The sequence below is a fragment of the Nilaparvata lugens genome, chromosome 1 (assembly GCF_014356525.2).
Source record: "Nilaparvata lugens isolate BPH chromosome 1, ASM1435652v1, whole genome shotgun sequence".
Classification (NCBI taxonomy): domain Eukaryota; kingdom Metazoa; phylum Arthropoda; class Insecta; order Hemiptera; family Delphacidae; genus Nilaparvata; species Nilaparvata lugens.
Window position 1 is genome coordinate 89,122,468 of NC_052504.1, and position 144,179 is coordinate 89,266,646.

The 144,179-nt window shown below is 35.4% G+C and overlaps 3 protein-coding genes across 3 annotated transcripts; all 3 read left to right on the forward strand.

Moving 5' to 3' along the window:
• The first annotated feature begins 2,079 nt into the window (after positions 1–2,079).
• LOC111054907 (beta-1,3-glucan-binding protein) lies at positions 2,080–23,715 on the forward strand. Its single transcript, XM_039419547.1, has 8 exons — positions 2,080–2,228; positions 3,822–3,961; positions 17,537–17,661; positions 18,011–18,177; positions 20,215–20,466; positions 21,738–21,889; positions 22,456–22,551; positions 23,202–23,715. The coding sequence occupies exons 1-8, from the start codon at positions 2,162–2,164 to the stop codon at positions 23,301–23,303; spliced, it is 1,101 nt and encodes a 366-aa protein (XP_039275481.1). The 5' UTR covers positions 2,080–2,161; the 3' UTR covers positions 23,304–23,715.
• On the forward strand, positions 23,382–32,914 carry LOC111054908 (mitoferrin). The gene is made up of 5 exons (XM_022342035.2): positions 23,382–23,553; positions 26,568–26,772; positions 27,688–27,744; positions 29,697–30,004; positions 32,248–32,914. Exons 1-5 carry the CDS (start codon positions 23,407–23,409, stop codon positions 32,413–32,415), a joined length of 885 nt encoding a protein of 294 aa, XP_022197727.2. The 5' UTR covers positions 23,382–23,406; the 3' UTR covers positions 32,416–32,914.
• Positions 32,915–33,167: 253 nt separating this feature from the next.
• LOC111054912 (bone morphogenetic protein receptor type-1B) lies at positions 33,168–86,996 on the forward strand. Its single transcript, XM_039419546.1, is given in 10 exon segments — positions 33,168–33,314; positions 64,998–65,257; positions 66,925–67,148; positions 69,981–70,116; positions 71,172–71,266; positions 71,268–71,365; positions 74,292–74,589; positions 77,054–77,212; positions 81,871–82,039; positions 84,398–86,996. Coding segments are annotated over 10 exon segments (1,572 nt in total). The 5' UTR covers positions 33,168–33,310; the 3' UTR covers positions 84,527–86,996.
• The last annotated feature ends 57,183 nt before the right edge of the window (positions 86,997–144,179 follow it).

The window sequence follows — 144,179 nt, forward strand, 5'->3', positions numbered from 1 at the left end:
TTGACAATTTCTTAGTATTTTTCGTTTAATATGAATAATTACCACAATATCAACTTCTCAACTACACAAAAAGTTTTCTTAATATGTTGTTGAGAAGTTGATGTTGTGCTGGATGTGCATATTAATAAAATATGCTTATGCATATTGCTTATGCTTATGCTTGAATTTGTCAAAAACACACAGACTATAATATAGCTTAAATAAACTTACGCTATTGCTTCTCTATGATATAGCTTACTAAGCTCATACAGAGCTTAGAGCTTAGCATATATCACCAAGATATAAGTTTACTTATTTATAAGTATGAAAAAATTAATGAGTGTTGTCGCGTCTAGATACACCACTTCGCCATCAACATAAGTTATCTAAACAATATTCCGTTTCCTTGGAAGCGAATGATAATGACCACAGATCACTTGATTTTAGAATCAATGGACTGATTTATTCTTTACTTAAACTGATCTATTCGCATAGCGTAGTAATTATGAAGCTATCTTCTTTTAAATGTGTAGGGTAAACCAGCCCACGTTGGTACACCAAAATTCAAACAGCTATAACTTCGACAAAAAATCTACATTTTTTAATTATATATTTATTGTATTTGCTTACACTTTCATCCTCAAGGATGGCAACTGCATTGATTTTTTATTGCAAAAACAATTTTTTGGGGAGTGTCCCACGATGGGACATCCCTTGCCCAGGTTGGTATATTGGATTGAAAATAAGCAATTAATTATTTTTGTCAATTTTTAACATTTTATTATAATTATTGATAGTATAAATACATTATTTGAAAATTTTTTCAGTAAAAACTATTAGCAAAAGTCATGTGCACAAAGTGTGTTTGAAATGGCTACCTCTGAAGCTACATTACAGGCTATAATCAGATATATCATATTTATTTATAATTTATTTTACTGATATGTAGCCTACATTGAGTGAAATAAGATTCAGAAGCAATGCTCATCGTTATAATATGAGCATATATCATGATTACAGTGTCCCAAGGTGGGCAGATGGTCATGACGCTGTTTTAGACAGAATAACTGGATTAAAAAGAAGAGTAGGTACAATAATGTTCTATATGTCAAAATATTTATAAAATAATACATAATGCATATTAGCTGTGAGACTACCTATCAGAAAAAAATGTTTTCCTGAGAAAACTTTTTCATTTTGATAGCTTAATGATATACCAATCGGAAAACTTTGAAAGTTTATTTTTAGCCTTTGCACAGCCTTAATGAGATAGTGCCGGTTGCACAACAACTGGTTGAATTTTAATCGTGATTAATTCCACGAGAACCAATCAGAGAAGCCATCTTTTCAAAAACGTCTTCTCTAATTGGTTCTCGTGAAATTAATCACGCTTAAAATTTAACCGGCTGTTGTGCATAAGAAATTACTTATTTCTAATTAATATATTTATTATGTGTAAAATGAGAAAGTTCATTTTTAGCCTTTGCACAGCCTTAATTCATATTGATAAACAGTGTTTGCTTGTACAATTTATATTATATACAATAGCCTAGTATATGATCATGTTAATGATCAATGATTCAAATTGTTCATTATCAAACAAACATTAAAAATCTATAAGCCTATTGTAACGGTCAATTTGTTATCATTATTATAATTCACCCACAAATTTCTTATTCATATTATTCTTTAATTTGTAAGCCTATTACTGTATTCTAACTCATTAATTAATATTCATAGACAGTGAAGTATTTGCTTGTACAATTACTCTGTTGCATATCCATACTTTTTCACTATTAAAATTAAACTTGAATAAAAAAAATAACTCAAGTGTTTTTAAAATTCAAACTTGTACAATTTTTGAAATAACGCATACAATGTTCCGCGCTCTTTGTACAAGTCCCTCACTCTGTGTCTTGGTGTGGTACAGAGATGAAATGTGTATGAGATGATCTTTTTTATACTAGGTATAGTGATTTGGAATTATAATTATATTCAGCGGAGCTCATCGTTGTTGAACCTTGCCCTCTCCGACGAAATCTATCAGTTGGATTAATTGATTCTGCAACTTTCTCACACCAGAAACGAGTCGCAATAGGAAGAAGTTTGTAAGTTGGCTGCGGGGAAGTCCTTGATCTTCGTCTCAGTGTTGTTTTGCCAATCCGACCGACCAGTAGACAACATGAGCGCCGGCCTCTTTGTTCTGTCTACATTACTCATCATATCTATACTTTTATATGAAACTACAGGTAAGAATTCAACTTTTTTCATTATCATTGTGAGTTTTTTCAGTGTTAATTATTATTTGCTCCTTTGAGTCTAATGTACTCTTTTACACTATTATATCTTCTATAGCGACATTTAATTGAGATTGAATAGCGTTTAAAAAAACGTTTATTGAATATGAATTTCTATACAAATTTAAATGAGACCGAGTCCCTGGAATGGAATAATAGGGAATTATTCCTGTAATATGCTACATATAAACTATATTTTTAATTTGTCGTACCTATATTGAGTCCTATATTTTAGTCCCTGGAATGGAATAATAGGGAATTACTCCTGTAATATGCTACATATCAACTATATTTTTCATCTGTCGTACCTATATATTGAAACAATTACCTATTGAATTTTGGAAGGAATGATGATGTTTGGAAGAATCGTCAATTGAAATTTAATTTTTAAGATGAATTTAACTATGGGGAAAAGAAGTCGAATAATGAAAAAACCTGAAAATTAAGGTAATTTCATTTGTGAAAGATACTCTATAATGTAGTTATTGGTTCATCGAAAAAATATTTTATTTTATTCATTTACATTGGCCGCGCCTTTTCTAAAACGAAGGTAGGTATGGGAATGACTCAATTATCAATACAAATTCAGAATCAATTTTTACAAGCGATCAAATATACAGAATCAAGTGAAACAAAATAATAGGCTATCGTAGAAAACATTCTCTATAAATTATAGTGAAGGGATTATTGTCACAAAATATATCACAAATTTCAATTAAAGTTTTCTTCCGGATTTCTTTTCTATTGAACTTGTATGCAATTATTCTGGGTAAGTCTTAATTAAATTAAGCTCTATGAAATTGAAAATAAATGTGTGACAGTAGTTAGACACTATTATTCTATCCCAAACATGATAATAAATATGTATTATGAGGAATCGGCTCATATTCTTCAATAGTCAAAACGTTGAATAGAAAACCAATCCTTGCTTTTTGGTCAAAATCTACATTTGTAGAATAAATCTACATGTGTAGAAAACAAATCTACATTCATTAAGATACTTAGGTGTGATTGATACAAAATAAGGTACATGATCAGGTAATGCTTGATCATTTTCTCACCCAAACCTTTCCTTACACATCAATGTGTCAGGCAATGTGGTCTATGCCTTGTCTGTCAATTAAAATTCTGTATCGTAAGCATACCTACTGCTTGAACCAATCGAAACAACTATTATAGTCAGAATATTTAAATGTCTTTTATTATTTACTTGCATGCTGTATTGTTCATACTTCATAGAAAGCGTTGATTGGCACTTAAAGACTGTCATTCATTGACTGATTTTCCTGAATCCTGACCTTCCAAAAACGTTTATTCAAATTCAATATCAAACTTTCACTAGCGACTTCAATAAATTTTGACAAATTGACTTTTCAAATCCATCAAATTCTGATAAGCATTAAGTCGCTGATCTCTCACCTCAAATTCTTTTTGACTTGTATCTCTTCCAATAATACTTTTTTTAATCTCTGAAAAATGTTTCAAATTTTTAAAATGTTCTCAATTAGGTGAATAATAGATAATTTACTATGAAATTATCCACAGGCAACCCCTCTGGCTGTGAAGAGTCTATCACAACTGTTTGGGGCCAGAATGTTTGCAAAGGTAGAATCATATTTGAAGATAATTTTGACAATTTAAACGTTTGGAAGTGGAAGCCCGAGGTGAAGATGGATGGTCTCGGGGTGAGTTTTTAGATTATTAAATTTAAAAAAATCCGGTATTACTCAAAATTGTTATTTTTTCAATTATTGAGAAATTATAATTACATAGACTAATGTTTTAATAGTATTAAATTAGATTTTATTCCAGTAGACAATTGACTGGATGTGACTGATGTGAACAGTATCAACTTTACTTCTAAAGAGTATACACTACCGTACTACAAAAATAACAGTCAATAATAATGTTTTCCAGATTACAAATTCAGCTTGAAAAGTTTGTCTAAACTATTAAAATTTCACATCATACGATATTTATAATACGATAATAATTCACATTATTATTAATTGAAAATTTGAATGTTTTTAACAGACTATAATTATTATTTTATATTAATAAGATACCTAGGTACTAATTAAAATTAGGTACTACTAAATATTAACCAATTATTAAATTACTAGTAAATCACTAAAATTACTAATATATTAATTATTTCTATATTTATGATGTAGGTACCCGTTTTGTAGTTGTACTATCTAAGATAAAATATTATTCTGTATTCATTACTGAGATAAAATATAGAATATTATATATTTTCTCTGGTACTACTCAAATCGTTTTGTGAATTATGCAATAATTGCTGATATTAATGCTGTCAATGAGTTTTTCCAAGGTATTCTGAGTAGATCTTTGCCCACACCTTTCTCTATCAGAGTTCCCAGTGTCGCTCTGGGCCGGCTAAACTCAGTCGGCGACTGGGGAGGGCCGTGGCAGGGGACGGGAGTCTTGGTGGGGCGTCCGTCAACCACCTTCGTTCGGGTAGGGGGTTGAAACAGGGTTTTGAGTGCTTTGGAGAAATGTTTCCCTCTTTTAGGAAAGAGGGCCGTGCTCGCACTGCCAAACAGGGTTGGTCGCGGGAAGAAGGGAACAGGAACCTTGCAGTGTTAGTCGTGAGAAAGGGCTTCGTGTCGGGACTAAGTCTTAGTCCTCGGGCACCGGGTGTCTTCCGGGGTCCGGGTTGGTTGCGGAGCTCTGGTAAAGGCTTTCCCTGGCCTTCCAAGAGGTCCTCTTCCGGTTCCGCACTGGTTTAGTGCGCTGCGGCGGCCCGCGCTCTGGACTTTCCTAAGTCCTACTTGCCGGGCACCAGCTGTCCTCCTGGGGTCCGGATCGGCCGCGGAGTTGCGGGAAAGGCTTTTCCTCACCTTCCCGGACGTCCTCTTGCGATCCCGCACTGGACTAGTGCGCTGCGGCGGCCAGTACTCTGGACTTTCCTCAGTCCTACTTGCCGGGCACCAGCTGTCCTCCTGGGGTCCGGATCGGCCGCGGAGTTGCGGGAAAGGCTTTTCCACACCTTCCCGGACGTCCTCTTGCGATCCCGCACTGGACTAGTGCGCTGCGGCGGCCAGCACTCTGGACTTTCCTAAGTCCTACTTGCCGGGCACCAGCTGTCCTCCTGGGGTCCGGATCGGCCGCGGAGTTGCGGGAAAGGCTTTTCCACACCTTCCCGGATGTCCTCTTGCGATCCCGCACTGGACTAGTGCGCTGAGGCGGCCAGCACTCTGGACTTTCCTAAGTCCTACTTGCCGGGCACCAGCTGTCCTCCTGGGGTCCGGATCGGCCGCGGAGTTGCGGGAAAGGCTTTTCCACACCTTCCCGGATGTCCTCTTGCGATCCCGCACTGGACTAGTGCGCTGAGGCGGCCAGCACTCTGGACTTTCCTAAGTCCTACTTGCCTCGATGTCCCACTGGTGGCCTACCAATGGGGAGTCAGGTTTCGACCAAACCTGACGTGTTGTCGTTGGTCGAAACTGGCAACCCGTCGTCTAAACAGGTTAAATGTCGTTCAACACTCGCCCAAACGAGTGTAGAGCAGTGGAGTTCACTGTGTGGGAGGCTAATCGACTTTAGCCTCAACACAACTCCCGGTCGCTGAAGAAATCGGAGTTCACTTAGTACAAGGCGTACTGTGACGTTGCTAGCTGCTCGCTGCTTCCTTCTCACCTCTCTCGACCGCTCGACTTGGCTCTCCGAACTCGACTGCCTCCTGCTGGCCTTTCTCGAGCCTCCCTCAGTGACCGAGAGGGAGGGGAGAGAGGATGCGCAGCATTGCTGAGCGGTAGGCCAGTGGCTGGCTTGAACGTTGACCCCTCAGATTCTATGAAAGATAGCCGAGCGTCGAATAAATGAGCCCTAAATTCAATTCCTTCTCTAGTTACGATATACATCGTGACACACTGTTCCTACTAAGGGAAGGGGGGAAAAGAGAGGGGGAATTGTTTGTCTTTTGACAGGTGTACTGGACAAGAAAGGACAATTGAATGTGCAAGGTTTGCAAACTCGTTCAACATAATTCCTCCTGTGCGCTCTGCTAAAATCAGCACTCAAGACTCGTTCAGTTTTCGGTACGGTATTGTGGAAATAAGGGCCAAACTATCCTCAGGAGACTGGCTTATACCACGTAAGGTTCTTGAAAAGTCATAAAAATATTGATAATTTTGTAAGGTTTTGAAAAATGTAGTTTGCCCAAAATACTCATCAGCGGATTATTAATTTTTTTTTTCATTTGCTGGACAGAAATATTTATTTGCAGTGCCAGAAATATTATTTTAATAAAGGATTAAAGGGAGTGGTTGAAGGAAAAGTCAATGTGTATTTGCCCATTTTCAAGGTTTTTTATACTGTACATTTGCTTGACTTCTACTTGACACAAAACGTTCAAATAAGAATACTGTAGGCTATTCATTGATTCATCAAGTGAAAAACAAATTTATACAAAATTCAGTAGAAAAAGTCAAAGTTCATTCAAGAGATAAGTAATTATTGTCCAAAAAATAGACAATTTTTAGGACAATATCTTTTTGTGCAGTTGAGAAGTTGATATTGTAGTAATTATTCATATTAAATAAAAAGACTAAGAAAGAGTTTATCAGAGATTGACAATGGTGTAACAACCGAAACCGGTCTTTCTAAATTTTAATAAAATCTATGGTTTTTGACAATTTTTTAGTCTTTTTATTAAATTACAATAATTACTTGTTCCTTGAATGAACTTTGTCTTCTTCTACTGAATATTGTATAAATTTGTTTTCTTCGCCTGATTAATCGTAAATAGCCTACAGTATTCTTATTTGATCGTTTTGAGTCAAGTAGAAGTCCAGAAAATGCACAGTATAAAAAACCTTGAAAATCGGCAAAAGCACATTGACTTTTCCTTTAACCACTCCCTAAATTTTTCTGGCACTGCAAATAACTATTCCTGTCCAGCAAATGAAAAGAAACTTGGAGATCTCCAAATAAACATAAAAATAGATAAATAGCTTTTATTTTTACACTTTAAAAACATTAGAAGTGCTGTGGGGGAAGCTAATTTAGTTCATTGGAGTGGCCGTAGTCGAGTGGATTAGATGCTGGCTTTGTAATCCAAAGGCCCGGGTTCGAATCCCAGCCCAGGCAAGATATTTTTCTCAGGCCACTCCCGTGTTTCGGATGGACACGTCAAGCGTCGGTCCCGGCTGCCTGAAAAGCAGTCGTTAGGTCATGTCAGAGGCCCTGAAATTGATCAGTTGCGACCTGAGAACTCTGACACCAGACCTGAGCCAGCCAGGTCACACGATATTATTATTATTAGTTCATAGCTAATACAAGCACAAAAATCTTTCACAATTGGGAGAGGACATTAGGCTAAGCCAAAACTGTCCTTCTCGAATTCTGATTAGGCTATAAGTTTCCAAAATCTAGGTGTTCACTTGTTGAAAAGTTGAAGTAAGTAGAGCGGCCCTCCTTCTCTTAACCTTAAGATAATAAAAATAGTGCAGTTGAGGGCGGTGGTGGGAGACGCCATTATGTAAATATTTTTTCCTACAGTTACGTTGAAAAGTGGCCATTGGTCGAAACTGGCAACCGTCGTCTAAACAGGTTAATGTCGTTCAACACTCGCCCAAACGAGTGTAGAGCAGTGGAGTTCACTGTGTGGGAGGCTAATCGACTTTAGCCTCAACACAACTCCCGGTCGCTGAAGAAATCGGAGTTCACTTAGTACAAGGCGTACTGTGACGTTGCTAGCTGCTCGCTGCTTCCTTCTCACCTCTCTCGACCGCTCGACTTGGCTCTCCGAACTCGACTGCCTCCTGCTGGCCTTTCTCGAGCCTCCCTCAGTGACCGAGAGGGAGGGGAGAGAGGATGCGCAGCATTGCTGAGCGGTAGGCCAGTGGCTGGCTTGAACGTTGACCCCTCAGATTCTATGAAAGATAGCCGAGCGTCGAATAAATGAGCCCTAAATTCAATTCCTTCTCTAGTTACGATATACATCGTGACACACTGTTCCTACTAAGGGAAGGGGGGAAAAGAGAGGGGGAGGAGAGGGGGGGTGAGGATGGAAGGGGTAAACGGCAGACAGAATGTCCCAAATGCCTGAGTACATTCTGCCGCCTCTCTGCCGTCAACATAGACCGAACACAAACTGGGCGCCAGGTTGGCTCCTCGCCAACCGGTGGTGATGCGTCGGCACCATCCGAAGAAATGAGCAAGCTACCCGGCCAGATCCTAGGCCTAGCTTCAGAGAAGATCTTGAAGATCTGCGCCGTGCTTTCGCACTGCGTTGAGACGCCGTGTTCGCACACTGCAAGAGACCGCCGTGCTTCCGCACTGCGATGGGGGACGCCGTGCTTTCGCACTGCAAGAAGCGCCGTGCTTTCGCACTGCAAAGGACCGCCGTGCTTCCGCACTGCAATGAGGGACGCCGTGTTTGCACACTGCAAGAGGCCGCCGTGCTTCCGCACTGCGATGGGGGACGCCGTGCTTTCGCACTGCAAGAAGCGCCGTGCTTTCGCACTGCAAAGGACCGCCGTGCTTCCGCACTGCAATGGGGGACGCCGTGTTTGCACACTGCAAGAGACCGCCGTGCTTCCGCACTGCGATGGGGGACGCCGTGCTTTCGCACTGCAAGAAGCGCCGTGCTTTCGCACTGCAAAAATAAGGACGCAGTGCTTTCGCACTGCAAAGGACCGCCGTGCTTCCGCACTGCGATGGGGGACGCCGTGCTTTCGCACTGCAAGAAGCGCCGTGCTTTCGCACTGCAAAAATAAGGACGCAGTGCTTTCGCACTGCCGAGTAGCCGTGATTCCGCACTGCCCAGGACGCCGTGCTTCCGCACTGCAATGAGTCGCGGTGCTCTCGCACTGCCAGGAGGGGCGGGTAACACAAAAAACGAGGTGAACAACACCTCAGACAGGTTCTGAGAACCTAAGTAGCATTGCAAGGGAAACGCCGTGCTTCCGCACTGCAATGAGTCGCCGTGCTCTCGCACTGCAAAAATAAGGACGCGGTGCTTTCGCACTGCCGAGTAGCCGTGATTCCGCACTGCCCAGGACGCCGTGCTTCCGCACTGCAGGTGAGAGCGCCGTGCTTTTGCACTGCCGGGGAGCGCCGTGTCACACTTGCAGGACACTGCCTGGAAGTGTCGTGCTTCGCACTGTACATAAATGGACGCCGTGCTTTCGCACTGCCGAGTCGCCGTGTTTTCACACTGCAAAAGGACGCCGTGCTTTCGCACTGCAGGTAAGAGTCGCGGTGCTCTCGCACTGCCAGGAGGGACAACACAGGGCACACAAAACACACAAAAAACACAAAAACACAAAAAACACAGAAACACAAAAACACAAAAACACACAAACACAGAAACAAATCGCCGGGCTTTCGCCCTGCAGGCCGTGCTTGCGCACTGCGTGCCGTGTTTTCACACTGCCGCGGTGTTCCCACACCGCGAAGGTGTGCGTCCGCGTAATGACAATCCAGACACTCACTGACCGATGTGTCATGCTTGCGCACGACGTTCGGACGAGCTCGCAATCTGGCTGCAGTGTTCCCACACTGCCCTGGTCAAGCTCGCACACTACCTTTGCCGGGCTTTCGCCCTGCGGGCCGGGCTTTCGCCCTGCATGGCCGTGTTTTCACACTGCCTTGCTTCGCCGTGCTTGCGCACTGCATGTGCCGGGCTTTCGCCCTGCATGGCCATGTTTTCACACTGCCTTGCTTCGCCATGCTTGCGCACTGCATGTGCCGGGCTTTCGCCCTGCATGGCCGTGTTTGCACACTGCCGAGGACGCCGTGCTTCCGCACTGCTTGTGCCGGGCTTTCGCCCTGCATGGCCGTGTTCTCACACTGCCTTGCTTCGCCGTGCTTGCGCACTGCATGTGCCGGGCTTTCGCCCTGCATGGCCGTGTTTTCACACTGCCTTGCTTCGCCGTGCTTGCGCACTGCATGTGCCGGGCTTTCGCCCTGCATGGCCGTGTTTTCACACTGCCTTGCTTCGCCGTGCTTGCGCACTGCATGTGCCGGGCTTTCGCCCTGCATGGCCGTGTTTTCACACTGCCTTGCTTTGCCGTGCTTGCGCACTGCATGTGCCGGGCTTTCGCCCTGCATGGCCGTGCTCTCGCACTGCCTCACTTCCAGCATCAGACAGCTGGGATGAATCTCTAACACGACCAGGAACTCGTCGAGGTCTCAGCAATAGTCAGCTGAGATACAGCTCCAATAATACCAGGAGCTCGTCGAGGAAGTAGACTCAAGTTGCAGTCCCCATCCTCAAGAAGAAACGTGATACACAACAATGTATCACTTCACAGAAGGCAGAAGTCGATAGAGGTGAATTGGAGTCCAGGAAAATTGCCAAGTGTCAGAGTGATGGATACCCTCAGTTAGTTCAGTGTATCAGCAACTTATTGTTCACAATAAAATATGAGAGATGATAATATGAGGTAGAATACTGAATTATATGGTTGACATGAAGCCACTAGTTATGATGTTACACCACATATTTCGATTTTATATCACAATTAAATGTGGCCGAAATAATAATTCATCTTCGATCTGGAATGAGGATTACAGCCTTCTCACTATATCACCATAATAGAATCGGAACTATAAATTTCAACTCAATATTCCACTTCTCACTGTTCATTCATTCATTCATTCATTTATTTATCGTCACATTACATCAATTTTTGAGTAACACTCATTTGACTGGTGACATGTCAATACTAGAACAAAATTATATCTAAAAGACTTAGTTCTAACTTCTTAAAAGTAAAATAAATAAATACACTCTATGATGTATCTCATCAAATTCACATGGAAATGAAAGTCACAAAAGTTAAGTTACACTCTACAGCCCCTTTTCACAAATTAAAATTCGGCAGCAGAGTATAGGGCTTTCTCTACTAGCATTTTTCTGACTGTTAGTTTGAATTTGTTTATTGAATCTAGATTTCTGATGGCTGCAGGTAATTTATTAAAATAACGTATTCCAGAGTAGAATGGAGTTTTTTCTAGAGCTGTGTGTCTATGTACTGGAAAAGCAATGAGACTACTATTGCGTGTATTATACCCGTGATTATCTGTGCAAAATTGAAATTTATCTAATTCTGTTTAACAAAAACCAACAACTGATAGATATAAATAGATGGTAGCGTTAGAATGTTTAGGTTTTTGAAGAATGCTTTGCAAGAATCTCTTGATCTCATCCACAAATGACTCTTATTATTTTTTTCTGGATTATAAAAATTTTACCGCTATCAACAGAATTTCCCCAGAAAATGGTTCCATAGCTTAGATATGAGTAGACATATGCGTAGTAGACGGCCAATAGGGTGCTTTTGTCTAGTGAGTGAGAGAGGGTGAGAATTACAAAAAAAGCTTGATTTAGTTTTTTTGCAAGGACCTGAATATGCTCCTTCCAAGTAAAACTCTGATCTATTATAAGTCCCAGGAATTTTGTTGAATAGGACACTTCAACACTGTCTTCAATTATTGGAAGATGTACTCTGTTCACTGCTGTTTGATTACGAGCAGAGCTAAATTGAATAAGATGGCTTTTATTATAGTTTAATGATAGACCGTTTGCTTCAAACGTTCATTTCTATAATGAAATCAATCACATGATTTACTTATGCAAAGTAACCATCCATTGGATGTAAATGACAGTGTGTTTATTATAACAGATAACATCTGCTAATTAATTCACAATCAGTGAACATTTATTGCTCAATCTCTCCTTCTCACTTCAAAACTTATTTCACCCCGAAATAAATCTTGATTTACTTTTTCAAAGTAATTATTCACACAAGGCGTGTATAATGACACAACAGCTGTTAATTAATTCATACTCTGGAAGTATTGATTTTCCGAAAAATAATCACAACAATCAGCACAATTAGTAATAATTGAATGAATCAATACACCGTCAATAATAACTCATGATGGTAGGCTGAGTAAGAATGAGATTCACCCTCGAGACGTGATCTAATTCCAACTAACAGAGCACGATCTAACACAGACTGACTCAATAGCAGTAAAATATCTGGAAAAACTAGAATTCACATGAATTCTGTTTTATAAATTGTTATTGAAAAGGAGAAGTAATTCTCTACAGACTAGAAGCTTGGCGATAGCAGTTAGCCAGTTAAGATAATGTTTATCTTATCTGTACAGCACAGCACAAATAACTTTTCCATCCAACATAGAATTAATTCGAATTGAAATAATAATTATTTTATTCCAATTTATAGTAAGTCCTCCGACTTTATTCTCAAGTGAAATATTAGAAAATTTTAATCATAATCTGAAGCGACTCACAATCAAACGCAATTTATTCATTCCACATGAATAATTAATTGCAACGTAATTCACTTTTATCCCACAGTATAATAACGTCTGTTAATTAACTGCATCGTAACACTTTACACGGATTAAAGCAATTACCACCAGCTTCATTAAATGATTTCAATTATTATTATAACCATTACCTCATGGTTAAAATATTATTCGGATCATACTGATCTATAATATTTTCTAATATTCTCTATCCACTCATTTCGCCATCAACTATCTATGGCAAGTAGAAAACAAGCTACTGCAAGTTTTGTTTGTTAACCCGTACTTGGTTACAACAATATTGGTAATATACACCGGTCAAGAAGATTAGTCTAGTTGGAATCGACTTTAGCTGTTATTAACTAGTCATAGACAGTAGAAAATTTTCTTGATTACCCATGCTTGGTCACATCATAATATATTTCAAACTGAAATTATTGAGATTGCCATCAGATCAAAAGAAACGCATTAATTCGACAATAATAATTTTTTCCATCTAATTCAGCCAGTGCATATGACTGATTATAATAATTAAACTGTAATGGTTGAGTTGCCATTTAGTTTAAGTAGGACTCTATTTTATAGGAAAAATAAAACGGAATATGCTTTTTCCTCCTCTCTCTTTCAATATATCATTGACAAATTTCTTTCAACAACAATAAAATGTCAGTCTTTTAATATTCTCATTATTTTCGGAATCGTGCTAATGCTATTAATTTTCAAAATTCGGCTAATAAATTCGTGCTAATAATTCTGAATTAATTTTCTTCAATTTCAATGTAATTTTGTCTTTGATAACAAAATTTAATTTCCTCATTTTAAATGGGATAATTTATGAATCAAAAATAGCTCTAAAGCTGTGATATGATTGAACTTCTATGATATTCACCCCTTCTCGCCTCTTACCTCCTTATTGCGGCGCGTGACACCTCTCTGGTATCCCATCCTCCGGATAGGCAGCGACCCTCTATAGCCTCGCTCGGCCTCCTGCTGTCCATCCGCTCGAATTCCGTCCACCTTTTCCGCAACTGCTCCATCACCATCCTCTTCCTCATCCTCGGGCAGGTGTGGCTGGAGCTTGGTGCCCTTCTCGTGCACAGTAACCCTCTTACCGTCACCCAACATTTCCTCGACCTCATATGGGCCAGAAAATTCCGGTGCTAACTTCGTGACAAGCTGGTTAGCACCCGAGGACAGGTGACACTCCTTCCTGTAGACTAGCTGTCCAGGGTTCACCTTCCTTGTCCTCTTTTTCCAATTATAATACCGGTTGGCATTATAATTCTGGTCTCCAAGATCTGAAACTACTTTGAGTGTAGTTTCCAGCACCGGCAGTCTTCTAGACTGCACTACTTGACGATTATCTCCAGCTCCTTGCTGAAAATTATCCTCCTTCTTCCGCCTCCGGTACCGCTTTTCCGGACAGTTGAACCTCCAGTGCCCAGCTCGTTTACAGTGCCAGCAAATGAACTTTCCACGGGCTGGAGAAATTTTCTGAGAAAGAAATTCCTCTTTTCCAGTCTTCCACACGGCTCCTACGTGTTTCTGGACTTGAGGAAATTTCTTCTTCTCCTGCTTCTTCACAGGAATAATTACAGGTGGCTTCCTCGACCTCCATATGGCAGGCTGGGTTTTAACAGTAGCCAGCCTCGAGTTGATAGCTCCTTTTCCCACTTTTGGAGTGGAAATATCGTCTCCAATGTGCTTTTTGACGAGATGAGGATCCCATTCCACTGACCGGGAATAGGGGTCTATTTTCACCCGGTGCTCACGGAGAAACTCCATACCAAGCAGAATATCTGAAGAAAGCCCATCCATTATTGTGAGTGTTGTTGATAGGGATATTCTGCCGATTTTCAGGTTGGTTATAACACCACCTCGCAGTCGTGCAGCCGCTCCGTTAGCCATAACAGCGCCGCGCTGCACAGGCTCTCGTTCCACTGCTTCCAAACTATTAAAAGCTTTAGAGCTAATATAGTTGGACTCTGCTCCTGTGTCGAGAAGAGCACTATACTGTCTGCTTCCTATTTCCACTGTAGTGAAAAGACGGTTGTCATCCTGGAGCTCTGGCTCCAGCTGGATTTGAAGCCTTGTTTTAACCCCAGCTGTTTTATCAGAAGTCTTCTTCTGCTCTCTCTCACAGGAACAATTTGGTCGTGGCTTCCCGCACTTTGAGCAGAGTGAAACCTCCGGACACTCTGATCTCCAGTGTCCCACCTTTTTGCACTGCCAACACACGGGGCCTTCTGGAGGTTGTTCACTCCGACGCTGTGTAGTAGTAGTCTCCTGTCGAGGCTTGGTCTGCTTCCTCACCTCCTCCTGCTTCACTGCTCGTTGTCTCTGTTGAGCACTCTTCTCCTCGAATTTAATTCGTTCATATTGCCTCGCTAAGTGTAGCAAGTCGTCGGTGGTGTACACTTCAGCCTCCCTGATGTAGAGCTTGTAGCGTGGTAAAAGATTTTTGTACAATCTCTGTACCTGGCTACTCTCTGAAAACCACCTCTTCTCCTCATCAGCGTTAGCAGCTCCTCAACATAGTCGTCTATGAGCTCGCCTTCTTTCTGCCGCCTGTCGAGAATTTCATTCTCAAGATCCTCCACATAAGTAGGTGGATAGTAACGAGACCGAAAGTCTCTCAGGAAATCGTCCCAGTGTCTCCACTGTTCTCTCCTATTCCTCATCCATAAGGAACATTTCCCCGCTAACATTTCAGGTAGCGCTGGAAATAACTGTCTGCCAGACAAGCCATATGCTTGTTGCAGCTCCTCGAGCCGCTCCATAAAACTTGGAGCATCTCCACTCCCATCATATGAGAGCCGCCACCCTCGAACCTTGTCACACACGGCACCCGGGTCCATACAGGATGTAGCAGGCACCGCTGGACTGGTAGGTGACCTCAACACATGCCTAGGCATGTTATCATGCCTCTCCGGCATCTCCGGCCTCACCAGTGCAGGCTCTGCCTCCTCGCTAACTGGTGCTGGCCTTCGCGCTCTTCGACGAAGCGCCTCCTCCCCATTATCCAGAATGGGGGAGCATCGCAACAATCCGCTGTCGTTGCTCCAGTAGAGCCCTCCTCAGGCTCGTATTTGTGCCATCTGTCAGCACTGAGTCGAGTATTAGATCAATCAAGCCCTGATCGTGCACTCTGTACACCCAGGAGTTGCTGGAGTCTCCATCAAACTCTGGAGACGTCTCCTTGGGTATTTCTTCCAGTCTGGAACATGCAGTGGCCTCCGCGACTGGTGGCCACAAAGCTGCAGCTCCTTCCTCTTCCTGACCTGTGCCAGCTCCGCCACCGATCCTGTTTAGACCGGCGGCCTCCACCATTGTCCTCCGGTGGTTTTCGACAAGAGCTCTCCTGAGCTCTGCCATGGTACCTGTTGTAGGTAGCCCTGCTGATGCTGCTAGATCCAATGCTTCATTCCGGTGGAGTTTGTAAATCCAGAACACTCCTGGATCGCTGTTATCCTCTCGCGCCTCCTGGTCTTCTCCGGCGCGATTACATTTCTCTTCTGCACTCATTGCTGCTTTACTTCTCCTGCCTTGGGCCCCACGTTCGTGTGCCAATCTTCTGAGTAGATCTTTGCCCACACCTTTCTCTATCAGAGTTCCCAGTGTCGCTCTGGGCCGGCTAAACTCAGTCGGCGACTGGGGAGGGCCGTGGCAGGGGACGGGAGTCTTGGTGGGGCGTCCGTCAACCACCTTCGTTCGGGTAGGGGGTTGAAACAGGGTTTTGAGTGCTTTGGAGAAATGTTTCCCTCTTTTAGGAAAGAGGGGCCGTGCTCGCACTGCCAAACAGGGTTGGTCGCGGGAAGAAGGGAACAGGAACCTTGCAGTGTTAGTTGTGAGAAAGGGCTTCGTGTCGGGACTAAGTCTTAGTCCTCGGGCACCGGGTGTCTTCCCGGGGTCCGGGTTGGTTGCGGAGCTCTGGTAAAGGCTTTCCCTGGCCTTCCAAGAGGTCCTCTTCCGGTTCCGCACTGGTTTAGTGCGCTGCGGCGGCCCGCGCTCTGGACTTTCCTAAGTCCTACTTGCCGGGCACCAGCTGTCCTCCTGGGGTCCGGATCGGCCGCGGAGTTGCGGGAAAGGCTTTTCCTCACCTTCCCGGACGTCCTCTTGCGATCCCGCACTGGACTAGTGCGCTGCGGCGGCCAGTACTCTGGACTTTCCTCAGTCCTACTTGCCGGCACCAGCTGTCCTCCTGGGGTCCGGATCGGCCGCGGAGTTGCGGAAAGGCTTTTCCACACCTTCCCGGACGTCCTCTTGCGATCCCGCACTGGACTAGTGCGCTGCGGCGGCCAGCACTCTGGACTTTCCTAAGTCCTACTTGCCGGGCACCAGCTGTCCTCCTGGGGTCCGGATCGGCCGCGGAGTTGCGGGAAAGGCTTTTCCACACCTTCCCAGATGTCCTTTCTCGCCTCGATGTCCCACTGGTGGCCTACCAATGGGGAGTCAGGTTTCGACCAAACCTGACGTGTTGTCGTTGGTCGAAACTGGCAACCCGTCGTCTAAACAGGTTAAATGTCGTTCAACACTCGCCCAAACGAGTGTAGAGCAGTGGAGTTCACTGTGTGGGAGGCTAATCGACTTTAGCCTCAACACAACTCCCGGTCGCTGAAGAAATCGGAGTTCACTTAGTACAAGGCGTACTGTGACGTTGCTAGCTGCTCGCTGCTTCCTTCTCACCTCTCTCGACCGCTCGACTTGGCTCTCCGAACTCGACTGCCTCCTGCTGGCCTTTCTCGAGCCTCCCTCAGTGACCGAGAGGGAGGGGAGAGAGGATGCGCAGCATTGCTGAGCGGTAGGCCAGTGGCTGGCTTGAACGTTGACCCCTCAGATTCTATGAAAGATAGCCGAGCGTCGAATAAATGAGCCCTAAATTCAATTCCTTTCTCTAGTTACGATATACATCGTGACAGTATATTAAAGAATCAATCTTAAAATTCCAGGAGGATCAATTTGTTATATTCGACAAACAACCACAAAATTTGTTTGTACGAGAAGGAAGACTATTCATTGTTCCAGAAGTTTTGGATGAGAGGACAGTTACTAGGGGCCAGATGGTTCTAAAAGAGTAAGTTTCTACTCTTGCAATTTCCACCTACAATTTTACCTATTTGTAATTTTATTGGCAGTTACAAACTGGAATAACTAATTACTAACAAATTAACCAAACTATTTGTGAAAAATATATTATATATAAAAATTATATATCGGCAGGGACAAATTTAAATACCTACTGTACGTAATTAATTAACTATCGGCAGAAACAAATCCAAATAACTCAATGACAACTATTTCAATCCGAATTTAATTTTAAAAAACAATGTATTTTTTAATCCGAATTAAATAAAAACATATAGCGTTTTAATTTTATTCCACTAAATCATTTATAATATTTGTAATTGTTTGTCTTTTGACAGGTGTACTGGACAAGAAAGGACAATTGAATGTACAAGGTTTGCAAACTCGTTCAACATAATTCCTCCTGTGCGCTCTGCTAAAATCAGCACTCAAGACTCGTTCAGTTTTCGGTACGGTATTGTGGAAATAAGGGCCAAACTATCCTCAGGAGACTGGCTTATACCACGTAAGGTTCTTGAAAAATCATAAAAATATTGATAATTTGTGGGGTTTTGAAAAATTTAGTTTGTCCAAAATATTCATCAGTGTTCGAAATATATTAGGCTATGTATCAGGGTGGAGGGTTGCTGAAGGGGAAGTTTATGTGTATTTGCAGATTATTAAATTATTTTTTCATTTGGTTGACAGAAATATTTATTTGTAGAGTCAGAAATATTTAATAAAGGATTGAGCAGGAGTGGTTGAAGGAAAAGTCAATGTGTATTTGCCCATTTTCAAGGTTTTTTTTACTGTACATTTTCTTGACTTCTACTTGACACAAAATATTCAAATAAGAATACTGTAGGCTATTTATTGATTCATTAGGTGAAAAAACAAATTTATAAATTATTCAGTAGAAAAAGTCAAAGTTCATTCAAGAAATAAGTAATTATTGTCCAAAAAATAGACAATTTTTAGGACAATATCTTTTTGTACAGTTGAGAAGTTGATATTGTAGTAATTATTGATATTAAATAAAAAGGCTAAGAAAGAGTTTATCGAAGATTGACAATGGTGTAACAACCGAAACCGGTCTTTCTAAATTTTAATAAAATCTATGGTTTTTGACAATTTTTTAGTCTTTTTATTAAATTACAATAATTACTTGTTCCTTGAATGAACTTTGTCTTCTTCTACTGAATATTGTATAAATTTTTTTCTTCGCCTGATTAATCAGTAAATAGCCTACAGTATTCTCATTTGAATGTATTGAGTCAAGTAGAAGTCCAGAAAATGCACAGTATAAAAAACCTTGAAAATCGGCAAATACACATTGCCGTTTTCTTCAACCACTCCCCCTCAATCCTTTATTAAATTTTTCTAGCACTGCAAATATATATTTCTGTCCAGCAAATGAAAAGAAACTTGAAAATCTGCAAATAAACATAAAAATAGAGAAAAAGCTTTCATTTTTACACTTTAAAAACATTACAAGTGTTGTGGGAGAAGCTAATTTAGTTCATTGGAGTGGCCGTAGTCGAGTGGATTAGATGCTGGCTTTGTAATCCAAAGGCCCGGGTTCGAATCCCAGCCCAGGCAAGATATTTTTCTCAGGCCACTCCCGTGTTTCGGATGGACACGTCAAGCGTCGGTCCCGGCTGCCTGAAAAGCAGTCGTTAGGTCATGTCAGAGGCCCTGAAATTGATCAGTTGCGACCTGAGAACTCTGACACCAGACCTGAGCCAGCCAGGTCACACGATATTATTAGTTCATAGCTAATACAAGCACAAAAATCTTTCACAATTGGGAGAGGACATTAGGCTAAGCCAAAACTGTCTTTTTCGGATTTTGATTAGGCTATAAGTTTCCAAAATATAGGTGTTCACTTGTTGAAAAGTTGAAGTAAGGAGAGCGGCCCTCCTTCTCTTAACCTTAAGATAATAAAAATAGTAATATCTATGAGTGCAGTTGAGGGCGGTGGTGGGAGACGTCATTATGTTAATATTTTTTCCTACAGTTACGTTGAAAAGTGTCCATTGCTGCACTGATTACAGAACGCAAAGAATCACTTTTCCGCTCTAGTGCGGGAAAAATTTTTCTGCACTCCAGATTTGCAACATGGCAACGCAAAATACTTAGTAGGTTATATGGAGCAACAGTGCAGCAAAATCCAAATGAAGTTGGTAACAGTGACTGGGCTGCTATAGTGAGCAGAAGTGCAACGAAGCACAACGCGCTAATTATTATCAATTATATATTATAACCAAGGACAACGAGGACTTTAGGATTTTAGGATTAAGGTTTTTATCATAATAAAATTACACAGAAAAACATTTGATGGATTTCAGGCAATTTTACCCATAATTACCCACTTTTCATATTCAATGGTAACTGTAGGAAAAACTTAATGTGAAATACGTGCGCAAAGTTCCTCTGCTGCACTCAAGAAACCAAAGTTTGCACTCAAGTAAACGTTTCTTTCGGTGCAGCAAACTGTCACTTTGCGCACTAGTTGCACAAATAACTATTTTGAAGATTTATCATAATTTGTTTCAATTTGCAGAGCTTCTACTTGACTCAACGTTCGAAGAATATGGATCACTATTGCAGTCGGGAAGAGTTCGTATTGCAAAAATTCATGGAAACGAAAATCTATTGACAGATGATTCAATACAGGATGAGATAGGGGTTCGACGTCTTTTCTCTGATATTATTGTTCGTGATCGAAACTCCTACAAAGGCAATGGAGTCAAGCTTTTCCGCTCAGTTCCTTGGAGCGACGACTTCCACATTTTCAAACTAATCTGGCTTCCAGGTAAGCTACTTTATATTTACACAGTAAATGTGACTTATACCTAGCAAAATCCTTCAAGTTACCTACAGCCTACAGTAAATATATAAATGATTATCCGTTTTGAACTATCTTCGACAACACTACTGTCTAATTTTTGAATATTAGTTATTAAAAATCTGGTGTGGCACACTCACACAATTTCCTTGCCGTTATGAGAATTGATCACCTGACGCTAGTGTTCTCGCGCGTCTCAAGTCTACTTATAAACAAAGATCTGAGCCAGTTGGTGACAGGACAATAACGCTGGAGACATACGTGGTCTGCTATCTCTCCATAGTGAATGATTAAATAGAATCAACAGTGTTGCCAACAGTTTGTAATTGGCTAATCACATTTTCTCGAATTTCGAGCTTATTTTCAATTTTAGGTGAAAATGTTGCTGAACATTAATTGTAGAGATTTTCATGCACAATCTTTTCCACTCGAAATTGTTTGCTTAAATTGTATCTGAAGCCTGATGATTGAGAATCTAAAATCAAACTTTGCATAGATGAGGCGGAGCTCCTGAAACTTTTACAGGTATGGGACTTATGGCAGTTGATAGAGCTTATCAATAACTATTTTAGGTATGAATTTAAATCAAAATCGTTGGAGCCGTTTTTGAGAAAATCGCGAAAAACCCTGTTTTTGACAACATTTTCTCCATTTTAGCCGCCATATTGAATTGCATTTGTTCGAAATTGTTCGTGTCGGATCCTTATATTGTAAGGACCTTAAGATCCAAATTTCAAGTCATTCCGTTGAAGGGGAGATGAAATATCGTGTACACAGACGCACATACACACACACACACACACACTCACACACACATTATACAGACCAATACTTGAAACGTATAGAAATTTAGAAATTGGGCTACCTTAATTTTTTTCGGAAAAAGCGCTCCACATTTGAGTACTAGTTTTTAATAACTAAATATCCAATAATTAGACTGTAGTGTCGTCGAAAATATTTCAAAACGGATTATTAACTCGCAGTTCGTCATGGATAGTGAAATAGATGAATATAAATGAATTATATACAGTCTACAGTGAAAAAACTTGTAAATTAATACGGTAATAATATTTAATTCCTGACAGCCTGATAACGCATGAAAATAAGAAGCTACCAACGACGCTTGTGGGAATTTTCACGTTCCTTGCATTTCATTTTTCCATGATCCATCAAAAATTGAGTGACTTGAAAAAAAATGATAAACCGAATCTTGAAACATTTACTTAACTATTTTTCAGATAAAATGCTTTTCTCCGTTGATAATGGTGAGAACTATGAACTATTTCCCGAAATAAGCACAAATTTAATGGATGCTCTGAATAGAGATGAAATAGAGTTAGACGAGAGCCTTAGGAGTAATTCTTCTTACAACGCACCATTTGACACGGAGGTAAGTGAAAGTGCTGATAATCAAAAAAGCTTGAACTAGAAAATTGCATCAAAATATGTTGTTTCATATTATCACCCTAATGATTTCACTGAAAATTCAACTTCAAGATAATTCTAATAATGAATTCTTGAAAAATATATTGGCTGATATGTTTTAGAAAACTTAAAATAAATCGTACGGTAATCATTTATCAAAGAAATCTCCTATATTAAGTTGTGATGGCGGAGAAAGAATATTATTTTATTCTACTGGATGAGAAAATAGTATAAAAAATTCGAATAAGCGTTATTTCATACAAACTGAATAGCTTGAATAACTAAAATGATAGTTTCTCGATCAATAGTGAATTTGAAATTTTTTTATTCACTACCGTAGGTACCTATATAATATTTTTAATGTTAAACTAGATCCATTATTGAAGTTTTTTGTTGAATATAGGTAATACTGTAGAATGTAGAAAAGCTACTGCTGAACTAATTCAATCTCTACTGATCCTCCATCTATCATTTTTGTAGTTTATATAAATACAAACTTAGATGTCATAGTTTGGACTGTTCCTTTTTCAGTTTTTCCTGTCATTGGGTGTATCTGTGGGAAGATGTCCAGAGTATACAAGAGGATTTGATGATCTAAGGCCATGGTCAAGGAAGGAGAATACCAAAGTAAATACATTATTTCCAATACCTTCATATTTGATAAACTTATTAATTATCTGATTCCATATTGCTGATGATACATTTCTTAGCTTATTACTTCCTCTGATCTGCTTGAAGGAAAATTAGGATGTTTGTTTCCTATATAATAGCTTTTTTTATTTATTTATTTACAATGCAAATGACACTAATGTAATAACATTGGAAGATATAATAATATAAGATCAAAGAATAGTTCTTTTGCTATTTTTCTTCCAAATTTATAGGTGACAAAGTCCGAGATAAGGTTAGAATTTCAGGCGTACAATTTTTATAAAATTTTAGTCCTAAATTAACATGAAAACTACCTATAAATTTTGAATTTAGATGGCTTGCATTTTGTATATTTTGTGAAATAGGAAATTTATTAAAATTGATATACTGTAAAGTACCTATCAATTTCATCTATATTTTAATATATAAAATTACTAGCTCCCTTTTCATTTGCTTTGAGACAAGACCAATAATTTGAAAATAAATAAAAAATAGTATAATTTATAAATAATAAATTAATTTTTCAACTCAAAATAACATTAAAGTTATACTCAACTATACTGATTAAATCAAATTCTTCACACCAACCATTTTTATTTATTTTTGATATTTCAAAACTTTTCCAGGCTGTACTGAACTTCTGGCAAGACCGCACTCACTGGCACACCTCGTGGAATGGCAAAGACACTTCTCTACAAGTTGATTATGTCCGAGTGACTGCTATTTGAGCAGAACGTCTAATAAATGTAAATAGAATAAATAAGATGAATAATAACTTCATTCATTGATTCTTCTACCCTCTTTACAGTCGTTAAAACTCAGCAACAGCTGATGTGTGAATTTTGTTTACACAACATGGAAAATGGAGAGGATGTATACAATTCGCTAAAAGGTGCCACGTTCTTAATTCATCTTATTTCAGGATCGGTGGCAGGAATGTTAGAATACAGTATATTCTATCCTCTGGATACTGTAAAGGTATATGTCAAGTAGAAGCTAGAATATGATCAAAATTTATTGTAGAGAGAGTAAGTTTGGATTAGTAATACTTGAATCAATGAAGGTTATTATTCAACTAGTGTACATTTTCTTTGTATAGAAACAGATTTTTACTTAAATAAAAGGCTTTTTTAAAACTTTTCCTAATGGTATAAACTTATTTGTTGCAAAGCTTGGATATTGTTTTTAAAATTCCTGAGTTTGAGTTTTAGTGTAGCTTTTCAAATTACAAATTTCAAGATACAACAGATATAAGATCAAAATTATTGATATTTTTTGCCATACAATGTGGTCAATCCTATTTAGTAGATCCCAATTCACTTTCAATAGTAAGGCCCACGTTATAATGGCAGTGGTATTTAAATTTCATCCATTATCAAGAGATGAGTTGTCAAGAATATTAAAAAATTTGAATAACGAAAAAACAGTAGGATTGGATGGGGTCTCAAGCAAAATTTTAAAAGAATGTGAAAATGAATTACTGGACCCTTTATTGCATCTCCTTAATACTTCACTAGAGCAGGGTATTTTCCCTGATGATCTGAAACAAGGAAAAATTATGCCAATTTTCAAGAGCGGTGATTCTGAAAGAGTTGAAAATTATAGACCCATTAGTATTCTAAATGTAATAAGTAAAATTTTTGAAAGAGTAGTTTTAAATAGGCTATTGATGCACCTGGAAGAAATTAATTTCATATGTGATGAACAGCATGGGTTCCAGAAAGGGAAATCTACTAAGACTGCAATAGTATCCCTTGTTGAAAGACTAATAGATATAATAGATTCAGGTGAGAAGGCAGCCGCAATATTTCTTGATTTATCCAAAGCTTTTGATTGTGTGAACCATAGAATATTATTGGAAATACTAAAAACTGTAGGTGTGAATGGTATAGAACTAAAATGGTTTGAATCATATCTCATAGGTAGAAACCAGTGTGTTGAGCTTACCAAGGTGGATGGGAATGAAATAGTAAAAATTAAATCTCAAAAACTGGAGGTCCAGGCTGGAGTACCTCAAGGCTCAATTCTGGGTCCCTTACTGTTTCTGTTGTATGTGAACCAACCAAAAGAGTTAAAATATCACAGAGCTCTGTTGTTTGCTGATGACACATTGCTTATCTTTAACAATTATTTATTAGATAGTCTAGAAATAAATGCTTTTACTGGAGTACAGTCAATTGTCCAATTCTTGAAGCAAAGGCAATTAACAATAAATAGTAAGAAATGTCAATTCCTACAATTCAAAAGTAAATATAATTCAGTAGAGGATAGAGAAATAAATGTGTTTGTAGAGGAAAATGAATTAGACCAAGAAGAGAAAGTAGCATTCTTGGGAATTTTATTGGACAGGAAATTAACATGGCATCCTTACATTGAGAGGATATGTAATAAGATATCATCTGGGGTATTTGTCCTGCGGCAGCTTGCTAGGCTGAATGATAAAAAACTACTGTTAACTGCTTACCATGGACTTATACTATCTCATATTAGGTATGCTATTTTAGTATGGGGTAATTCATCTCAACAAAATATGGACAGGGTGTTTAAGATTCAAAAGAAGGCACTCAGATGTATAGAGAAAGTGAATAGGTTAGACTCTTGTAGGCCTTTATTTAAAAAGCTTGGTCTATTAACTGTGCCATCTTTGTATGTATATGAAGTTGTAATGCATGTGAAAACGAGTGGTGTGATCCAGAATTCAGATGTTCATGAGTATAATACGCGAAACAGAGCAGGTTATCATATAATGGGTCACAATAGTAGGTTATTTGAACAAAAACCAGATTATATTGGTAGGAAATTTTATAACAAGCTACCTCAAATCTTGAAAAGTAATGATGATTTGAAGATTTTCAAAAAACAAATTAAAAAATATTCAGTTGATAGAGCTTTTTATAGTGTACAAGAATTCCTTTCAAACCTAAACTAGGTTGAACTACTTAGTGTTAGAATTATTATGTAATAACATGACTTGTCTTATACTCCATGACTGGAGTCTTCAGGACGTAATCTTAAAAAAAAAAAGTGGAGAACGATAGGATAACAACACTGCAGATCCTCTGTCTTGTCAATGCCTTCTATAGACGGTAGCTGATACAGGCTCATTGATGTAATATTAACTGTTCATTCTTTTATAAATAATCAATTATATTTTATTAAGCAAGAAATTATATATTTTAATAATTTAATAATTAAGATGAAATATTTTGTTAATTATTAATTATTGATTCTACATTGTTAAAAGACGATCTGGCAACGGAGCAAAGCAAGAAAGAGATAGCGCTATCCGCTTTTTGAATGATAGACAAGGATAGCAATACCATTGCTAATCAAAGACTTGCCATTATAACGTAGACCTCACTACAGATGTGTTGCACCAAAATATATAATGCATCTTGAAAAAAATATTTTACTTACGAAGCAGAATTGTCACATTTTTAAAAAGAATAGAATATCAAAATTATGAATTAAAATATCAAAACTATAAGATGAGACATTAAAATTATAAAATAATTTGAGGAATGTCTCTGAAAAGCAATAAAATTTCCAGAATGAATACAGTTTTGCTAAACAATTTTTTCAAGTTTATTTACTTGATTCAATACTCATATCAATTTCAAATAAGGTACATAGATAGTAGGTTATTCAATCTAAAATTCAGGGACTACCGAATTGGAATTGGTTATTAACTGAGTTGAGACCGTAAAGCTGCGTTTAAACCAAAGTTATTAAAAAAATGTTTATTTTCCCGTCCTTACAGATTCTATTAGATTAAACGAAGCTTGTCAAAGACACATGCACATCTTGTGTATGATAAGTTATGTTCAATCTAATACAATCAATAAGGACGGAAAATAAACATTTTGTTAATAACTTTAGTGTAAACGCAGCTTTAGTTCTTATTTAGAATTATGTTCAATAGTATGTTCATTCAATCGTACTCAGTTAATTCATTTGCTACAGATTTTTCAAATAAGAGAGTTATTTTTCAGACAAGAATGCAGGACTTGACACACGCAAATAAGAGTGTTTTCAGAACAATGGTAAATATGTGCCAGAATGAAGGGCCGTCTTCGTTATTCAGGGGTATGACTATATTTGCTGGAGGCTCAGCACCTGCGCATGGAATGTATTTTGTTGCTTACGAATATTTCAAGGTCAAAATGTCAAGTCATTTCAATAAAAATATAGCTTATGGTGAGAATCTTTCGCTATTATAGCTCCAGTACAAAATTTGATAATTTGTTTCAAATCCAAAATAACTTGTGAGATCTCCTTTAGGTGATTCTGATAAAACCACACCATGAAGTATAGTAATTTACTTTTACAAATAGAAAGAAAAATAAAAAATCTCAGTACCCTTTTTGAATAATTTAATCACAACATGAATTCAAAAAGGGTACTGAGATTTTTTCTTTTTCTTTCTATTTATATTACAATAAGTAGCCCTATACAGAAAAGAGATAATTTACTTTTATTATTATGAATAATAGTGATTTGGTAGATTTTTTATTTTGCTAGTACCTACGTGAATAAGATAATTTTTTTATTATTGAATCTCCGTAATGAAGACTTTGGTTTGCAGAGCTGTTAATTTAGGAACATATTTTATATTGATCATAATGTACTTTCATCAGATGTATGATGAAAAATGCAAGTTTGTTTGCTATTTTAGGAAAAAATACACAAAAATTATAATACTGTAGCTTAGACTTCAACGAAATTTTTACGTTTTGTAATTTGTAATTACAGTACAATTATATGAATTTGTCTAAAAAAACGTACAGCATAATATTGAAGAATTGATATTCTTTCTAACAATTCAACACACAGTTGAAGTATCATATAACGTCTTTTGGACTGATAAGCAATCAAAATTCTGGAATGGAATAGTAAGGGCTATAATTTTTTTTCGTTGTTTTGTCGTTGTTAAATAATGAAGGTATTTTTATAATTTTATTCAAATGAGATTGTCATTGAAAACATGATACTAAATTGTATATTATTATCCTTTGTTTGATGTAAACACTCATTGCATTGGTTCAGGTTCCATGAATCTATCAGTTGATAATTTTGTGATTTTTTGTTAAAATATAAGTTTAAATATTACAGGATTGTCCGGAGCTATTGCAACTACAGTACATGATGGTTTGATGGTGCCGATTGAAGGTCAGTCCCTACTTTCCCTTGAACTTCTTACTTTTCAAAATTTACATAATTTCTTGTTCAAATCGTTCTATAATCTGCCCAATTCCTTCTCTTCGCCATCTAGGAACTAATTCTCAAGTAGCCTAAGCTAGTAAATATCAAGAGTGTGATTTTTCATATTTATTTGATATTCAAAACTCCGTAACATAAGAAAAAATAGTAATTAGGGAATATTATTTTTGAATTAGCTAAATCAATTATACAGAGTGATTCATATGTATGGGAACCCTTCAATAAGTTGGAGACTGTTGTAGATATAATAATGTAAAAACCCATTGTGTGATACATCATTTTGAAGGCCTTTTCAAAACGAGAAAGATGACATCAATAAAAATGTTATATGCTACTTTTATCCAAAATGACGGCTGATTGAACTTTATCAATTATTTCCTTAAAAACTAAAACTAAAAACTAAGCCATTTTGGATACAAGTATCATAGAACATTCTAATTGATGGTATCTTTCTTGTTTCAAAAAGGCCTTTAAAATGATGTGCCACACAATGGGTGTTTACATTCGAGTTACAACCCCTAAGTCACCCTCTTATGAGGGGTTGAAATTCAGTTGTACGTCAAAAGGTGGAGTATTTGAATAACTTATCCTGAAAGTTACAGTATTATATTCACAACAGTCTCGAATTTATTGAAGGGTTCCCATACATATGACTTAGACTACTCTGTAGGCTATATCAAATAATACTGAACATTGTATTTTCTATCAGCAATTGAACATATATAGCTCACAACAAATTATAAGGATTGGTAATCATTCCAGTACGTGCGTACTGTTCCTTCCTTCCTCATACAATGGACAAACTGTACTCTATAATTATTAGTATATATACACTCTTGATTTGTTCTACTCTAATATACTGAATATTTGATGTGCCGTATATTCTATAAGATTGAAATTAAATTACCTTATTCATAAATAATTATAAATGAATAATCTCCTTTGTAAATGAATCCGTTGAACAAAATGTTGAACACATTTTGAGGAATTCGTCCATCCTTAATTATATTCTATATTATATATAAATAAAGACCATTTACAAGTTTAAAATGCTGAGAACATCGATTGATGAAAATTGCATGAAGATTGTCTACTATTCCTTAGTTCAGTCTCTGCTTACCTATGGGATTGTAGGATGGGGGGGAACAAACTTAGTGCACCTTGACTCCCTCTTAAAAGTGCAAAAACTAATAATGAAGATCATCAAGCAGAGGCCACCTCGTTATCCGTCAGACCAGCTCTACAATGAGTTTGGTGTAATGGACATAAGACAGTTCTACTCCTTGGAAATAATTTGCAGACTACAAAAAAACCCGGAAAGTTTTCAACATACCAACCACAGTCATAACACAAGAAACAGAAACATTCTTATTAGGAACGTGGCTAGGAAGGCAATATATCAACGATACTTCAACCACCTAGCACCAAAACTCAACAATCTACTTCCTGCACAAATCAAGTCAATAGAAAACTCAAGAAGATTTAAAACTGCCTCTGAGAACTGGATTATTTCAACTGGAAGACATCATATATAAAACATAATCTCAAACAATATGTGAGCTCACTTACCCAACGTATTTGCAGTTTGCACCCCCACCCAGAATCTATCACTACTACTAACACCTACTCCAGTACATAGGTTTCCCATAGTAGGTTAATTTCCAATAGAATTAAATTCCATATTTTTTCATACCTAAGCATATAGTATTGTAGATATTTTGTACTTTTTATGTTTTAATTGCTTGATTGTAGTTTTTAAAGGAAATAAATGTATTTATTATTATTATTCTACAACTTATAGGCCACATTTTACAACGTCTTGCACATTCAACAAGTTCACAAGTTACATTACAGTTTCGAAATACATTCATCTGATATTTCACAATGGTTTGCCTTTCCAGCAATCAAACAGCGAAGACAAGTTGAAGGCAGCCCTTACAAATCGAATATTGATTGTATTGTGAAAATGTACAAACAAGAGGGAATCCGATCATTCTATCGCTCATTCACTACTCAGTTGTTGATGAACATACCGTTCCAATCGGTTCATTTCATTGTGTATGAATGGGCCAGCCATGCACTGTCTCCCGAGGAAGGCTTCAATCCCCTGAGTCATGCCACGGCTGGAGCAATTGCCGGTGCATTGGCAGCGTTTATCACCAACCCTCTGGATGTATCAAAAACACTCTTGAATACTCAAAAGCATGAGGTTAGCAAACTTGAATTTAGAATCAATCTTATGGTATTGATATTTCTGTATGCAAGCAGTACATCATACGTTATAGAGAAAATATAGCATAAGAAGATACCTCGTATCTCATGGCGTAGGGCGTTTATATTCCAAATTTCAAGCTGTGGTTTTTATTTTTGTCAACTGAAGCCGATTACTGTCTATTATTGAACTGTTTTGATCGGGTGAGAGTGTAAGAACGGCACAGTATGAGAGACATATAGCTTCAACAAAAACAATTACTATAGTGAGGTCCACCTTATAATGGCAGTGAAGAAAGATATAGGAGAACAACGTTGCCGATCCTCTGTCATGTCAATGCCTTCTATATAGACGCTAGCTGATTTATTGATGACAGGTTTATTGATGTAATATCAACTGTTCATTCTCGTTGACCGAGCGAAGTGAGGTCTAGGATTCAAGTCGACGGTTTGGCATTTCTCTTAATTTTTAAATGTTTATATGTTGCGCATTTACGGCGAAGCGCGGTAATAGATTTTCATGAAATTTGACAGGTATGTTCCTTTTTTAATTGTGCGTCGACTTATATACAAGGTTTTTGGAAATTTTGCATTTCAAGGATAATATAAAAGGAAAAAGGAGCCTCCTTCATACGCCAATATTAGAGTAAAAATCAGGCTATAGAATTATTCATCATAAATCAGCTGACAAGTGATTTCACAGATGTGTGGAGAAGCCAGTCCATTGCTGTATTTCCATAAGGTCTATAGTTTCAATCAGGTAATAATAATTATTATGGATGAGAATACTGCGTGAGGTCTACTGTTCACAGAACTATATTTTTCAATAATTTCATAATGAATTTTCATAATATTAAAATGAAATATTTTGTTGATCAACTATTAATTCTACATAGTTAAAAACGATCTGGCAACAGAGCAAAGCGATAAAGAGATAGGGTTATTCGCTTTGTTGAATGATAGACAAGGATAGAAATACCTTTGCTAAACAAACACTGCCATTATAATGTGGACCTCACTATAGTACAGTAGTTGTTTTTATTAGTAGTAATTCTTCATAGTTAAAAGACGACCTGGCAACACAGCAAAGCGAGAAAGAGATAGGGTTATCCGCTTTGTTGAATGGTAGATAAGGATAGCAATACCATTGCTAAACGAACACTGCCATTATAATGTGCGAACCTCACGGCGGTAGTAGTTGTTTTTGTTGAAGCCAAAGACCTTAAAGTGATAAGACCTTAGAGATAAGATAAGATAAGATAAGATAAAGACCTTAAAGAGATGCATCTTTAAGGTCTTTGGTTGAAGCTATATGTCTCTCATACTGTGCCGTTCTTACACTCTCACCCGATCAAAACAGCAATAATAGACAGTAATTGGCTTGAGTTGACAAAAAATAACTTGAAATTTGGAACATAAACAACCTATACCATAGGGTATCTTCCTATGCTATTTTTTCTCTATGGTTATGTAAGCAGGTATGACTCTCCCACAAACCAATTGACACACCTCCCTAAACCCTCAAGAATTAGAAAATTTCAGCTCCTCTCCCATAAATTGGGAGCCTAAAAATATCGTCAGTAGTCATTTTGAACACTGCTGACCTTTTTTGAGATCCCACCCCAAGATTTTATTTTAATGCTCTTATAACGATATTTTTTAAATATGTATTATTCCAATTAATCAATGAATACAATACAGTGAAGTACTTCTCAAATGTGAAAATTCGAGTGAATATACGTACCGGTATCATTGAATATTGAGTTGACTATTTTTTCAGTATTTGGTCCCTATCTACATGAAATAATATTCGTTAACATTTAAAATGAATAGTTAATTATAGAATTTCACTGTTATCTAGTCCATTGTACGGCATTAATTTATTCTTTCAATATTTCTTGCTAAAGAAGATAAATTCAACAGTAAGATTAGTACAAATATACTGCTTAATACATTCAACAATATATAATTATATACCGTTGGTTCAGCAATAAAACTTTTTACTTCTATATAGAAATATATAATAATTTCATAATATTCATAAATATTATCATTATATTAATTTTTGTAGTTTTTCAAACCTTGAAGTTGATTTAACATTATCTGTGTACTGCCTACTTACGGTAGGCCTTATCATGTAGTCAATATGCCAGTTTTGGGAGTACGGTAGGCTACTTTTGCTAACTTTACCATCACAAATATTCTCTCTTGATTCTTGAATATCTTTCTGTTCATTCTAAGGAAAAAGTAGTTGGCGTGTGGAATGCGATGAAGAAGGTTTATGCAGTGGCTGGTCCATCAGGCTACTTTAGAGGAGCTACAGCCAGAATCTTGCATGTCATGCCTGCTACAGGGATTTGCTGGGGAACTTATGAGAGCATGAAGTATGGATTGAAGAGAGTCTTGTAGCAGTAAATTATTATACGATTCTTATGTCAACAAATGAACTTTTATTTCACGTTATGTAAGCAATCAAAAGTCTAGAAAGCAGTGATAGAATTTTATCTGAATATAAGCTGTCATTCTGTTAACCTGTATTTCAAAAAATACAATTAACGGTTAAGGTTTCTTTTAACTCAGTAAATTGATTCAATAATAACTGAACATTGAATTACCGTATTACGGTTATAAAGATAATAATCATGATAATATAATGATTATCATATAATCATAATAATTATATAGATATCATAATAATCATGGGATATAGGATACTTTTTAAGCTGTATAACTTAAGTTACAGTGTAGGCTACCGTACCGTAATTTTACTCTATACACATAAAGATAAATATTTTCAAAATTTTTATTCTTTCAAGAGTTCTATTCTCAAACTCGATTCTCGAATTGAGTTTTAAAATTGTTATAGAGAACAAATTTCTCTATAAATATACAAGTTTTTTTTTACGGTTTCATGGCCAGTAGCCTACTCTGTTTTAAAAGTCATGCGTGTTTCCCGCCATTGTCACTGCCATTCCTTCCCGCCATGAATGGCAGAAATGAGATTGTTATATACAAAAATAATTGGAATACAATTGATAAGAATATTGTATAAATGTTTTTCTTATCAAGATGATATGAAAAAGTACACGATTAGAACAGAATTGAGAAAAAATCGCTTGTAGCATCACCAAGTTAGATAATCCGGTGTACTATAGTTTTACTTTTTGCAGTTGGTATCACTGATTTGTAATGGTTGAAAATTAAAATGGTTGATCTTTGTAGGAGTTGAGTAGTGTTGAGTGTTGAATGTGTAGATAAACGTCGTTTGTTATTGGGTGTTGGGGTTATTTTATGCCAAGGGAGAATGGGTAAGTCTTTTATCAAAATTTCTTATTTAATTAACCATCATGTCAGTAAGTTCAAACATCTTTTACATTTTTTTCACTGATCATTTGTTGGGATAGGTTCAGTATTTGAGCAAGCACTAGTTGCAACTACTGAGCTGAAATAGTACTGAAATCTATTTTTGTAAGGAGGTTTTATGTATATTTACTATTTACATTTCAATGATTGAAGCAGGTTAATTGGTCAATTCTACTTGATACATAGTTGGACAGCTACTAAAAATCTTTGTATTGAATAAATGAATTGGATTTGAATGTTGAAAATTTTATGACAAGATTGCTTGAGAACAATCTAATATATACGACGAACTTTTGATTTATAATTAAAAAATACATTTTTTATATGAGAGGAATTATTCTTACTAATAATTTTTCATGATATGCATGAAGTACTTGCTTTTAAACAATGGGGTAACCTAACCTTAATTGTCATCAGCTGGTCATAAATGTTTATTTTTTATCATAGTACTTAAATTAAACAGTGTAATTTCTTGAAAACTACTCTTATTTTGTTAGAAAATTTTTCGAATTATATTAATATTGTCTAAGTCTGTTCATTTTTGTTGTAAGTTAGTTAGTTCTTAGTGATAACCAATTGAGCCTTAAGTCGTTGTCCATTTGTGTGCTAGTTCAACTAAATTACTTTCATCTTTAAACTTTGAATTTTCAATACATATTTTTTAAACCATTATATAGGTCAAGTGCGTTGGCTAACGAAATTGACTTATCCCTTTAGGCTTTTTCTAAGGATATAACAGGATAACATTCAAAGTGCAAGAGAAAAACATTCGTAGTGACTTATCAGTTATTAGTTAGTGTCACTATTTTAGCCTGTAGCCTACTTATAATTCAACTTCAATAAGTTAGCCCGTATTAATTGCACACATTTTTCTATTCTACATACAAATTTGTAAGTTATTCATTTTGTGGGTTTTCTAAATGTATACATATTTTTGTGAATGTACTGTTAATTTCTAATGTATTTTTTAAAGTAATAAATTGAATTGATTTAAAATTCACAGATGCAAATGAATTGAAATCGCAAGTAGGCCTAGTCACAAGACTGTTACAAAACTTACAATATATTCAAAGAAACGTTGAACTACATTGTACTCTTATAAAGTTTGGAGCCTTGTTCATACCACTATGATTCGCATAAGGGCTATTAATTCCCATTAATTATTTCGCGTAACTTGAATAGTTGCCAATTTTGATTCCAATCTAATTTATTTCAGAAATAATTTTCTTTCCTTCTAAATTTCTTGAATCCACCTACGTTTCCTTTTATAGTCATTCTAAATTTCTTGAAATCCACCTACCTTTTATAGTCTGTATAAAATGAGTTTAAACTTTGTCCTTCATATGAAGAAAGTACGGTACAGCGTTGCCATATTTTGAAAAATGGCAGCTTTCTAAAGTTTTTAATTTAAACCACAGAATTGTTTGTAAAATATCATCCCCGATATCCCAGTAGTGTTGTAGTTTAAGGGTTGAAGGATTAGGGGAAAATTAAATTTTTTGAAAAGATTGAAAACGTTGCAATAATATGGTAACTAGGCGAGGGGAACCTAGGGGGGTGTGGTACCTGTCCTCTGAAATTTTAACTCCTCAAAACTCAGATAATTTTTTCAAAACTTTTAGTTTATAAATAATTTTTCCATATTTTCAATAAAAACCTCTCTGTCCCTATTAGAGGTAACGGTGCGTCCGGCACAAATTAAGCCATGGATACATTTAGGCCTACCCCTTAAATTTCCTAATTAATAACTTGAAAATCTTGATTAGAGTAGCCTAATTCTTATTTACGACATTAGAGTAATCCTTATTTACGACATGAAATAAACAATAGAAAATAATAAAACTTGAAAATAACCTTAAAAAAATTCCTTTAAAATGTTATTATTCTTAGCTATTAGGATAGTCTAAATGTTCAGTATCAAGTTTATGTGAAAATGTACGTTTATACTAGCCTAATATAACTAGTTGAAGAATAATATCAAGTTATATTAATAAATATATTATAGTTTTATATAATAGTTTACTATATAAATAGTTGAATAGTTCATATAAATAATATCAAGTTATATTCACTAAAGTAATGATTAACTATAAGTTTATAATTATATATATATAAGTTTATATTCACTAAAGTAATGATTAACTATATGTTTATAATTAAACAGGAATCTAGAGAAAATGGGGAACTCCGCAAATGGGAGAGGCGGCTATACCCCTGGGACATTTGGATAGACTCAGTGCCTATCCTTTTTCTAGGATTTTTTTCTTGGCGGGCGGTTTGTAGGGTTGGTGGGACAGTGGATATTTAGTAAATTGTAGCCCAAGTTAATCAATTTCACATTTTCAACATTTCAGACCTTTTGTCCTACTGTAGGTCTATTAAGGCCTAATGACTTCTGCAATTCAATGTTCTACAGGCCCTAAGAAATGACTTGTTTTTTCCTTTTTCTGAATAGCAAGTAATCTATCATAACTAACAACTATAACTATCAACCATCTATCATAACTATCGTAATCTATCAACTTCAAAATACAGTAGTCAAGAGATCAGTGCTTTAAACTTTAAACCATAATTACTCTCAACGAAGAGGGCATCTCTAGTTTATTACGTATTTAAATACTTCTTTATGTAACATTTAAACCATCATTACAGTATACTGAATGAAAAGGGTATTACGCATTTAATTACTCCTTTATATTGAATAGTCTGTACAACTGTGCTTTTCCCTTCTTCTTTAACAAACGAAACCATTATTTCCATGCCTAATGAAGAGGCCATTTGTGAGGAGGTTTAGAAAGATTGGTGGTAATTACAGGGCTAATAATAGAAAATTTTGGGTAGTAATGGGGTCGTTGTATGGTTTGAGTATGAATTTGTTGGAGGAATGTGTGGAGTGGAGTGGAGTGTAGAGAGCGCATCGTTATAGTTGTATCAACTGGCGTTTCAGTTTTGGTATCAGATTTCGTTGGAGATAAGTGGCTGGCTGGGCTGGCTGGCGCCACAGAGCAACTCTTCAACTCATATACTGGTTGCTTGTTGGTTGCTGGTTGCTGCTACTGACCCAAGGGACCTTGGCGCGCTATTCAAATTGCCATCTGTGGTCCATTTGCTATCATATTTATTGCTAAAAGCGTATATCAGTTTTACCATAGAGTAAAGATAACATAAGGAGATATCCCATGGTACAGCGTGTAATAGTAATCAAAAAGTGGCTGACATCATCAATTTGTGTATTCAAAATCAATATCTAAAAATTATCATACAATAAACACATAACTGACAGAAGTAGGCAGTAATACCATAAGATATACTATCATACATCAATATCGGGGCACCGAGCTTCGCTCGTTATTTTTATTGACCGAGCGAAGTGAGGTCTAAGATTCAAGTCGACGGTTTGGCATTTCTCTTAATGTTTAAATGTTTATATGTTTATATGTTGCGCATTTACGGCGAAACGCGGTAATAGATTTCCATGAAATTCGACAGGTATGTTCCTTTTTTAATTGCGTGTCGACGTATATACAAGGTTTTTGGAAATTTTGCATTTCAAGGATAATATAAAACGAAAAAGGAGCCTCCTTCATACACCAATATAAGAGTAAAAATCAGGCTAAAGAATTATTCATCATAAATCAGCTGACAAGTGATTACACTGATGTGTGGAGAAGTCAGTCTATTGCTGTATTTCCATAAGGTCTATAGTTTCAATCAGGTACTTGTGGATGAGAATACTGCGTGAGGTCTACTGTTCACAGAACTACTAGTTTATTGATAAACAGAACACAAAGTTCTCTAAAATGATCGTGTTTATATTTTACAGCTGGCTATACGTCAGCTTATGAATTGCGGGGAAGCGATATTTTGATTTTCCACAGAATCACTCGCTCACTTTTTACTACCACAGACGACGAAAGTCAACAGCTGTTTCAGCCAAGGATGAATTATCATTTTAATGTCGTTCAGCGAGTTTTCCCAAGGATGAGACCTTGTGCAATCGAATTTTTATATCATAAACCTACTATGTTCCAAATTTCGTGAAAATCATTAGAGCCGTTTTCGAGATCCGTTCAACATAAATAACCAGATATAAAAATAATTATAAACTGATATACAGAAATTGCTCGCTTAATATAATAGGATACTGTTTTGAGTGGGACCATAGAGAAAAGGTGTAGTACAAGAGGTATAGGGCGTTTATGTTCAAAATTTCACTGTTAACTCCAGCCGATAGTCCTGTTCTTTTTCGTGAAGTCACATACTGTGCTCTTTTCACAGTTTTACCCGGCCAAAACAGTAATAATAGACAGTAGTCAAAAGTAATCAGCTTGATTTAACAAAAATCGGCTTGAAATTGAAATTTAACAGTAAAATGATTATTATATCAGTCTGGGATAGAATAGTGGCAGATAGATTTAATTAAAGTCAGCAATTCAATTCAATAGTGAATCGTTCTACTCAAGTTTTCATTGGTGTTCTATTTTTGTTCAAGTATGAAGCCTGTGTAACAAACTTGAAAGGTTAATAAACTTATGATAATGGTGCTTACAATGTTCAACTTATTTGCAACCTTGTATTGTGAACGCTCTTATATTTGCTTTGATAAATTATTCTCGACTTGCGTTCGTAGGCCGGTACGTCATTATTTTATTAGAAGAACTTCAACATGAATATCAATATTGAACAAGGTGTTATGAAGTATTAAGTTATATTTTATTTCTTGATGCTTTCAACATTAATAATTATAAATTTGTGTTGTTTTCACAACAATATCCCAACTTTTTAAACGTTCCCCTTAAGGAAAAAAGTTTTTCTCTAGTTCTTGGATGTTCAAATAACTATTCAATGTTTACATTCTATGTGCCGGTTGCACAACAGCCGGTTAAATTTTAATCATGATTAATTCTACGAGAAACAATCAGAGAAGCCGTCTTATCAAAAAGGCCTTTTCTGATTGATTCTCGTGGAATTAATCACTGTTAAAATTAACCGGCTGTTATGCAACCGGGCCAAAGTGTTTAGTACTTCATAAACTATGTACTGTATTTGTTTGTAACTTTACTTTATTTCTAAATAATAGAATATTGAATTCCCACCAATTGTTGATCGATAATGAGATTAACAAAAATGGCAGTTCTACTTGAAATATATACCAGAGACGAATAATGAAATGCATTTTAACGCAATTGTATTAACGTAATCTTTCCTCTATGGTAATTAAATGTCAAGTTTACAGACTATGTCAGTCCCGCTTGTAGTTGGTTTTGAAAAATTCAGCCCGTCTGCTATGTCTTCGACCAATGTTCCATGGACCAACTTCATGTACAGTTCTTGTCGTTCTTTTGACGTAATCTTTCCTTTATGGTTGTACTGATTCAATGTCAAGTTTACAGACTATGTTAGTTGGCTTTGAAAAAATCAGCTTTTCTGCTACGTCTGAGTTCGACCAATGTTCCATGGACCAACTTCATGTACAGTTCTTGTCGTTCTTTTGACGTAATCTTTCCTTTATGGTTATACTGATTCAATGTCAAGTTTACAGACTATGTTAGTTGGCTTTGAAAAAATCAGCTTTTCTGCTACGTCTGAGTTCGACCAATGTTCCATGGACCAACTTCATGTACAGTTCTTGTCGTTCTTTTGACGTAATCTTTCCTTTATGGTTGTACTGATTCAATGTCAAGTTCACAGACTATGTTAGTTGGCTTTGAAAAAATCAGCTCTTCGGCTATGTCTGAGTTCGACCAATGTTCCATGGACCAACTTCATGTACAGTTCCTGTCGTTCTTTTGACGTAATATTTCCTTTATGTTTGTACTCATTCAATGTCAAGTTTGCAGACTATGCTAGTTGGCTGGCTTTGAAAAAATTAGCTCTTCTGCTATGTCTGAGTTTGACCAATGTTCCATGGACCAACTTCATGTACTTGGCGTTCTTTTGTCTGTTATCCAGTGCGGCTTTATTGCTTTTCACGGCTGAATTCCATCGTTGGCTTGACCGAAACCAAAAGAGCCGTGTTCACAGCAATGTGGCACGAAGCTATAAAGTGATACAGATCAAATGGCGGCAATAATATATTACTCTTGTAAAAGTTACTACAACATGTTTCTGTCTCTATTGCAATTGCATGCAGCAACTGTAATAGGTGTCGAGGGAATTATATGGCAGCCAAACGATCAGTTTAGAAGTGTGACCATTGCTGGAATATGGTTATCTGATGCTGTAGTTGGAGGGATGGTTTGGTTCGTTTATTTGCGTGCGCGTCCGGCGAGAGGAGCGACTGAACTGGGAGGAGAAGGAGATAAATCGAGAGATTTAGATTTTCTCTGGCGTGAAAAGAGAAGAAGATTTGGGAGACGAGTGAGAGAGAGGGGAGAAGGTCGTCGTCGTGAGGTGTAGAATAAAATGAAGCGTGAAGTTTTTTTCAGCCGGCAAAGAAGAAGAAGAAAAACAAGAAGCCAAGCTGCTTGGTTGTGTTGTGGTGTGAGGGAGAGGGTGGTGTTTGAGTGTGGGAGAGAGGCTTGGCTCCTCTGAAACTTGAAAGCAGCTTTGGAGACTGAATACCGAGAGAGAACAGAGAATTCTCTTGCAGCCTCAGCCCAACATATCACACTGCCGTGGTCACACCGTGTGTGTTGGGTGTGTGATGCTCAGGTAGGCGGCGTCTCAGCTCCTCCAGATCTAGACATGGTACGAGTGGGACTTGGATCTGATCCTGGTCGGTTGCTATAGTGTGTGTTGAAAAGAGAGCGTTTGGGTTGGAGAGAGAGATTCTGATAAAATGAGATGGTTTGAGTGAGAGGGAATGACTGAGAAAGAAGGTGTTATCGAGGACCGTTTGGGTTGAAGAGAGAGATATTGATAGAATGGGATAGTGTGAGTGAGAGAGAAGGTACGCTATGAAGGATAAAATGGGATAGTTTGAGTGAGAAGGAATGATTGAATAAGAGAGAAGGTGTTATCGAGGACCGTTTGGGTTGAAGAGAGAGATATTGATAGAATGGGATAGTGTGAGTGAGAGAGAAGGTACGCTATGAAGGAGCGTTTGGGTTGAAGAAAGACAGTTTCAGAGAAAGGGATAGTTAGTGAAAAATAATTGTGAGAGAGAGAAGGTGTTATGAAGGACCGTTTGGGTTGAAGAGAGAGATATTGATAGAATGGGATAGTGTGAGTGAGAGAGAAGGTACGCTATGAAGGAGCGTTTGGGTTGAAGAAAGACAGTTTCAGAGAATGGGATAGAGTGAAGAATAATTGTGTGAGAGAGAAGGTGTTATGAAGGACCGTTTGGGTTGAAGAGAGAGATATTGATAGAATGGGATAGTTTGAGTGAGAGTGAGGGTGGTTGCGCACCAACGCACACTCACCGGCATGTGTGTTGTCGTGCGAGAGAGAGGAAACCACAGAGGGGTGAGATGGAGCGAGCTAATTGGAAATGTGCTGGCAGAGGAGAGGAAAGAAACGTGTGGAGATGCGATACACTCTTCAGCTTCACAGCTGTTATGAGCTGGCATTCTGTCGCTTGTATCGTTTTCATATTATTATTTTGGAGCAATTTCTCCGGTAGAATTTGTTCCGGGTCTATGAGTCTGTGCTTGGGATGTTATTTCGTTTTCCGTGGAAAAAAACAAATTGAGAGACCTGGGATATTTTAGTTAATATTTTGAGCGCCTCTTTTCTATTGGTTTGAGCCGTTTTGTTATCTTTGATAGACTGACTCTACTGATTTTTGTCTTGAATCTCACTGTGGGTTAAGTGGAAGAGGGGGCTCTTATTGCCTCAACTTCGCCCATATCACTTCTTGTAATGTTATAATGTGAAAATAAAAGACATTTATCTATCCATCTATCCATCGTATTATAATTATAAAAAAACTATGTACCCTTTATTAAAACCTTTCATTCGAAAAAGAGTAGCAATCACCAAAAATTTAATTATTAAACAACATATTGAGCAAAGAATATGAATTTCTTATTTGGATCGATAGTTGATCAAGCTTTCCTCTTTAAAACCCTGAATATGTTCACTTTTAAATAAAATGTCAGCTTATATTAGGAATAGTAGAATTAGGTAACTTTGTTCTTATAATATTTTTTGGTTCTTTAAAATTATTTCTTTAATATGTGAATATTTCCTGTTTTAGTGATGATAATGTGAAATTTTTCTTCTATGTTTGGTTTTGAAGCATCTAAATTTAAAAATATTCTTTGTGAAAATAATTAAGAACTGAAAATCTTGTGAAGTGAACAACTACAAGACTTAACCTATTTCGGACTATGTGTAACCTTATTTATATTTGGAGAGGAATAGTACAAGGTTACATTATTTTTTTCTCCCTATCATTTTTTTATGTAATTATTGTATGAATCAATAAAAAAATCTAGGCTACTAGCCTACTCATAATACTGTATGTATTGCTGAATTTAAATTGAATAAAGTCAGTATGTATTATTATCTTACATTGAGTAGAAAGTAGGATTAGGGAGTTGAAAGTTGAGGATTCAAAAGAATCTAAATATACTTTTACTAAATTTACTTTTAAGAAGTTAGAACTAAGTCTTTTAGATATAATTTTGTTCTAGTATTGACATGTCACCAGTCAAATGAGTGTTACTCAAAAATTGATGTAATGTGACGATAAATAAATAAATGAATGAATGAATGAATATAATGCCCAGTTTCACCAAGCTTGGTCAAGACATTTGAACATGGTCAAACCGGGTACGCTTCATATGTGTGCACTGGAATTATCGATAGAAGCAATCTCATAGAAATCATATACAGTATGTCTCACTGCACTCTATGTACATCGTAGGCGATTTGACAATGTTCAAATCTCTAGACCGAGCTTGGTGAAACCGGATATTACTGTTCCATGACAAAAATTGAGGAGCTTATTTATTAATAACATACATTTTATCATAAAACGGAAATACCTTCACGCTTCAGATGCTGTAACCGTCAATTTCAACTGTGCCAAATAGTGATAGGAATTGAAGCATTTCCACCATATTTCGCAACTTATGAACAGTTTAATAAATTCAGAAAAAATAGTTAGCGATTAACGAATATAGAGTGGTTATGTATTGATTAATTGACCTCTGAGTTTATATTACAACGCGTCGAAAATAACAAACTTTCTTCACCTGTAGGTTGGGTTTCACTTGAAGAAAGGAAGATTACATTTCCATTTTGACAACTTTATCGTGCGATAAAAACAAACACTTGACTTGTTTCCCTCCAAACGTTGAGAATTTGTTTTATTGTTCCCAATCTGTTATCGTCGAGACTACTTGAAAGTTAAGTTCGTTAACTTTTGCCGCTTTAATACTCTGAATTATAATTCGTTCTTATTTGATGTTTGTAATCAGTGCTTTGTTTGAAATCAGTCATTGATCTTGTTAGAAGAGAGAATCATTGCTTTCTTGAGCGTATCTTCCCGTATCAAACTTCGTATCAAAACTTCTTCCCGGTGGATCGGAGATCTCTTTCTTACTCTATACTATCAGGTACTCTCTCAGTAGTCACTGGTAAATATTATAACAATTGTGAGGAATGAATCTTCACAACTCAAAATATATTATGTTTCAAAAGAGCAGTCACTCGAAATTATGGAGAATTTTTGGGAACCGTCCATACTTTATATGGTTCATGCTTCTATACTACAGTATATTATTTGGATTACAGTGCATTTAATCCGATCTCAAATAGCTCTCAAATGTTTCCATATTATTTATACTTTTCGAACCGTTCAGATACCGTTCTGTTCAATAAATTATACTTTTCACTGTGTACTGTGTTTTCCTTATACAGAATCTCCTAAACGGTAATTCAGCATTCGATTTCAAAACTTCTTCCCGGTGGATCGGAGTTCACTTTCTTACTCTATACTATCAGGTACTCTCTCAGTTGTCACTGGTAAATATTATAACAATTGTGAGGAATCAATCTTCACAACTCAAAATTCATATTTATTAATTGGCCTTACTTCCCGATTGTTCAAATATTTATTTTTAATTTCTCTTCTTCAGCATATTTTCTACGGTTCTATGGAATTAAAGTTTCTAAGTTCGTTCTCATAGCATGTGTGTTCTATCAGAATAAATAGAAGCGTCTCAGATACTACGAGTATAATGAAAGTTGAATAAACCTCTGTTGATACAACTAGAACAATTGCAGTTTATACATCCTAGTTGATACAATTAGAACAATTTATTTCAGTTGATACAACGAACAAACCGCAGTTGATACAACTAGAACAATTCCAGTTTATACAACCCAGTTGATACAACTAGAACAATTTATTGCAGTTGATACAACTAGAACATTTCATTGCAGTTGATATAACTAGATCAATTCATTGCAGTTGATATAACTAGATCAATTCATTGCAGTTGATACAACTAGAACAATTTATTGCAGCGGATACAACTAGAACAATTTATTGCAGTTGATACAACTATAGAATAATGTATTGCAGTTGATACAATTAGAACGATTTATTGCAGTTGATACAACTAGAACAATTTATTACAGTTGATACAACTAGAACAATTTATTGCAGTTGATACAACGAACAAACCGCAGTTGATACAACTAGTACAATTGCAGTTTATACAACCCAGTTGATACAACTAGAACAATTTATTACAGTTGATACAAGTAGAACAAGCTGCAGTTGATACAACTAGAGAAACCCGCAGTTGATACAACTAGAACAAACCGCAGTTGATACAACTAGAATAAACCGCAGTTGATACAACTAGAACAATTTATTGCAGTTGATACAACTAGAACAATTTACTGCAGTTGATACAACTAGAACAATTGCAGTTTATACAACCCAGTTGATACAACAAGAACAATCCATTGCAGTTGATACAACTAGAACAATTGCAGTTTATACAACTCATTCGATACAACTAGAACAATTTATTGCAGTTGATACAACTAGAACAATTTATTGCAGTTGTTACAACTAGAACAATTTATTGCAGTTGATACAACTAGAACAATTTATTGCAGTTGATACAACTAGAACAATATTTATTGCAGTTGATACAACTAGAACAAACCGCAGTTGATACAACTAGTACAATTGCAGTTTATACAATCTAGTTGATACAACTAGAACAATTTATTGCAGTTGATTCAACTAGAACAAACCGCAGTGCTTGACATGCCTCATCGAAATTCTTACAGAATAATGCCTCTGATGATGTTATCATAAACGGACACTTCTGTCGTGTATTTATATAGATTTACGTGTGATAACCATCAGTAGAGCTGGAAAAGAGTTTATAGCCTGCAGCTTCAGCAATAGTGATCATTCTGGTTGGCCTGATAAGGGAATTGGCCTATAAAAGTTATGATTGTCAGATTAGACTTTCTTAAATCAGCTTTCCTTATAAAGGTCTGGTAGTTGGCCAGTTGCTAACAGCTGTGTGTATAGATATAGGGTGCAGTGTTAATTTGGTGTATATGATAATGATGATGGAAGAACTCTCTTGTGGCACCTCTTCTGACATGCTGGTTAATATCTCCCCAACGGAATTCAAGTGATGCCTGGTGGTAAAGTGGTCTCTTTACTTTGAATAAATGCGGTCAGAAAAGACTTTTTCCTCCACCTACTGTCAAAAGTACTTACTTTACTCCCTGAAACATGATACTAAAGTGTCACTTTTTCGCTCTCGGTACTAAAAAACATGAAAACTCCCTAGGGAGTAAAAGTGACTCCATTTAATAACATGGGAAGCATCTCTATTTTAAAAACGTAATTGAATAGGTCAGAAGGTCTAAGCTCAGATGAGGAAGCATATAGAGTAGTCATTAAACCAACTAAATTCAATACCTCAACCAACATTTGATCGATGTATAAAATTTATGTTTGTATGCTGAAATTATATTACAAACTTCATATCACTATACTAAAAAAAAAATGTATATATTTTTTCTTTTATTCCATGTTATTAAAAATATCAGCCAACAAATATTACTTATTAACTAATCAAATTTGAAATGGGAACTTCATCGTAGCTGTAGTTTTGGCTGTCATTGTTGTTACAACTTTAGCCGACAGATAGAGCTGTCGTAGGAGAACTGTGATTACAAGCCAGCTGTTTCTGTTTACTTTTTAGATTATGTTGTAACACATTGTTTGGTCACATACGTTTTTAAAAATTATTTTATTAGCAGTTTTTATAAAAATGTAGGTGGAGGAAAAATGTTGTGTATATCACGAGTGAAAAATGTTTTTTCTCCCTCAGGAAAATTGTTGCCCTCGGCTTCGCCTCGGGCTTCAAACTTTTCCCTCAGGGAGAAAAAACAGCACTTTTAACTCTAGATATACAAATAACTATTATAACATATATTCTGTATTATTAAGCTGCTTGCTGATAATTTTGATAAACATTTTTTGGCAATATTTCCTATGGTCAAATTTTATTTTCTAATCACTATTGTTGTTAGAATTAAAAGTTGAATATCACCTATTTGAATCCATCTATTATTGTAGAAGTGAACATCTACAAGACTTAACCTATTTCGGACTATGTGTAATCTTATCTAAATTTGGGAGAGGAATAGCACAAGGTTACCTTATTTTTTCTTTCTCTATCATTTTGATGATGTAATTGAGGCGGTAGGCGCAATAAGGGCCTATAGGCCTATAAGCCCTTATTGGGGAGAACTCGGAAATGGATTCTCCATCATTCCTTCTATATAAGTGTGAAGATTTCATTCAATTATCTTCTTTCTTGAGGTTGGTATAACTATTATAGCAAACCCATGTTCAACCCCTTCTTGCAGAGAACGAGTTTTTTTTTCAGTATGAACCTTTCAAATATTTGAAGCAGCTCCCTGACGAACTTTCTTTGTCTATTGCACCAGCATTACGTACTATCAAATATTGTATCATTGTATCAAATCTTGATGTATTTTGTGAAGAAGGTAAAGCTTCAGATGACCTCAGAAGTCGCTACAATAAGAATTATTATATTCTAATGTCATTCAGTAATAATGGTATACATAATAATGGAGAACCAATGAAATTTGACAAACTAAATAATCAATTGCTTCACTAGAGCATTGATCTCTCTCTTTCTCTGCTTAAATGCCCATGGATATTCGAAATTTTCATCTTATCAGCAATTTGATATTATTCGAAAACTGAGTTGATTTGTATTCTCGTATTTCAGTACATCTGTTCTACATCGTGCTGCAAGTAGCTAACCTACACCAAACCTCATAATGGGCAAGGAAAGGACCACCGTCAACATCACCCTCATTGGACATCTGGCTTAGGCCTAAAAGTAAGTACAGAGTTTTTATGTTGTAGAATCCATCATGAAATTTTAAAAATATTATCATAAGACTGAAATGGTAGTAAACACATTTTGCAGTATCCATTGAACTCCAAATTAATGAATTATTATATGATTCTTTTTAATACTCGTGATTTGAACAGTCATTGGAAATTCGATCTAAAATAGCATTCTATAATATTATAATTGTGTATAGAGCGAAATCAAGGCTTCAGTTTGGTATTATCGTAGAGAAACAATAGCATAAGTTTACGTTATTGTTACTCTATGGCAATGGTCGCCAAACTTATGAGTCTGTGAGCTAGAATAGCATTTATAGATCTTCTAGTGAGCTACCAAGGAATATTAGACTGAAGAATGTACGGTACGCAAAAATGAAATTTTCACACTTTTATTGCCTATAGAGATAAATTTCTTGTGTTGAAATCTACTTATCTCATAGGAAAAAGTATAACAAAAGTTGAAATGTACATATTTCAATGAGAGCAGTGGAACTCTTTTTGGTCATCAAGTATTTTCTTGATGTTTGGAGTGTACGTTGTAGCCGCCATTCTGATGCAATTGTCCAAATGTTCATCAGTCAGTCTGTTCCTATATCGATTTGTTATGAATTTCATACTTAAAAAAGATGCTTCACACACAAGTAGGTAGAGCTGAACATAGCTTTCAACCTCAATGCATAAATCAATCAATTCATTTATTTCACGAACAAACATTATACAAAATAACAAAGTAATATATAAAAATGTGAAATAAAAGTGGACATCCCTAGGCATAAGCCCGATTGGGGTGTACTACTCCTAATAAAACAACTAAACATACTCAGAGAAGTAAGGCCGCTTCGCTCTATAAATATACTAGGCATAGTAAATTATAACAAAAAAATACATTTTTTTCTGCTACGGTAGCCCATCAGATGAAATAATACATTATGATAAATAAAAGGTATACAGAAATAAAACAAAAAATAGAAAATTTACAATGCAAAATGCAACTTGAATAATATTTGAATATTTCTGGGGACTTGAGGCCAAATATTGGTTGCCAAACCAAGCATTTCTGTGAGCTACCAAAAACTACCCCACGAGCTACCGGTAGCTCGCGATCGACTGTTTGGCGACCACTGGCATAGAGAGTATTCTCCCCATAAGGGCTTTCAACATACTTCCTTCCATATTATATTAAATTGAAAATGAAGTATCTTCATTATAAATTTGTTTATATTAATTTACCATAGAGAACATATTTTCAAAAGAATTGAACCATTCATATTTCAACAATGTTAACCGAATGTTACAAGATATATATGTGTAAAAACTTTGGATCTTCATATCTCAGAATGATAGTCTTGAGTTACAGCCCTTATTGCACCTACCGCCTCAATTATTGTATGAATCGGTAAAGAATATAGAATATTCAGATACTATTTCTAGATATGGGAACAGGATGATCAATTGGTTGCTTTTATTAACAATTCCAAAACCAAATTCTGACCCTCACTCATAGTAGTTATTCCAAGCAGGCTACACGTTGACATCTGTAAAATTATATGCTACCGGTAAAGTAAACGCTACATTTTGAAACAACAGCTTTCTTGAAAATGATTGAATTTGGTGAAATATTGTGTGTTTAATATCATTTCCTTGACATCCGGTTAGGCTACATTCGGATCACACCATCATCATATTAAACCATCTTGAGATGCTATTGTTCCATTCCGGAAGGGCCTGGAAAGCACTAAAGATAACACTAATGGAATTGGTTCCACCCATAGAATGCCTATCAGCATCTGAATTCATCAAAATTCACTCTCACAACTCCCATCTCTGTATTATAAAGATATAACTTCGTAACAAAATTATGTTTTCATTTTAAATCGAAAAATTTCTATAATTCATATTTCTAGTGCAAAAATGCGTACATTACACATCAATTCAACCAGAATTTCTATATGGCTCAAGTGTATTAATTAATTCCATAATCTCTTTTTTGTAATTAATCCATTCATTCATTATTTCTTACTTGATTCTTTTGACTCTACTATTTTAACTGTAATAAGACATTCTATCTTCTGGTTGTTTATCAATCAATTTATTCATTCATATTTCGTTTATTAATCCATTGTGTTTTACACAATTAATTGGGGGCTTGTTGGGTTTTTCTATTCTAGGCAATTGTAAGGTATCAATATTCTATGATCTCATTCTGGCTGTTTATCTGTTTCTAATCTGAAAAGTGGACTCAAATCAATTCAAGTGGATAGCATAACCTATAATTTTTATTCATTCATTACTCTACCTTCATTCTCTCTTTCTTCCTTCTTTCTCTCTTCCTTTTTCTTTTCTTTCTTTTCCCTTTTCCCCTTTCTTCTACCGGAATAATCTATGGATTTGGACTGAAAATTCTCAACTGTATTCACTTTTCTCTTCTTCCTTTTGCATAACCCCTTTTACGTACTTAAATTCGAAAGGAGTTCAAGTTTTCTCTTTTTTATTTTTATTATATTTATATATATATATATATATATATATATATATATATATATATATATATATATATATATATATATATATATATATATATATATTTAGTTTTTTTCTTGTTAATTTGTTTTCTAAGTTATTGTTTTCTTTTACTTTAGTTCATTGTTTATGATGTTGTTTTAGTTGTAACTTAGAATTGTATGGAGGGTTAAGTGTAAGAGAGGGCCGGCTGCGCCCTAACTTCGCCCTCCTAGGTTTTTAATAAAGGTAGCGATTCAATTCAATTCAATTCATTGTATTATCATTCATCCCATCATCATCACCCAGTCTTAAAATACTTCTAGAAAGTCGCCTTTGTAAAATAATAAATAAATATATCATTTATCCAGGTTCATAAATTCAATTATTTATTGATTGATTAGCTCACGCATCTACTCATTCTTCTATTTATTTCTATACTATTTTTTTTAACCATTCACATTATCAACTTGAAGGAACAGAAGGTTCTTGCTTGAATCTGAGAAGGTTTCAAAGTGTATTTGCAGCATCGTGAGACGAGAAAATAGAAGGAGGATATTTTTCAATGCTGTGAGTTCGGTGTAAATTGGAGAAGCGTTAAGACAGCTGACATGTTGCGGCTGTGTGTCAGTCGCCCCTCGCACTGTGGAGGAACCAAATCCTCATTTGTAAACTGGCGAGAAGGGATTTCATTTGCTAGCAGCCTACGTATCTCCCAAGGGATTTCGAACAGGTCCACACTAATAAATATTGATATGCTGGAGGAACCTTGGCTTGGCCCCTGGCTCGGCTGTCAGTCTACTGGTGTACTCCGGTTACTTTAACTCTGGTTAGTTTATTTTTTTGACCGCCGTTTAGTCCCGCGGCTAGTCCGGCGCCAGGCTGCTTGTCTCGGTCCCTCCTCCTCCCTCCACCCTTTAACGACCGTCAATCGGCCGATTACGCTAATCGCAGCACCCATGCGTTGCGTCGTCAGGCATTTAGCGAAACATATAATCACAACTCTTGACCCATCAATTCTTCACTGTCCTCAAAATAATGTTGAAATTCAACTAAGCGATGATTTTATGAGGTTGTAAATTAATGCTAATAGCTGTATTGATCGAGTGTTTTCTGTGAATTTCTTAATCAGTACAAGATCAAAATGCTAAGAAGTTTTTTGCCACCTGTAAGATTGAAATTTGAATAATAAGTTGCATTAATGAAGCATTAAGCTGCTTGTTGTGTGTATGGAATCTAGTTCTATGGATACGTCAATAGTAACTTAGTTACTCGTTTTCTAATGTATACTTTTTTACTTTCCTCGCCCTATTACCATAGGTAAGGAAAGTATTGCTTTCCCAAAAAATTAAGGTACCCCAAATTCAAGTTTTTATAAGTTTCAAGGTCCCCTGAGTCAAAAAACATGATTTTTTTCTATATATATAGTATAAGGTTACGTCCGATGAGCGATTTCGGGGGTTAGCAGTCCGCTGAGCGATCCATTGTTCAGAATAACAATAAGGATAGGCAGACGCTATGAATGGGAGGTCTTGGGTGTCATTAATCATCAGGGAAAGTGACAGAGGCAGGCCACAAACGTATGTGTATACTCGCAATACGATATTATATTGATGATTATTGAATCAGTACCTACCACCTTAGTAAAAAAGGAATCAGTAATAATTGTTAAGCAAAGATCGAATAGCTTTCTGCTTCGAACAGTTCAAATTCATCTTCATTATAGCCTATAATATATATAAATTTACAATTCCAACAAGTTCTAACAATAATCTACATTTCTTCAAGTGAATGAGTAACAATACTGCAAATAGATATAAGGTATAAAGTATATCACAGATATCAAGAAGATTTAAAATCAACTTCACATCTAAAGCAATCTACATTCACAAGCAATCACAAATTTTAATTTCATGCCAATCTACAATAGTTCGTACAGTATATAAAAGCGAAATACCGTGAATAATTTATCCTCTAATGGATTTATCTCTTACCGAATTTGAAATGTTCTATCCCAAAAATTTAAACTTTAGGCGCTCATATCTCAAAAAGAGACCACTCTTACAAGAGATCGGAAAAAATGTTTTCCTAAGAAAACTTTTTCATTTTGATAGCTTCATGATTTACAAATCGAAAAACTTTGAATATATCACCAGTAGAAAGTTTATTTTCAGCCTTTGCACAGGAGTTTTTTTACCATCCCAAATCGATTTTTTCAAATATCACCAGTAAAATTTTAGTCAGTTGCACAGACTTTTGAGAACAGTTTGTAAACTTGATAACAGTTCATTGGATAAAATTATTATTTAACAACAAATGATTCGTTTTTATAGAAGGTGGTGGGTTCTGAAGTTCTGATTCAATCATTATCATCAATATATCATATTGCGAGTATACACACGACACTACCCATGTAGCCTTCCTCTGTCACAGTTCCTGATGATTCAATGACACCCAAGTCCTCCCATTCATAGCGTCTGCCTATCCTTATTGTTATTCTGAACAATAGATCGCTCAGTGGACTATTTTTTGCTGAATCGCTCATCGGACGACACCATAGTATAACATTTTGAGGAAATTATGTCGTCTCTAGTACTGGAATAACCTTTTCACATTCAACGATTGATATTCAATCTATTTGTGTAAGGGATGACAATATTCACAAATCATAATACTGTACTCAAGTTATTGAGAATGTTTAAACTGCAGACTTTTTTATTAACATAAGGTAGTCTTACTTTTGGAGGGTTTTATTCCACAGCAGAATCCTCCCTTTATTAATCATCATCCTCTCAACTGATAGCAAAAAACAACATCGATTATCTAAATTTATTTTCCACACTTCCAAAAGTTAACACAGAAAATAAAACAACATAGATTATGTACAATATTTATACTCCACACTTCCATAAGTTAACATAGAAAATAAAACAATATAGAATATTTACAATTTACACCTAACACTTCTATAAGTTAACATTTCACTTCTCAATTTGCTCTATTTTTCACGATATTCCCTATCATAATAATGCCTATTCACCTTCTCAGATCTCCTATCTGGTAATTACAGATTTACAATTTCTTATATCATTTCCAACCATAATCTTTACCAAGTAGTTCATTTTTATTTCATTTTCCCACATCTCCATAGCTGACTAACGCCCAATTTCAACAAAACAAAACTTTGTTTCAGAGACAGTGTTGATTCTGAACCAGTATAAAGGTGCGTACAGACTTATGCGCCAAGAACACGCGCATTTCACTTTTCATCAGCTTATGCTATTCTTATTATGTGTATTGTAAAGAAGCAGTGAGATACAGATATAAATAAGCTTATAGTTCGCACAAAATTACTTCTGACTTGGAGGAATATGCGGCCCAGATTAATATACAGTGATTAATAGAGTTAAAGGTAGAAGCGCAGTTGCCAATTTGTCAGTCGTCTGACTGCCTGCAGACAGGAAACTTCGCATGTGTAGCATGCGCACATGAACAGTCACTTGGAGTTGGAGAACGTTGGCCGCTTCAAAACGGCAACATCGCGCCTCTGTATCCTTCCCACTGTATGCTTTCTCTGCTGCGCATGTTCATCCCAAGTAAGAAGTAATTTTGTACAGAGTATAAGATCAGCTGATGAAAAGTGAAGCTGGGTGGTTATTTTGCATAAGTCTGTACGCACCTATACAAAACAAATTTAAAATCACTTTTTGTGTAGTTGAGAACTTTCTATTGTGGTAATTATTCATATTAAATAAAAAGACTAAGAAATTGTCTACATTTTTTTTTGAAAAAACTACAGATTTTACTGCTGTGGGTAGATGACACAAGTTGATAAGTCACATTTTTGACCATATTGAGTTATGCATATGGTTGTTTTCAGAAAAATTAGATCTATAAGATGGTATAACTAGATATGTTGTATCTCTGTAAATAGCTGAGATAAAGGCCTTGCTCAAGCCTGATAGAGCATTTTCTTCCAATCCCTAAGTTAAAAAGTAAATTCGTATGGCTATGTTGGTGGGAGTCCCTTGCGGGAAGGTCCCACCGCCTGAATATATAATTTGAGCCGTCAATGGGCCTTACGACTGTCATACTTCAGCCGGGACCGACAGTTTAACGTGCTCATCCGATAACACGGGAGTGATCTGGTTAAAAAACTTTCGGTTGTGAGTGGGTTCGAACCCGGGATCTCTATGCTGCTACGCAAGCTCTCTATCCACTAGACCACGGATCACTCCATCCCTAAGTTGACAAATATTGATAAGTACAAATGTCTCAACACTCTTCTACCGGTTTGTATTATAATCCAATTATCAAAAGATAGCAAAATTTGATAAGTGTATGTACTGGTAGGCTATTATAAAATCTGAAAATTAATAACCTACATTGAGAACTACATAACCCATACAACTTTGCAAACAGTTCAAGTTTGGTTAACTTGATCAATACTTGTAAATAATATCAATTAATTCTTAAAAAATATATTCAAATTTCTAAATAATCGATTTTTAAGATACTTCCAATACTGCTGTTACATTGTGATTTGAAACATTTGGCAGGTGGCAAAACATGATATCTCTGACATCACTTGCAAAAATTCTCAATAGTTAATTTAAATAAATGTTTTATTCCTTGATATTTTATATTTAAATAGTCAAAGATCAGCTGATTATATTAGTGTAAAATGGGTAAGAAAAAATATGATAAATAATTTTTGCAGCTATGCCAAACTTTCAAATTGCTCTCCTGAAAAGTTTACAAATCATGACTTATCAGCTTGTGTCATGTACCCACAGATTGATAGTTAGAAAGACCGGTTTCGGTTGTTAGACCATTGTCAATTTCTGATAAATCTAAAATCAGCTGACTAGACTCGACTGCCGTACAATCCTAGTTTTCGTTTTTGGTGAAATCAGGCCTTATAGGAATCTGTCTTTCATGGTCGTTTTACTCCAGAATACAAGAACTCAGCCATCAGTGCATCGGTGGTTATAAGATTCTCAAACTCAAGAATCAAAGGAAGTCTTCTACGGCAAGTTGTATCGTAGCATTTTTTGTGTAGTTGAGAAGTTGATATTGTGGTACCGAAACCGTTCTAATTATCAATTAATTAATTAATTAACAATTTCGTAGCATTTTTTGTGTAGTTGAGAGGTTGATTAGTGGTAATTTCATATTGAATGAAAAAGTCTAAGAAATTGTCAAAAACCTCTGATTTATTGATAATTAGAAAGACCGGTTTCGGTAATTACACCATTGTCAATCTCTGATAAACTCATTGTCTCTATCTGATGAACTCTATCAGAGATTGACAATGGTGTAATAACCGAAACCGGTCTTTCTAATTATCAATTAATTAACAATTTCGTAGCATTTTTTTGTAGTTGAGAAGTTGATTAGTGGTAATTATTCATATTGAATGAAAAAGTCTAAGAAATTGTCAAAAAACCACTGATTTATTGATAATTAGAAAGACCGGTTTCGGTTATTACACCATTGTCAATCTCTGATGGAGTTTATCAGATAGAGACAATGAGTTTATCAGAGATTGACAATGGTGTAATAACCGAAACCGGTCTTTCTAATTATCAATAAATCTGTGGTTTTTGACAATTTCTTAGTCTTTTTATTCAATATGAATATTACCACAATAGCACTTCTCAACTACACAAAAGCGATTTTAACCCAGATATGCCTGAATTATTTTTTTCGATTTTTTTTTAATTTTCATGTAACCCTCTTTGTTATAGGTCATACAACACATATTCATAGTTTTTCAACTTGCAAATATGTTAACCTTGACAAAAACAGGCGTCCTATATATAGGTCAGTAGGAACATGGGGGTTAAATTTGTTTTGTATAGGTGCGTACAGACTTATGCAAAATAACCACCCGGCTTCACTTTTCATCAGCTGATCTTATACTCTGTACAAAATTACTTCTTACTTGGGATGAACATCAGTGGTATGAACATAATAAATCAGTGGTTTTTTGACAATTTCTTAGTCTTTTTCATTCAATATCGTAGCATTCATACAAAAACACATCTAGCAGTGGACAAGGGATATATTGTAGCATCTACACATACAGCATAGTTCTGTTTTGTATCGTAGCATATACAAAAATACATGTGGCAGTGGACAGTGGACAAGGGAGGACATTCTCAGCATTTGGTTTTGGGGATAATCCGTGTGAACTTTTGTATTGGCACGTTTTTCATAGTGAGGGCAGACAGTGCGTCTCACCTGTGAGGTGTCCCCCCCCTCAATGCTGGAGCTTAGCGAGCCCATTGTGATGGTAATGCTGCTGGGTCTCCAGTCGGCGCCAAACTCTCCATTTACGGCTCAAAAACGAACACAGCAGCACAGCCCGGTTCTTTCTATTCTCCAGCATAAATACCTACCTAAAAGAAACCCACTTCTTCTTTCGCTCCTTCTCCTTCTCATCCTCATCTTCCTTCTCTTTATCCTTTTATTCCCCCTTATCCTCCTCCTTTTGTCGGCTTTTTCCTCTTCTTCTCATTCTCGTCGTTTTATTCTCCTTCTTTCGTAATCGTATTTTTCTTATTTTTGATCGTCTTTTTCTTCTTTTTCCCTTCTCCTCCTCCCCTCCTTTTTTAGTTCTTTTCTTCTTGTTCTTGTTCTCCTTCTTGTTCTTCTTCTTCTTCTTCTTGTTCTTCTTGTTCTTCTTGTTCTTCTTGTTCTTCTTCTTCTTCTTCTTCTTCTTCTTCTTCTTCTTCTTCTTCTTCTTCTTCTTCTTCTTCTTCTTCTACTTCTTCTTCTTCTTCTTCTTCTTCTTTTCTCCTTCTCCTCGTCCTCCTCATCATCATCATCATCCTCCTCCTCCTCCTCCTCCTCATCATCATCCTCCTCCTCCTCTTCCTCCTCCTCCTGCTCCTCCTCCTATTCCTCCTCCTCCTTCTCCTCCTGCTCCTCCTATTTTCGTCCTCTTCTTCTCCTCTCCAACACCTGCCCTGGTATTTTTCTTCTTCTCATACTCCTGTCTTTGTTTTCTTCTCCTTATTCTTCTCATAATCCTGTCTGTGTCTCCTGTACTTGTCTCCTTCTCCTTATCCCTTATCTCTTCCTCCTCTTATCTTTGTCTTCTCATTATCCGTCTTCTTCTTCTTCTTCTTCTTCTCCTTTAATTCTTTCCTTCCTTTATCCTTTTATTCCCCTTCATCCTCCTCCTTTTCTCGGCTTTTTCCTCTTTTTCTCATTCTCGTCGTTCTGTTCTCCTTACCCTTCTTTTGTAATCGTAGTTTTATTCTTGGTGATCGTCTTTTTTTCCGGTGTCTCCTCCTCCTCTCCCTCCTCCTCCTCCTCTTGTCTTTGCTTTTTATTGTCCTTATCCTCCTAATCCTGTGTTTGTCCTCGTCTTTTTCACCTCTTCATTCTTCTTGACCTTCTGTCTTTTTCTTCAACGTCTTCTCCACTTCTTTATCTCCTTCATCCACTTCTGACTTTATCTTCATCTTCATCTTCTGCTTCTTCTGCTTCTTCTTCGTCTTCTGCTTTTTCTGGTTCTGAAGTAGGAAAAGAAAAGGGTAAAAAAGTAAGCAGAATGAGTAGGTGAAGAAGCAGATGATATCGGAGACTGGAGAAAGAGAAGAAGAAGAAGAGGACGAAGACTGCAGAAAGGGGATGTAGGCGAGAAGGAGAAAAAAGTGTAGAAGAAGACAGAAGTATGAGAAGAAGGATAAGATAAAATGAGAAGGAGAAAAAGAAAAAAAGGAAAAGGGAAAGGATTAGGAGGGAAAGAAGAAGGATTAGAAGTAATAGAAAAAGGAGCAGAAGATGAAGAAGCAGAGGAAGAAGAGGACGAAGACAGGAGGTGGTTTCCCCTGTTTCTTCTTCTTCTTCTTCCGTCTCTGTCTTCTTATTCTTATTCTCCTTCTCTAGTCTTCGTCTTCATCTTCTTTTGCTTCTTTTCTTCTACTTCTGCTCTCTTCTTCTTCTTCCCCTCCTTTTCCTTCTTGTCTTTCTCCTTTCCTTCTCCTTCCACTCATTCTTCCTTCTCCCCTGATTCATCTTCTTATTCTTACTCTCCTTTTCTAGTCTTCGTTTTCATCTTCTTTAGCTTATTTTCCTTCTCCTTCTGCTCTCTTCTTCTTTGCCTCTTTTCCTTCTTGTCTTTCCACTTTCCTTCTCCTTCCACTCATTCTTCCCTTCTCCACCTCCTGTCTTTTATTCTTCTCCTTTTTAAAAATCTCAGCCAGAAGCCCTTTCTTTCGACGGTGGTCTCTTCCCTAACCGCGTCGCTTGGCCCTGCCACCGCAACTAATTCCTTCCTTTTTAAACCTTCTTAAAATACCTTGTATGCCCATCAATTTTAAGATTTTCTTCGTAAGGCGACGCGTTACTTGAATGTGTTTTCTTCATCCTGTGGCCGAATGTTTAATAGCCTGCCATGTTTCATTTTTTCGAAGGTGGAGTTGTAATTTGTTGCTTTGTGACGTGGGCTGGAATGATGTACAGTATCCTGATAATTCCACAATTTATAATTGTGAATTTTTTTGTATTGTTTTAATGAATCATCCTCTATGGACCGGAGTTAGGACAAAAATGTCTTCTTTATATTGTAGCTCATGATCAACTTCGTCATTTTTCAATGGATTGAAAATAATTTATTACTGTATTCATTATTGATGAACGTATTACTATAGTGAGGTCCACGGCAGTGTTTGTTTAGCAATGGTATTGCTATCCTTGTCTATCATTCAACAAAGCGGATAGCGCTATCTCTTTCTCGCTTTGCTCTGTTGCCAGATCGTATTTTAACAATGTAGAATTAATAATTAATTGACAAAATATTTCATCTTAACTATGAAAATTCATTATGAAATTATTGAAAAGTATAGCCTAATTTCTTACTTAATAATATATAATTGATTATTTCAAACGAGAATGAACAGTTAATACTACATAAATGAACCTGTATCAGCTACCGTTTATTGAAGGCATTGACATGACAGATGATTGGCAACGTTGTTCTATCTTTCTCCACTGCCATTATAACGTGGACCTCACTATAGTATTCAAAGTACATTCTATTCTGCCGGCTTTTGAATGCTTTTGAAACTAGAAGTTAGCATACGTTTTATAAATGTGAAAATATGAGTAATACATAGAATATTTCTATATTATCTGATCTTGAGTAGGTCTAGTCTACTTTCTGAAAAGAAGTCATAAGCGTTGAATAAAGAAACCACTATGCCTTTCATAATAGTTTGAATTATAAGTATACTAGCTAACCCGGCGATCTTCTTACCGCCAAAAAGTCAATGTATCTCATGTCACACTTGACTTTATTTTGTGAATCATGAAATTTATCTGACAATCAATATTTTCATTTACATCTCAATACGGACTTCCAATGTGCTTAGTCATGCAGTATTTATTATTCCGAAAACATATTCTTCTTAATCAATTGGTAGTAATATCTATCAGTAAAGTGTTGAATTAGAAAAAGTAGATAGGTTAAATCAGCGTTTCAAAGATGAATCTAATGTTTTCATAGCTGTTGATTGTCATAGATAGTCCAGGAAATATGCGATGTACGATGATTTACACATAATTCCATATTCTTTCCATCTTCCATTTTAGGATGAATATAAGCTAAGCTAAATTCGAAAAAAAATATTTGGTCTGTCATTCTTCAGTAATTAATGAATGCAATATGAACAACTTTATTTCATGAGATGAATAATTTTTTCCCAACATTTTCTACAGCTGGTACCAATCAACTACACTAACTTCAACTCTAAACTACCGTTTTAATACCAGTACACAATTTATCACAGGGTGACATGTTTATTATACAGCTGATAACTATAGATGCTAAATCATAGGTAGCCGCTCGGCCGAAAATTTCGAAAACAGGTCTGTAAAATTGATTAATAAATACTTATTATTAGCCCCCCTATTAAAATTTCTGGTCAGAAACCATCCCCAATATTCACACAACATATTCCCAAAGTCTCATGCCGTTCTGTCAAGTAGTTTTCGAGTCTATAGGGAACAAACAAACTTACACACAAACAGACATTCATTTTTATATATAGAGATTGCTATATTGTGTAGAATGTGGTTTAAATGATGAATTTTCATGAAAAGTTTTATCTCATGCCATTGTAAGCTAGAAAATAATGATAGTATTTTTTCCATCTTCTCTCAGCATTTTCCCTGTTCTGAATACATTTCTCATGCTCAACAATAAATTTTCCCTTTGATAAATTACAGGCAAACTATGTAAACATCTATAAACCTTTTGTTCTCAATAACAGAGCTATTGTTGAATTCCTGATGATTTAGCTTTAATCAACATAAACGATGAAACATGATATAATTACTATTCTGCTAATAATGTATTTATCATCAGATCAAGTTTACCTATATCGAATCCAAACTCAATGGAAACGTTGTGAAAATTCCTCTACCTTCAACTTGTCATCTTATTTTAATTATATATTTATGTCATCTTATTTTCATCTTATGGCAAGTGGAAATTTATTTTATTATACAAGTGGAAATTTCGTATTGGACAAATATGCTCTAATTAAATGATATTGATTGAGAAAAACACTTGGACTTGATAGATTCTACATTAAAGCGTTTTTTTTTATTACGTTTCCACAACATTTACTAATATTTCTTTTGTGTTTATAAATTCTTATTTCCGTATATAAGCTACAGTGTACAGTTTAATAGATTCTTTTATAATGCAAATTTTTCAATGCTATACTATGAATTTATTATTTACATACAGTACAGTAGTGGGGTCCCCACGGTTGAAAAAATTAATCAATTTTTGAATGAAATATTTCTGGAAGACTATCTCAGTTTGGGGCAGTTTTGTTTTTTATGAAAGTTTGAAACACATCTTGAGAATGCGTTCGTACATTAAAGTTAAATCATCATGAACGATATGCTTTCTAAACATTTTTGTAGCATACTAACTCAATCCCTACTGCTTCAGTATTTACAGCGTGGAGGCTCTAGTAAATAAATGTTCTCATTGAAATTCCTCACTGATGTTCATGTTTATGCTGTCGATTGAAGCCTATTAGACACCCTCCTTTCATTCTAATTGGCTGACAAACCTTATTGAGTACTTCCTTATCATGAGACAGATTTCTTAATAGGTCCTTCTCTGAAGAGGCTCAGTATTAATAGCGCTTGCTTGGTCTTTAGTTTCAAATGGAGAAGGGTACCTACTTGAGGTTTTTTAATCCACTAAAATATAATGAGTTAATTTATCTTTCCTAATTGAATATTTGAGTAATTATCTAATAAACATGTATTTATCACTGTTCACACAATTAAGCTACATTCCCATATATCAGTATCAGTATTCGTGCCCGGTACAGTGAAAATATAATTCCCATGTGTTCTAATAGGATTATTCCCACTCAGCCCGGCCGAGTGTGAATAGTCCCATTAGAATTTATGGGAATAATATTCTCACTGTAGCCCACTGTTCACGTTCACTTCTCTGATTTGAGGTAATCCGCCTTTATTCTATCACTAGTTAAAATATCGGGTCAACGAGCTTCGCTCGTTATTTATTTATTTATTGAATTTTGATAAACCGAACACAATTCTTTAAAATGATTGGGGAAGTACTAACAGGCACAGCCCAAAACTGTTTCTTTCCCAAATTTTGATTTATACACTATAAATAGTGCAGAAAGTAGGTTATGTTCCATACACTTGAATTCAGGTTCAATTTTCTGTTCAAACATTTGAAAACCAAAAATTTACAATTTAGATTATATACTAAATTAATTGCTCTAGAACATGGGTTTCCCATAGTTGAGTAGGTTAATTTCCGAAAAATTGCAATTTATTTATATTTGTAGTAAATTTCATATACTGTATTTTTGAATATTATGTACATTTTATTGATTAGATTGTTTATTTGTATAATGGAAATACAAACCAAATTGAATAATAAAATAACACTCACTAATCACTTGAAATTGTCAAATAATGATCAACTTTGAAAATTATGATATACTCTAGTTTAGGAGGATTATCATGTCATGTCAACAAATTAGATTATGTTGATCAAATCGATTAAATTGTCTAGCTAGATAAAATTTCTCGCTGATTGATTATGATTACACAGCTGGAAATAATTCTGTCTTCTCCCACACAGGCACACGCATCTTCTGTTATCGAGAGACGACGAAATTATCATCTGTTTTCCAAGGATGAATTATCCTTCTAATGTCGTTCAGCGAGTTTTCCAAAGAATGAGACCTAGTGCAATCGAATCTTTATATCATAAACCTACTATGTTCCAAATTTCGTAAAAATCGTTAGAGCCGTTTTCGAGATCCGTAAAACATAAATAACCAGATATAAAAATAGCCAGATATAAAAATAACCAGATATATAAATACAGAAATTGCTCGCTTAATATAATAGGATATACTGCTGATATTGTATTTTTCCCCTTAGGGCTACTCTTGAATATAAATAAGAATAGAAAATAGATTTCTATTTTTATTTATACAGCAGATATTTATTTAGTGGCGTAAATACCAGTTGGAAGGCTAGGATCCTTCATTCTCCTACTTGCTCTGTTTCAACAATCAGACTGGACGGTATTCAGAAGTATTATTTGAAAAGTTTGTACAATATAAACTAGTGATTAGATAATCGCCGTTCTATTGTTGGAAGGGTGGCTGCTTGAAGTCAGCTCCGCTAGCAGAAAGATGTGAGCTTCAAAATATCATTTCCCTGTGGTTAGGGATTCACTTGAAACTATAGGTTCATTCATCCAGAGTATTGTAGTATTTTTCATTTATTAAAGTCTACTACAACAAGACTAAGAAAGGCATTTGACCGTGATGTGTGAAGGGCTCTTGTGCGTGAGGCTAAAGCTCACATCGAGCTGTAAAGCCAGAAGAAGACAACAAGACTATGTGTAACCTTATCTAAATTTGGGAGAGGAATAGCACAAGGTTACCTTATTTTTTTTCTCCCTATCATTTTAATGATTTACTTATTGTATGAATGAATAAATACAAATTATTACTGTAGTATTCTTTCACATCTATAGTAACTAGTGTAGCGTGCTCTGTTACTCATATTTCTCTGTATCCATCTATCATCATCTGCATAAATGTAAAATTGCCATCTAATCTGAAAATGAAAAATTCTAATCTAGAAATTAAGAAATCTTAAGAAATCCTTTCCATTATTCCCTCACAAAAATTGGCGTCGTTCAAGCATTATCCTTCACATTGCTCTGAGGATGCACTAGATTTAATGAATAACACATTTTATTTCCACCACAAAAAAATAACATTCATAAAGATTCTTCAAGAAATTAACTTACCACTACATCAAGTAAGTGTGTCCAGGTTGAAACTAAGCTAGTAATTCAAACACAAAATGCTCACCACAACACATGGTGTGTGGTATTGATTGTAGTGGACATATTCGTTGTGAAAAATATGGAGAAATCCGTATTAATGGTGTTTTGAAACCAGTAATAATTATAGCCAGCTTCACCGCATTGTATTGTGCAAGTACAACGCTGAGATATTATGTGGTTTGTGTAGTCCGTCTGGCGTCCAGTGTCATCATAGAGTAATTTTAGCCTCTGTGGTCTATCTGTTCTGACTGACCGCAACGTTCTCAGTTTGATTCCCGGTCTGGATTAGGGTTCCTAAACCTCGACACCTTGTAAATCTGGTCCATAATGGAAATAATAAAATAATCTGATATTGTAGCTGCAAAATTCATCTAGCTCAGGGAAACTGACCACAGAAATTGATTTAATCAATTTATTCCCATATTGATATTATTTTTATCGGTCTTCAGAGTTTAAAGTATTGATTTCGAGAATTTGTGGGAGATTTAATTGAGTACAGCACAACAAAAATTGTTGATTTTCATCTTGTATTTTATCGTATAGCTTTATTGGATGAATTTTACAAAAAATAATTCCTGGGTGGCGTAGATATTCAGAATTGAAAATAAAATTAACACATTCCATGCAAAATTGAAATGTTTTATTCCTCAATCACACCACTATTTTTCTTATTAAAACAAATCGTTCGTTTGCTCTCCATTTAAGGCTTTTAAATGTTGGCTGATTTTGAACAAACTTTATTGATTCAGTATTTTTATTTATCTAATGAATGATACAAAAAACACAATTACGTGTTTCAATTGTGTAATTTCAAAACTTGAGTAAGAATAGAAAACAAATTTCTCTTGAAAAAATGAATAGTAATGAAATTTTGTTAATTTTGAGACACGCATACTATTTACTACTTATTACTAGGTAAACTACGAGCTACATACTACAATACTAATACTAATTAGAAGCTAGGTCTATGTTGATTTCCAACTTCCAATAGGAGAAGGAACCCCCCCCCAAAAAAAAGGTCTATGTAGTATAGGCCAACTAAAACATAAACTATTTTCTGAACCATTTTAATGAATTAAAATTCGGGGGAGGTACAGTTTTGGGCTGTGCCTGTTGTCCTCCACCAAATTATTTGAAAAAATAATTGTGTATCATTGAATCAAAAGAATAAAGAACTGCAGTACTACCAATTATTTCTATCCTCATATCGGGTTCCTTCATTCGCTTAAAATAAATCTAAATTGAAATTTTGCATGGAACAAAATTGAAAACAATTTCCATGGAATTTTCAAAATTCATGAGTCTGTGTTCCATTTTTATTTTGCATCAACTTACTAAACCTTGTCATATATAGACTTAACCTATTTCGGACTATGTGTTATTGAATGAGCAAAGCGAATTATATGTTTCAAGTCAATCGGCGTTTGTCTGTTTGTTTTTTTGTACCGCAGTTACAGTCCGATTTGGATAAAATTTGATATACAAGTACTTTGAAACAAGGCGCAGAAACGTATTTATTTAATTTTTTTATTCATCCCCGTTTGAAGATGGCGGCCCTTTATTCGGAAATTTTACCCTAAAAATCAACCTAAATTTTCTATAATTTATCAGATCAGGTTCAAATTGGGCTCATTCTTCTCAGCGCTTCAAAGCGGTATTATTTAATGTATTACATGTTGAAAATTTTCTAATTTTTGGAATTCGATTTTTTTAAGTCCCAATCCAAGTTTCAGATTTTTTATCTTTTCAACCGTGCTTCCGAGCTCAAAAGTGTAGAAGACCTTTATTTTTCAGCGCTCCAAGGTGGTCTTATTTCATATATCACATGTTCAAATTAAAAAAAAATTAGAATTCGATAATTCCCCCCCCCCCACCAAAAGTCCCAAATTTCAAGTTTCAGACTCTTATCTCTTTAGCCGTGCATCCTAGCTCAATAGTGTAGGAAACTTTTACTTCCCAGCGCTCCAAGGCGGTCTTATTTTATACATCACATGTTGACAATTTTTCATAATTCAATCATTTCTATCCCCCCCCCCCACCAAGACCCACATTCCAAGTTTCAGATTTTTTATCTCTTAAACCGTGCATCCTCGAAAAATGTAAAGAACTTCTATTTCTCAGCGTCCTCCACCGATCCTATTGCATTTATAGTTAGTAGTGATTTTAGTGAATGTAGCGAATTCTACTGTTCTCTGAACTACTAGTCTAAATTTGGGAGAGGAATAGCACAAGGTTACCTTATTTTTCCTCTCCCTGTCATTTTGATAATGTACTTATTGTATGAATCAATAAAGAATGAATGAATGAATGATTTTTTTATTTTGTATTGTACCAACTGTAAACCTCATGAAATGTATTTAATCTTATTAAATTTATTCATAAAAACAATCATTTATTAAATTTTTGTTTTCTCGTTTGCAGTTGTTGGCGACATTGGCAGTGGCAAAGGCGGCGGAGGCGGGGTCGCCGAAGGGGGCGGGGGCGGAGCCAAGCGGGAGCCGCTGGTGTGCTACTGCGAGGGCCACTGCCCCAACCCGGAAGTGTACAACGGCACGTGTGAGGCGCGCGAAGGCTCGCAGTGCTTCAGTGCCGTAGAGGAGGTCTACAACTCGGACACCAGGACGTACGAGCCCGAACGCACCTATGGATGTTTGCCGCCTGACGAACAGGGTCTCATGCAGGTAACACAAACAAATTAATTAATTTTAGTCCGTACAAAATTACTTTGAAAATATAGGTTTGAATGCTGGAGGTACGCTGCTTACTAGAATGGCACAGTGCCTAGCATATGCAGGTAACACAGCATATGCAGGTACATGCAGGTAACACAAACAAATTAATTAATTTTAGTCCGTAGAAAATTACTTTGGAAATATAGGTTTGAATGTTGGAGGTACGCTGCTCAATAGAATGACACAGTGCCTAGCATATGCAGATGATGTAGACATCTTAGCCCGAAGGGAGGAGGATCTGATTGAAAGTTTCAGAAAATTGGAGGAAGAGTAAAAAAAGCAGGTTTGGCAGTCAATGGAAGTAAGACTGTGTACATGAGGATGACTAGAGACCAGATACCTGAAGAGCTCGCACTGGAAGAGCTCACTAACAAAAATAAAAATTAAAGAGAGATTGAAAGCTGGAAATAGGGCGTACTTCAGTCTACAGAAAATTCTTGGATCAAGGCTGTTAAGCTGGAGCAGTAGAATTAAAATGTATAGAGCAGTGCTGCGTCCAGTGGTGATGTATTCAACTTTTGAAACATGGGTGTTTTTACTTTGTTATTATCTTACTATCTATTCATATATGGAGAGATTGTTTCTGTATGGAGAAATGCTATAGTGAGGACCAAGTTATAATGGCAGTGGAGCAAAAAGATGTGAGAAAAGCGTTGCCAATTCTCTCCCTTGCCACTGCCTTCTATAGAGGATAATATCTGTGCATATGACGTAATAATAACTGTTTATTCTCGTTCAAAATAGTCTTCTTCTTCTTCATGTACCGTCTCCATGGCGGAGGTTGGCTATCATGTATAGTAAAATATATTTCAAAATAGTAAATTATATTTTATTCGTCAAGAAAATAAATATTCTTCAATCATCAAATAATAATAAATTTGATATTTTTCAATAAGTTGTGATAAGATGCTGTTGAATCGATGGGAGAGGAAGATCCTAAGAAGAATTTATGGGCCAGTGCTAGAGGCTGACAGGTGGCGACTCAGAAAAAATTATGAGCTCTATAATCTGTATGGGCAACCGAGCATTGTTACTGAAATTAGAAGAGCAAGAATTCGTTGGCTGGGCCATGTGGAACGAATGCCGGAAACCCGTACAGCACGTATGTCTCTGTATCAGCAACCAGGGGGACAGAGAAAGCGAGGCCGACCACGCAAGAGATGATTGGACGACGTGGAGGCAGATGGAGACATAAGAAGATGGAGACAGCGAGCACAGAACAGAGATTCATGGAAAAGGCTTGTGGAGGAGGCCAAGGCTCTTCAAGGGCCGTAGAGTCAATGAGTAGGAGAAATAGTTGCAAAATTACTTTTGACTTGGAGGGATATGCACAGCAGAGAAAGGTAGGGATACAGTGACGGCGATGTTGCCGTTCTAAAGCTGCCAGCGCTCTCTAATTTCCTGTGAGTGTTTAAGCGCAATGAACCAAATGAGTGTGAAACTAGCCTAAAACTTAGCCAACAGTAGTCAACAGTAATCGGCATGAGTTCACTAAAAAAGGCTTGAAATTTTGATCTTAAACTACCTATACCATGGGATATCCTCCTGTGCTATCTTTTCTCTGTGCTAGTACCCTTGTAATATTCAAAACTTTAACTATTTGTATTGTTTTTCAGTGCAAAGGCTACCTGCCACCGCACCAAGTGGGCAAGTCGATAGAGTGCTGCAACTCGGGGAACCAGTGCAACAAGAGCCTGAAGCCAATGTACCATCCTCGCAGCACTGTACCTCCGCCTCCCTCCTTCATCTTCAAGGAGGCCCTTCCCTTCGTGCTCCTCATCTCTGTCACTCTACTCTTCTTCATAGTCTTCCTCTTAATCATCTCTTTTTTCTACTTCAGGTCAGTCCTCACTTTAAACCAAGGTATATAGAAACAGGTCAAGACACCCGTGTTCCTCATGGAGCGGCCATTTTGTGTGTTTTTTTTGGCGGCACATTCCAAAATCCAATCTAATTCAAACAATTTGATTGTATTTTATTTATTCTTTATTGTTGTAGGGTTACCCCGTAACTGCCCACTGTGTCCATGTGGACACAGCTGCAAGGCTTTACATTTTTAATTATGGGAAATTTTGTATTCAATTTTTACGGTTGGCACACATGTCACTGCATTCTTATAGACATGGTCTATGATTGCACATGTGAAATTCTACCATATCTTGTTCCAGTAACTTTTAATTCCAGTTTGAATTTTGTGCTTCACAAAAATAGAAGAATCCATGGACATTGATCATATTTATGAGTTGAAAATAGACATTAACACAAAAAACAAGACAAAATAGATAAGACAATTTCAATAGGTTATGTATACTTATGACTACATAGCTATAATACATATTATCTACTTATATTAACACTTAGTACATCAAAGTTTTTGTAGGAAAAAAAAGAAAATATTAAGTGTATGAATGTAAGCCCCACGAAAGCAGAGCTTGTGTGTGGGAAGTTTCAATAATATGAGACGTTGTGGTATTTTTCCATATTTTTTTTTAAAGAATAAGACTTGATGTTGTCTATAGTGGTAGATACAGTGGTATTGACAAAATCACAACGTCTTATTATTTCAATAATATATATTCATTATAATATAAATATTGTTTGAATTATTCAAACAACTTATTCATAACAAATCGTGCATTATGCATTTTAAAAACAATATTCTGGTTCAGATGATATCTCTATTTGGGTTTTCGATTCTTTAATAATGAAATTTCAGTAATGAGTGGTCCAATTATTATTGTTCTTATTCTTCTAACAGAAGTTATGATTGCATTGGGACAAGACAGAAAAATGCGAGGCTAACCTCAAAAAGAGTTGAAATGTTTCCAATTTACAATTCAAAGCCGAGCAATATCCCATTGAAAAAAATACTAATAACACGTCATGTTATGCTTAATCTACAATGATAACAGCCGATAAACAAATATGAAAATTAGTGAACTAGAATAACACAAGGCGATTTTGTAATGCATCACGGGATCGTGTCTTAACCAGTTTCTACACTTCTTGTTTAAACTAAGTTATCGGCCGTAAACTGATAGATTAACAAACTCTTTCTGATTATTTAGTTGGGTCCAGGGTAGTCTAGAGACAGGACTTTGTATTCACTATATAGGACGTCCTGCTTTAGTTATTTATTCAGTGATACACGAGACACGATTCATTAAAACAATCGGGGAAGGACCAACGGGCACAGCCCAAAACTGTTCCTTTCCCGAATTTTAATTCATACACTAGTGAAAAAAGCTGGTTATGCTTCTTTCACTATTGAGTTTGAGTCCAATTCTCGGTGCAAACACTTGTAAACAAGGGTCTCAGGGGGAGAGTATCAGTTCCTCACGATCTCAGTTTATCACATATCTATTTTGACCATTCCGTGAAAAACTGAAACAAGTGTGTGATCGCGACCAAATAGAACGAATACCGACCGGTAACGGTCACCGTAATTATGAGTTCACGGTAACGGTGTACTAATAATAAAAAATATAAGAAACATAACCTGAAAGTAAATGTTCATTGATGTTTCAAATGTAAAAGGATAGGTTAATAGGTTACGTTTTGACTTCCAAATTGCAATATGCTGGTTTTATTCAAAGTGTTTTGATGAATTTGTTTATGATGAAACACAGTCACACTCGTATCTGCTCCAGGTACACTGCTCAGTAACCGTTATCATAGAATGGAACTGGTCTAACGAAAACTGCGCATACGTATTTCGTTGTATTTGGCATAGATTCCCTTGTTTTACAGTACTTGTAAAATATTGAGCTATACAGTACTTCAAATCTCACGACATAACCTAAAGTGTTATGTTTAATTGTGTTACAAAGGTTAAAGTTCAGGGGCTTAGGTTTTTGCCTTTAATGGAAATATGCTGGTGTTATCAGAAATACGTATATTATTAGTATAATTCGAATACACTTTCTGAAAGCTACGTGAACATGATGAACTGAGATTTCGAATTTCGACAAACTGAGGACCTCCCAAACAGCTGATTTGTGATCAACTGAAACACTACCTCCGTAAGCAAAGCCGTAGTGCATTCGTGTGACGTCAGCACAGGTAGGGTTCCTACACCAATAAAAATTTGTTGATTTCAGCTGATCTATATCAGCTAGTGTTTTTATTGGTGTAGGAGCCCTACCTGTGCTGACGTCACACGAATGCACTATGACTTTGTTTACGGAGGTAGTGACTCAAACCGTAATGATGTGAATTTCACCTGTTTTTAGTTCATAACTGTTCTGAGAATCGCTGAGTATTATCTGTCGGCTTTTATCCTCATATCTTTTTAAAATAGTCATACTGGCAGAGTAGAATATAATTTTTTCCTCCACCTACTGTCTAAAGTACTCACTTTACTCCCTGAAACCTAATACTAAAGTGTCACTTTTTCGCTCTCGGTAGTAAAAAACAGAAATACTCCCGAGGGAGTAAAAGTGACTCCATTTAAATAACATGGGGAGCATCTCTATTTTGAAACTTACATTGTAATAGGTTAGAAGGTCTAAGCTCAGATGTTAAGTCATGTCAGAGAGAGGCCCTGAAATTGATCTCAACTGAAAGTTTTCAGGGGCGATCTGAAAACTCTGACCCTGAGTCAGCTAGGTTACTCGGCATTCATTTATTCACTAGACGAAGCAATTCACGAATCATTTTCTTTTGCTTCCAGGTTTAAGAAAAGAGAAGAAAATCGACAATCGTATCTGATGAAAGATCATAGTAATGCCTATTCTGTTAAACCCAACAATCATCTAACTGATAGCATAGAAGCAAGCTCAGGATCTGGATCAGGTCTACTACTTCTGGTGAGTCCATTATATTATTAGAATAAAGTAATTTGACGATGAAAATAATGTTCATGTTATTCTGTTCCTTATTAAATTTATCGTCTAATTTTACGTATTATATTATTCGTTATATAATTCTTATATTATTTCGTTACAAGTTACAAGTGTCAAGATTTAGTAAACATTTGCATTCAGTGGAAATTGGTTTGATTTCGTGTAAATGTTTAAAAGTGACATGTTTATTACTGCAAGATGGCTTGTTCCAATTTTACGATATATTCTCAATATTAGGCTACGTAGCTTCGTTGATAACTAAAGTAGGCTATATTATGATTTTAAAATTTGGGCTTTGGAAGAGTAAGTTTTTTAATTCCAGCACTTGAAAATTTAATTTAATAAAAATTTCATTTTTTATTTCAGTTATTGAACAAGATTTCCTTCCAATATTAAAGTAGTTCAAGTTGATTAATATTTATGAAGAGTGTGGATGATTAATAATTGCAGTTAATGATCTCAGACAATGAAAAAATTGAAGTAAAACGATAATAACTCCCAAACTTATCACAGTATCAATAGATCTCAGATAAGAGCTGTATCCCAGCTATACAGCAAATTGGACTGCAGTGGAACATACTCATTCTTTATTCATTGAAATGAGAATAGTGCAAGGATGTCAGTATTATAGGGATCGATCAAAAAACGAATATTTGATTCGAGCAGAATACATAAAAAGATTCAAGTGCAACTATTTCTCGCTGTGGGAAATCATTTCGAAAACCATCTGATAGCATAGCCAAAATAGATAAAACAGAAGAACTTGAGTTGAAATTGGATTAGAAATTGAATTGCTTTGCTTATCAGTATCGTTGTAATGCCTATTTCATTATTATTAAACTTGATTATTACTCTCTACTATTAGTTTCTGGGAATACTCTGCTAATAGTTTTTGGGAACCCCAATACCCTGTCACAGTTGTCTGATGAATTTGGTTCCATTTTTTTGACAGATGTTTTATTGGTCTCAGATGAATAATAAATTCCATTTTTTGACAAGTTTCCTGTTGTTGGATGCAGGTGAAGCGCACAATAGCCAAGCAGATCCAGATGGAGAGGCTGGTGGGTAAGGGGCGGTTCGGGGAGGTGTGGCTGGCCAATTGGAAGGGGGGAGAGTGTGGCCGTCAAGGTGTTTGTCACCACTGAGGAGGCCAGCTGGTTCCGCGAGACTGAAATTTACAGATCGGTGCTTATGCGACACGAAAATATACTCGGTAAGGCTGTGAATCTGTCTAAAATTCACCTTTTCTATACTAAAGTGAGGTCCACCTTATAATGGCAGTATTCGATCAACATTTGTGTTGCTATCCTTGTCTATTAATCGACAAAGCAGATGGTGCTATCCTTTTCTAGCTCCGCGACATTGCCAGATCGTTTTTAACAATGTAGAGGTATAATTAATTTAAAAATATTTAATCTCAATTACGAAAATTCATAATTCAATCATTGAACAATATGTTATCTTCACTGATAAAATATAATTGATCATTTCATTTTTTTGTTGGCTTATGATTGCATATTCATATATTTCAAACAAGAACGAACAGTTAATATGACATCAGATATACCGGTATCCTCTATAGATGTCAGTGGCAAGGCAGAGCATTGACAACACTGGTCTCCTATATTTCTTCACTACCACTGTATTGCTGATATTTGAAAAGAACAAATTCACTTCGGGATCAGTGCTTTGTTGAGTAGGTACGATCAGCCTATTCAAGATGGTTGAACCCATTTGGAGTAATGTAACTTGAGAGTGTTAACCGTTTTCCAGAAGCGGTTGACTCCGTGGTCGCCGTTATATCTATCTAATCGCTTAGATTAGTTGAGTACAGACACATACACATGCTAGTTCCGTTGAATGGGTGACCACTTGAGCTGGCATCGCTAAATATCATTCATATAAATTTGCAGAAGAACTGAGTATGAAAGCAGTCTATCTTGTGAATACTAAGACTTGGATCATGTTTTCAGTTTTTAAGAGATTTGAAGACATTCGAAGAGATTTTCAATATAAAAATATCATTCTGGCTAAAATTTGAGTAGTGCAATCGTCAATTTCAGCCGATTTTTTCTTTACTTGAAATTTAGTTTTTCATAATTTCATTAGAATCTCTAATTGTAATGTAGGAAAAATGCTTTCACATACCGTAGAACCTCGATAACCCGGACTAACTGGGACCGGAGCCGGTGTGAGTTGACGAAAATTGGGTTAACCAGAGAATGGAGAAAGTTCTTTCTCCAAAAATCAATCAGGGTAATTCGAACTTGAAGGCTAGCAAAGACCGGGTGAACGAGGTTCAACTGTACTTGCTTTAACGTGTTTGTTGTACTATAGTGAAGTCCACGTTATAATGGCTGTGGATAAAGATAGGAGAATAACGATGCCGATTCTCTGCATTAATTAATAATATTTCTACACTGTCAAAAACATAATTGGCATCGTTGTGGACCTAGAAAAGGATAGTACCACCGGCTTTGTCGAATGATAGACAAGGATAGCAATTCCAAAGTTGAACAAATACTGTCATTATAACGTGGACCTCACTATATACTCGTACAGTGTAGAGGAGCTTTTTATTCTAGTATTTCACTTCGTACTCGTATCCTAGAACTTTCTCTAGAGCTTTACATGTAAGTTTTTAAGTGTATTGTACAACCTATCTTGAGTTAGTAGTAGCAACCTCGCGTTTTGTACAATCTATCTTGTATTAGTAATAGCAACCTTGCATATTGTATAGGGATGAGTATCGAAAGACAAAAAAACGATGTTTTCAACATCGATGGTTTTTTCACCTAACATCGATAAGTGAAAAACATCGAACAGTAAACATCGATGTTTTAAACATCGACGCATCGCCGTACATTTACGGATGATACTACGAAGACTATTATACAGAGTATTTCAGAAGTAGTGTCGAACATTGTAGGGTATTGTTCCTGGATGATAGGAGACTACAAATGTCGTATTTGAAGTAACCAAAACTCAGCGGTTATCCTTATAGCTACCATTTTCTTTTTTTTTCACTTAGGAATTTTTATCTCAAAATTAAACAATTTTGAATAAATAAATACTCAAAAGCATCAGAAACGATGAATGAATAGATTTTTATTAGTATTAATAAAGTGAAAATGATACAATTTACAGTATATGATAATTTACAGTTATTCTTGATAAAAATGATAAAACGGGGCGAAATCAATTTGATTGAACCCATAACACTTATATTTATTATTATAACCCACAGTTTATTATTTTGTATAGATATAACTCAATTATTTTGGAAGTTGATTGATTCATTGGTATATTTTTTCATAATCTCGAAATACTTGATAGTACAAAAAACTTCTAAAGTGACTACAATTTTATCTGGAGCTATTGTTCCAATATTTTAACAGTTACTAACTGTAATTACAGCAATTTTGGACTTGTGGTATTCAAGTAACAGTCTTTCGAATAATTGAAGTCAGGTTGTGACTAGAAAGATACATCAACTCTATTATAGGTAGTTTACAAAATTTGTCATCTTCATAGTTAAGTCAGAAACCTCTCGGGATATCCTTGAAGATTCTGTCTGGAATTTCATCCTAAGCTAATTTTAGCAATCATTGTTACTCATATCGTATTCATTCAATACCTGATAGTTTTATTTAGGTAATGGAAATTATTAAAGTTTTTTTATATGGATATCTACACTCATTACAATACGAGGACCTCTATTCCAGAGCTAGATTAATTGGTGTTAAACGTATGTTGAGGAAAGCACTTGTAATAAGAAAAAACTGTTTCTTCCTAAGAAACGAAGTATCCGACCTCTTATTTAATTCTAAATAAGTATCTAACCTTGACAAGAGCTACAGAAGTTATGTAAATCTTCAAGAGTTTCTAACAGTCTCACATAAAAATACAGAGAGCCTAAATGAAAAATTCATTTTAGTTGGGAAAAACATCGGATGACCGATGTCTAGGTAAAACCATCGATAAGTGAAAAACATCGAACAGTTAACATCGATGTTAAAACCATCGATGTTTGATGTTGAAACATAGATGTTTTTAAACAACGATGTATCGATACCCATTCCTAATATTGTACAACCTATCGTGTGCTGATAGTTTGTGTTGAATGTTTGTTGTTGCAGCGTTCATAGCAGCCGACATCAAGGGCACAGGCATGTGGACACAGATGCTGCTGATCACTGAATACCATGAGTTGGGTTCGCTACACGACTACCTGAAGACGACGGTGGTGGACCCGTCGGCGCTGCTCAGCCTGGCCTTCTCGGCGGCCAGCGGCCTGTCGCATCTGCACACCGAGATATTCGGCACGCAGGGCAAGCAGGCCATCGCGCACCGCGACATCAAGAGCAAGAACATACTGGTCAAGCGCAACCGCGAGTGCGCAATCGCCGACTTTGGCCTAGCCGTTAGATATAAGAGGTCAGTCAACAACGTCTATATACAAACTAGCCACGGCCTAGCCGTTAGTATAAGAGGTGAGTGAGGGATCTGTTCCTTGTTCGAATACAAACTAAATATCTGGGCACCGAGCTTCGCTCGTTATTTTTATTGATTGATAAACAGAACACAATTCTCTAAAATGATCGTGTTTATATTTTACAGCTGGCTATAAGTCAGCTTATGAATTTCGGGGATGCGATATTTTGAATTTCCACAGAATCACTCGCTCACTTTCTACTATCCACAGACGACGAAAGTCTCAGCTGTTTCAGCCAAGGATGAATTATTCTTTTAATGTCGTTCAGTGAGCTTTCCCAAGGATGAGACCTAGTGCAATCGAAGTTTTATATCATAAACCTTCTATGTTTCTAATTTCGTGAAATTCGTTGGAGCCGTTTCGGAGATCCGTTGAACATAAATAACCAGATATAAATAACAGAAATTGCTCCCTTAATATAATAGGATAACACCAGTAATTTCACAAGGAGGAGAAAGGCAGGTGACCGTGTTGTGTGGAGGCTTCTTGTGCGAGACGCTAAGGGCCGGTTTCCGAGCTCGGGATTTAGCTAAGTTCTGGACTTTGAACAGCTGCAGTCAGAAAATTGGCTTTCCAAAACGGGGCGTAGTCGCAGTTTTTATGACAATCTTTATTTTATAATTTCTATAATTGGAAACGTTTTTCCTTGACGAAATTAAACATTCCTAAATAATTCAAAATAGCTGAAACTACACTGTATTATTCTGTATTTGTTAATTTAATAATATCCCATTAGAATTAGATTTCCCAACAATTATGGAAATACATAGTATTGATTTTTTACTTATGCCAGTTGAGGTATATGTAGTTACGTAAACGTGTGTATTAGTACAACTAAAACAAGTTGAAAGTAGATTTCGTTATTTACATTGCATTGCATTCATACACTTTACTGTTGCGGCTTCAAGGTCCAAGTTCATTTTCTACCTGTAGTGGACAGGGCAACAGGTTGTTGGAAAGGGTCAGCTATTGGTCCTAGGTTCATGAATGCTCATTGTTGATGGCTATAGTGAGGTCCACGTTATAATGCCAGTATTTGATCAACTTTGGTTTTGCTATCCTTGTCTATCATTCGACAAAGCCGGTGGTACTATCCTTTTCTAGGTCCACAACGATGCCAATTATGTTTTTGACAGTGTAGAAATATAATTAATTAATGCAGAGAATCGGCATCGCTATTCTCCTATCTTTATCCACTGCCATTATAACGTGGACCTCACTATAGTATGAAAGTTGGATCCAAAGGGAATTTGTCATCTAAAGAGAGCACCATTTGGAGTAATGTGGAGTACTATCGCAGAATGCTGAGAATCTCTACACCGATCATGTTACAAATGAAGAGGTTCTCAGGAGAATGGGTAAGAAACTGCAACTTATTGGTGAAATTGAAGAGCGCAAATTAAGTTACCTGGGTCACATTATGAGAGGACACAAGTAAGGAATATTGCACCTCATTATGCAAGGTAGGAGGTCAGTGGGGCGAAGAAGGATATCTTGTTTGCGTAATTTAAGGGATTGGTTCAAGTGCACCTAAAATGAACTTTTCAAGTCAGCTGTAAGCAGGGTGAAAATTGGCTTCCCGAAACGGGGCGTAGTCGCAATTTTTATGTCAATCTTTATTTCATCATTTCTATAATTGGAAATGTTTTTCCTTGACGAAATTAAACATTCCTAAATAATTCAAAATAGCTTGAACTTTACACTGTATTATTCTGTATTTGTTAATTTAATAATATCCCATTAGAATAAGATCTTCCAACAATTATGGAAATTTATAGTATTGAATTATGACTTATGCCAGTTGAGGTATTATGTGGTTACGTAAACGTGTGTATTAGTACAACTAAAACAATAGACAAGTAGATTTCGTTATTTACATTGCATTGCATTCATACACTACTTTACTGTTGCGGCTTCAAGGTCTTTGATGGGTCCAAGTTTATTTTCTACCTGTAGTGGACAGGGCAACAGGTTGTTGGAAAGGGTCAACTATTGGTCCTAGGTTCATGAATGCCCATTGTTGGTGGCTCGTATGAAAGTTCAACCCAAAGGTAATTTGTCATCTAAAGTGAGCACGATTTGGGGTAATGTACTCATGCTACACATCCGTATTGGCAAGTGGACCTATGGATTTAGGAATTTGAGGACTATGATAACAATTATTACTAGTGTTATTACAAAGTCCCCCTAATCTATCTTTACTCACTGATACGAGATTACACAGCTCACAGAAATTAAATATAATTATATATGATTATGACGATTACTAACTATGCTTTTGAGTTGATTAATTATCAGTGAGGACTGTAAGCAAAAGTAATTACAAAATAGCCCTTTGATCAATTTTATGCAGTAAGTTTTTGTTTTAGAACTCAATTTCTGATAAACGAATGTTTTGTTTTGCAGTGAGACGAATGAGATAGATATTGCAGCCAATACACGAGTGGGAACGAGAAGGTACATGGCTCCTGAAGTTCTCGATGAATCAATTGACACAAAAATGTTCGACGCGTTCAAAAGTGCAGACATGTACTCTATGGGTCTCGTGTTCTGGGAGATGTGCAGGTAAATCACATTCATTATCTATATTGAACCAAGGATTTAGAAAATGCTAGTAGTGTTTCAGTTGGCCACATCGTTGCTTGTATCTGCCCAAGCTTATATATCATATTATGATATACCTATGTTTGTGGATTTCGATCTTTCACTTCTTATATTACATTTTCCCAGTTTTCCCACTCTCTTACTAAAGTCTGTGATATATTACTTTTAACATGAAGAGGAGAAACCCATTTCTCCCTCCACAGTTTGTAGCATAGACACAGACGGACATCCGGCGCACAATTGGATGCGGCGTGTCATTTCGCTTCATGTTCTTGTGATGAAAACATCTCTGTAACATACACAAACCAATATACCTGCTGACCAGTACACTACTTGGAACATTGTCAGCAATAGATGGAGGGGAGTGTTGCCGCGTCGCGCTACAAAGCTCTCTCACTCAGACACAAAAGAAGGAGAATGCTGCTAGGTAGTGGGAGTGATTAGTGGAGGATAGAGCATCGGACCTCTCCGTCTTCGAGAAAGAGCCGTGTTAGAAGTAATTTATCTCGCACTTTAGAAATTTCAGTTTGTGGGCTTATTTTTGGTATGACAATTATGTGAAAGTGAATGTTGTGAATGTTTTATTGGCAGAAATAAAAAAAAAATACAACATCTTAGAAATACATAATAAAAGCAATACAAATTTTACAACATGGGAAAATACTATTACAAAATAAAATGAAATGCAAATTGAGTATTAGCATCTCGAGGTACTAAACCTGTTTAAGATAGTGATATAAAAATTGATTACAAAACTAGCGCTAAAAAGTAGTTACTGTGAATATAGTGAACCTAACCTTTTTCGGTTCTTGTCATTGTAATATATTATGAAAATTCGGAAGAAAAGTAGCTCAAGGTTAGCCTTATTCCTTTTCTCCCAATTATTTTGATAATAGAAATAATAATATCGAGTGACCTGGCTGGCTCAGGTCTGGTGTCAGAGTTTTCAGGTCGCAACTGATCAATTTCAGGGCCTCTGACATGACCTAACGACCGCTTTTCAGGCAGCCGGGACCGACGATTAACGTGTAGTGGACAGGGCAACAGGTTGTTGGAAAGGGTCAACTATTGGTCCTAGGTTCATGAATGCCCATTGTTGGTGGCTCGTATGAAAGTTCAACCCAAAGGTAATTTGTCATCTAAAGTGAGCACGATTTGGGGTAATGTACTCATGCTACACATCCGTATTGGCAAGTGGATCTATGGATTTAGGAGTTTGAGGACTATGATAACAATTATTACTAGTGTTATTACAAAGTCCCCCTAATCTATCTTTACTCACTGATACGAATTTACACAGCTCACGAAATTAAATATATTATTATATATATTACGATTATGACGAATACTAACTATGCTTTTGAGTTGTTCATTATTAGTTAAGTCTGTAAGCAAAAGTAATATTACAAAATAGCCCTTTGATCAATTTTATGCAGTAAGTTTTTGTTTTAGAACTCAATTTCTGATAAACGAATGTTTTGTTTTGCAGTGAGACGAATGAGATAGATATTGCAGCCAATACACGAGTGGGAACGAGAAGGTACATGGCTCCTGAAGTTCTCGATGAATCAATTGACACAAAAATGTTCGACGCGTTCAAAAGTGCAGACATGTACTCTATGGGTCTCGTGTTCTGGGAGATGTGCAGTAAATCACATTAATTATCTATATTGAACCAAGGATTTAGAAAATTCTAGTAGTGTTTCAGTTGGCCTCATCGTTGCTTGTATCTGCCCAAGCTTATATATCATATTATGATATACCTATGTTTGTGGATTTTGATCTTTCACTTCTTATATTACATTTTCCCAGTTTTCCCACTCTCTTACTAAAGTCTGTGATATATTACTTTTAACATGAAGAGGAGAAACCCATTTCTCCCTCCACAGTTTGTAGCATAGACACAGACGGACATCCGGCGCACAATTGGATGCGGCGTGTCATTTCGCTTCATGTTCTTGTGATGAAAACATCTCTGTAACATACACAAACCAATATACCTGCTGACCAGTACACTACTTGGAACATTGTCAGCAATAGATGGAGGGGAGTGTTGCCGCGTCGCGCTACAAAGCTCTCTCACTCAGACACAAAAGAAGGAGAATGCTGCTAGGTAGTGGGAGTGATTAGTGGAGGATAGAGCATCGGACCTCTCCGTCTTCGAGAAAGAGCCGTGTTAGAAGTAATTTATCTCGCACTTTAGAAATTTCAGTTTGTGGGCTTATTTTTGGACTGACAATTATGTAAAAGTGAATGTTGTAAATGTTTTATTGGCAGAAATAAAAAAAAAATACAACATCTTAGAAATACATAATAAAAGCAATACAAATTTTACAACATGGGAAATATTATTACAAAATAAAATGAAATGCAAATTGAGTATTAGCATCTCGAGGTACTAAACCTGTTTAAGATAGTGATATAAAAATTGATTACAAAACTAGCGCTAAAAAGTAGTTACTGTGAATATAGTGAACCTAACCTTTTTCGGTTCTTGTCATTGTAATATATGAAAATTCGGAAGAAAACTAGCTCAAGGTTAACCTTATTTCTTTTCTCCCAATTATTTTGATAATAGAAACTATAATATCGAGTGACCTGGCTGGCTCAGGTCTGGTGTCAGAGTTTTCAGGTCGCAACTGATCAATTTCAGGGCCTCTGACATGACTGCTTGTCAAGCCGGGACCGACGATTAACGTGTCCATCCGAACCACAGGAGTGGCCCGAGAAAAATATCTTGTCCGGGCTGGGATTTGAACCCGGGCCTCTGAATTATGAAGGCAGCATCTAGTCCACTCATTTGATAATCATTAGTTAAATAAATAAATGTTTATTTTCAGAAAAAAACTAAAACTACTACATCAATTACAGAAATATTATTTTACAATTACATAAAATAGTTAGTTACAGAAATTTCTTATAATGTTTCTTCCACATGTTTAGTGTTTTTCTGTGTGGAAATTGACCTACTCCACTATGGCGTACCATGTTCTAGAGTAGGTTTCATGAATTTGGTAAGAAAATTTACAACGTATTGCCAACGGAAGTCAGAGCATTGAATATGATGAGTTTTAAAAAAATCATGAAAGATATGTTGTGTGAGCTTTGTGTCTACAGTGTTGAAGAGTTCGTAGAATGTTTGACACTTGATAACGCATCTATAGTCTTATAGAATACTAGCAGGTAACCCGTGCTCCGCAAGGGTCTATTTTAAAACTTGACCGAGTGGAATCTTGAAGAGTTTGAAGTAGGCCTAGAACCATCCTCGGTTAATTAAGAATCTATATGTAAAACTAAGTTAATTTCAGTCCAGTAGTTTAGACGTGATGCGTCAAACATAATTTACCTATCCCGTACGTGTATAAGCCAGCTCTTTCCTTTAGATAAGTTCTTCAACTTGGTACTAACATAATAAAGTGACACAACTCAAATCTTGTATAAAATCCTTCCTCAACTTAATGCCAAACTCACAAAATTGGACTGGTTTTTTATTCATCATCATCATCATCATCTTCACTTCAGGGATTAGGTTTATTAATGAACCTGTTCCGGTACCCATCTCTTTCTTGGCCTCCCTACATCTCTTTTTCCAGTAGGTCTTGGACTACAACGGGAATTCTTCCAGGTGGTATTCCATCCAAATGACTGCACCAGTTGCGTCTATTTTGAATAATTCTTTCATGTAGAGGAGCAACCAATAAAACCTGTTTTTTATCCAATAAAAACCTGGTTATTTATTTTGGTAGCAATTATTTTAACCATCTGTTTCGAAGAGGTAGTCTCTCTAGATTATAGTTCTATATTCACATTTTAATTATAATATACTCATGTTCCATGAATTTAATTATAACAGTAGGTAGAGGGAATTAACTTAAGGTTTATGAAATAGTTGATAATTGGTAAAATATTTGGTAAGCTTGGTTGAAAAACCTGAGAGAAGCATTCAACTGCACGTCACAGTACCTCTTCCGAGCAGCAGTTAACAAATTTTACAGTCCACGGTGTGAGTGATTACGACTCGCATCTTAACGTATGTTTGATTAGTGTTCATCATCACGTTAATTCATGGTATATATATATATATATATATATATATATATAAAACAAGTATTTTGTTTAAATAAATAATAAAGAAAGTTCATTGGAGTTGTTGCAAAGAGAAAAGGTAGCATGTGAAGATATCCCACGGTATAGGAAATTAATTCTGGAAAATCTAAAAGGAAAATTGAAATTTGGGCTTCGAGGTGCACGAGATTGATATTTTTGGAATCTATGTGCAAAATTTGGTGATCTAAATCATTCCCGTTTTTCCGGTATGCAATCCACAAATTGACATGTTTTGATGCGAACAAACACAACCCTACTATCTCTTATTATATAGATATAGATTATTGTTGTCGTCCTGTTTTTATTGTTGATTTGTTATTATTATTATTATTTTTGATTTATTATTATTATAATTCTTGCTGTGTTAAAAACGTTCCCATACTTATTCATGTATTGATGAATAAAGATTTTTATAATTGTAAATCTACTTGACCTTGTTATACAATTTGTTTTGTAATAACAATAAACAATTTTGATTTGATTTGATTGAATTGTGGATGTGTGTTTGGCAGACGGTGTGCGACAACAAGAGGCAGCGACAAGTGGAACATGCAGGCAGAGGACTACGCGCTGCCCTATCATGACGTGGTCCCCAGTGACCCCTCCTTTGAAGACATGTACGAAGTGGTGTGCGCCAGGAAGCTCAGGCCTGTCATTCCACCCAGGTGGAATGAGAATGAGGTGAGATTACACTATTTCGTAATCAGTCATACGAAAGGTGTGACAGCCGAAGACCATAGATTCTACGTGAAATTTGCAACAAAAAATGAACAGTATAATTTCTTGTATCGATCTTAGTTTTCGAGATGTAGATTTTTCGATATTATTGAAATATTTATCTATTTATACAATCATTCAGAGTTATGCAACTTAAGAAAAGTACCACAGGCTAACTTACGCCCAAACTGGTCCAATTCTAAAGCTGGGTTTAAACCAAAGTTATTAACATTTTGTTAATAAAAATGTAAATTAAATTATAATAGATTGAACGGAACTTGACAAACATATATTGTTCATCATGTGTATGATAAGTTATGTTCAATCTAATGGAATCTATAAGGATTAAGTTATTAACATTTTGTTAATAAAAAATGTAAATTAAATTATAATAGATTGAACGGAACTTGACAAACACATATTGTTCATCATGTGTATGATAAGTTATGTTCAATCTAATGGAATCTATAAGGATTAAGTTATTAACATTTTGTTAATAACTTTGGTGTAAACGCAGCTTTATTTATACAACAGTCCAAATATAGCTAGAGGTTATATGTCACTTCAAAATTCTATTAAAATAGGCCCACTAACCGTCATTAAAACGACAATAACTAGACAACTATCAGTCAAAATCTAATTCTATAATAATAGTGGTTGACAATTTCAATTTGTGTTTTCATTATGGAAAAGTACCACAACATCACACATGACACAACTGTAAGGCTGATTCTAAGGATATGTTTGGAAAGAGGAAGTAATTTCCAATAAGATGCTGTTCTTTTGTTTGACTTTTTTGAACTTTTTATGGGCGCTCAAAGTTGAAAAAGTACATAAGTCGAGTTCAAAGCCAAATTTAAAACAGTTTTCTTTCGATTTTTTCAGGGTGAATAAATATTCTCAATAATGGAAAACTTCGCCATTTTATAACCGAATGAGTATAAACTTGTGAGGAAAAATTAATTAATAAGACGTTGATGTAGTCAATACCACTATAATTGTTCAAAAATTTATTTACTTTACAGAACCATGTTTCATGGTAACACCTACCACATCTTCAGTGGAACTAAGCTGATGTGGTAGGTGCTACCATGAAACCTGGTTCTATAAAGTAAATAAATTTTTGAACAATTATTGTGGTATTGACAACATCAACGTCTTATTCTTTCAATTATGGAGAAACATCTCATACCATACAATCAAAAATAATTATTGTTAGGAAAATTTTAATACCAAAGTAATGAAAAGTACAAATATCATGTAGAATCTATGGTCTTCGTCTGTTACACCTTTCATGGGACACTGTTCAATTAGACTATCCATTACAATATTAATAAATGATATTACAAACTCATGAGAAATATTAGGCCTCCATTTCTATCACTCTTTGAGTCATGTAATGAAGTTTGTGCATTCATTTAAAAGAAAACAAGATTTGTTCATGAATTTTGAACTTTTCTAACAGAATCCTTATAATAGTTGAAAGTTTAAGGCATGCAATATCTATCCAAAATTGAAGGCAAAACATGAACACTATCATTTCCAAAACTAGCCTAAGGCTAGGCGCATACCAGTTAGTCAAGACAAGACAAGACATGATCATAGTCACAATACTCTACATAGTTGCTTAAGAAAACATGTCTAATTGCAATGACTAATCAGTGTGAGATACGTCATAAGCAACAATGTGAAGTATTGTGACTAATCGTGAATGATCATGTCTTGTCTTGTCTTGACTATCTGGTGTGCCCCAAGCCTAAGTTTTGAAGAATCTGTTTCTCCTGTGTAATCAGATACACTTGAATGATGGTTTTGGCGATAAAATTATTGTGGTCTGGTTGATTGATTATAGATAAAATAAGTATATTTTAGAGCTGTGAATAACAAATAGTGAGTAGGTTTTTAATTTTGTATTCAAATTTTTTAAATAAGTGCAATATTTCTAAAGTTTTTAATTTATTGTGATTCATTTAGAGTATAAAATCAACCTTCAAAATTTTAAATCATCATTTCTGGACCGAAAATCAAGTGACGAAGCAGTGTGTGACTATATAACCTTATCTTTTGGACAACATTAACATTTTATCAAAATTTTTGGAGAGAAATAGTACAGGCTTAGCCTAGTTTTTCCTCCAATGTCATAATTGTATTATGATTATAGTATTTTATACAATAAATAAATAAAATAAATAAACAAATCCACGTGCTAGGTTCCAATCAATAAACCACAAAAACAGTAATTTTAATGAGTATCCTTATCTTGGAATTTTATCAGTACTATTCTGTATTATGTTTGCTAAATCAATGTTTTTATTGATTCAGGTGCTAAGGACACTTTCGAATTTAATGCAGGAGTGCTGGCACCAGAATCCAGCCGCTAGACTGACGTCACTTCGTGTGAAAAAGTCTCTTTGTAAATTAAAAGGTGACACGGGCATAAAAATAATTTAGTGAACCAACTTCGTACTTATCCTAGTGTTTACTATTTAACAAACAACTCGTGTGAACGTTCTAATGAATAATATCCTGTTGAAATAGGAGATGGTTTCGTGACTTGCAAAGTATACTAATTTTGACTGACAATAATTCTAATCAAGATTGATTTTGAAATATTATCGCATCTTAATTCAGTGCACATTATATGTGTTTTATTTATTTATACAATAATACATTTTTTATACTTATATGCACATGCACCACAGGCTGATATCCAAAACTGTCCCTTTTTAAATCGATTTTGTTCATTAATCAACTTGTTTATTGATGAGTTACAGTACCTGTTCTATTGACAAAAAGTATGTTAATTTTATCAAATTATTACGCTTTTATAAATATTTTCTATAAATACTCTCAGTTTTGAATCATCATTACTATGTTCTGATAGTGAATTTGTGATTCTTTTCTGGCTCAAAATTTTGCAGAATTACTAAAAAATTTCAAATTTGTAGAGATTTTAGTGGAATATTTTTGGTTTTAATTAGTGTTTGAAGATAAAAATTTAAAATTTGTAGTTTAGTCATTAGTTTTGGAGTGGAAATTGGACTTTTTGAAGTGAGAAGTGAGTCATAACCTCATTCTTTTTTGAAACTTTTATTTGTAAAAATTTGGGAGAAGACAGTTTTGGGCTATGCCTGTTGTCTTCTCCCAATCATATTATATTGTAATCATGATTTGTGAAGATCAATTAAATAAATTAAATTAAATTCTATCGTAGAGAAAGGGGTAAGGATGAGAACTTGTGATATGTTACCTCCCAACTAATCCGAACAAAGCTGCGAAGTCAAATAAAATATAGTGTTCCAAAGATTTACTCCAAATTTCTCTGTCAACTGATCTATTGTTATTTAACTAACGATTTTACACTCAGCATTATAACTGACTCAACAATCGTAGGGAGTTCCTTAACAAATTGGAATCATACATTAAATTGAAGAGAATTTAGTGCTCCATGAGCTCATAATATGCATGGATTTTTTCAGTCAATCGTTAAAAAGTTATAAGGCCAAAAAAACTGAGGCAAAAGCGGTTTTCTTTAAAATATTACACCTTCTAGAGCATATCTAGAAAACTGAAAGATATGGATTATCAAGTTACAGCTTGTTTATTGATGAGTAACAGTACCTGTTCTATTGACAAAAAGTATGTTAACTCATTTGTATGCAAATTTTTAAGCTTTACGTATTTGTCGAAAAGTCCGTAAGACTAATTTTGTTCGAGATATATGCGAAAAACCAAAATATTTGACATTCAAACCACCCCTACCCCTTAGCTCATGGTGTTCTAATATATATAATTCATATATGCATGAATATGGCCCTATAGCTCTCTCGTAAAACTTTGTTTTAATTAACTCCATTAATTAAATCATTAATCTGATTTCAAAACAAATTTATGTTTGAATTATTCCACTGAGTGCTTTTCAGTCATGAAACCATCGTTGAAAAATTAGATATAAATTGTTTCGAATATCAATATTAGTTTTCATTTCATGGCGACGGTATTGTTGTAATTGAATGAAAACAAATATTACACATACATATGTTATATATGTGTTCAAAAAATAGAAAATCAATGTTGTAAATAATTGAAAGAGTTCTATTTAGATGCTAAGCTAATTCTATAAATACTGTAAATATTGTGTATAACAAGTAAACCATGTAAGATCGTCCATGTATCTATAATCTGTACAGTAATTGTAAGAATAGTGACCTTGAATATTATGAAAATTGACTTCCAGTAAACTTAATATTCTTAGAACCTTTTTTGGTTGATTTTCAAAAATGTAGTTGTACCTGGATCTAGGTTTTAATATTCTATTAGATTGTAATAAAATTGAACGAAAATCTTGATTCAATCAAACAATGAACATGAAAGTTGTTTTAAAATGTATTGATTGCAAATAATGTTTCTGAAAATATTTTTCATGAACAATGTATTTCGTTATTTGAGTCGTTTTATCAGTGTGTTTGTAACCTACAGCATAATTGTCTGTTCTTCTTTGTATCCAGTATTACAATTAGTATTAATTTTCTATTGGAACTCATTATTTTTAAATTTTATGTAAATTTGAAAAGATTACATTTTTTCAGTGAAGTTGAGTATTCAAATTTTAATAAATTATTAATTAAACACTGTTATCACTGATTTAAAATTGCCCCATAATGAAATAAAAACACAATTACCCGGTTGCACAAATGTGGGTTAAAATTTAACCGTGATTTATTTTACAAGAACCAATCAGAGAAGCCGTCTCTGATTAAAAAGACCTTCTCTGATTGGTTCTCGTGAAATGAATCACAGTTAAAATTTAACTGGCTTTTGTGCAACCGACAATGTATTGTCTTTTCTACTTGCATAGTTTTAATGATGACGATGCCTTGAACATTGAAATTTGAGTTTTGTGTCAATAAATCATTTAAGCTTATTGACTTATAAGCAAACCAAAGGAGTGGCCGTAGTCGAGTGGATCAGATGCTGGCTTTATGATTCAGAGGCCCGGGTTCAAATCCCAGCCCGGGCAAGATATTTATCTCGGACCACTCCCGTGTTTCGGATGGACACCTAAGCCGTCGGTCCCGGCTGCCTAAAAAGCAGTCCTTAGGTCATGTCAGAGGCCCTGAAATTGATCAGTTGCGACCTGAGAACTCTGACACCAGACCTGAGCCAGCCAGGTCACTCGACATTATCAATTATTATTGAAGCAGAAAACAAAACATATTGTATTTTAATTTTATTTCACAACTTACTGATAACAATGTTCAGTTTATTAAAATTGAAATATTCACTTTGACTGAAAAAATATAATATTCTTAAAAAGTACAGAATATTGAAAAATAATTCTCAATTGAAAATTAGTAATGTTGGATACAATAAATAACACACAATTTTGCATATAGAAATTATAATTTTATTAATATGCAGCACCTAGCATTAATATGCAGTAAATGTCATTCTTTTTGGAAACCAACTGTCGAAAATAACTTGAAACTGGCTAGTATTATCACAAATTCTTAGCATAATACAACTAAAGTTATAGTGAGCTATCTTAGAACCTTACATACTAACATAATTAGTCTCTATTACAACTAATGATAACTTGTGTCAATTGGATCATATTATATTTATATCATGATATACATTGTATTTGTTCAACCAGTACATGTCTATATCTTTTCACATATCGATTTCATTTCGCAATATAACTATTAAAGATTACAAATTGTGAATAATTGAAAAATAAATTATTTTAAATATCTTTGTTATTTGAACATTTTCTAAGTGATTGAAGAAGAAAGGGGTGAATTCCAACACTGCTATACAAAGAACTATTTTAAAGTGATGAAAAAATATAAATAAGTTAGAGTTTTGGTTGTCTGTATAATTAAGAGAATTACGAACAATCTTGTAATTGGATAATTTCGTGTGATATATCCATATCTGGTCAATTTAGCAATAAATGTTCATTATTTTCAACCTTACAAGTATAATCCTTATCTGTGCAAATTTAAATTATTTCAACTCTGTATCACAAATGATTTTTCATTTTTGCATTCATTATTTTTACTTTCAGAAATACTTCAGATACTTTAATCAGATACAATTGAAAACATTTAGTCGAAATAGTGAATGCTTGATCAAACATGTCATCTTTATTAAACTAGTTTTCACAATTATTCAACTGCTCCTAACTTTTCAACTTCTTCGATGATTTATTATCTGATATAGTAAATTCACAAAGAAAGTTGATGCTTTTCTCTACTAATCAAAAGCAGGTAGTGAACGATTAATAAATGTTTTTAATTAGTTTTTATTGACCGAGCGAAGTGAGGTCTAAGATTCAAGTCGACGGTTTGGCATTTCTCTTTATGTTTTAATGTTTATATGTTGCGCATTTACGTCGTTACGCGGTAATAAATTTTCATGAAATTTGACAGGTGTGTTCCTTTTTGAATTGCGCGTCGACGTATATACAAGGTTTTTGGAAATTTTGCATTTCAAGGATAATATAAAAGGAAAAAGGAGCCTCATTCATACGCCAATATAAAGGTGCGTACAGATATACGCGCCGCGAACATGAGCAACGGTATAAGATATAGATATAAAAAGCTTGGCATCAGCTGATTGAAAGTGAATTGCTCAAGTTCGCGGCGCGTAAATCTGTACACACCTTTAGAGTAAACATCAGACTATAGAATTATTCATCATAAATCAGCTGTCTAGTGGACTATAATACTACCCGTTCAAAAAAATCGAACATCTTGAAAATGTATCTTTCCATCAACGTTAGTAGACAGTTGACTATAATACTACCCGTTCAAAAACATCGAACATCTTTAAAATGTATCTTTCCATCAACGTTGTAGACAGTTGCAGCCAGACTTGATAACAGCGCTCACACTCACATTCCGGGACGACACGTCACGGTACGATAGGACAGAAAGCTCTATGTTTATTTATGATTTTTTCTACACATTTTAAATTGATAAATTAATTATTAATTTTGGAGAAAACAAAGCAACAGGTCAATGTAACTTACTCGGCGCGAGGTCTACTGTTCACAGAACTACTAGTTCTAATTTCTCCTATATCACTTGTAGCTGAATAGCAGTGTTGGATATTCGCTCAGAATTTTAATAAAAATTGAGTATTCTTTTACTCTGTATATCATTGTAATAATAAATTGTTATAATCTAGTGCTCATCATATTGTTTTTGTCGAAGTCTAAGTCATATCATTTATAAAGCGATTGACTGATGCCATCTGCACGCAACTGAATGTCTGGTCACTATCAAATCTGATCTATTTTAAGAATTACTGGAAAATGTCTGAAAATCAAATTGAGGTTCTTTGATTCAATAGAATATTATGTTCTATAGTATAATAAAGGAAAGAATTGGCTTATACAGGTACGGGATAGGAAGTTCACGAATGACGCATCATCACGTGTAAACTACTGGACTGATTAACTTGAAATTTTGCATATAGATTCTCAATTTACCGAGGATGTTTGTAGGCCTAATTTAAATTCTTCAAGATCTCAGTAGGTCAAGTTTTCAGTTCGCCTAGTTTTTAATTGGACTTGCGGAGCACGGGTTACCTGCTAGTTTGAAATAAATGAACTTTCCGGCCAGGTTAACCGAGCCGACTAAGGCGAACAGGTATCGTGGGCTCGAATCCTGCCTGTAGACATGGACTTTGGATCATTTCATCAAATCACCCAAGCACTTCCCAAATCACCCACACAAAAACTAAAAGGAATCATACGTTATTGAAAAAAATATATTCACAGGAAAATGATGTGTAATCTATTAAAACAAACTACTTTAACAAACTATTTCATATTCGATAGATATTCAAGATATCTGTCGTTCATTTCATTATACCATCAATTTAAGACCTGTCATATTATATTTATAAAAATACTTAATTCCGGCTTGTATGACCAGACATTTATTGTAGTGCAGCATGAGCTAAGCCTATCATTCAATAAATTCGTAATATCATGTTCAACATATTTGAAAATGAATTAAACCATATCTGTTTTATAGATGAATTATTATTGTAATACTATCAAGTTTTTATATTGTAACACCTAATTTTCAATCGGTGGCTTGTAAGCTCCCTTAAATCGTTGATTTTGATGCTTTAAAAAAGTATATTACATGGTTGTGTGAGGTAATTCCTAGGCTAAGTACATTCGAATAGTTTGGATAGTAAAATGCCGATTGTTTGAAAAATCTGTTTTGCTTGAAATTTTATTGTTGTGATTAATACTTCCTTATCATGTCATCATGTCGATCATTGCAATTAAAAATCATTAGTAGCCTACAGCTCTATAGTGAGGTCCACGTTATAATGGCAGTGAATAAAGATAGAAGAACAGTGTTGCCTGTTCTCTGCCTTAATTAATTATATTTCTACATTGTCGAAAACAGATTTGGCATCGGTGCGGAGCTAGAAAAGGATAGTACTACCTGCTTTGTCGAATGATAGACAAGGATAGCAACATCAAAATTAATCAAATACTGTCATTATGACGTGGGGCTCACTATAGAGTTTTATCGTTCAATTATGGAATAAATTATTTTAATAGTTGCATTATTCTGTTTGACAGCTGCACATTTTGTAAAGTATTTCTCGATCCCAATTGAGGGTTTTGAATACATGACTCTTCCTTGTTCTTGAGGTGATGCGACTCATTTCTGAACCTCTCCTCTGACATTGGACGTTTTTTTAGAATGCTACATTGTATCTATCTGAATGCAATTGATTTCATAAATGGTAACTGTACCTAGATGTGTGATGAGTTAAAATAGACAATGTCATGAATGTTTGTAAAAGGCGTGTTGACAATCGAATGGGTCATGTAAAATCAGTGGAAACATATTTATTACCTACTTGGTTGTATTTATTGAATATATTTTCTGAACTGGATTCAGTTTTGTTCCATCAGCTTTTTCATTATTAATTGGTTGTGTAATATAATAGTTGATTATACATTTTTATTATTTATGGTTGTTTCATTGATCCCTTCCCTTCATGAAGTTTAAATTTAAAACTTCCTTTCATGAATTAAGTTTAGGGAGGTATTAAAACACAAGTTTGCAAAATGTTCTTAGGCAAAAACACTTTGGTAAACTTATCAGAAAGATTTTATTCTAGTACGGTAGCTGGTTCAACCATTTAATCGAGTCAAATCGTGCTTGGCTAAGCATGATTTTAATAATAATAAGAATCTTTATTGACCAATAAGTACATAATATTATACAATAGGCTTTGTCACTTTGTGAGGGCGCAACACGCGACCCAGTCTAACATATTACAAATAAAGATTACAAATCAATTACCAGTCCAGTTATTGATGTCAGTAAAATTAAGATACGGTACTCTTCAGTTGAGTAAAAAGCACTTTGCTTCAGCCAATAGGATATTGTTGCAATGATTTTTTTTTGTTGGCAGGATCCTGATTGTGCGCGGCAATTTGTTAAACAATAAATATTGCTGATACCTATGGCTTTTTAATGATTTGCTTAGTCTAAAAAAGGCGTGACTATGTTATCTCTGTGTCTAGTTACATGAGCATGCTGATGATAGTGTTGTTAAAAATCATTTATATTTCTTTTAACACAAATCAGATTACAGCAAATGTACATAGATGGAAGAGTCATAATATTTAGTTCGATAAGGCTATTTTTACAATATTCATCATTCTTCAGGCAAACTATGCAACGAATAGCTTTTTCTGCCATTCAAATACTTTTTCCATCTCGCTACTGTTACCCCACAGTCAAAGACCATAATTATGTTGGGAGTGAAAAAGACCATAATAGGTAAAAATTAAGACTTCCTTACTAACGTTACATTTCAATTTCCCTAAAAGAATCATGACTCTGGCCAACTTTTTACATAAATATTCTACACAACTAGATGGTAAGCTTGCTGTCCATCATGATTCCTAATTATTTCACTGGCTTCAGGTACAGCTGGTGCTCAATATTTGAATTTTTACGAAGAGTGAAAATGATATTCTCTGTTTTACTCTCATTAAGTGTTAGACAATTTTCTCCGTACCACTCTTTACTATTGACAAAACAAGGCTATCTAACACACTATCTATCTACATTTACATTAGAATCCAAAATGGTGGTGTCATTAGCATTTGAAATAATTTATAATGATATATGGCTCTAATCAGTTTTGGGCCATAATGCCTTTGTTCCCATACCTGTATGCATTTTTGTGAATAAATAAATAGCCACAATTTAATAAAATGTTATGTTTGAACTTTTAATGTTCCCCTGAGATTTTAATTTCAGGGTAAAATTTTATGTAATCCTCCTCCTTGCATGTAAGAAGTGTGAAGGTAAGACGAGCCTAGAATCGAAGCCAACTTGAAAGTCTTCCTGGATTACAGGATTGAAATTCTAGAAGCACTTGGAAATAAGATCTTAGGAACTGCAGGAGAAGGTAGAGTGTTAGGAATAGCAAGAGTGTGTAATATGGAAGCCTAAGATTCTAGTCTTCTCTAATTCAAGATTAGCATCTGTAGCGCATTTAATACTGTTTTAGCCTAGTTTACTGTTCTAAATTTTTATCAAGATTCAGCAACATTCTAGCATGGTTACTTCAACAAGTTGGATGCATCACTCGGAAGAATCACTGAATATACTGCATAGATAGAATTATTGAATAGATATATTTTTGTACATTTAAAATAGTGGCTTAATGAGCATAAAATGTAACACTTTCTATGGATTAAGATTCAGGAAACCTATATAACTTGATTTTGTTATTTTTTGCTGAAGATGATGTCCACTTGAGCTCTAGGCTTGAGCGTGGATTATGAGACGGATGATGATGAGATATGAGTAAATGGTATTTAGAGGAATAGAATATACACTAGCCGAATTTTGCTACAGTCGATCTGATCAATAGAGGATACTCGATATAGAATATGTTGTCTTAAAGTTATCATCTCCAAGAAGTTATAAAGAATATCACTGGTAGAAACAGAAAAAATAATTCAATATTCAATTGAAATCAGTGTTTTTTTCAAAATCCGTACAACTCACTACCACTTACTTAATACGATAATTTAAAACTTTCCTGAACAAGGTGCATGGATTAATTTTCCGAGTGTGCGCCCTCTGATTCTTCAACAGATGTTTGTAATGACACTAATACTTTCACAGAAAACTTGTTTCGAACAGAGGTGGAGCGTGTTCAAATCCATTATCTCTCTAATTGACTTGATGCATGCGTTTAGACTCTTCTAGAGAAAATAATTCATGGTGCATTCCTTATTAAGTCCTGCTTTCCATGCTTTTATCTGCATGAAACTTCAAGTTTACTGTTCATAACTTCCCCAAGAAATTAAATAAGAGCGATTCGAATGTTAACCAGCCTTACACTTATTAACAAAATGAAAGTAGCCTACAGTGTATTGCGGTCAACTTGTTACAAAATGTACAGATTGCATTGTTTTCGGGAATATTGTAGGATAATCACGAAATAAATGGAAGGTATTACAGAAAGTTAGTTACATTTTTAAAATACTTAATCGGAAAATTAACTTGGCCTAATTATAATACTTTTACTTTTGAACAATTGAATTATGACACATAGTAGTCAGGTATTTATAAATAAAAGCTATTAGCTTCTACTCACACTCGAGTGTTGATGAAGAGCCGCTAATGTCCGAAAGCACTCCACAAATGTGAGTAGAAGCTAATAGCTTTTATTTATAAATACCTGACTGCTATGTCGTAATTTAATTGTTCAAAAGTGATTATTAACAAGCAGTTCGTAATAGAAACAAACATTGATGAATACTATTTTCATTAACTACATGACTTGTCTCACACACATTTTTCCCAACATAAAAGTGATTTTGATTAATACAATTGAAGTCCTCCAGCTAGGAAAACGATTCCCCACTACTGGACGATATCATTGTAAATCTGGCCTATTTTGAGAAAAATATTCTGTAATAATCTTCAAAATTGGAATACTGTATTTCTATTCTGTATGTAAAGATTGAACGCAATGAAAACAAACCCGAAAAGTGGCCTCGAAAAAACATTCCAGCGTTTTTTCAGGTCTTCTATAGTCACTTAAACAATAGATGCACATGACTGAGAAACATAATATTATATGAGAGGAGATTTTCATGTTGGAATATGTATCAGATTCACATAAACGCTTGAGATGTTAGGGTGGGGTCCCCATTTTCTATGAGGCCCTGGGGCTTCAGATGAATTTGCCTTCCTCCCTCCACTACAGACATACCTTAACTGAAGAGTATAACGGTAATAATTTTGTTCAAATCAACACGAGATACACAAAATGAATAAAATATGCTCATTAAAATAGCTGAGCAGCAATTTTCTATTGCATAAATTGCTACCTAAAGTGTGAGATAAATTACTTTTAACATGAAGAGGAGAAACCCATTTCTCCCTCCACAGTCTGTAGCATAGACACAGACGGACGGACATCATGCGCACAATTGGATGCGCCGTGTCATTTTGCTTCATGTTCTTGTGATGAAAACATCTCTGTAACATACACAAACCAATATACCTGCTGACCAGTACTTGGAACATTGCCAGCAATAGATGGAGGGGAGTGATGGTGCGTTGTTGCGTTGCAAAGCTCTCTCACTCAGACACAAAAGAAGGAGAATGCTGCTAGGTAGTGGGAGTGATTAGTGGAGGATAGAGCATCGGACCTCTCCGTCTTCGAGAAAGAGCCGTGTTAAAAGTAATTTATCTCGCATTTAGTTTGGCACAGTTCACCAATATAAATGTGTGGCAAGAATTTGAGCTTCAATACAATTTGTTTAAGTAATATGAGGATTCTCACAAAATCAGAACGCTCGCCAATGAAGACATAGCCTTGAGCTGCGTTCACACCAAAGTTATTAACAAAATGTTAATGACTTCATCCTTATAGTTTCTATTAGATTGATAATAACTTATCATACATACACTTGATGATCATATGTGTTTGTCAAGTTCCGTTCAATCTAACAGAATCTATAAGGATTAAGTTATTAACATTTTGTTAATAACTTTGGTGTAAACGCGGCTTAACAAATATACATCATTAGTTGAAATATAAATAGGCCATTGTAATGCAAAATGAATCCAGGGAAATATTAAGTTAATGTAGTTGTGAGTTATTAAAACTATTTATGACTTACTTCTTATCCTACAATGAATAATAAATTATTTGAATGGTTATAGACAAAACTATTATTCTGATATTCAAACAGATACCAAGCTGTAACAGAAAAAAGTTGAAATAAACTTGTTATTATTATATACAAAACAACACAAACAAAATACAAATTTCAAAAAAAATACAAAGACAGTCTTCATGGTAAGGTGTGCTGAAAAGAAAGAAATGAGAATAGATAAATTATATATATTTTTTTGTAATATCATCTTCATTGGATGCTCATAAAAGTAATGATAGAAGAATATCACATAACGTATTCACGACCAATTTCAAACTCACATTGCATGCTTTCACCCTCTCTTTAATAATGTGTGAAGTGTTGAAGGTGATATGTCAAGTGGTAGTTCACCGAGCGTGATATCTCACTCGACATCATAAAAATGCAATAAAGACATTTGCTTTTGTAGAGTTATTTTCGAGAACTATAAATGTTATATTGTGGTTGTTGTGTGAGGGCGCCAGATATTGCTCTGAATGAAGGGAAAGAAACGATTAGAGAGACGCGTTCGAACATGAAAGAAACGTTTGAAACGTTGGAGCAATCGCGAAGGGGCCGGATATCAAAGGGAAACCCTAGCGACTTATTACTCGAGCTCATCTCATTCCCTAACCATCCCTTTGCCAGCCAGTCCCGGCCCTTCGTGTTCCTGACAGTGTTGAACCGCGCCTGTTCTGTACTCTCTGTTATTTGAATATTATCGCCTGCTGCAACCCAACCGACCGGAGTGATTTGCTAGGGTCGATCCCCTATTGATGGAATTCTCAAACAGACAGAGACGATGCGCCCGAGACTGAGACAGACGACAAACGAGGGATTGACAAAGGCAAAAACTGTTTGGCGAGGAGAGAAGTTGTGTAGAAAGCGACAGATTGCAACTACGGACCTGTTGTTGTGATATGAGGGACTGAGCGCATAGTATATAAACATACCAATTAATGTGCCCCGAAATCAATATTATTGAACAAACACTGATAGCGCAGAGCATCTCGTTGAAACTCCAATTTCATCTGAAGGATTTCATTCCCCACCCTCTAAAGTTTTTCTGAAATAATGAAATATTCTCTTACCAGTTTTTAATTTAGATTTCAATTGAGGTGGATTTTGTATAATCCTCTGACTTTTTATTGGGGTTCCTCTGTGTTTGAGCTGCAATTTCCAATCATATTCTATAGGTTCATATTCTAAGGTTCCTATGTCTCTGATGATCTATACTATTATAAAGGAAAGAACTAGCTTATACACGTACGGGATAGGAAAATTATGTTTGACTCATCATCACGTCTGAACTACTGGACTGATTAATATTTGAAATTTTGCATATAAATTTTTAATTAATCGAGGATCTTTATAGGCCTATTTTCAATTCTCCGAGATTTTATTACGTCATGTTTTCAGTTTGTCAAGTTTTAAAATAGACCCTTGCGGAGCATGCTAGTCTATAATATAATAACGAAAAGAATATTGGTTTATACACGTATACGGAATAGGAAATTCACGAATGACGCATCATACTCAACTGATTAACTTGAAATATTACACTATGATTATTAATTTACCGAGGATGCAGGCTTATTTCAAACCCTCCAAGATTTCAGTACGTGAAGTTTTCAGTTTGTCAAATTTTTAATCAGCTTGAGTTACCTGCTTGTTCTCCGAAATTCGTCTTCAAGGAATCGTGGGGAGAAATAAAGTTATACAATTGATTAAAGAGTTAATATAGCCGAACCAATCATCTAATCTCAGCTTAAGTTACCTGCTTGTTCTCCGCAATAAAATGAAATTCGTCTTCAAGGAATCGTGGGGTGAAATAAGGTTATACAATTCATTAACGAGATGATATAGCCGAACCAATCATCTAATCTAAGTGATGAAGTCGGTGGTTTGACAATATCCAGACGTTTAATTTGATATGCATAATTATTTAATACAAAATCATATTCACAACAATACAGACAGTTATACCAGAGAGAACTTTTATAGTTAGAAGTTATGTTTATGGTTATATTATTGTGCATGATGATATGAAAAATGATGTTGTACATGATGTAGCCTATCCGAACATGTTCAACATCATTTTGACATTTTTAGAACACACTCCTATCACTGTCAGCCATGTTGTTACACAACAATCCTCTCTGAACGAGATCATCAGTCAACATTCATGACGACATAATGAGAGGACACATTTGACATCTGTTTCAACCACATAATAAGCTTCAAGCACATTGTCCCGTGTAACGAGACTTGACTCACTACAAGTACATATACCAGTGCAATATGCTAATCTAGTCTCCAACATTTACCATTTACACACACATGTTCCAGGTGTCCGATGCGTTGAGGGGTTCTGATTTGGTATTCAGTGAGGGTGATTTGATGGGAAAAGGGTAGCTGTGTGAGAGGAGTAGGAGGAGGAAGAGGAGGAGGAGGAGAAGAGGAGGTGGTAGAGGAGGTGGTGGAGGTGATGGAGGGGGAGGAGTGGCGTGAAGGAGGAGGACGAGGAGGAGAGGTGTCCTACCGGACGAATGTCAACTCCTGCGGCGATAGATGGAGTTTTTCCGGATATTGTAGCCCTCGGATGAGTGTCACTTTGAAAGCAATATGCAGGACATCACTGCCAGCCTCCCCCTGGCAATGACCCACACTGTATTCAAACAAACCAATAATATTGCGCCGACTGGATAATTTATTTCTTTCAAATGCCACCAGAATATGATTTAGAACGTAGTCAAACCTGCAAACATTTGAACGATATTGTGTGTATGATTCAATTAAAAGAGGAAACAATCAGTTTTTCATTTCTGTGGGATGGATGATTTTCAAATGACAGGATGAGGAAAATGAGAAATGGCGAAATTTTCGAGTACCGTAACACAAAAAATGGCTATCTCTCATATTATTTTAACCAGTTTCAATTTCAATTTTATTTCAAGTAGAATTTGTTGAACATGTAGAGGCCTAAACGCCTGGAAGTAATCAATATGCTGTGAATTGTTGAGAAATATTCAATCAATTGAACTCAGTAGAGCATGATGTGATGAAAAAAACAGTTTAAAAATTGAATTTTATGTGGTATATTGAATTTTAATACTGTTCTTCTGAAGGTGCGTACAGATATACGCGCCGCGAACATGAGCAATTCACTTTTAATCAGCTACTTATATCTGTATTTTTACAAAAACGATATAAGATATAGATATAAAAAGCTTGGCATCAGCTGATTAAAAGTGAATTGCTCATGTTCGCGGCGCGTAAATCTGTACGCACCTTTATAATTCATTCATTCATTTATTGTATAGAACACTATAATCATAATACAATTATGACATTGGAAGAAAAACTAGGCTGAGCCTGTACTATTTCTCTCCAGAAATTTTAATAAAATGTTAATGTTGTCCAAAAGTTTAGCAATTCACTTTTAATCAGCTGACTATATCTGTATTTTTACAGAAACGGTAAGATACAGATATAAAAAGCTTGGCATCAGCTGATTAAAAGTGAATTGCTCATGTTCGCGGCGCGTAAATCTGTATGCACCTTAATATAAAATTGAAAATTAATAAATGTGATCAGGGATCAGCTATTATTAGATTTCATCATTGTGATAAAAACCCCTATTTATTTATTAGACTTCGAGATACAATAAATGATATAAGAAGGTATTGTATTCTGAATGATTAAAATTGGATGTAATTATTGAAGGAACCTCGGCAAAGCTCATTTCACTGAAAAATAGTAATTGAATTTCGAATCAAAATTTTCAAAATTCAACTAAAAAAGAACAGTGTAATAGATAAAAAATATAGTGACACTGAGGATGACGCCATTGGTGTTGAAACATTTTTGTGATTTTTTAAAATAAATAAGTGATATTTTTACAACAACCTAAAGTTTTAATTAAAAAGTATATATTCCTCATGCGAATACGTATTAAAAAAAATTTCGTAAAATCATAACAGTCTGTGCTCAATTACGAAGTATGTTGCATGCTGAAAGTACAGAGGAAATAACTTTAATTGACGAAAGAACGTCTTTCCATCTTCTACAAGTTACAAAGCACATAGTAACATCTGCCATCTACCGTTGTAATACCAAACCACTTTGTGGCACTTACCATTGTGAGCCAATCAGGTGAAAGGAGGCGGAGCTTGGAGGTATGTTATCATTGGTTGACGTAAGCCAATCAGGAACCGCTCCATGAAAAATTGTAATCGCTAGTTATTCCCCAATGTTCCTTTGATTTTGAACAATCGAAGACTTTAGAAAAAATGACTGATAGCTCACTGTTTGCCAAGGTACCGTACCGTGATATTTATTAATGAATTCAAATGATATTACGTTATTTTGTAGTTTCGATGTGGTTGAATAACCATCAAATAATGAGATTTGATCGATGATTCCGAGACTAACTTATTCTTGCAAATAAGTCAATAATTGAAAGTAGTTGATTATCTTATGTTTTGATAAAAATTCACAATTCTCACAATAATGCTTATTCATTAATTATCCAATCAATTATTGTTCATTAGTTATCCAATGTTTTTCAATTACTATTGTTTTTATTTTAAATCTTAGAGGATTATTTTGAAAGCTCTGTAATTTCTCTAGTCTCTATTCATTCATTAACATAGGCTAATACTTCTCTATCTTCTATTAGTATTAGTATGTTTTTGTATTCTTTTCTTTCTATATTTGAATTGTGGAAATATTTTTGAAGATCCAGCTTCAGCATTAATGGATATTATTAGAATACGTATTTCAACTGATATATTGAAACTTTAACTATGAAACCATCTTCGAAAGGAGAGCATGGGCATAAAAACTGTACAATTTTCGTGAAAGATAAGAAGCTTTAGTTCAACATGATATTTCACCAGTGTTCTCGTAAGTTTTTCACTAAAAACCCATTTGCTGTTGAGTTTATTCCTATCATACTTCTCAAAATACAAAAGACTTCCACTGAGTTTCATCGAGGTATAATATTTTATAAAGAAAAGCGCACAAGAAGCAAGATACGCTGAAGAAAATGGTTTATTCTCCAAGGATAAGCAAAACGAATGAGTCTGAAGAAGTTTGTGCGGAACTTATTTTGTTGTAGTTCATGTAACTTTCTGTGAGGCCAAACTTATATTGTTTGTTCTGGGTAAAAAATTGCTGAGCTGTTGGAACAAGAAGAACATCCAATCGGGTCTGGAGAAGTTTTGTTCTTGTCACGAGTCTCTGCTTCAGTGATTGAATGCCTTAATAAAGTTAGGTAGTGCTGAAATTGATTGATCGGGAATGATATTTAGATTTCGAAATGAGAGATTGGAAAAAGTTTGAAAAATTCCAATAAAAAGTATTCCAATTTGAAATTATAGTATTCCAATTTGAAATTATAGTATTCCACATGTGAAATTATCATAATCCGTAGCAGACCTACCACGTAATTCAATCAAAACATAGCAATCGATGGGCTTCAGTGCTTAAGTAAGTTATTGTTGAAAAAAATGGTGCTGAAGGCTCACTGCTTCAAATGTCTTCAAAACAATTCAACTTGCCAAATCCAAGTATCGTATCATTGTGAACGAAATGAAATTATTTCCTTTTGTCATATATTATGTGAATATGAAAAAGATATTTTGAACAATCTTACAACTGAGCTAATAATTTTGTTTCTGTGAAGAATTTTTCAATTCTAAAATCAGATATTAGCTGCACTGAGCAGGTGTAATTGGTGTAATTCGTATAATCAGGTGTGGTTCCTTAACACCACAAACTTGATGTTATAAGTATTGCATCAAATTTATTTCTCGTTCATAAGCCAGATTGATACAGACACGTATCACAGAAACAATATCGGGGACCGAGCTGGGGACCGATCGGGGACCGCTCTGGAGTACAAAAGCATAAAAGATTAATTACGAAAGAAGAAATTATAATAACATTCATACAGAATAATGTTCTATCTAATCACAGTAAATTGCGATTAATTCCCAGAGGAATGCAAAAATTTCCCTCACAAAGGCCCAGTTGCACAAAAGCCGGGAAAATTTGAATTCTGATTAACTTCACATGAACCAAATCAGAGAAGACCATTTCAAAAAGATGGATCTACTGGAATTAATCAGGATTGAAAATAACCCGGCTTTTTTTGCAACCGGCACTAAGTACCTGATTGAATGATTACAAAAGTTCAACAGCTGAGTCATAATTTTAACTCGCTCACTGACTTCCATCACCAACAGACGACGAAATAATTATTATCAGATGTTTTTCCAAGGATGAATAATAATTATCCTTTTAATGTCCTTTAGCGAGTTTTCCCAGGGATGAGACCTAGTGCAATCGAATCTTTATATTATTGATTACTTTCACTGAAGTTGTGGGAAATCAAAATAATGTTAAACAAATCGATAGATTTATTACTCCACTAATTTAAGTGGCATTAAGCATCAGATATGATACAATTACCTCGAGCTGAATACATTATTTCCAATAGAGAGGTTATTGAATTGTTTCACTATTAATATTGAACAAAAATGGATTATTTCGTTGGAGCTGAGTGGAGATAGATAGACATATAGATAATCTTTTCTGATCCATGAGCATGAGACCACTTCTAAAGCTGCTTTTACACCAAAGTTATTAACAAAATGTTTATTTTTCCGTCCTTATAGAAACTATTGAATCAAACGGAGCTTGACAAACACGTATGCACATCATGTGTATGATAAGTTATGTTCAATCTAATAGAATGTAATAAGGACGGAAAAATAAACATTTTGTTAATAACTTTGGTGTAAACGCAGCTTAAAGATTGGAACACTTCGTCAAAGTCAATAGGTTAGCTAATGATATGGTCAATAAGTTATTATCTATGCCTTTATGGTTTTTAGAGGTAGTATTACATGTAGAGATTATTACGAGATTATAATTTATCAATTGAAATAAACAAATTAGTTAATTTGAATGCAGCCAAATTAGAACAAACAGATTGATTAGCTTAATTAACTAATTGGGATGAAACCTACATTACAAATTAGCTCATTTTTAATTATTTTAAATGAAATACAGTGTGTGCAGGGGAACAGAAACGTGATACATTGATATTCTCTCGTGTTTCCATGTCAAACCCATGTTAATGATAGGTGGTCGATTTACAGCTATAATTTTCAGCTAGCTGAGCTCGGTTCGCGGCACTAAATGCCGGATTTGTCACTCGGTTTGCCATCGAAAAACCTCTCCAATTGTCTTCTAATCCGATTACATTCATTTACATAAATCACGCTCTCGCGTTGGCGCTGAATATGGATGGAGATGGTGTAGACTGTGTGTGTGTATGTGGCTATGTGTGAATGTGTGTGCGAATTGCACCGCTGGTGCTTAGTAAAACACACAAGTGCCTATGTACCCTGAACGTCCTCTCCTTCCTGTTTCCTGAGTCTCCACTTAGCACAATGGACCGCACTGCGATCAGCATCAATTCGAATCAGCAGCTAACGAACGCGCCAGCAGCAACAGCTGAACGACAATGCTGATTATTCTCCACTTGTTAGATCAAGCCCTATTTGGCAGCCAACGATTTTTGCTGCTAACGAAGTTTGTTGTGTCTGGAACTGGGACAGTTCAATTGGTTCCTCAGTGCGGGTAGAATACGGGTAATGTGTGAAAATGCAAACTAGCTTTACTGATATGGGGATTATCAGCTTATAACCGTTCAAATCGAGGACTAGCTGTTAGCTGTTTTCAATTCCAAAAAATCTGGTGTGGTACACTCACACAACTTTCCTTGCTCATATTTGAAACTATGATCAGACTTCTGTATATGTGTATATATAATTGTTTTCAAAGTACTTTTTCTATGTGTGAATTGTGAAATTCGATGAATTTGACGTGACAACGTCTTATAGATTGGTTTGCCGGGAGACACTTCAAGAAACTGCGTTACGTTCCCACGTTATGCGCTCACAATGAGAGCGAGTGAGAGCGTTCGTTTCGGTTCACGGTCGTCTGGAAAGAGCACGAATAGGAGCAGTTGCGAGCAACGCAGCATTCCGAAGGCATTCACCTGGAGAGAGAGTGAAACGGAGCAGTCAACCTGCGCAGGCGCCGAAAGCAATCTCCTGCGACTGCGCCACTAATTCAAAATGTCAAGTCAATGGTTGTCTCTCTCGCTCTTAGGTGGGCGAGGGCTAACCATGCCCGAGTGGAAGGGACGCGTGCCTCTCACTCACTCTCATTGTGAGTTATTATTTCATCCTTCTTCCTACTATAGGAATGAATATTCACATTAAAATTATTTTACCACTCAAAGTCGTTGTCACGTAAAACTTTCGCCCGTATACCGACTTTACAGGCAACCATGCATTTTTTTTAGACGTCATTTATTTAAAGTCGTCGAAACAGCTGTTCTACAGGTGAAATATCTCGACTATGTGTTCTTTTTATGAACTGCGCTACCTACCTACCTCATGCACGAGAAGGAGGTTACTAAGTCCATTTCCCAAGGATGGGGTGAACCCCATTGGTTTCCCAGAAAGAAGAATCATGCCAGTTGTTAGAGCTGATAAATAACTATACAGAGTATGAATTTGAAAAAAATCGGTCAAGTTATTTTTGAGAAAATCGTGAAAAACATGGTTTTTTAGTAATTATCCGCCATTTTTCTCAAGAATATTACGGAGATCCTGCAATTTTCCCAGGAAAAAAACTCATGTTTTTTGATAGGGCTTATGAATAGCTATCCATGGTATAAATTTGAAGAAAATCATTGAAACCGTTTTCGAGAAAACCGTGAAAAACATGGTTTTTTAGTCATTATCCGCCATTTTTCTCAAGAATATTACGGAGCTCATGGAATTTCCTCAGAAATTAGACTCATGCCGGTTGATAGTGCTTATAATATCCATGGTATAAATTTGAAGGAAATCGTTAGAGCCGTTTTCGAGAAAACCGTGAAAAACATGGCTTTTTAGTCATTATCTGCCATATTTCTCAAGAATATTACGGAGCTCCTGGAATTTTCCCAGAAATGAGACTCATGCCAGTTGATAGGGCATATGAATAGCTATCCATGGTATAAATTTGGAGAAAATAGTTGGAGCCGTTTTCGAGAAAACCGTGAAAAACATGGTTTTTTAGTCATTATCCGCCATTTTTCTCAAGAATATTACGGAGCTCCTGAAATTTTCCCTGAAATGAGACTTATGCCAGTTGATAGGGCTTATAAATAGCTATCCATGATATAAATTTGAAGAAAATCGTTAGAGCCATTTTCGAGAAAAACGTGAAAAATATGGTTTTTTAGTAATTATCCGTCATTTTTTCCGCCATCTTTAATTGAATTTTATTGAATTTCTTATTGTCGGGTCCTCATGGTATAAGGACCTTAAGTATAAAATTTCAAGTCGATCGGTTAATTAGGAATGGAGTTATCGTGTTCACAGACATACACACATACACACACACACACACACATACACACACACACACATACATACACACACACACACACACACACACACACACACATACACACACACAGACCAATACCCAAAAATCATGTTCTTGGACTCAGGGGACCTTGAAACTTATAGAAAACTTGAAATTGGGGTACCTTAATTTTTTTGGAAAGCAATACTTTCCTTACCTATGGTAGTAGGGCAAGGAAAGTAAAAGCAGTGATTTATAGAATAGTTTCCCTCCTACACACAGACCTGTAGTCTTGTAGAGGGTTACCTTTATATCATTGTACTGAAACTCATTTCTCCATGTAACATTCTGGAAAATAAATTTATTTGATTTGAGTATATGATAGGATGCTTCTTTTTACTTTCCTTGCCCTATTACCATAGGTAAGGAAAGTATTGCTTTCCAAAAAATATTAAGGTACCCCGATTTCAAGTTTTCTATACGTTTCAAGGTCCCCCGAGTCCAAAAACATGATTTTTGGGTGTTGGTCTGTGTGTGTGTGTGTGTGTATGTGTGTATGTGTGTATGTCTGTGAACACGATAACTCCAGTCCTAATCAACCGATTGACTTGAAATTTTAAACTTAAGGTTCTTATACCATGAGGATCTGACAATAAGAAATTCAATAGAATTGAATTCAAAATGGCGGAAAAAATGGCGGATAATTACTAAAAAACCATGTTTTTCACGGTTTTCTCGAAAACGCCTCTAACGATTTTCTTCAAATTTATACCATGGATAGCTATTTATAAGCCCTATCAACTGACATGAGTCTCATTTCTGGGAAAATTCCAGGAGCTCCGTAATATTCTTGAGAAAAATGGCGGATAATGACTAAAAAACCATGTTTTTCACGGTTTTCTCGAAAACGGCTGCAACGATTTTCTTCAAATTCATAAGCCCTATCAACTGACATGAGTCTCATTTTTGGGAAAATTGCAGGAGCTCCGTAATATTCTTGAGAAAAATGGCAGATAATTACTAAAAAACCATGTTTTTCAAGATTTTCTCAAAAATTACTTGACCGATTTTTTTCAAATTCATTCCCTGTATAGTTATTTATCAGCTCTATCAACTGGCATAAGTCTCCTTTCCGGGAAACTAATGGGGAGTTCACCCCATCCTTGAGAAATGGACTTTGTAACCTCCTTCTCGTGCATGAGGTAGGTAGGGAGAGCAGTTCATAAAAAGAACACATAGTCGAGATATTTCATCTGTAGAACAGCTGTTTTGACGACTTTTAAAAAAAAATCATCGAATTTCACAATTTACACAAAGGAAAAAGTACTCAGAAAACAATTATATATACACATATACTGTATACAGAAGTCTGATCGTAGTTTCAAATGAAATGTTGCCGCCAATCGTCATTATGTTATTCCCCTAAATTATTCTCGTTTAGAAATGGGGCTTACAGCTCAATGAGCGAGGAAAGTTGTGTGAGTGTACCACACCAGATTTTTGATGATGTGGAGAAGCTTGGACTTACCCACCTTGCTACCTAACCACTTGATCATGATGATATAAACAATATAAAACCAGATAAATCGAAGACTAGCTGTTAGCTAGTTTTCAATTTGTAAAAGCTGTGATCTATAATAGAATAAGATTCCCTTTTTTATTTGATAACGTGAAGTTAGGGCATATCCACTCTGCTACCTAACCACTTGATCGTGATGATCTAACCAATATTAAAACAAATTTAGACAGCAGGCTACCATTATTAATTTGAAGCAACTTGTGGATTCTTGAGTGATAGTGGAATAATGTCTTATTGGCAGAAAATAAAAAAAATACAACATGTTATAAATACATAATAAAAGCAACACAAATTTGACAACATGGGAAAATACTATTACAAAATAAAATGAAATGCCAATTGAGTATTTGCATCTCGAGGTACTAGACCTGTTTGAGATGGTAATATAAAAATTGATTACAAAACTAGCACTAAAGTTACTAAGGCACATATGAAGTGACACATATCACATAACAGTATCGATGAAGATTGAAAAACGGTGATTACAATCTTCTTCACAAACCTACTTCTGCTTTTACTTATGATTGGTTTGAAATACAGAAGTAGTTTTGAGATTGAAAAAACTTCTATTTCAGGATAAATAGTATGAACTTCATCACTGACTGATACACTGACATCATATTATGATGTAGAGACGTAGTTATTTTGATGCATCAGTTATGACAATGTTTTCGAAAATACTCAAAACAATGAATTTAGTCGATTTCAATATAAGTATATAAACAAACATTATGCTATCGATTGAGGGAATAAAATTCATTGAATTTATCAGTGTTTGTTCAGTCATGAGGTTTTGACATTGAAAGATACTAGATATTTAGTCTGCAAAAATGATCTCTCCGATATGGAGACGGAAATGATTGATGGAACAGACAGGCAGCAGGCGCTTGCCCACAATGAAACGTTCTGATTGGAGAGATTAATTGATCGGATAATGTTTCAAAAACATGAATTTGATTGAATGACAGCAATCTGCGGCGTTTGGTTGGTCTGTTGTGAAATTTCAATCTCACTGACAGAAGACAAATCGTAGCCAACCTCTGACAGCGGTCCAAACAAAAACGATATACTAATACTGTATATCATCTGTATATTGAAACCACATTGTTTCGATACCCTATCTCAATCACAGTAATATATCAACTTGGCAAAAAATGTTTATTAACTGGAATAATTTTGGTCTGGCTATAAAAATTAATATAAATTAGTTCATCATCATCATCATCATCATCATCATCATCATCATCGTCGTCGTCGTCATGGATTAGGCTTTTCAAGCCTGTTCCGGCGTCCATCTCTTCCTCGGTCTACCAATACTTCTTCTGCCTATTGGCTTGTGGAGTAGGACATTCATTGGAAAACGGTCTTGTGGCATTCTAAGGACATTATTTGACCACTTTCTATATGTTATAAATAAGTTGGTATTGATAATTTATTCATCTCTAATTTTTCAGTTCGTGGTTCTCTGATTCCCCTTACATGTTTGAAATGAGCATGATGTTTCTTGGATTCATTTAATTAGTCCAATCACAAATCACTTTTGAAAACTCCACTTTCACCAGAATCTTTGTGCTTAACAGACTGATGTGTTCGATGTGCTAAGCTGCTCATAGTATTAACATTTCCCAATTCCGAATAGAACTTTTCCTTTTCAAAGTACACAACCTTGTAAACAAACAAGTAGTACAGTCAAGGACTCATAACTAGATCCCTGAACCGATTTACCCCTTCCACAGCGTCAAGACGCTACTACGCGTAGCAAAAACATTTAATCAACTAGCTGAGTTTATACCAACTACAATAACTATATAAACCAGGTTTATATAGTTACTGTCTTACCAACTATTCAAGTCAAGAGCCCATAGTTACTGTCTTACCAACTATTCAAGTCAAGAGCCCAGCAAACCGTAATTTTATATGACATCAGTCAAGCATGCGCAGTTTGTCTATTTCAGCTTCAGCTAGCCCCCGCACTGAACAACTAGGGTTCTTCTCATTAGATCATATATTTTTTATATGAATATTGAAATATCATAATTAATAATGATTCTCAGTAATCGTGATAGACGTTAGAAGAAGTAGCTAGAGCTCTGTTATCGAATAGATTCAATTAAGGAAAAACTTAAAGTTAAAGTACATGTATGAGAAAGCAAAAAGGTTTAACAAAAATCACTTAGAGGATGTGAATATGATAGAAAAGCTCAAGATAGGTTATATATAATCGATTCATATTGAAGCTGTTCAATGAGCAGAACATAATACAATAACATTTCTCATAAATAATTGCTCATAAACTTGATCATAAACATAATTGCTGAAAAACTTGAACAAAGTAACATAAAGTACATGTATGAGAATGCAAAAAGGTTTAACAAAAATCACTAAGTATAGTGGATGTTAATATGATAAAAAAGCTCAAGATAGATTTTTCATAATCGATTCATATTGAAACTGTTCAATGAGCAGTTTGATGAATAAATAGTTCAATGAACAGTTCCATGAACTATGAATAGTTCTATGAACATGATGAAAAGACCATAGCAGCTTTCAGTGTGTGAGCTTTATCTGAAAAATAACAAAAGTATGTTACAATATACATAGTAGAAGTATATTCAAAGTCAACAAAAGTATGTAACAATACACATAGTAGCTTGGTATTGGGCGAAATGTCTTCCTAGTAGGATTAGTTGCTAGTGATTCAAGTAATATTCATTAAAATGTAATAGAATATTCCACTGGTAAAATTAGAGAACAGGAGTTATCGATGCAGTATAGAACAAACTGCAAAGAAAATGAGGAAATCGTTATAAATATCATGAATATTTTGATCCTTATTGGTAGAAAAGGTTTGATGGAGAGTGTTATTGACTTTCCCAAGTGAAAATGCCAGCATGCAGATTTAATTTACTTGAACAGCCGCCATCTAAATTCATTATGCATTAAATCTGTACTCGACGTGGAAGGGTGGGCTAGTGTTCTGGCAAGCAGTGCCCTAGTGCAAAGTTATAAACTTTTTTACGACTGTGAAACGTGGAATAAATAATTTCTCCGGCATATTGAAGGAAAACATCGTTAAAATATTATTCTATAGCCAAGGAGCTAAGTGCTCTCCATCGATTTACGGCCAATGGAGATATTCTGCTGGATAATAATTTATAGGCGTCGCAAGCGCGATAGCTGGTGAAAACTTTGTCAGTGATTTATCGCAATAGACCGAACCGACTCCGAAAAATATTGAGTCCCGGCTATTGCTCAATCTCCCGTATTCCTCCATCATTATTCTACTCTCCAATTCAATTCCTTATCGAGAACTGATTAAGCATTACTTGATATTGATTATATCAATTTCATTAATCTTTCGAGTAATGCAAATCTCTTATATTGTATGATATTGATCATTTGAATCTTCATGTTTGCATTTTGAAAGCAATAAGAATATATTGAGGTATAGCTAATAATGTTGATGATAGTTATTTCTTTAGGTATTGAGCTTTAAAATTTGACTAAGTATTAAAATTATACCTACATAGAGCTTTATTGACCCTTTAGCCATGAGTATTACCAATACATTTTCCATGTGCGGATGTAAAAAGCTTCTCCAAACATTATTTGACTATTTTTTTATTGATTTTTTAAGACGGTTTTAAATCTTGCCAAATTTATCCACAACATGACAACGACAATGAAATTTAAACTTGAAACTTTGAAAATGAGAATATAATATTACATGAGTAAATCAATACAATTTTATTGGAAAAATTGAATGCCCTAATGGTATTCCTTTATTGGTATACAAGTAACTTATCACAACTCATTCATTCACAGGAGTATGGGTGATCAGTCATCTCATTTAAGAGAGAATAAGTTTTCTACAGATTATTGTTGAATTGAATAAAATATGAGGAATGTTCAACCCATTGAACTCAATGTAATTGCAAATTAAGTTCTCATCCACAAATTTGACCGCATCATTGTATTATAATATTGATTATAATGATATACTCGTACTTTAATTCTTGTTTTTCACTTTCATTAATCGAAGTAATGTTTAGTACCATTCCATGGTTGAAAGGTTTCCCATGATAAAAAAAGTGAACACCTCCATGTAATGTAATGTGATCCAATAACGGAATGAAAATCGTAGTAGTTATTATATCTAAAGCTGAAAGTTTCCAATAAGTCATTGGATATAGCTCTGAAGTCTAAAGTGTCTTCAAACTCTCTACTGATAAGTAAATGTAATTTATATTTTACACTAATTTCAATATATTCATGTAAGAATTTACACAAATTTCACACCTTACCCAAGTTTCTTACTGAGTGACAAATACATAGTTTGAAAACCAGCGTTACAATCTCTTTTTCCTACAGTATTTTACACTAATTTCAATATATTCATGTAAGAACAATTTTACACTAATTTCAATATATTCATGTAAGAACAATTTTACACTAATTTCAATATGTTCATGTAAGAATTTACACAAATTTCACACCTTACCCATGTTTCTCACTGAGTGACAAATAGTTTGAAAACCAGCGTTACAATCTCTTTTTCCTACCGTATTTTGAAGTTTTCATTGCATGTATAGTGCCACTGCCCTCCAAGAAGGGAAAATATGTTTTGGGGTCACCTGAAGCTTTTTCTGTAAAACATACTTCTTAGACCTATTTCGGGTGCAAGAGTGAGACGAAGTGTAAGATAAAGGCCAATGTGAGAGAGAAATAGAAGTGGATGATGTCAAGTGGGCCAGCAAGATCTTACTGCTCTTCCTCCACCTCCTCCGCTACCTCCTCCTCCTCCCCTCTTCCTCTTAGTCCTCCTCCTCATCCTAGTGTGCCTCCACTGACATTCAGTGAAGTGACGCTCACATCAGAGACGCATCCTTATTCACAGACAGACATCTGCCCCTTCAAGAGACGTCTCCTATATTATTCATGAGATGTTCTTTATTTTTTGCTGCCAAAAGACCCAGGAGTGCCGTGGGTCGGCAGTTTGAGCTTTGAAGGTTGGCTTGTTTGCAGTCTCAGCGTTTTGTTCCCAGCTTTGTGGGTCACTGGTGTAGATTTCGAAATTGTAAAGCGTTTAGGGAGTCGGGAGCTTGTTCAATTTATGGCGTACTCGTGATGTGAGAACTATTTTCATGCCACAACCCAAAATTGCTCCAATTCCAGAATCTATTTGAATGAATCGTCGTACTTGAGGTAATGTAGGCCTAAATGAAGCAAAATATCAATAATTTATTTCAAATTGAAATATTGGAACTAATCATTAGGGCCATGATGCACCTCGACAGCCCCAGCCATCACAAAAATTATAGGGGCGCCGCAAAAAAGTCGTCAGTCATTATGAAAAAACTTTTAACCTGTTACAGATGGAATTAAATAGAGAATGCATTTATTCAAATGCTAATTAATATATAACTATTATTTAACGAAAATCCTAATAAATGCTGTACATCACCCCGAAGACTTCTGCTACTGCAGACATTGACAACAGGGTTAACAGCTAGATGGAAATTCGATGAGAACTACTATCCAAAAATTATTTTTGGTTAGTATAATTTTTGGTTAGATAGTATAATTTTTGGATAGTAGTTCTCATCGAATTTCCATCTAGCTGTTAACCCTGATGTCAATGTCTGCAGTAGCAGAAGTCTTCGGGGTGATGTACAGCATTTATTTAGGATTTTCGTTAAATAATAGTTATAACTTTTAACCTTTTATTTTGTTTCATGGTAAAACCAAGATTCAATATGAAACTTCGTCTTATAAGAATTTGAATGATTCAATCTTCGTCAAAACTACTAGTACGTAATCAATTAACAAGAAAGTTGATTATAAATGGGAACAACGGCCAGTTGCACGAAAATTCAATAAAACATGACCGCCTTATTAAATGGTAATATTATGGAGCCGAACAATGTTATGAATGACGTTAGTTATGTAAAGCAACAAGAAGCAATGATCAAATCTAATGACAAAGAAATGATGTAATTTTGGTATTGGTTCTTAATATTATTATTATTAGTATCGGTTCTTCGTAGTATATGCCCACTACAACTATTTCCCTCTACATCTACAAAAAAGTGAAACCAGGAGTAAATTATCAACGATTTCAAGTTGAAAAGACCAAAAACTGGTAAAACAGCAAACAGTTCTCAATGCTTTTGGCATTACATTGTAATTGGGATATAGTATTTTTCTGGGTGAGGATAGTTTACGCTATTCTAGAATTGAAACGCAAAGATTACTGTACTCCAAGCTAATTACTATATATTTTATAAAAATTGTAGGATTATTACAATTCTTTATCTTGGAGTATTTATTTATTTATTCATACAATTGAGGAAAAAACAAAGATCCTCTTTTTTTCTGTGCTTAGTATAGTATATCTACATTATATTGTAGTCTACAATAGAGGAATATTGGCTGAGGAATTAATGTTTTGTTCCTTATCCCTGAGTATAGTCTATAGTAGCATACATAACTATATACTTCATAGTTCTATATAGTTTATAGTTCGAATGACATGAACAGAGAAATTTGGTAAGAATATTGCAATAGTAGAATACGCCCAATCATGAGATGTGTAATATTAGATTTTCCGCCCGTACTTGACATCATAAATATGAGCTGGAATGGGCCGACATGAGGCATTCATCCACTAAATTTACTCGAAGAACTAATCCGAGATGCGTTTTTTTGATTCAATAACACTCCATTTGTTTTATGAACCGACTTCCATCCAATTGTCTTCTGTATCCACATTATCTGTAGGCCTAGTCCGATAAATTTTTTGGAAAATCCATTAATAGAGATGAAGCAATGGAGTTGCGGTCGAACTCATCTCCTTTATTAAAGTTGATAAGGTTTACGATGTCCCGTAATGCCCCGAATGTTCGTGATCGGTGTGGTTTATGATATGGACACAATATATTTTGTCTATATGGTTGTATGAGGGCTGCCTTTGGCGTGTTACAAGCGAACAAGTACCAAGCTAATAATGTCATCGTCCTATTGAGGGGTGGTTGAGGGAGAGAAGAGAGGAGAGGTGAGAGATGGGTGAACAGAGTGTGTGACCGAAAGAGAGAGAGAGAGAGAGAGAGAGAGAGAGAGAGAGAGAGAGAGAGAGAGAGAGAGAGAGATGGGTGAACAGAGTGTGTGACCGAAAGAGAGAGAGAGAGAGAGTGTTTGAGAAAGTGTGAGGAGGAGTGCAAGAGAGAGATGTGGAGAGAAAAAAGGGCGGTTGAAAGAATGTAGGAGTGTGTGAGAGGAAAATATAGACTGAGAGAAGAGAGTTAGAGGAGTGTAAGGGAGAGATGTAGAGAGAGAAAAAAGAGGTAAAAACGATGAGAGAGAGAGTGTAAGAGGAAACTAAAGAGTGGGAGAAAGTGAGGTTGGAGGAGAGTGAAGAGAGAAGAAAAAGAGAAAGAACAAGAGAGAGAGAGAGAGAAAAATAACAAGAGAAAGTTGGAGAAAGTGCGAGAAGGATTGCAAGAGAGAGATATGGAGAGAAAAATGTGAGGTAGAAACAATAAAAGAGAGTGTAAAAAGAAACGATTGACTGAGAGAAAGTGTGGTTGAAGAAGAGTGAAGAGAGACGAAAAAGAGAAAGAACAAGAAAGAGAGAGAAAATAACAAGAGCAAGGTAGAGAAAGTGTGAGAAGGAGTGCAAGAGAGAGATGTGGAGAAAAATGTGAGGTAGGAACAATGAAAGAGAGTGTAAGAGGGAAAAAGATAGAGATTGATTGATTGATTTATTCTTTATCACATGCCAGGTCTTGAAAGACCTATTGCATTTATAGCATTACAACATTGCGAAATTAACAAAATTTAATGAATTAATATTTTGAGAGAATGTGAAACTGATAGTGACAGAGACAGTGAGAAGAAGATATTAGATGAAGGGAGTGAATGAGAGCGAGGGAAAGGAAAGAGTGCGGGAGAATGAAAGGGTGAGGAAGAGTATGTGAGAGAGAGATAGAGATATTGAATACTTTATTCATGTAGAATTTAATATACTGGCTTACATACTTATACAATAGTTCTCAATACAACAAGGTTTAAGATAAATTTACGTAATATAAACTAAGAAAATATTGAACGGTATATGATATAATAAAAGCAATTTAAAATGGCTATAGATAACATTGCTCTGCATCTACATAAATTGGCGGAACTTTGGACATATCAATGTCCATTCTTCGGAAAGAATATTCAAAGTATTCTTACCAGTAACTCTCTACCGGAGATTGATTGATTATATGCCTTTATTAGGGCGGAGTTAGGACTCCTGGTCCTCTCTGCCACACAACCATAGAGAGATTGATTGATTGATTGATTGATTTTTGATATTTATCATTGATTTTTGATATTTGATATTTTGATAATCAAGAGAGAGAAAGTGAGAGAGAGAGCGAGAGAGAGAGAGTAAGATAGACAGAGAAAGATTGAGAGTGAGAGAGAGTGAGATAGCGAGCGAGAAAGAGAGTGGTGAAGCAAGAAGTACAGAAAGTGGGATACAGTGAGAGTGGCAGATATAGATAGAAACAATGATACAGACAGAAAAAGAGAGAGAGTGTGCGACTGAGAGAGAAGAGAAAAGAGTGAGAGACAGCAAACAGTGAGAGAGACAGACGAAAGCCGATCAATTACGTGAGTGCGTAGTAACGAATGAGAGGCTAGCAGACTGGGTTGGTGACCATTTGCCGAGAATTACATCGTTGATTGCTGTGCCATTGTGGCAACTCATATCTGTAAATTGGTGAATTGGTGTCGGTGAGGGGAGTGTGACCAGCTCACATTTTCCACATCGTTATCACAATCAATCCCAAGAAATTATTACTGCTGATAATAAACAGTCTGCTATGGTCTCTTGTGGCTTCATTCACTTGCAACCTGTCTGAGCTGATTGCCGATCTAAATTGATTCTCTCTAATTTGTTATCCATGAATGGATATTGGTTTTGTGGACAAATAGATCTTTACTGATAGTGGTCCCCAATTTATGATAGTCTGGTGTTGAAATTATGTTCATAGATTGAACAACATTCTATACTTTTTCCCAAGTTTTCTATTATGAGATGAGTTGATGAGTTATTTTTAAATTTGCGAGAAATATATCTTACTATTGATTTGAAGATCAATTCAAAAGTGTTTGAAAGAATGAGATACATTGGGGGCCGGTTTCCGAGCTCGGGATTTAGCTAAGTTCTAGACTTTAACCGGCTTTAAACTCTGGAGTCAGAAAATTGGCTTCCCGAGTCAGAGCGTTAACGTAGTCGAGGACTCAAATAGACCCTAGAGTTTAGAAATCACGTTAGACCATGGAGCTTATAATTTCGCTTTCTGAGTGAAGGGCTTATAAGTCCAGGACTTGAATTAGATTCTCGCCTCTTTCCGAGTCAAGGATTTATCAAAAATCGTCAAGTCCAGAACTTAAAACAGCGTCATTTTAAACCCTCGACTGGGGTAAGGTTTAAATTTAAGTTCTAGACTAACTATGAGCAAACACAATTCAGTTATTGTTTTGGAGTAGATGAATGGACAAATAAATGTCATGGAATACCTAAACTATTTGAATTAGTCCATCTGAATTCATAGTTTGCAAGTTTATTTTGGTATAAAGTTCTTCATCATATTATGCTTAAAAAACTAACCTTATTTTACGACTGTATGACATAACCTAGAAATGTTCAAGGAAAATAATACAAGGATTGCCTTGGAATGGCCATCATCACATCTCCCAATGTGAATATTATTAATCAATGGCATATTCAACACAATAATAATAATATAACAATAATAAATTATTATTCCAGTTTTTTTTCTCAAAATATACTAAAATTTTTATTCCAAAATCAATGGCAAGGATAAATGATAAATAACAGCATAACGTAAAATGAAATGCTTATTTTTTATTCATATTTCAAAAGGTTAGGTTTGCTTCGAATTTATAGATCTACACAATACAAAGAAATCGAAACGTATTTTCACAAAACAGTTTGGAGAGCATTTGAAGTATCCCGCTGCAATCAGCTGTTTTGCTATAGGCCTAATGCTAACAATACAACAGCAAAATATTGAGAATTTCCCTCATGTTTACTGCCTTAAAGTCCTGGACTCAAATAAGTCGAGAACTCAATAGACCCAGGAGTTCAGAACATAAACCCGTGACTCAGAAAGTTGATTTAAACCCGAGAGCTTATTTCAGTCCTGGACTCTGTAAGTCCAGAACTTATAGATCCCGAGCTCTGAAACCGGCCCTAAATCAACTTACCGCTTATCCCAGTAGTGATAGCCTTGGAGGAAATCAACTGCTAAAGTTTAACTCCTGATGATATTTGAAATAGTATTAATAGAAATTACAGTAATATTTATTAATTTTTATGAAAATTGAATGAAGGTATATCTTTAGAATTATCATGTTTCAGAATTTCTTTCTCATATTATTTGTGATACTCCATTTTTTTATAATCCTTTGGCAGTGGTGTACCAGGATGGTAAGGCAAAATCAACCAACACTTTTGCCGGAATATATGCTGATAGAATCAACAAGCCTTCCATCTCCCATCATGCCTTATCTTCCTTCAAATACGCCAATTTTTGAATTGAAATTAGACAAGTTTCAGGGATATTGCTTCAAATAAGCCATTTTTACTTTCCTTGCCATATTACCATAGGTAAGGAAAGTATTGCTTTCCGAAAAAATTAAGGTACCCCATTTCTAAATTTCTATACGTTTCAAGGTCCCCTGAGTCCAAAAAAGTGGTTTTTGGGTATTGGTCTGTATGTGTGTGTGTGTATGAGTGTATGTGCGTCTGTGTACACGATATCTAAGCTCCCAATTAACGGAATGACTTGAAATTTGGAACTTGAGGTCCTTACACTATAAGGATCAGACACGAACAATTTCAATCGAATGCGATTCAAGATGGCGGCTAAAATGGCGAAAATGTTGTCAAAAACAGGGGGTTTAGCGATTTTCTCAAGCTATATCAACTGCCACAAGTCCCATATCTGTAAAAATTTCAGCAGCTCCGCCCCATCTATGCAAAGTCCGATTTTAGATTTCCAATTATCAGGTCTCAGATATAATTTGAACGAAAAATTTCGAGTGGAAAAAATTGAACATGGTAATCTCTTCAATTAATGTCCAGTAACATTTTCACCTAAAATTGAAAATAAGCTTGAAATTTGAGAAAATGTAATTATTCAATTGCAAACTTTTGGCAACTCTTGATCCTATGAATCCTATGATCCTTGAATCACTATGAAGAGATAGAAGATCTCGTGTGTATCCAGCGTTATTGAACTGTCACCAGCTGGCTCAGATCTTTGACTTGAGATGCGCGTTTACACTAGCGTCAGGTGATCAATTTTCATAACGGCAAGGAAAGTTGTGTGAGTGCGCCACACCAGATTTTTCGAATTGAAATTAGTCAAATAAGACAATTGAAATTAGACAAGTTTTAGGGATATTGGAATACGAATTTTTTAAAGTAACAATATAATTTTCGTACAATAATAATTATTATAATAAACAATTTAGTTAATCATAATGTAGAGGCACAAAATGCCTTACCTACCTGCTTCTCTTCTTTTCTTTGGCAGAAGATCTGAACACAATATTGTCTTCATGCTTTTTCTTCTTGTTATTGTTTTTCTTCTTGTCATTGTTATTGTTGTTCTCCTTATGTTTTTTCCACCGTGTTGTTGTTGTTATTCTTCTTCATATCTTCCTTCTCCTTCTTCCTCTTCTTCTTCTTCTTCTTCTCAACCTTCTTTTTCCAACAATCCTTCGATCCTTCGATCTCCAACAATCTTTTATAGTCATATTCGAGAAAGAAACTAGTAGAACTACTCATTTGTGCATGTTTCTCAATTTTTTCCTCGCAGTTCTGTTTAGGGTAGTAAAGAGGTGAACATATCAAAAGTCCTCATCCCTACGCCATGTGCTAAGGAGGTGGGGGTGGTTTAAAGGTACCATTTTATTGTTTCTCGCATAAATCTCAAAAACTATGTATCCTAAAAACTTGACTGTCATATAACAAATTAAAACTTACATAATTACCAACAATATTCATATCACAACGTTTTCTATATCTCCTCTAGTTTTCGAGATATCCGCCCTTGAAGGTGTGACATTTTTTGAAAAAAAAAACACGTTTGCCACCAATTTTTTTCTTATTTTGCTCTTATAACTTTTTAAAAATCGATGGAAAAATCCATATTGAAGAGAAATAAATGCTCTATAAGCTCATAATCAATATGAATTTTTCCATCGATTTTTAAAAAGTTTTAAGAGCAGAAATAGAAAAAAATTGGTGGCAACGTGTTTTTTTCAAAAATGTCACACCTTCAAGGGTGGATATATCGAAAACTAGAGGAGATATAGAAAAAGTTGTGGATTAAATATTGTAGGTAATTATGTAAGCTTCAATTTGTTATCTAACAGTCATGTCTTTAGGATACATAGTTTTTGAGTTTTATGCGAGAAACCAAAAAATGGTACCTTTCACCCCCTTAGCACAGCGGTTAGGGGTGGGGACTTTTGATATGTTCACCTCTTCACTACCCTAAACAGAACTTCGGTGTAAAAAATTGTCTTCCCAACTTTTCCCTCTATAACCTTTCCTTGACTGGACTATAGCATAATATGATAGAAGTTGGAAAAAGAAGTTTTTAAAGCTTGTTGGAAATTATTAAACGTAGTTGGTAGTAATAGAGCTGTACGAAACACGGAAGTGGGTCGCGGAGAAAGCGAGCGCACAGGTGCGAGATCGGAATTGGGCTTTGAGTTTACAATAATAGTTGGAATAAATTAATTTCATAATTGCATGAAAATTAATTTGAGAGCGGCGCCGTTTTCGCTGTTGTTATGCTGACGCTGCTATTCGCTTGCAGCCAGAAGCTGGCGTCTGTTTTGTCGTGTATTTGTGCACAAATAGCGATTCTATCTCGTGTAGCGGAGAACGTCGTATTTCTTGTATGAGCTCTCTCTCACTCGCTCTCTCTCTCCCTGCCTCACCCTCACTACTTCTCTCTCACTGATGTGTCTCTCTGTGTTGTAATGTAAATGCATTAGAATTGTATAGGAGGGTTGTGTGGGAGAGAGGGCCGGCTTCGCACTAACTTCGCCCTCCAGGTTCAAATAAAGGCAGTCTATCTAGCTACCTATATATCTCCATCTTCATCACTCTTTCTCTTTCACTGTCTCTTCATCTTTCTCTCTCATTCACTCTTCCACTTTGCCTCACACACACTCGCTATCCATTTCCCTCTCTTTTCGCGCTCACTCACACTTTCTCTCTTTATATCTCTCTCTCTCTCTCTCAAGGGTTGTGTGGACAGAGAACCTGGACTCCGTCCTTATTAAAGGCAATCAATCTCACTATCTCTCACTCTCTATCATTCTATCTCATGTAGTGTATCTCTTGCATGCGCTCTCTTTTCCTCTCTCAACCATTGTCTCTCTCTCCCCCTTCATGTTTCTCTCTCTCTCTCTCTCCATGTTTTCCTCTCTCTCTCACTCTGTGCCTCTATCTATGTGTTTGTCTCTCTCTCCTCTTTCTTACTCTGTGTCACTCACTCCGTGCCTCTCTCTATGTGTTTGTAATTCTCTCTCTGTCTATCTTTCTCTCTTTCTCTCTCTGAGCTACTGGTAAGCAAACCACACCTCCAACTACTCTAGTATCAGTTCTTGTTGTAAGTGTGAATGAAAATGTACTCGAATATAGTGCATTGTTCCAATTCGAGCTGGAGTGTGTAAGAGGGGAGGTAGGAGAGTCCGAACATTGAAGAAGGATGGTAGAAGGATCGTTGAAGAAGGTGGGTGGTTGAAGAGTTGTAATGTTGAGGAGTGCATGTTGAGGAGGAAGAGAGAGATTAAGCTAACTCTCTACCAAATATCTAAATATATAAATCTCTACCAAAAGAGAGAGAGAGAGAGAGAGAGATTCACACAGGTACATGTAATGATAGAGGAAGAGTGTAGGGAATGGATAATGTTGATGTGAAAGAAACAGTGATTGACGAAGATTCAAGGATAGAGTGAGAGAGATTCACATATAAGAATTGAGAGAGGACGAGTGTGAGAAGATAGGTTGAATATGAGTGTAAGTGTTCGTGAGAGAAAGCAGGTTGATGAAAATAAGGAGATTATATAGAAAGAGAAACAAACTTTACGATCATGGAGAAGGATGGGAAATTAAGGGAAGAATAAGGAAAGACAAAAAATGGAAAATTAAAAAAGAGAACTTCAAAGAAAGAGAAAGCTAATTGATGAGAGATGGGAAAAGACAAGTAGCTGAAAAGAATGGAGAAAGGTTTATAAGATCAAGAAAGTATTTTGGAGTTGGGTGGAGAGGATGAGGAGGACTAGAAGGAGGGTAAATCAATTTCTTCATTAATTGTCATCCAAAACCAATTCAATGACAAAAATCTGGTGTGGCGCACTCATACAACTTTCCTTGCCGTTATGAAAATTGATTACCTGACGCTAGTGTTTCCGCGCATCTCAAGTCTATTCAAAGATTTGAGCCAGCTGGTGACAGGTCAATAACGCTAGAAACACACATGAGGTCTGCTATCTCTTCATAGTGAATGATTATATAGAATCAACAATAGTTAGCAATTGAATAATCACATTTTCTCGAATTTAAAGCTTATTTTCAATTTCAGGTGAAAATGTTACTGAACATTTAGTTTTTATTTTAGTTTTAGATTTTTATGCTCAATCTTTTCGAATTTTTTGTTTAAATTGTATCTGAAGCCTGATAATTGGGAATATAAAACCAAACTTTGCATAGATGATGGTGCAGTGCTCCTGAAATTTTACAGATATGGGACTTGTGGCAGTTGATAGAGCTCATCGATGACTATTTTAGGTATGAATTTGATCGAAATCGTTGGAGCCGTTTCCGAGAAAATCACGAAAAACCCTGTTCTTGACAACATTTTCGCCATTTTAGCCGCCATATTGAATTGCATTTAATAGAAATTGTTCGTGTCGGATCCTTATAGTGAAAGGACCTTAAGTTCAAAATTTCAAGTCATTCCGTTAATTGGGAGATGAGATATCGTGTACACAGACGCACACACAAACACACATACAGACCAATACCCAAAAACCACTTTTTTTTGACTAAGGGGACCTCCAAACGTATAGAAATTTAGAAATTGGGGTACCTTAATTTTTTTCGGAAAGCAATACTTTCCTTACCTATGGTAATAGGGCAAGGAAAGTAAAAATCACAAAAACCTGAATGTAAAAGTTTGAAAAATTGACTCTCAACTCGTCAAGGTGGATAGAAACTAACGATTTGCCGCTTCAATGGTGATTAGTTGAAGCATGATTGAGCCGCGTATCGCTTATCAAAGTTTGAATGGAATGCGCCGATTGCGACATGCATTGAGCTCTCATTTCAAAGTCTTAAACGCTAATTAACAACTTGCGTGGCGTGGAGAAAGTTCGGTTTATGAATCATTTCTGAACTTGGCACCCTCAACTTTGATTTTACTGGTGGTGTCGATAATGGAGAGAGCAGAGCAGGGCAGAACAGAGCGGCCCCAAAACATCTAATTCACTCCGACGACTTAGTTCTGTTTCTTGAAAGTTCCGAGCATATCAAATGAACCAAGTTTTTGCCCGAGGCGACTTCCCAGGCAACAATAATAACAGCAACAGGGTTCTCCATATTAACGATCTGTGCTCTATTGTTCGAAACTCACTTAAAATTCCACAATGTAATCCTAGAATGCTACAATGGAATCCTAGAATGCTACAATGGAATCCTAGAATGCTACAATGGAATACTAGAATGCTACAATGGAATCCTAGAATGCTACAATGGAATACTAGAATGCTACAGTCTCCATATTAACGATATGTGCTTATTGTACAAAACTCACTTAAAATGCTACAATGGAATTCCTAGAATGCTACAATGGAATCCTAGAATGCTACAATGGAATCCTAGAATGCTACAATGGAATACTAGAATGCTACAGTCTCCATATTAACGATCGGTGCTTATTGTACGAAACTCACTTGAAATTCTACAATGGAGTCCTAGAATGCTACAATGGAATCCTAGAATGCTACAATGGAATCCTAGAATGCTACAATGGAATACTAGAATGCTACAGTCTCCATATTAACGATATGTGCTTATTGTACGAAACTCACTTAAAATGCTACAATGGAATTCCTAGAATGCTACAATGGAATCCTAGAATGCTACAATGGAATCCTAGAATGCTACAATGGAATACTAGAATGCTACAATGGAATCCTAGAATGCTACAATGGAATCCTAGAATGCTACAATGGATCCTAGAATGCTACAATGGAATACTAGAATGCTACAGTCTCCATATTAACGATATGTGCTTATTGTACGAAACTCACTTAAAATGCTACAATGGAATTCCTAGAATGCTACAATGGAATCCTAGAATGCTACAATGGAATCCTAGAATGCTGCAATGGAATACTAGAATGCTTCAGTCTCCATATTAACGATATGTGCTTATTGTACGAAACTCACTTGAATCTAGACGTGGCTCAGAATCTAGACGTTTTCTCTGGTTTTAGCTATGGTGTCTAAGTAGAAACCGGTACCAAATAGTAGAAATCATTTACTTTTTGATGGAACTTACCTGTTGTCTAGTTATTTAAGTTGCCTTGGTTAGTGGTGAATTGGAACTGTAAAGCTCCACACACATACATTAATTATTTTTGTTCGTACGATATTTTGCCCTCCTTATGAGTTCCATCAGATTAAACGGAACTTGACAAACATAATCTGTTCAATCTAATAGAATTTATAAGGACGGCAAAATACCGTACAAACAAAAATAAACTAATGGGTGTGTGCGGGGCTTAACAAACTGTTGAATTGAATTGTTATTGTATTTACACACATGTAATGTATAATCATTATTGTAAAATAATGACTATTGTACTATTGTAAAATCACACACATGTGTGTGCGGGGCTTAACAAACTGTTGAATTGAATTGCTAGTTAAAACTGTTGAGTGGTGGATTGGAAATTAATGTTGATACACTGCCTCGTAATCAAGTAAGAAATACACATTAAAAAACTAGATTGAAGTGCTCGAGAAATCTGTTGAATGAAGAACAATACGATAATGAATGATTCAACTTTTAATTTATAGAATATATCCAATTGTTTCATCTGTTTTGTAGGAATAATAATCATTATCGATATTGACAGAGACAAATAGTATAAGTGATAAATGATACGAATGCTAAACGGTATCTCTATTCTATGATATTGGTGAACGGATGATTGAGTTTTTCTATTCTCTCAAAAAGATAGGCAATATGTTCGTATATCAAAATACTAATTTTTGTGTTCTTTGTGATGGATATACTGTATAATGTAGCCTAATTGATTAAAGAACAGTATTCTTGATAATATAGATTTCATATTCCCATGGTTTATTCATAAATTAGTGATTCAGAATGATCAAACTAATTATCCATTCATATTTTTAACCCCCAAATTTATAATTCCACATCCTGAGAACTCTTTGTAATGTACAGTGCGATATATAATTCCCACCCTTTTAAAAGATGTACTTCTACCCTGAATGAATCAATATAATCCGAGAAAAGTAGGATGAAGTGTGTAATATTATACTCCATAAGGATCTCTTTCAAAATAATAATTGTGACCTCAACTCAATCTTTGAACTTGGATCCGAGAGATCAATCAAAACCGAGGTCTCACGATTCGATCTCACTAAAAATGATCCCAAATTGAATTTACGTATTAAATAATTAATTTTTTTGACCTAACCATACAATTTTATCAGTTTATTATCATTATTCAGTAATGGTTCGGAATACATATTGAATGAAAACGACTTGAAATTATCAGAGCCACTGATATTCTAACAATTTAGTTACTAGTTTGGTTGTTACACAATTTTATTAATCGGTAGTAGAATTAAGGTTTACTAGTTTTAACACCAGAGATAATAGAGTCATTTCAATATGAAACAAGTTTCAATTTCTCCTCTCCCATTGTCAAAATATTTCTTCCTATCTTCCATTCTTTATTATATTACAATATAATACTATTGTATTGTTTGCTCTTTCCAATAAATAAATATAAAACTAATTCTCTTCATCAATGGCAATTGAATGTAAGAATGTAACTGAGACTCTACTTCCACCCTCAGCGAAAACCTTTGCTCGATCACATGATTTCTATAAAACTCAAGTGTCGATCAAATCCCGATTAATTCTCCATTCATCTTTCAATTGAAAGTTGAAACCAGTGGTGAGCATTTAACCATAGAGAAACAATAGCATAAGTACATATCCCATGGTATAGGGCGTTTATGTCGCAACTTTTACTGTTATCTCAAGCTGATAGTCCACGTAGTTCATTCCTGTGAAGCTTTATGACGCTGGTAGTCTCTCATATTGTGCTGTTCATACACTCTTACCCGGTCAAAACAATAGAAATCGACAATAATCGACAGTGATCGGCTTGAGTTAACAGTAAAAGTTGCGACATAAACACCCTATAGTATACCATGTGATATCTACTTACGCTATTGTTTCTCTATGATTTAACTCAATTGAGACTACTTCCACCCTTAGTGGAAATCTTTGTTCAATCATTGCATAAAACTCAAGTGTCAATAAATCCCTTTCAGTTTTCCATTCATCTTTCAATTGAGAGTTGAAACCAGCGGTAAGCATTATTGGCAACGACAAGCAGTACTACAGTAATTGTGCCAATAGCTGGGAGCAAAGCACGTTTAATGAAAACCAGGAGTGTGTGCAGGTATGTTGTGTTGCTATGGCAGCACGGATGACGGGATGCCAAGGGTTGCTATGGTAATTGAAACAATCGGACGAGAACAGTCTTCCAGCTCAATTCTCTGTCTCACATTGTTGATAGCTCTGATGCAGGTGGAAAATAACACTCAGCAAAGTCCCGGACAACGGAGCTCATCACTCCGTATTCGAGTAGTGTATTATTTCGTTGTCGGTGGTGAATTAAATGAAGAGCTCTAGAATGAACCACTCCTATCAGATTGAGAAGTATTATAAACATGAAATAGTTTTATAACAATTTTTCCCTGGGGATGTTGTATAGGTCAACTTCTATCACTATAGCTCTATATTTGTCTGAAAACATTGATTGGTTGTTTCACATTGTTCTAATCAAATAAAAATCAATATTGGATATCATATGAAACCTATTCTCTACTAAAAGGACGGCAATATGATTAGACATCAGGTTTTATCATGACAATTCTGGTGAGATGATGGAATGATGAGGAGGAGGAGGAGGATGACTCAGAGAGGTAGTGGTGTTGGATGAAGAGAGAAATTATGGGAAGAGTAATCAGGTACTAAGGATATAGGTAGAAGATTCTCATAAGACATAAACCTCATTCGACAAATGTTTCAGGAGAGAAGATTACTTCAATTAAGAAAATTCAATAAAGTATTTATAACTTATGCTGGGTTTCAATTGACTAGATCAAAAGTCTTGATTCAGTTGTTCATACTTCATCATCAGCTTTGTAATGATCAATGAAATGATACCCTTTGTGGGCCTACCATTCTACCATTCGTACTGCAAATCTTTGAATATTGTATCATAAGTGGCAAGTTTTTCATCTTGCTTAGAATTATGAAGTTTCAAAAGCTCTAAAAAATTAAATAAAATTTCATCTTCATTTCCGTTTTCAATATTGGATTCCTCATTGGATTGATTGTACCAGTTAGTAAATGACACAGATTTGATGTCTCGGCTTATGATAAATTAAATTTCAATATGAAGATTAGGTAAAGTGATGTGTTCGCAGTTGAGAATCGTCCCGGAATTGATGGTTCATTTTTCCATTACATTTATATATTGGTAATTCAATTATCCAATATATTGGTAATTAATCATTCGAGAATTATCATGCTTGTCAATTCATGAATAACTATTTCTATAACGATTTTCTTTGGCAATAGTGTCAACAATAATAACTACATAATAACTACATCAAATGTTTTGATGTTTACATGAGTATAATAATATTGTGGATTTATGTGAAATTTTAAATATTTTTGGCGATTGTGAAGGAAGATTTTTGTTTGGATTTGTATTTTGAAATAAATTAATCTGATAAATTCAAAATTGTAGACTAGTAGAGACATTTTTTTGAACTCAACATAATGTGTGAAATTAAGTTATCATTTTTACATAGCCTCTAGACTGTTTATTCCAAATTAAGGTTTAAAGCAGTTCTGTGCGAATGCCTGTTGTTTTCACCTGGATTGTATTGTATATGAATGAATAAATAAATAAATAACTGATTAAATTTGCATTATAGGTTGTATGAAACTGCATTTAATAACAAACATCACTGAAATGAAACCCTTTGTGGTCCTACTGCAAATCTTTGAATTGGATTAGAAGTGTCGAAGACAAAACTCTCCCACAGACAAAAATGTAACCAGGCTCACGTTGTTCTAAAAACATTCTTTGCATTCCGTACAACACCTATAAAAAACACTGCCAGAGATTCTATCTGATAGTTTACTTGTAGTGTGGGTGCCGCTATTTTTATTGCAGTGGCGCAATTCGGTCAGATTGGACGCAAACTGCGATGATGCGATATCAGTGGCTGATCAATTTGGAAATTGCCGGTTGGCCTATAGGACAGTGCACATCTGGAATTGATGGCCCAGCCGCACGCAACTCCAGCCATAGGAATTATCTTCACGCACATGCAAAGCAAAACTTAACCAAATTACAGAGCCGCTCTTATCAGCCTACCCATTATAATTCACACCTCTTGAAAAATCTGCCATTATATTTCAGTGCTGTTCCTAACACATATTTAGCATTAGCAAGAACACTACGCCTAGGCCTATATTAATTAGTTTCCAAGTGGTCATCAATTCATTTATGATAATATCTTTATGTTCTTTCTAGTTCAGAATGCCTTCATTATTTTCCGTCATGATTTGTTTGCTTTTGTATTTGAATTTTGAAAACAATGCCAACCTGCTGTAGGATAATTTCCTAGAAAGCAACTGTATTCAATAACTGAATTAATAAGTACTGTAACTGTACTACAACTGTATTAATAAGTGGTCATCAATTGCTTTGGTTTCCCTCATTTTGTATACAGCATTTGGTAATTTGGAAAGATTTTCAAATGAGTAATTAAAACTTTCAAAATTTATACCTCTTGAATTCATCCCATTTGGAAAGTTTAGTTATTTCAAGAATTTTAAAGCTATTTATAATAACATTAGAAAGATAGATAGATAGATAGATGAAAAGATGATTCATTTGAACAAAGCAAATACATAATAATGCACAAAAAACAGTTCACAATGTCTTTCATAAGAATAAGTACAATATCAAAAAATTTTATTTCACAAAAATCAACATAGACTTGGCAGAAGCCGTCAGTCGAGTTGTTCACCCTATAATACACTTTCAATAACACTGTTTTATCTGAGTTTTGACCTTCGTCTTGCTGATCAATTTTATTCTTCAATTCGATTCTCAACACAGACCAGATTTAGGCGTACGGTATTTTTCACAACTTGGATAACCAAACTATTACACTATCGCTGCATCGATTCTTATCTCATCACCAGAAATGAAACGTTCTACTTCCAACACAGATTTGTCTAGCTGAAAGAAGACTTTGAGAATTCATATGAGTTATATTATAATAATATTATAGATGAAAAAAAATCAGAATAACAACATTTTTGGTCAACCCCACATCTTAAATTCCTAGCTACGCTACTGCAAGAGTCATATTGTTCATTTTCAAAGGAATAAGTAACCAGAAATAGTTTTTGTGCTGACTTGTAGAATGCAGTCCATTCAGGGAAATATTCTTTGAAGCCAAATTTGTATTACACAACTCACAACTTATGTAGGTACTCGAAAAAGCTGAATTCGAATTATCAGCGAAAGATCAGAAGAGTCAACAAGAAATGCGCTCCAAGAATTTCCCCCTATTTCATGTCATAAAAACTTCCACATCATAAATCAAAAATCGTTTTACAGATAAATTATTTATTTCCTACGTTTAGGTCGAGTGAACACGAAAGAGAGAGAGAAAGAGAGAGAGAGAAAGTGAGAGAGAGAGCAGTGTGCATTTTCCACGCGCTATTGGGAAATAAATACGATTTCGTCGTCGGAACGAGGGAAAAATCTTTTGCTGCAGAGGCGAGCTTTGATCTTGTTAGAGTTGGAGTCTTGAACGCTTATCAATCGCAGGGATCAGGAGGAATCTTGTTACGATATTTGGTAAGGAGCCGAGAGGGGAGACTGGAGTGGTAATCTTCTCTCGATTGCTGTGTTCATAGCTGGAATATCATGGAGTGGGGTCAGCCTCGTTCCTTCGAGCGTCGCTCTTTTTGCTTCCAGAAGAAAATAGAATGAAAATTTCTTCAGCTCGAAACCCCCACAAAAAACATAAACTCTAACCAGTCCCGAATCTAAAAAGCACAACTGTCTTTAAATATGGCGCTATTTTCTGATATCGAATGCTTTTGTTCCGTTAGCAACTACGATAGACATTCCATTAGTGCGAGGATGCTCCCATTTACCGTCTACTTTGTAGCCTGGAAGTTGCAATTCAAGGTACAAGAAAAACGATTTACTCTCGGTAAATCGGGAAATCGATTGAGAATCCAATCTTCGCTGAATAGTCGGGAAGAGAGAGAGGGAGCGGTGTGAAAGGGAGACGATTACTAGCAACTTGAATGAGGAAGGAGAGTTTCTCTATGTTGGAAGTGTCGACTCAAAAGAGCCGTAAATACTAAGTCCCTTTCATTCATCGCTCGTTAGTTCTGAATAGAGATCTCTCATCTCTCAAAACGCAATCATCTTCTACTGAGCTGTATGAGCTCTATAACTAGACATGATTACTCATCCAAGTTACTCATTCATGATTCATTCAAGATATTGAAAATTTTTGGACCAAAATACGTAATTTCCTTCAAAATAAAATTCTAGTAAAAATGGAAGGACTACTAACTTTTCATTTGGTAGACTTGAAACCACATAACAACTGACCCAATATTTCTGATGTACTTATATTATTGCAATATTATAGCTGACATAAGTCCTAATTTTTAATTGTCCCAATATTGTTCTAATTATTTGAGATCGATATATTTTGCCTTTTTTCAGAGTATTGCAACATGTGGCATACTACTGTGGGGAAATAGTAGTCATGCAGAAAATATTTTATTATTGCAAAAGAAGGTGGTCAGGGTTTTAACTGATTCTCATAGACTAGCACACTGTAAGCCTCTTTTCGTCCAGCTTAGAATAATGACAATAGTGAATTTTTACATTTATACTGTATCGTTGCATGTTAAAAAAAACTCATCCAATTTAAAATTAAGGCATCAAACTCATAGCTATAACACAAGAAATTGTCATAGGATTGATTTTCCCTATCATAGGTTATCCAAAACAGCCAAAAGTTATGATACATTTGGTATAAAAATTTGCAATAAATTACCTACAGATTTAATATCAGAGACAGAAAAGAAATTCAAGACGAGATTATTGAATTGGCTTGTGATAAATCCTTTTTATAGTGTTGAAGAGTTCTTTGAGAGTGAAATAATTGTTGCTTAGAGTTAAGAGGTTTCTTTTTGCATTTATATATTGTTCTAAAGGCTCAAGTTGTGCTGTAAGGAATATGTTTTGTACATTCAAATGAATATTATTAATGTATTTGAAAAATCCAATTGACTTACAGTTTACTTAGGTACTGTATTATTTTAAGACTTAGTAATGTAATTTTGTATGTACAGTTGCTGTAAAATTTGATTTTATCTTTTGTCTTACTGTAATCAATATTTGACTTTGCCTATTGTTCTAAGAATTTAACGGCAATAAAATCATATTTATTATTTATTTTCAAAAAAATAAATTGACAGAGAGTGTGTAATATTGCTTGGAATGTGCATCGATTGTTTGTTATTCTTTTCAAATGAGGGAAAGTGGATTAAAATGTTAATATACATGTATTATCCAAACTAAAATTCCTTACCCTGTCATAATGATTATGCAAGTTCCGACTCGGCAAAATATTCATTGCTTTTTTTAAAATTAAAAATATGATGGTGCCCCAAACAGGACTTTTAGTCCTCGGGGTACTTGATATTATTTATTCTTCTATTGATGTTAATGAGTTATTGTGATTTCTTTTTACATCGTTTAATTGTATTATTCTATTATCTTCATTCTTATAATTTGTAATATTGTTGTTGTGATATATCTACTCTATTGTTCATAATTTGAAAAATAAATGAATTTATTATTATTATTTACTATTCGGTAAATGAGTATCTTCAGTCTTCAATATAATAAATGCTCATGATACAACATCTACCATTCAATTTTTGGTAACACTAAATAACTTATTAATTATTAATATGAATTGAAGTTTGTTTCTAACTTAGACTAAGATAAAATGTTATTGTAGTAGCATGTTTTACATGGTTTGAATATTTTCATATATTACATGATTTCTTTTATTATATGCTTATTTTATATCTTAATTTCTCTTTTATTTCACAAGTGTTATATTATTGTTATTATTTTGACGTGCTTATAAGATGAAATTGTTCTGGCAATAAGGTATCTTGAATCTAATAATTTTCAATATACAAGGTTGATCATCAATGTAAACACTTGTCTGTTCTCACCTCACATATTTCCTCTTATTTTTTGTTATTTTTTGAAGACATTCTTCTTGGCAATAGTCTTTCAAATACATATTCCAGAACCAGGATGTCTCAAATTTTTAGAAGAATGATTTTTTCGAAAGGAGGCAGTGAATTGTTATATCTCTGTGGGAGAACCTAAAATTATCAGAAATTGAAACTTTGATTGCGTTGATAGCAATGTTATCGCTAACAAAACATTCACGTGATAACTTTTGCAGATCGTTGATAAAAATAATTCCAGTAACTAAATAATTATCATTCATCTCTTCACCAAGTGAAGTTTCTCAGATCACTTTTAGATCGCGTTCTAACGTTATCGCTAACAAAATGGAGTCTATGACATTAGCCAATAAGAGTACGTTGTGGGCGTGGACTTTTACTGGGCACTTACTCTGTATAATGTGTACTCGCACGTGATTGGTTGACGTTGTGACGTAGTAGATATCGGCCGTTACAGTTGCACCAATAGAAAAGTAATGGAATTCTATTGGAGAGTGTGTTACTTGCTTCTCAATAAACGAGAACTTTCAAGGATTTTGTTCAACGTACATTAAAGTGGTCAATTCCACATGATTTTCAATTACAATCATGCCTCAGGATAAAATTTTTTATCCGCATTACGATAGCTTCTAACTTGAAATGATATCTATACAGTTGATTTCATGGGCTGTGGTGCACTATATGGGCCTTTGTCGATTCAGTTATTTATGTAATGTAATGCAAAATTATTTCTTCAATATGTGAATATATCCTATTTTAGTAATAATAATCTGAAATATTTATTCTATGTTTGGTTTTGAAGCATCTAAATTTAAAAATCTACTTTGTGAAAATAATTAAGGACTGGACACTTTGTGAAGTGAACAACTACAAGACTTAACCCATTTCGGACTATGTGTAACGTTATCTAAATTTGGGAGAGGAATAGCACAAGGTTACCCTATTTTATCTCTCCCTATCATTTTGATGATGTACTTATTGTATGAATCAATAAAGAATAAAGAATGTATACATATTAGTAGGATAAAGGTAGTCAAGTGAGAAGTAAGAAGTCAAAATAAGAGGAGAAAAATGAAGAAAGTACTCTGATTTCCTCTGTATTTTGAACTGTTACTTCAAAAGAAATAGTCTGAAGTGAATTAATAATAAGTAACAAGAGAAAAATCAAGAAAGTACTCTGATTTCCTCTGTATTTTGAACTGTTACTTCATAAGAAATGGTTTGAAGTGAACCAATAAAAAATAACAAGAGAAAAATGAAGAAAGTACTCTGATTTCCTCTGTATTGTGAACTGTTGCTTCAAAAGAAATAGTCTGAAGTGAATGAATAATCTTGCAAGAAGGCTTTTGCTATCCAATCTAGATAATGGTGTCACACGGTGAAGACCTCTCATGTAACCAGGCCTGCACTGACATATTCTGTGAAGCATCTTCCGTGTATTATGTTGTTATCATTGTGCAGACCAGGAGGAAGTTGAAGAGTGGAATATTGTGTTTGGCCACGTGGTATGGACAACCCTTTATCGATTGCCCTCATTCATCTTTTAGGTTTTTCACGTTATGTCGGTGGTCACCATGTTTGACAGCTCATGATGGATAAACCACTCTCACTTCCTTCCCCTTCTCACTCGCTCTCCCACTCACTTGCACTCACTCTCTCTCGCTCCGTCCAATCCCCCCAGGCTGCATCAGCTGTCTTTCAATAACGCATAAGCAAGTTCTTTGCAAAAGCCTCACGCACAAATCAGTCAATGCGTTCAATGTGTGGGCTATGCCAAATTTAACAGACAGCTTCTGTTCACCTCCACTCTGGTCATATAAATTGAGTGTGGTGGAGAGAGGCATTTCATGTGTGGTTACAACTGTTTTATTATTTATTAGTCCTGGGCTGCATTTTCGGAATCATCTTTGATTGACTGTATGACTTCTGTCGTTTGAGAGCATTGATTTCGCAGATAAATTAAAAAATATTATCATTAATATAACAGTTGTGTTGTGTGTAATGTTGTGGTGCTTTTCCAACACAAATTGAAATTGTCAACCACTTCTATTGAAACGGTTGCCGTATTTGTTGACTTTTATAAAAGAGGTTGACAATTTCAATTTATGTTTCCAATATAATAATTATTTTGTGCTGGATGAACTGTAGTAATAGTTTATTGAACTTGATTTTTTGTGAGCTTCATATTTCACATTTCATAAAGTTCATATGAGCACAACCAAAATTGATAAAAACTGGGTGTTTGGATAGAATTTGGTTTATGCAGTTTTGTTTACATAGAATTCAGTTGGAGTGTAGTTCACTTTGTTTCAGCCAGTGGCGCCATTCCACCAAACTGCTATGGTGGGGGGGGGCAAAAACCAAGAGGTATGAGGGGGGGAAGGAATACCCCCAAAGGATAGAGGGTTCTGGGGTTTTCCCTATAAATTTAATGTAACATTCGAAGATGTTATTATATTCTTCATTTTTTCCAGTTTTATACAAATGTGGTTGAAGTATCAATACAAACATACGGTATACATTATTAGTTATTGAATCATGAAATATTTATTAGAAATATAGCCCTAAAGTAGGAATACACTGAAACAGATTTCTTAAAAATCATGGAAACAGATAAGTTTTCTTTTACAATGACAATTTCAACTATTTCATTGAGGATCATATTCTAATTTGAAAATAACTCTCAGTTAGAAAGCCAAAGAAACATTAAGCTGTTCCAATAATTCTCACCAACTCTGTACATACATTTTTGATTGTCTGATTGTGCCCTTTCTTTTGCTTTCACTGTGACATCTTGCAGCTTGTTAATTCTCACGTTGAAATTTATGCAGTAACTCACTTATTGTGCCCTGATTAATAATTGTACCCATTCTATATTCAAGCTTCAACTATACCACAGAGAAAAATATATTCTTTATTACTCCGTACCCGTAGCCATACTTTCAAGGCAATTTTGCTACATTGTTGATACTGTAGAAGGAATTATTCTACTGCTGTTTAAAAAAAGTATGAAATCAGTATGAGATTCTAAGGATTTGTGTAGATACACCAGAATTTTCATTATTTATCTGTCCTTGGGGGGGGGCCTATGCCCCCCTGCCCCCCCCTGAATGGCGCCCCTTTTTTCAGATATAGTTTAATTATTTTCAGTACGAAATCGTGAGTTCTATTGCTTTGCGGCTACTGCCTTTATTTATTTTTGATCAATATTTTCGAATAATTGTCTATTTCTCTATCAATACATTGATAGAATTGGTTAGAATAAAACTGTCATTTGCTCTTATCTCATGTATCTCTTATCTCGGGACACTCTCGTGTTTCGGATGTACACGTTTAGACGTCGGTCCCGGCTGCCTAAAAAGCAGTTGTAAGGTCATGTCAGAGACCCTGAAATTGTTCAGTTGCGACCTGAAAACTCTGACACCAGACCTGAGCCAGCTAGGTCACTCGATATTATTATTATTATCTCATGTATTTCTCTTGATGTTTTGACTTCAAACCTTGATTACTATTATTATAATTATCAATCAACGGTGATTACCTTGTCATTTTAATTGATTCTCGCTTTTCAAGTACTCTCTCAAGTACCTATTGCAAGTGACTCTTTCTGAATTCTTCTCCTTTACTCCTATCGAATTTGAATTTGAATTTTAATTTGAGTTAGAAAGCTAAAGAAACATTAAGCTGTTCCAATAATTCTCACCAACTCTGTACATACATTTTTGATTGTCTGATTGTGCCCTTTCTTTTGCTTTCACTGTGACATCTTGCAGCTTGTTAATTCTCACGTTGAAATTTATGCAGTAACTCACTTATTGTGCCCTGATTAATAATTGTACCCATTCTATATTCAAGCTTCAACTATACCACAGAGAAAAATATATCCTTTATTACTCCATACCCGTAGCCATACTTTCAAGGCAATTTTGCTACATTGTTGATACTGTAGAAGGGATTATTCTACTGCTGTTTAAAAAAAGTATAAAATCAGTATGAGATTCTAAGGATTTGTGTAGATACACCAGAATTTTCATTATTTATCTGTCCTTGGGGGGGGGCCTATGCCCCCCTGCCCCCCCCTGAATGGCGCCCCTTTTTTCAGCTATAGTTTAATTATTTTCAGTACGAAATCGTGAGTTCTATTGCTTTGCGGCTACTGCCTTTATTTATTTTTGACCAATATTTTCGAATAATTGTCTATTTCTCTATCAATACATTGATAGAATTGGTTAGAATAAAACTGTCATTTGCTCTTATCTCATGTATCTCTTATCTCGGGCCACTCTCGTGTTTCGGATGTACACGTTAAGCCGTCGGTCCCGGCTGCCTAAAAATCAGTTGTTAGGTCATGTCAGAGGCCCTGAAATTGTTCAGTTGCAACCTGAAAACTCTGACACCAGACCTGAGCCAGCTAGGTCACTCGATATTATTATTATTATCTCATGTATTTCTCTTGATGTTTTGACTTCAAACCTTGATTACTATTATTATAATTATCATTCAACGGTGATTACCTTGTCATTTTAATTGATTCTCGCTTTCAAGTACTCTACCTATTGCAAGTGTCTCCTTCTGAATTCTTCTCCTTTACTTCTATCCAATTTGAATTTGAATTTTAATTTGAGTTAGAAAGCTAAAGAAACATTAAGCTGTTCCAATAATTCTCACCAACTCTGTACATACATTTTTGATTGTCTGATTGTGCCCTTTCTTTTGCTTTCACTGTGACATCTTGCAACTTGTTAATTCTCACGTTGCAATTTATGCAGTAACTCACTTATTGTGCCCTGATTAATAATTGTACCCATTCTATATTCAAGCTTCAACTATACCACAGAGAAAAATATATCCTTTATTACTCCATACCCGTAGCCATACTTTCAAGGCAATTTTGCTACATTGTTGATACTGTAGAAGGAAGATTATTCTACTGCTGTTTAAAAAAAGTATGAAATCAGTATGAGATTCTAAGGATTTGTGTAGATACACCAGAATTTTCATTATTTATCTGATCCTTGGGGGGGGGCCTAGGCACCCCCCTGCCCCCCCCTGAATGGCGCCCCTTGTTTCAGCTATAGTTTAATTATTTTCAGTACGAAATCGTGAGTTCTATTGCTTTGCGGCTACTGCCTTTATTTATTTTTGACCAATATTTTCGAATAATTGTCTATTTCTCTATCAATACATTGATAGAATTGGTTAGAATAAAACTGTCATTTGCTCTTATCTCATGTATCTCTTATCTCGGGACACTCTCGTGTTTCGGATGTACACGTTAAGCCGTCGGTCCCGTTTGCCTAAAAATCAGTTGTTAGGTCATGTCAGAGGCCCTGAAATTGTTCAGTTGCAACCTGAAAACTCTGACACCAGACCTGAGCCAGCTAGGTTACTCGATATTATTATTATTATCTCATGTATTTCTCTTGATGTTTTAACTTCAATCCTTAATTACTATTATTATAATTATCATTCAACGGTGATTACCTTGTCATTTTAATTGATTCTCGCTTTTCAAGTACTCTCTCAAGTACCTATTGCAAGTGTCTCTTTCTGAATTCTTCTCCTTTACTCCTATCGAATTTGAATTTGAATTTTGGTAGCTCTACCCATTCACTCCCCTGGGATCAAACACGCAAATCCTCAACCAATGACAGAGCCAATAACAGAAACATATTGAAAAATCGCTTCTCAATCGCTCAAAAACAGAATAAATGGAAGATGACTGAAATAGATTAGTGAAAAAGAATGCGGTAGAGTGCGGCAAGAGATAGGACGTAAAGTATTTCTCGCTGAATCTGTATCAGCTTGATATTGGTAGAATATTTACTGAGAGCTTGACACAAAAAAGCTTTTGCGGCGCGCAAAGCAGATCCATTTATTTCGGCCGGGGGGGGGGGATGGTATGAGGCCGCTTGCCTAACCATGCAAATCGGCAGTTGAAGTATCGACTTTGATGTATATCGACTTTGATATATGGCACTTCCCAAGTGTTGTGGTGTATTCATAGTTTCACTTTTCATCAATTTGAAGCTGTGAGGCTCCTACAAGGCCTGTCATGATTGATAATATGTCTTTATTATTGTATCAACTGCTAAGTGAAGTTTCTTGAGAAATCTGAGACAAATAACAGGAATAAGATTCTGATTTTTTGAGAGAAATCGAGAATAATTATTCTATTCTTCATTCTTCCAGGTAAGATGATTAAAAATCTGGTGTGGCGCACTCACACAACTTTCCTTGCCGTCATGAAAATTAATCACCTGACACCAGTGTTCCCGCGCATCTCAAGTCTACTATTCAAAGATTTGAGCCAGCTGGTGACAGGGCAATAACGCTGGAGACACACGTTAGGTCTGCTATCTCTTCATAGTGAATGATTTAATAGAATCAACAATAATTTGCAATTGAAAAATCACATTTTCTCGAATTTAAAGCTTATTTTCAATTTTAGGTGAAAATGTTACTGAACATTAATTGTAGAGATTTTCATGCTCTATCTACTCCACTTGATTTTTTTCGTTTGAATTGTATATGAAGGCTGATAATTGAGAATATAAAATCAAACTTTGCATAGATGAGGCAAAGCTCCTGGAATTTTTACAGATATAGGACTTGTTGCAGTTGATAGAGCTTATCAATGACTATTCCAGGTATAAATTTGATCAAAATCGTTGGAGCCGTTTTCGAGAAAATCGCGAAAAACCCTGTTTTTGACAACACTTTCGCCATTTTAGCCGCCATCTTGGATTGCATTTGATCGAAATTGTTCGTGTCGGATCCTTGTAGTGTAAGGATCTTATGTTCCAAATTTCAAGTCATTCCGTCAACTGGGAGATGAGATATCGTGTACACAGACGCACATACACTCATACACACACACACACACACACACACACACACCACACACACACACACACACACACATTGACCTGTTGTTATGTTATCTCAAAAATTGATAAATAATTTATCAATTAAAAATGTCTAGAAAAAATCCTAAATGAACATAGAGCTTTCTGCCCTATATCGTACCGTGACGTGTCTGGGTGCAACTGTCTACAACGTTGATGGAAAGATACAATTTTCAAGATGTTCGATGTTTTTGAACGGTTAGTATTATAGTCAACTGTCTACTAACGTTAATGGAAAGATACATTTTCAAGATGTTCGATGTTTTTGAACGGGTAGTATTATAGTCCACTAGACAGCTGATTTATGATGAATAATACTATAGTCTGATTTTTAAGGTAATATTGGCGTATGAAGGAGGCTCCTTTTTCCTTTTATATCATCCTTGAAATGCAAAATTTCCAAAAACCTTGTAAAAAAACCTTAAACCTCAACCAAAAACCTTACGTCGACGCGCAATTAAAAAAGGAACATACCTGTAAAATTTCATGAAAATCTATTACCGCGTTTCGCCGTAAATGCGCAACATAAAAACATATAAACATACAAACATTTAAACATTCAAACATTAAGAGAAATGCCAAACCGTCGACTTGAATCTTAGACCTCACTTCGCTCGGTCAATTATTGTGGAGTTCACTTTATACTATCGGCATTGAATGGATGGGATATTTCATCTTGTTTATACGATGCTGTTAGTAACCTTAATCTCATTAAAGCTGGATTACCAGTTTTATACCCAGTCAGTACATTCAGTTAACGTAGCCGGTACAGTGAGAATATTATTATCATAAGTTCTAATGTGACTATTCATACTCGCTCGAACGGGCTGATTGGAAAAAGTCCTATTATAACTCATGGTATATAGGAATATAGGAATATAGGAGTAATGAGTAACCATGATAGCTCGTGGTAAATACATTTTCACTGTGCTGGTGGTAACGTTCACTGATGGGAATCACTACCTCCGTAAACAGGAGGTATTGTTTATGGAGGTAGTGTGGGAATCCAGCTCTATGCTGACATGTGAAGTATCTTATACCATAGAGAAACAATAGCGTAAATAAACAATAAACGCCCTATACCATGGGATATCTACTTATGCTATTCTTTCTTTATGCTTATACTCACACACTAATGTGTGTCCCTCAGTTTTCAAATACTGGAATAAGTTAGTTAGATTTTTGTATGTTATGTAATGTTTGATTGTGTATTTGATGAAAATTTCGAATTATTAAAAACTTATACAAATGCATATTGGAACTCATCCTTAGTTGCAGTTTACGGTAAAAAAGAGCAAGGGTTGATCTATTATTTCTATACACTATTAAGATAGGACTACGTAGCTCTCCAAATCGACCACTCTCCGAGAGATTCTTTGCCGAAATGATATTCAAGAATTACATATTTTTTATTGCATATCAGTTACTTCTAAACGTGTTTACTGCATATAGGCAGCACAGGCTGGGATGGGTGTTTCATACACCTCCATGCTCTTAGCACTAAATAATTTCCAATTCATACTTTGCGATCATAATAATTCTGCTATTTTATCAACTCACTTGTTGGTTATGAGGATATTTAAAATAGTTGAAGTCAGTCTACGAGTCATAAACCGTATTTCCATCGAACACGGAAGTTATTGATTGGATATGCATCCTGAATCTTCTATACTACTGACTCTCATTTGAAAATCCTTGTTCTCGTAAATATAAAAAAGAATGTCCTATGATGCTCTAATACTGCCTATAAGGCTGGTAGGCTATTCTCGACCAGGTCTGCAAGTAGAGGTTCGATATGATAGAGATTGTAATAGCCTTTAACCGAGAGATGGAAGCCATTTTCCTGAATATAAATCAACCGATATTGCTGTTCGTGTTTTTATATCACTATTAGCACGCTACCACTACATATTTTGTTTATAGCATACCTATATTGTGCAATGAGAGAGAATACCAATAACATCCATGCCTTTGGTGGAATTGGAATAGTATATTTATATTATCACACCAAAATTAACGATGAGTTTGAATAACAACCTCTCAATAATTAAAATCAGGTTGAGGAGAATGGGAAAAGTTTTAGTTATAAGTTATTAATTATATAAACATAGGAATTAGTTTGAAACTCATCAGGAGTTTTTTATTCGAGAACTGTAAGATTAAATAATTTCTTATTTTTCTCGCCAATTAATCAATACATTTATCGACTTGATTCATCATAAACTGCGAAGGGAGCCGGCCAGATAGCCGAGTTGACCAGGGGGTTGCATCCTTCAGTCTGCTAGTGCTACCTGGTCGCAGGTTCGAATCCCGCCGAATCCCATCGAATAGGCATGGACGTTTGATCATCTCATAAATCACCCTCGCACTTTCCATTACCCACGCACTAGCAAAAAGCTCATGTGGGCATCATCCGCAATAACTAGTAGTTCTGTGAACAGTAGACCTCACGCAGTTATAAACAGCAGCCACCTCTTATACTGTCCATCAGAGTAAATCCTGTCTGTATGTCGTGTCGGTGAGATATCGGTGTGAAAACGGCTAATTGCTGTTGGGGTTGGTGTATCAAAAATGCTTACATGAAAACCTAATCTCCTTCAAGACATTCTGGCAACAGGACAGCCCGAGTTCAAAGAAGAGAAAGCAGACAATACTATGTTATTTTAGTTGTTAATTGCATGCGTTATTGCACGCAATCAATAGTTCATTTAAAGTGCATATAAATTGAATAAAATGAGGCATGCAATTAATAGTCTACACAGTAGCTGATTTTTTACCAAGTTACATTGAGATATTGAATTGCATGATTGATGGCATGCAATTTATAATCCACTCGACAGCTGATTTCTTGATGATTAATTCCATAGTCTGATTTTTACTTTAATATTAGCGTATGAAGGAGGCTCCTTTTTCCTTTTATATTATCTTTGAAATGCAAAATTTCCAAAAACCTTGTATATACGTCGACGCGCAATATAAAAAGGAACATACCTGTCAAATTTCATGAAAATCTATTACCGCGTTTCGCCGTAAATGCGCAACATATATAAAAATTTAAACATTTGAACATATAAACATTCAAACATAAAGAGAAATGCCAAACTGTCGACTTGAATCTTAGACCTCACTTCGCTCGGTTAAAAAAATCATATATTCGTTCGGAAATTGGAAGTCTAATGATAATGATAGGAAAATAAAACAGTCCAATGGTTTTGATTTGATTTTTAGGACATTTCAAAAGTTTTATTCTTGAACTACTCTAAATATTCATTCAATATTATCATCATAATGTTTAAACCTTCAGCACAAGCCAGGAGCTTATGTGGTCATCATCCTCATTCATTTTAATACGATAAGGTTTCATGTTTTAGGACATATTGTTAATTAGTTGATCGATCGCAGCCAGAAAATTGGTCGCTGCAGGAATGGGAAGAATATTATTCATCAACTCTCCAAGTTTTGCTGGTTTCAAATTCAACAATTAAGAATACAAAAATGGATCAAAGTAAACATTGTTCTTCTGAGAACTGGGCTTTCAAATAAAACTCGTACTATAGTTGTTTATGCCAGAGGGATATTAAAATATTCTGCTTTCGAGTTTCCACAAGTAGTCAAGTTTAGCAAGTAAGCGGAAATAATATAGCAATAAAAACAAACCTGGGGTCGATTTGATGAAAAATTGGAAAAACACCAGAAAAATCCATTAAAATCGTAACAAAACCCTCATATTTCTGTCTACAAGCCGGCAGCACAAAGAATCGAGCCAAAGCTCATCACTGGCGTTCCCCTTCAACATTTCAATTACCGGAGTAAATACGCTGCTTTCCCATTAAAATCCTTTATACAATCCCTCCCCAGTTCCTACTCTCAACAGTGATTTCCTACTGGTATTACATTTACATTCTCGTTTCATTTCGATTCCTGTTTTTCTTAATAAAGTTTTTTCTTGCCGAGATACTAATTGAAGTTTATTTCCTTCGCACTGGTGTCCTGAGAAAACATAAGGCGCGCACACTCCTTATTACTGCACTCATCCAGCTCAATCTTTCTCTGCTCTTCCTCCATTTCTGACTATTCCTTCCATCTTATCGCGCCTTACTTCGTTTATATAAGAAACACAGCAACGCTTAAAAAGCTTATCAAGGTACATGAACACAGACCATAGCTTAATCCGAGCTCAGTAAATATGTTCGAATTGAGAATCGAGTATTAACTACAATTAAAGCGCTTTTACAAACCAACAGGATATGAAATATAATGAAAAATGTTCGTTGATTATTGCGCAAGTACAGCATTACAGTTATACAGTTGTACAGTATAACCGTTTATATTATACATATAACAGTTTTACAGTTATATAACAGTAGTGTAATAAAGATGGAGAATGCTCAACCTGATTCGTTCTAACTTTTGATTTTGGTTGAATAGGCCTACCCAATATAAAGTTGTTTAATATGTAGACTTTAATTTTTTTTCATCTTTTTTATTACATTTTTTTATTTTTTCTTTCAGTGCCCACATGATTCTTTGTTCTGTATTAAATGGTTTGTGCCCATGTAAGATATTCTAAGTGCATATTCTTCCACCTCTAATTTTTTCTCCTGGAAAATAGATTCGGAAATAATTATTTGAAAGTAGGATTCTTATGAAAACCCATATTTATTGTATTTATTGTATGACCACCTATATTGTTGTGACGCTTATTTTGTTGTTCAATTTACTTAGTTCTCATTTTATTTTACTCTTGTTTTATTCTTAGCTTTTATTTATTTTAAATCTAATTTTTGAATGAAGATGTAATGTTTCAAGGATACATTTTAAGGGTCTAACCTGTTGTCTCCAAGTATGAATTTATGTAAATAAATAAAAAAATAATCATGTTAGGGTAACCAATGATAAACTCATCGATAGTATTTAGTAATATAGAGCAATAAGATTCTATTGGAAGAAAATAATTTAGTTCCTGTAATATATAAACTTTTGAAAGATTAGGTTTCGAGTAAGTTCTGGGCAGGGTAGTAGGTAGTATGGAGAATTAAAAAGCAAATTGATCGTCTCTGATCTCTATTCTGGTTTATTGATATGCCGGATTTTGACATTGTTCTTTGTCAAGAACAAGGTCCGGATTTTGACATTGTTCTTTGTCAAGAACAAGGTTCTTGAGTACATTTGGAGACAATATTAATGACTATCATCTTTTCCTTGCCTCTGGCAATCTTCTATCTCTCAGTTCTGTTCTATTTGAGTCATTGTTGAATTAATTCAACCTATTTTTCGAGGGAATGATCAGAAGTGAGGTTTTTTCAAACCCTAGCATTGATTGTATGGGGAGCGTTGTTTCTTTTTAAAGGAAAACAAGGGTTTTTCAAAAGGTATCGAGTGAAGGAAGTTTAGAGTAAATCTCACTACATCCATAGAACGACTGAGAAGCCGTGTCTGCAAGCTATTATTCATCACTCTTATAATAGGCTTAGTAGTGTCAGAGCTGATGTACAGATGGCGTTAGACTCTATGTACCAAAAGCTTTATTAAAATGTAAGTCAACTCACCTTGTAATCTGCAAAACGGAGGAGACCCGAATAAATGAATGAATGATGCGGGCGATAAGATAAGAAAGGAGGTGATAATAAAGATTACTGGAATTGAAAAGAGGGACGAGTGTCTTGGAAACTTAGTTGGAGAGTTCAGCAAATGAGAAACGAAGAGGTAATGAAACGCTGGGGGGAGAGAGTGAGAGAGTTTTCCTTGGAGAGAAGAGACCCGCTTTAAAATCCGACGTTGCTTTCCGTACAGCCTACTGGAGTTCAATGCAAATACAGGATATTCCAGAGCAAAGCAAACAGACCGCAGTGAATTGAAAGGATCTTAGGCCAGGGGAGTTGAGTCTTGAGAGAGTGAATATCTTGTAAACGGCTCAACTAACTAAAATCTCTCCTTGCCCTTTCAACAAAGATGAATCTTCGAATCTATTATTCATTGTATCCATTATTCAACATATAAAACCACTTCGACCTGTCCTCCCCATTTTCCTGATAAAAGTTTGCGCTTCAAAAATTCACTTCAATATTCTTCAATCATGCAGAAGTGAAAGTAATGAATGAAAAGTATATGCATGCTGAAATAGAATGTGATATACAAGTTCGGAATAATCCATAGTAAAATGTAAAACATTTTCATTAGAAAGCCAATAGGG

Coding starts and splice junctions, on each gene's coding strand:
- LOC111054908 (XM_022342035.2), top strand. CDS start 23,407: ATGTGTGAATTTTGTTTACACAACATGGAAAATGGAGAGGATGTATAC. Junction 27,745..29,696: donor TTTGATGGTGCCGATTGAAG/GTCAGTCCCTAC, acceptor TTGCCTTTCCAG/CAATCAAACAGCGAAGACAA. Junction 30,005..32,247: donor TGAATACTCAAAAGCATGAG/GTTAGCAAACTT, acceptor GTTCATTCTAAG/GAAAAAGTAGTTGGCGTGTG.
- LOC111054907 (XM_039419547.1), top strand. CDS start 2,162: ATGAGCGCCGGCCTCTTTGTTCTGTCTACATTACTCATCATATCTATA. Junction 20,467..21,737: donor CAAACTAATCTGGCTTCCAG/GTAAGCTACTTT, acceptor ACTATTTTTCAG/ATAAAATGCTTTTCTCCGTT. Junction 21,890..22,455: donor ACGCACCATTTGACACGGAG/GTAAGTGAAAGT, acceptor TTCCTTTTTCAG/TTTTTCCTGTCATTGGGTGT.